Consider the following 144179-nt stretch of genomic DNA (forward strand, 5'->3'; position numbering starts at 1 on the left):
CTATGGGGGCACTCTCCCACCATTACGGGAATTTTGAGGTCTAAAATGGGCCTCCTAAGAAAAATGTACAACCAAAATAAACCTTATAATAACCAATAGGATTCAAGATGATGATGTCAACCATGGGGGATGATTCGCCATTTTTGGAGTAAAAAAATACAAAGATTAAAAGATAATAAAATAATAAAACTACTTTTTCAACTCGTATTTTCAACTTATCTCCCTAAGGTTTTACTCAAATTTCGAACGGGAGTACTTGTTGGATGAAAAAAGTAATTCCTCATATTAAGATTGCCCATGTTGCATACTTTCGATGGACCCTACTACACGAAAGATGAGAAATACATGAAAAGTGTGATTATAATCACACTTTTCATGTATTTCTCATCTTTCGTGTAGTAGGGTCCATCGAAAGTATGAAACATGTGTACTCCTTCGATAAGGAATCAAATTATGAATCCAATGAGTGTTTCTGCTATAAATTTTAGTAAACCCATAGGGATATAAATTGAAAATACGAGTTGAAAAAATAGTTTGTCTTTTTTTCCGTCTAAAATTTGATGATGCAATCTAATATTATTTTATTATTTCCACTATTATTTTATAATTTCCTTAGGAGGCTTGTTTTATACCTCCAAATTCCCTTAATGCATAACAGTTGATCCCTTTGTGATGTCAGGTTCATTGTATGTGGAGCCTAGATACATGCAACGACGCCGCGCTAGTTGAGTTGTGAATTCTTTAATCCTCGCTTTGCTTCACTGTGGTGGGGCTAGCCCACATTGCAATTAAAACACATGTTAAATATTATTAACAATCCAAACTTTCCCTTCAATGTAGCGAGCCTGTGCCATCTACCATCAAAACATTAGAATTCCAAAAATATTACACAAAGAGTCCCTTCACTTCATTTTTTTTCATTTTTCCCCTTTTTGTTTCTTTTCATCTATATATATATATATATATATATTGTTGGCATTTTGGCACAGGTGTGGCACTATGGTACAGGTGTTGTCCTTGATGGAAACTCTCTTTGAAGACAGATCTCAGTCCAAACTAGAAGAATGAAGAGAAATTTCATATACGCAGGTTCATTAAGCCCAAGTTGCGTATACACGCTGGTACGCTATATACTAAGTCGCGGATACGCAGGATCGCTATATACGAAGTCGCATATACACGCAGTTTCACGAACAGAAAAGAGCGTACATGTCGAGAAACTTTCTTTTGGTCCGTGGTAGTTAGTCCTCGGTACTTGAGCCTATGATTTTGGACCAAGGTATCTCGACAGTCGTGTTGATCCCGAGTTTTGAAGTTGATGGTATTGTGTTACTATGGTTTTGGACCGTGGTATTGTGAAGGGCCTAAGGCTATATAAGGAGAAGAAGATCATTAGGCAATTGTATTGAAAAAGTCTTGAATATCTGATAAAGAAAGAGATCTAGTATGCAGGTTCTGGGTTGCTTGATCTAAGCTAAGGAGAGATCACACCGGTTGATGGAAGACTAGATCTAAGGATAGATCGGGATCAAATGGTTTGAAATGAACTATCGTTATATGGTTGATTATGCGTATTTTTAGATCTGCATACTGACGCAATGTTATGTTCTGAGTATGACTGATGTCTGGTACAGCTGCAAGTTATGAGAAATTATTTTTAGATCTGTACACAGGTTGTCTTTGGTAAAAGCGCGTGTATACGCTGGTTGTTTTCATTGAAGTAGCGTATATCTTTTGAAGCTAAATTTTTGGGGTTGCTGTTGGGTCTGATTGTTATTGCAGAGTTCTGTAGTCTGCTCTGTGTTCTGGTGACTGGGTGTTGACAGGGTTTCAGTGGTTCAGTGATTCAAAGATTGATGATGCTAGTATTGGTTGTTTTGTGCTTCAATGATCTGTTATGAAAATTGGATGAATTGTGGTGTTCAAATTGTAATGTTGTGCTTCAGGAATATCCAGTCTGAAAATGTATGAAAATTGGTACCTGAAGGAAAGAAGATTGTAGGCCAGCACCTACGTACTAGTATCTTAGCTAGTACAAGAGCAAAGGGGGGTTGGAGCTCCCTTCCAGGAGAGTCTGGAAAACGAGAGAAGGTTGTAGCCTTCTGCAGGTTGTAGCCTGCGTACTGGTATAAGGCTGCACCAGTACAAAAGATTGTAAACTGAAGTTTCTTATTAAAGAAAGATAGAGACGACTTGCAGCAGGTGGTTTTCACCCACATTGGGTTTCCACCTTATATCATGGTGTTCATGTGTGTGGCTTTTGTGTGATGATCTAGTCTGTTATACTGCACCTGTTTACTATTAATATGGTTAATAATGTCCTGATGCATTTACTGAAGATAAGCTAATTGAATCATAAGATTTCTGGTTATACGCTGGTTTCTTTAGACACAGTAGCGTGTACACGCTGGTTCACTTAACTGAAGTAGCGTATATGTTTCTGAGTATGAAATTGAAAAAGTTTTATTGATCTGATAATACTGATTCACCCCCCCCTCTCAGTATTATTTTCAACAATTGGTATCAGAGCAGGTCCTTCAGAGAAGCTTGATCGCTTGAAGGTAGATCGTTCATCATGAGCAACTATGAGAGAGAAGCATCAATCAGGCCACCGGTTTTTGATGGGACAAACTTCAATTATTAGAAGGTAAGAGTTACTGCCTATCTTCAATCTCTTGGTACAGAAGTTTGGGACATCGTAGAGACAGGCTACACTTTTCCTTCAGCTACTCCTACAGATTCAGCCGAGAAAAAGAAATATGAAACAAATGCGAAAGCAGTCAGTACTCTATTGGGATGTATATCCCAATTGGAATTCATGAAGGTAATGCACTATAAATCCGCAAAAGAAATATGGGACAAAATTGTCACGAGCTATGAAGGAGACGAACAGGTAAAGCGTGCTAAACTTCAAACTCTCAGGATTAAGTATGAGACTCTCAGAATGTATAATGATGAAAGTGTGGCTAACTATTTCCTTAGGGTAGATGAGATTGTTAATTGCATGAAAAACTTGGGTGAAGAAATAAAAGAGGCTGTTGTGGTTGAAAAGGTTCTAAGATCATTGTCCCCCAAATTTGAATCTAAAGTGTCTGCAATAGAAGAAAATGAAAATCTATGAACTCTTACTATGTCTCAGCTTCACGGAATTCTAACTGCTTATGAAATGAGAAAGGGAGGTCCATCAGACAGAAGAGAAGCTGCTTTCAAAGCTTCAGGCAAAGAAGATTATTATGAAGCAAGTCACGTGCCAGAAGATGAAGAAGAAGAATCAAATTTTGTCAGAAATCTTCAAAGGGGTTCTGGAAGGTTCAGAGGTAAGTTACCTTTTAAATGCTTTGCTTGTGGAAGAGTAGGTCATTATGCTACCAAATGTCCTCACAAAGATAAGAATGACAAGGGAAAGGAACCTGTTAAATGGAACAAGAAACAGAATGAAAAGAAGAAAAGCTATTACACTCATGAAGATAGTGATGGTCTTTCGAATAGTGACGAAGATGAACAAGGTAATAGATATAAACTTTTAATGGCTTTTGAAGATGATGACTACATGGATGCTATAGATGTAGAAGGCTTTTGTGAAGAAATGAATAATCTCAAAGTTTGCTTAGAAGAGAAAAGTGCTATTATTGATTCTCTACAATGTCAACTGGCTGAAAAGGAAAAACATCTTGAAGAATTGGAATGTGAGATTGTTTGTCTTAAAAAGGAGATTGAGAAAACAAAAGCGATTAATCTTAAATTTGTTAAAGGATCTGAAACCTTGGATGAGATTATCAATGTGCAACGTTCTCCTCTGATCAAGACAGGTCTGGGATATAATGGAGAAACATCTCAAGCTTCTACCTCTAAAAGTTATCTTGATGCAGCAAGGAGGAGCGAGCAAAGGCCAAATAAAAGTCATCAGGTGAATCAGGGACAGTTTACCTCAAGAACAAATAAAGACTATCAAGAAATTCGGGGACAAGCTGCCTTAAGGACAAACAGAAGCTACAATCAGCCACAGGTAAAATCTTCCCAAATTGCCCCAAGAATGGATGTCAATAGAAGCTACAATCGGTTGGATGATAGATCTGATTATCGCAGAAATTTCTTTAATGGCCAATGTTTTTCTTGCCATAACTTCGGTCACAAAGCAGCTCAATGTGTTGCCTACAAGACAATCATTACTAGAGAAGCTCAAAAGCAAAGAAACTCTTAATGCAGGAGCAGGTTCTGGAAGACAACTCATAAGGAACAAACCTCAAATGTCAGAACATGGAGAATAAAGGAACCGCAACCAGAAAGATGTGGGATAGCCTTTTATGCAGAAGGTCAAGAAAGTCTATGGTACATTGACAGCGGATGTTCGAAGCATATGACAGGGGACAAAGAAAAACTTGAATCATATACCGCATTAGAAAAGGGAAAGAAAGTTTCTTTTGGAAACGATATCTCTGCAGCCATAAAAGGAAAAGGCGTTGCTCCGTTGAAAGAGAAGGTCAAAGCTGGAAATGTTTTGTGTGTTGATGGATTGAAGCATAATCTTCTGAGTGTCAGTCAGATGTGCGATCAAGGAACAGAGGTAATATTCAGATCAAATGGATGTTGTGTTCGTGATCTTGATACAGGTGAAACAGTGATCAAAGGAAGAAGGACTCCAAATAATCTATACATATTTGAAGAAAGACAACAACAATGCTATTTGAGCAAGGATGATGAACACTGGCTATGGCATCGGAGGTTGGGGCATCTAAGCTTTTCACAAATAAGGAAAGCATGCAAATATCAGGCAGTTCGTGATCTTCCAGATATCAAAATTCCAGACAACACCATATGCAAATCATGTCAGTTTGGAAAACAAACCAGAACTAATTTTCCTGAGAAGGATCAGCTAGCATGCCTCTTGAGCTAGTACATACAGATACATGTGGTCCATTCAGAAAAAGAACACCTCGAGGAGAAGAATATTTGATATTATTCATTGACGATTTCTCCAGGTTTGTCTGGTTAGGACTTATGAAGCACAAAGATGAAGCATTCGAAAAATTCAAATCCTTCAAAGCCTTGGTTGAAAATGAATCAGGACACAAAATTAAGTACCTCAGATCTGACAGAGGTGGGGAGTTTACCTCAAATGAATTTTTCGATTTCTATGAAGAACATGGGATAAGAAGAGAATTCTCTACAGCTAGAACTCCTCAGCAAAATGGAGTTGTGGAAAGAATGAACAGAACAGTCCAACAAATGGCTCGTGCTATGCTTGATGAATCAGGTACTCCCGCAACTTTATGGGGTGAAGCTGCACATGCTGCAGTTATTATTCTCAACAAAACAAATGTCCGAGTAAACAGCACTCAAACCCCTCATGAGCTCTGGTGTGGTGAGACTCCTTCGGTGAAGCACTTCAAAATCTTTGGGAGCAAATGTTATATTAAGAATACTGATGAGCAACTTGGCAAACTTGAACAAAGAGCAGATGAAGGCATTCTTCTTGGTTATTCTCCACATAGCAAAGCATACAAGTGCTACAATAAAAGACTTGGCAGAATTGTTGACAGCATTGATGTTGTGGTTGATGAGAAGGGATACATTCCTAGGCAAGTTCATCATGAAGACATCGAAGAAGATGAAGGCTACCCTCAAAGACAGAATGATGAAGAAGAAGGACCTCAAGAAGAAGAAGAACCTCAAGAAGAACCAGAGGAGCAGACAAGAATAGAAGAGAAGACTCCATCCAGATATGTTCAGAAGAATCATCCAGAATCTCAGATTGTGGGGCAGAAAGAAGCAGGAGTACAAACAAGAAGAACAATTGCAGAAGCTTCAAGCTATTTGGCATTACTCTCTTCCACTGAACCACAAAATGTGAAAGAAGCATGCAAAGATGAATGTTGGGTCAAAGCAATGGATGAAGAACTTGAGCAGATCGAAAAGAACAACACTTGGGAATTGGTTCCTAGACCAAAAGATAAGAATTTCATAGGGACAAAATGGGTCTTCAAAAATAAATTGAATGAAAATGGAGAAGTAATTAGAAACAAGGCCAGACTTGTTTGTAAAGGGTATGCACAGCAAGAAGGAATAGATTTTGAAGAGACCTTTGCTCCTGTTGCAAGACTTGAGGCCATCCGAATGTTCCTTGCTCTCTCAAGCATTCAAAACTTCAAGGTATTTCAAATGGACGTGAAATCAGCCTTTCTGAATGGAGACTTAGAAGAAGAAGTATATATTGAGCAGCCAGATGGTTTCATTCTTGGGAATGATCCAAACCTTGTATGCAAATTGAAAAAGGCTCTCTATGGTCTCAAACAAGCTCCAAGGGCTTGGTACTATCGTTTGGACAAATATCTTCACCAACAAGGTTTTTCAAAAGGATCAGCAGATAGCAATCTCTATATAAAAGTTGAAAATAACAAATTGCTAATACTTGTTGTGTATGTAGATGATATTATCTTTGGCAGCAATGAAGAGGCTATGAGTCAAAACTTTGCCTTGGTTATGCAGAAAGAATTCGAAATGTCATTACTTGGAGAATTGACATACTTTCTTGGATTGCAAATCCAACAAAATGAAGGAGGTATTTTCTTGTCTCAAACCAAGTACCTCAAGCAGATCTTGAAGAAGTATGGCATGGAAGATTCAAAGCCAGTATGTACCCCCATGGTTACAGGATGCAGCCTCAGTGCAAATGATGAATCAGCAGCAGTTCATCAACCAACTTATAGATCCATGATTGGGAGTTTGCTTTATTTGACAGGTACCCGACCAGATATTATGCATGCAGTAGGAATTATTGGAAGATTTCAAGCCAACCCAAAGGAAACTCATCTTCAGGCAGTCAAAAGAATCTTCAAGTATCTTCAAGGGACTCAAAACTATGGCTTATGGTATCCTAGAGATACAGATCTCACTCTTCATGCTTACACAGATGCAGATTGGGCCGGAAGTGTGGATGACAGGAAAAGCACAAGTGGTGGTGCATTCTTCATGGGTTCCAGATTAGTATCTTGGTTCAGCAAGAAACAGAGTTCGATTGCTTTATCTACAGCTGAAGCAGAATATGTGGCTGCGGCATCTTGTTGCACACAACTTCTTTGGATGATGCAGACCTTGCAGGATTTTCAAATCACTTGCACTCCACCTGTCTCTATCTTCTGTGATAATACAAGTGCAATCAGCATTTCAAAGAATCCAGTCATGCATTCAAAGACCAAGCACATACCAATCAAGTATCACTTCCTTCAGGAATAAGTGCTTGAACAAAAGGTCAAGTTGGAGTATGTTTCTTCTAAAGAACAAGTTGCTGATATTCTCACAAAACCACTGCCCAGGGAGACTTTTGAATATCTCAGACAAAAGCTGGGAGTAGTTGATGCTTCACCCTGCTGTTGAAGCTTGCCTGTTCTAAAGAAAAGTTGGTGTACGCGTGTTGTATAAGGGATATCCGCGTACATACACTGATTTATGCAGGTGAAGTCGCGTATAAGGAGTTCTGAACAGCAAGGGCATATTCTGGTTGGAGAAGGTCTGAGATGGGTATGCCAGAGTCCTTCAGGCACAGTTTCAGGGGGAGCAGCAGGCACAGTTTCAGGTGGAACAGCTTAAAGTCTAATAAAGCATTGTTGGCATTTAGATGCTTTTGGTTCTAGTTCACAACTGTTGTTGGTTTCAGGAGAAGGAGCACAGAAGGAAATCTTGGTTGCTGATCTAAAAGATGATTATCAGATGCTACTGGTGACTTTCATAAGTCTTGGTCTAGATTTTTTCGTCTCTATGTCATGTATCTCTTTTGTGGTGTCAAGGTCATGTAACGGCCTATGTTGGTTTCCCCACTATGGCTGGGATGAATGATGTAATGTAATTGGTTGTTATATGTAAATTTCTGATGTATCCCCTCTTGGTTGGGAGTATGGATGTATATATTGAGTCTTTTGGTGATAGGAAGATCCTTTATGATGTATAAGTCTTGGTTCTTTTGAAGAACATCTTTTGCAGATCTTGCCTACAGTCAGGGGGAGCATGTTCAGCACAGCAGAGCAGAGATATCAGCATGTACTCAGGGGGAGCACAGCCCTTTGCCCTTGATGACAAAGGGGGAGAATGATTCTAAGGATCTTGGGGTTGCCATCAAGTCCAAAGGGGGAGATTGTTGGCATTTTGGCACAGGTGTGGCGCTATGGTACAGGTGTTGTCCTTGATGGCAACTCTCTTTGAAGACAGATCTTAGTCCAGACTACAAGAATGAAGAGAAATTTCATATACGCAGGTTCATTAAGCCCAAGTTGCGTATACACGCTGGTACGCTATATACTAAGTCGCGGATACGCAGGATCGCTATATACGAAGTCGCGTATACACACAGTTTCACGAACAGAAAAGAGCGTACATGTCGAGAAACTTTCTTTTGGTCCGTGGTAGTTAGTCCTCGGTACTTGAGCCTATGATTTTGGACCAAGGTATCTCGACAGTCATGTTGATCCCGAGTTTTGAAGTTGATGGTATTGTGTTACTATGGTTTTGGACCGTGGTATTGTGAAGGGCCTAAGGCTATATAAGGAGAAGAAGATCATTAGGCAATTGTATTGAAAAAGTCTTGAATATCTGATAACGAAAGAGATCTAGTATGCTGGTTCTGGGTTGCTTGATCTAAGTTAAGGAGAGATCACACCGGTTGATGGAAGACTAGATCTAAGGATAGATCGGGATCAAATGTTTGAAATGAACTATCGTTATATGGTTGATTATGCGTATTTTTAGATCTGCATACTGACGCAATGTTATGTTCTGAGTATGACTGATGTCTGGTACAGCTGCAAGTTATGAGAAATTATTTTTAGATTTGTACGCAGGTTGTCTTTGGTAAAAGCGCGTGTATACACTGGTTGGTTTCATTGAAGTAGCGTATATCTTTTGAAGCTGAATTTTTGGGGTTGCAGTTGGGTCTGACTGTTATTGCAGAGTTCTGTAGTCTGCTCTGTGTTCTGGTGACTGGGTGTTGACAGGGTTTCAGTGGTTCAGTGATTCAAAGATTGATGATGCTAGTATTGGTTGTTTTGTGCTTCAATGATCTGTTATGAAAATTGGATGAATTGTGGTCTTCAGATTGTAATGTTGTGCTTCAGGAATATCCAGTCTGAAAATGTATGAAAAGTGGTACATGAAGGAAAGAAGATTGTAGGCCAGCACCTACGTACTAGTATCTTAGCTAGTACAAGAGCAAAGGGGGTTGGAGCTCCCTTCCAGGAGAGTCTGGAAAACGAGAGAAGGTTGTAGCCTGCGTACTGGTATAAGGCTGCACCAGTACAAAAGATTGTAAACTGAAGTTTCTTATTAAAGAAAGATAGAGACGACTTGCAGCAGGTGGTTTTCACCCACATTGGGTTTCCACCTTATATCACGGTGTTCATGTGTGTGGCTTTTGTGTGATGATCTGGTCTGTTATACTGCACCTATTTACTATTAATATGTTTAATAATGTCCTGATGCATTTACTGAAGATAAGCTAACTGAATCATAAGATTTCTGGTTATACGCTGGTTGCTTTAGACACAGTGGCGTGTACACGCTGGTTCACTTAACTGAAGTAGCGTATATGTTTCTGAGTATGGAATTGAAAAAGTTTTATTGATCTGATAATACTGATTCACCCCCCCCTCTCAGTATTATTTTCAACATATATATATATATATATATATATATATATATATATATATATTTCTTTTTTTCTGGTTTTGCATATTTAATTTTATAAGTTTTCTTTTTTTAACTAACTACAATAGGATGAAATATATTTCATAAATGTAGATACGATATATAAAACATTTATTCTTTCAACAATAACTCCACAGTATTTACAATCTAAAAAGGGGTAAATTATGCACTTTATGAAAATTATATAATATTTATTAATCTAAGAATAATACCATACTATTTATAAACTTAAAAAATGGAAATTATCCACTTTATCGGAATTATGCACCTCACAAAGTTATGTATAGCAATCATTTAATTCTAGTAGTATTACTTCCCACGTCACTTAACTTTCTCTCATAAAAGTTAGATGAATATTTTCAATTAATATTTCACTTAATGATATAGGTTGACTAGGTGCTAGTTTTTGCACTTAATGACATAGGTTGACTAGGTACTAGTTATTTTGATTGACTATATATTTCAATTTCTTTTGGCACATTTTGCCTTTTTCAATTTTAGAGAAAAAAAATGATAGAATGGAAAAATATCTATCCGCCTATCATTCTTTTATAAATGATTCCTAATCGCAATCCCAATCCAAATCCCACTCCGAACCTCATTTCTTCCCATAAAATGTTTAACAATTCATGAAAAGATTAGAATCATGAATATTACACTCCACATAAAGCAACACTCAAATCAATGGATTTTCGAATAAAAAATTTCCCAAAAATTTTTAATTTACATTTATAAGTACTTATGGAATTGATTGTTATAGCAACCTAAAAAAATATAAATGATCATACTAATCATTTAAAAAAATTATTATGCATTCATTATGTTAGGGTGAAATCTTGAAGATGGGTTATACTTTTGGGCCAAATGCGGCCATAAAATTTCAAGTTTTTTCTCTTTTATCAAATTGAAACCCTCAAAATTCATATAAGCACTGTTAATTTTGATTCGGAATAAAAAGATAAATTGTGGAAAATTTTATTATTGTCATAATGATAGTTTTTGCAAAAATATTTAGTATCGTATAGTATGTCAATTTTGCATTAAATTAAATGCTTTTCCTTGCAACTTTTCACCCATCTTAAGAGGTATGCATGTGTTCACATAGAATAACTTAGTTTAAAATGTGAATTTTTTTTTATTTTTTTTTATGAGCATGATTTAAACAGAGAGAAATAAATTTTTTATATTAAAAATATATTTTTTGTGCAAACATATATTTTTTATTAATTTTCAAAGTTGGCGAAATAATATTTCAATTGCATTCTGAGACACATGTTCATGTAAGGTTTCTTTTAACTATTTAAATAAATTGAAAGACCAAAAGTACGCTTTTGAGAAAGACTCGTAAACGAAGATAGTGGTATTTTTTGAAAAAAATTTGTTGTCTATATTTTATGTTATTGATGTTTTATTCAACCTCCTTAAATCGATTCAAAAAAAATTCAAGCATTATATTTAAAATATATATATATATATATATGAAAATTATCATATGAATTCAAAAATGTCAAATTCATATGCCATTGGATAGAGGATTCCTTCATGAATCCAACATGATCAACTTCGCTAGCTGAGGAAAAATTTAGCCCCAAGTACACTAGGGTACAAAATAGAGTTGTAGATAATTTTTCAGAACGGGTGCTGAAATTCCTAATTTTAGGACTTAAGAGGCTAGATCGAGTGCTTAAAGTGTTTGACCGAGTGCATATATTTGAAATTTAAATAAATCGATCAAGGGTTTTGTAAAACCTCGATCAAACCATTTACGTGGTTAACAAGAGTTTGATTGAGTGCTATGAATCAATCGAGTTGTTTAGCTCGATCAAGCCTCTATAAAAAAATGAATAATATAAAATTAAACTTTTACCTTATTTTAAAATTCCAAACCTTATTAAATTTAATATTAATATTAAGAGAATTTTATTTTTATTATATTAAATTAAATGATAAAATGATATTAATATAAAAATATTAATATTAATACATTTTAATGTTAATATTAAATTTATTAATTTTGCATTAATATAATATTATTAACTTTAATATAATAGAAAATTTCTTATATAATAATATATACTCGCCATAGGCATCAAAAAAAGAGTCATTAACACAAAATGAGTTATACAAGCTCACTCAATATATATGTTACTAATTTTATTTAACCTAATTTTTTTTACAAGTCTAATGTAATAAAATATATAATATTTTTAAATTCTTGAAGTAATCATAACCTAAAGCTACCTTTAAAGAAATAAAACCTAAACAGTTTCAACTCGAAGACATGAAGTGCTCTATTTATCTTTAATGGAGGTAGCTAGAATATTAATATTTTGGAAAATTTTAGATAGTATTTCCATGGAAAATAATCATTTTTGCTCCAAGTGAATGTACAACACACAACTGAAATCTTCCATTTTCAATGTGTATTATATAAAAAAATTAAATTGTTGTATGACATTAAAATTAAAAAATTAAAAATTAAACATAATATTTTAATTGTCAAAGTATTTTAATGTTTTTGAACTACAAAGTGAGAGAGTGGGAGAGAAGGGTAAGAGAGAGATATGGTGACACAAAGATGGAGAGAGGGAGAGGAGGAGAGATTCTTCGAGAAAGAGACAGAACTTGAGAGATGGAGTTGGAGGAAAATATAGGGAAGGAAGAAGTTCAAGACATATAGAGATAGAAGGGGGGCGGGGGGCGTGAGTGAGTGAGCGACGTGGGGGAGAGACAAAGGGAGCTGGGAGAGAAAGGAAGAGAGAGAGTGCTTGAGCGGGAGGGAGAGAGAGATATGGAGTTGGAGGGGGAGTGAGTGTTGGGTCCCTATAATACTAGTGATTACCCCATTACTATTGTAGTTATACCCCTTATTTATATTGTTGTGCCCCTATTACCCCCATATTGTTATTTCTGTGCCCCATAGAATCCCTTTATTGTTATTTTTGTGGCTTTATATTATTATTGTTAGGTCGGGTGGATTATATTGTGACTCCTTAGACTCCTATATATAGAAAGGAGGCTTTGTCATTTGAATCATCCAAGAATTGTTCATTTATGTAATGTAAAGGAGGTTGCCCCCTCGAAGAGGCTGAATTCTAAGGTGTTGATCTATCTTTTCTATCTTTTCTTGAGCTGGTTTCATAACAGTGAGAGGAAGGTAAGAAGAAAGAAATATAGAGAGAGAAAGGTGGAGAGAGAGAGAGAGAGAGAGAGGTAGTGGCAAAGGAGATGGAGAGAGAGAGAGAGAGGGAGGGAGTGGCAAGGGGGATGGAGAGAGAGGGAGAGAGGAGAGTAGGAGTAATAGATATATAAGGGGATATAGAAGGAGAGAGGGGGAAGAGAGATAGAAGGGGAGATAGAGGGAGAGAAGGGGAAGAGAAAGGGAGAGGGAGAGGGAGAGGGAGCGAGATTTAGATAAATATGGAGAAACAATGTGTATGTTTGCGGGGTGATATAGAGAGATGAAGAAGGAGAGACAAAGAGAGATAGAGGTATAGATGGAAAGGGGAGAGAGGGAGGAAGAGAAATTCCCATCATATTTGAGTTTTTAGAAATTGAATAAAACATAAATTTCTATGATATCGAATTGATTGAAATATTGGATAACTACTTGTAAATTTAAGAAAGTTGATACCATTATATAAAATTATAGAAATTTTGCCATATATTATCGTTTGACCTTTATATTAAATTTCAATACAATTGATTTATACCATGTTATGACTAAGCTCTTGTAGATAATCTCAAAATAAATAATGTTGAATAAAACTTATTTGTTGTTTACATGAGATATTTTAATATTAAAATTGAATAAAACTTATTTCAATCATATTTGTGTTTTGTAGTTGAAACTTGAGATAAGAAATTGATTGAAATACTTAAAAAGGTTGTCCATGCAATGGTATATGGGTGGGTCACAAAATTTTTCATATATCTATATGGATATAAGGATGACTTTATAGTTTAAATAATCTATTTTTAAAATTGAATTGTAATAACATATATGTTGATTACACTAAAGACACTACTTTCTACAATTCAATATGAAGCATGATTGGAATTATTTCCATGTTCAATATTAAATTGATACATGATATATTTTAGTTCATTTTAAGTATCAAAGCGAATTGAATCATAACTTTTAGGATTGTACTTATTTTCTTAGTCTATGAAACTCGAAATCAAAATCAAAACTAAACATATATTTTACTAATAAAAGTTATAGTATATAGAAAAATTATTAAATTAGTGAAACAAATTTAACAAATCCATTTAAACTTCAAAAATAGCATTCATAAACAAGATTAATACAAATCCATAAACTGAAATAGTGAATACATGTATCAATAAACTATCCATATGAAAATATATACAAATTACGAATACCACATGGACATCCATAAACTGAAATAATAAGCATCCATAACTAAAATAATGTCCATGATGTACATCGATAATCTGTCCATGTATGAAAATATACGAAGTCTTTATCACACGTGTGAATATGCCATATGAAATGAGCCTAAAAATATACAAACTAGGACACTCTAAGTACCACCAAAACTCCTATGTGAGTTCTATTGTACAAGGTAAGTGTCTAGAAGTTGGTACTGCAATATAACATATATAAATTCAAACCAATTAGATCATTATTTGTACAAAATAAAAAATGTGGAAATAAATTATATTGAACCACATTTTTAATATATACATGAATCTATTGACCTCATTCAAGTCCAAATGCAAGTCCGATAGGATGGGATCTGATCATGAATCTGGGTTTGGTGCTCCCTTTCTTGTGGCTCGATGATCGAGGCTTGCATCGATGGACCTAAATCATCAATGCCTCTAAACCCAACATCCCACTCATGTTTCCCCATAATAGTGGAATTAACGAAACTCTGCATATGGGCTTGTGTACACAATCTCAAGGACAAATTACAATTAGTATAAAATTAATTAGCATATTTATGTAACATGAAAAAAAAAAGATGTTGAAATCTTGGGAATAAACAAGTTTACCACAATTGTTGTTCCATCGGGTTGTACATATTGACTCTCCTCCAAATTAGTGAACATATAAAGTGGAGGTGGAGGTGGAGGAGAATCCATGGAAATGTGCTCTGGTTTAGGATGCCTTTGTTGATCAACTTCCCCCTTGAATGACCTCGTAAGATCATCCATGTAGCTGAAACATGTCTACATGTTATCATGAACTTATTAACATAAATTATGCAATCTAATATGAGCTATAAATTTTAATATAAATAAGTATGCATAATTTCACAATAAGAGTCATAAGTTTCGCATATTTATATACTTGGTTTGTGTCACACGAATCATGCACCCTCCAAGTCTCATGAATTGCATCACGATGCATACATGTGTGTGTCAAAAGATGATCAAAGGGTAAACTCGCGAGAAAATCATCATCATATAAGGGCATTGGTGGATCACAAGGCAGTGGTGGTGGTTTCCTAATCTCTTTATGTAATTAAACATGTGCACTATCCAATGCCACCCACATGTTGTCTTCAATAGTCTCATGTGTCCCACAACCAAGTTGTGACAACTCCTCTAACTCTCTAGATAATACCAAGCTATGAGATGGCAGTGGAAAGAATCTCGGAGGTGGTGTTGATGATGATGATGGTTAACTTCCGCTGAGACCAAATAATGGTCTATCGGACCTAAAGAAACAAATTATCTATTTTGATTTAAGATTTTATTCCTATGCTCAAAAATCTTGGAGAGAAGCCTCCCGAGCTCACTATAATTTTGACATTGTAAAAGGCTAGGAAGGTCAGTATTGTAACAAAGATTGTGAAACTGAGATCTAATGTGGTTATATGCGGGGCACTCTAAGAGGAAGTGGTTTTCATCCTCGATGTTCCTATTCTCACATATATGGCAGATCCTTTCCGTCCATGGCGTTTTAGGAACTACCCAACGACCTATTTCACTATGGAGCTCATGAGAATTTGTTCTAATCTTTGCTATATTAATTTTCTTCTTTGAGCTAGTTAAAATAGAGAGATACTTTTGGTCTTCTAGGGTGGGGTTGATGACCTTCTTATAATAACTTAATTTTCTTTTAGCCGCTAAGTCTTTCTCACACCACATTTTTTCTTTGAACTTAGAAGTAACAATATCTTTAATGTTATTTATGTTTTGCAGTGCATCATTTTCGTTGATCTCCCAATAGTTTAACCAGGCCCTTGTGTCTTTATGCCACCCTCGATTGAGCCTTAGGTGGTTTTGGCTAGCATTTAAAGCTAGCTTAGGAAGTCTATGATCGTCTATGTTACTGATTTTGTGCTTGTACAACAGAAACCTAAGCATAGCTAGGCTCTCAATAGGGGAAAGACCTGCTTCTATAAGGAGAATAGGATAGGGTGTATTACTTTTAATTTTCAGGTTATAAGTTATAAAACGCTTCTGGATTTGCTCAATCTTTCTCCATGATTCTCTGGAGATGCTGCAACCCCAAACCTCACAGCCATATAAGATAACAGGAGTGACTAAAGTTTCAAAGAGGAACTTCTTTTTATCCCACATTACAAGGTTTGCTATTTTACAATTATTTTCGAGACCAAAGTAAGCTTTCCACCCCCCATTAATCCTTTTCTCAATGCTATGGTTCCAGTTGAGCTTGTGATGAATATCAATTCCTAGGTACTTGTAAGAATACACTTCCTCCAAGTTATTATTGTCATACATAAAATTAGCGTAAGTGTCCTTCTTGGATTTGATAATCATAACTTTTGTTTTGTCAGTGTTAACAGTCATACCCATGGTAGAGCAGAAATCCTTAAGAAGCCTGAGTTGCTTATTAAGATCAGATGGGCACCTTGCCAAAAGAACAATATCGTTAGCATAAAGAAGAAGGATGACGACTATCCCAGCTAAGATCGTGCCATCACATCCTGCTTCCTCTAAATAGCCTTCGAGCTTATCGATGTAAATGCCAAATAGGGTAGGGGAGAGGGGGCAACCTTGTTTAACTCCGACATTACACTTAATATCTTTCGACCACCCTTCATTGCTCTTTAGCTTGGCAATTACATTCTCGTATAACCTTATAGCGGCAGCTCTCAACTCGAGAGGAACCTTTAGCTCTTCTAATCTATTCCAAAGGTTGTATCTAGGAACCGTATCGAAAGCCTTTCTGAAGTCCACAAAGCAACAAAATAAATTGGATTTATCATTACGACATTCCTCCGCAATGATCCTAAGCGTAACAAGGTGGTCTGTTGTTGAGTGATGCCTTCTGAAACCTGCTTGGCCTTTAGCCCGCTTACCTTCACTTTCAAGCCATATGCTTAACGTTTTTCCAAAATACTACCATATAACTTGGCTAAGAGAGGGCTGATCATAATTGTTCGATAATTAGAGGGGTTATTTGTATCCCCACTTTTAAAAATAGGGATAATGAGGCTCTCAGTCCAAGGTTTAGGGAACCCTTGCTTGACTGCTTGATTGAAAAGCTTGTGGATGTGGGGGATGAGGACAGGACCTCCAATTTTTAAGATTTCCGCTTGGTAACCTTCAATGTCCTTAGCTTTCCCATTAGCGAGGCGATTAACCCCAAACTTAATGTCTTCTAAAGAGAAAACTTCTTTCGTTGTGAGAAGGGTTTCCAAATTATCCATGACATTTGGAGATTCATAAAGCTTTTTAAGATAGGAATTCCAATCATGAAGAGCAATTTTATTATTATCCTTAGTCTTCCTAGTTAGAATCTGCCTCCAAAATTTCTTAGGAGCTACCTTAGAGAGGTGTAAGAGATTCTCCTGTCTTTGACGAATGTGCTGCCTCTTTTTCCTTTTAGTTAGGGCTTTGTATATTTTTTTCTTGTCCATTTTAAGAGATTCATCAACAGCTTCCTTAATTGCTCTCCTTGCACTTTTACAATCTTTGTCATACCATGGATTGGTTTTTCTATTTCTTTTATTATTTGAAACTTCAATTGAGAACTTGTTAATAGAATATGAGAGGGTTGTAGTAAAATTATGATAGAGGTCTTCTATGTTGTCTATATTAGATAAAGGAAGCAACTTAGTTTTTAATTCATTTAGAACGAGATCATTTTTATTTCTATCAAATATTAAGTTCTTTTGGCTATAAGTATTATTTTCTATGGGAACTCTATGCATGACAAAATTGAGAGTTATCAGTAAAGGCCTATGATCAGAGGCAGGTTCGTGGTCGTTTAAGATGTCAAAATTTATTATTTTGTTGTATAATGGGAGATCAGAAATAACGTAGTCTACCACGCTGCTACCAAGTCCATGAATGCAGGTCATCTTGCTAGAATTGGGCCACTTCTTTAGTTACATGCCTAGGGTCCCTACGCGCCCCCTCGTGCTCATAGGTACATCCCATGTCGGTAACATAAAAATGAGATTTGGTATTAGTGTAATCTGACCTCATATGTCACACAAACTCTACATATAATTGTTTAGAAAAATAAATGGCGACCTAGTCATGGTTGGGGAACTTGCCTCAAGCCCCAATGAATATATCATACATGAAAGGAGTTGCATGAATATTACTAAAATATTTCAGTAGGATCAAACTGTTATGTCTAGCGGTGAGATTCAGAGGGGCGTCGAACAACTCCCCTCAAACATCAATGTCCTTGGTGGCCTCTTTCACCACCTCCCAAGAATCTGAGCCTCTAACCTCATGCCTCCTGACCCTGTGTATGAACTGTAATATGTGGCTATGTGCGTGTGACCTTTGACATGTCTCGATCAACCTAGTCATGTTATCCCTCATTAAAGACAATGCAATACAAGACAGTGAATTGGCAAGGAATTCTTTATCTCTGTTGTGATCCATGTACGACTAGTCATAACATCCTCTAATGTGATCTGAGTTATAGCATCATCCCACGGAGGGCTCGATGTTGCACTCTTATCCTCAATTTTAGCCTACTGAGGACCTGTAAATCATAAACATAATTTAACATGTATATAATTAACAAATTAGAAGCATAATAACATATACATTAAATTCAAGCACACCAGTTGTAGACAATTTAAAAATTAAATAAAATTTCAAGACATAAACACATAAAGTTTAAAGAGGATTTAAAAATGCAGGAAGTGTACCTGAAATGGGTGAATAAGGTCCACTGGATGTAGCATGGTCATCAATAGAGACAGAAACACTGCCTCTAACCCTCCGACTAGTGTCAGAGGTAGGCTCTACAATGGGAACATGAACTCTTGGTGGGTTGTGTGATCTATCACAATCCCGACCACATATAACGTAACCTCTCACACTACGATGACCTACAGTTCGGGTGTGTATATGGGATGCGTCAACATATTACCTATAATACATATAAACTAATCTAAGAAAAAAATGTTGGCAAAAAAACCATCTCTAAACTCACGCAGAATAATCTAGCGTGAAGTCCTAAACTTTAGAGTCCATTTTTAGATAAGTTATCAAACAAATTACATTGAGTTCCATGTAAACACAATTGAAATAAGTGATAAGATCTACCCTCACACTTTTTCTCATTTCTAAATAATGCATTTTATTCATAGTGCATTAATATATAAATATATATGTAAACAATTGAAAAAAACATATTTACAAAACTCATAAAATTTCGTGCCAACCAAATACTACAATAGACTTTACATTCTTAATGTTTGACTTTGATACATGACATGTACTAGTTGCAAGCACATGAAGAAAATCTTTCTTGTACAACACACTACGTAATGAAACAATATGGTACAAATTAGAAACTTGAGTCTAAATGTTTTTATTTACTAGTCAAAATGCAGTGTTCATAATGGATTTAATGTGTATCTATCAATGATGCATTGTTGAAACATGAACTTATATGTGTGTGTGTGTGTGCGCGCGTGCGTGCGTGCGTGCGCATGTTATGATTTAAATAATTACGCTATAATAAATGTTATAATTATATTATGTTATAGCTCTGCACAATGTACTTGTTACACTATTTTATGTTGAAATATATATATATATATATTATTTCAAATAACTTTATGTTATTGTAAATAGTTATAGAATTATTTTATGTTATCTATATATATATGGCTATGATATATAGCTATATGATGCTATAGTATAATAGTTAAATTTCATATCTAGTTAATAAAAATTTATGTTATGAAATATATATATATATATATATATATATATAGAGAGAGAGAGAGAGAGAGAGAGAGAGAACTATGTTATGTTAACTAATTTTATATTATGTTAGAAACAATATATATAACTATAATATATTTAGCTATGTGATATGTTATAATCTTATAATTTAGTTATATGTGTGTGTGTGTGTGTTACATGATGTGTTATATATGTGTGTGTTATGTTAAATATTTTTATGTTATACATGTTGAATAATTATAAAGTTCTATGTTATGAACTAAATAGTTATAGAACCATGTTATTTTAATATATGTGTGTGTGTGTTTGTGTGTGTGTGTGTTATTTTAAATAGTTGTAAACAAGGAAAATTTTAAGGATGAAAAATTTTCTTGAAGTTTAAAACATTGGCGAATCTCACTAATCCCTAATATGCAAATTATAAATGTTTATTGATATATTTGTAAAATTATTCAAATTTATAATTATTTTATATATAGTCTCTATATAATGTGGGCGATTTTTAAGGTAAAATAATTTTATATTCTAAAATTTGGGCGAATCGTCTTTTATAAAATTGGAAATTGGCGAATCTTTTTTGTGGAAAAATCATGGAAAATTAGCCCACTGGGCGAACATTAGCCCCTAAAATTTTCCATGGTTGTAAAATTGTGTTATGTTATATATTTTATATATACAACTATAATAAATAACTATGTGATGTTATAGTTAAATAATAACTAGCATTTGAATTAGAATAACTCTGTTAACAAAAAAAAAATTGAAAACCATTGTTGAGAATTAGATTTGTATTTAGTAGCTTCGAATTCATTAAAATATGCAATATAAATCTCTTTAATGTAAATCTCTTTGCATAGAAAATAAGAAAGGGAAACCTCCTCAGTGACCTAAACTTAACAAACAACATAGATGGGATAGATGGGACATCATGATTAGAAGTATAAAAAAAATGCTTAAAATGACTAGTACAAGATTGTGTAAATATTGTTGGACATAGCAAAGTATTTCACCCTGACATTAAGTATGGTAGCACTAATATTTTTAGCACACAATACAGTAGATACCCACATACACCAAAAAAAACTAAGACGCTAAATATTTTAAAGGTTTTAACTTTCTCTTAGTCAAAACCAGGGAAATATTCTACGGAACAAAGAAGAGACAAAACAATTGTATGAAATGATATTGGAAAAGATTGGCTACCATGATAGTACAACAATCCAATTAAAGAGAAAATAGGAGAAAGTAGCTCAGCAGGTATCAATCTAGTTAACCAACATCCTACTGAAATGAAACTAATGGAAAAAGTTGTCTTTCCTTTAAAACACATTAATTCAAATTATAGCTACTTTACTAAAAGAGTCGCATCTAACTATTATTGGTTTACCCACTACTATACATCTATAGTGGATGGCACAAATTTGGTACAAAGTGCATAATTGAATATATTTACCTTCAAGAAATATTTAGTGATGGTTTCATGTTTCCAAACCAATGTTTTGTGACTAAAACATGTAACTTTAATTTACCTTTAAACTGCAGTGCATCACTCACCCAAACGTTTCTAGCTGAGAACACAACATAGAATTGATTAGAGTGGCTAATTAAATCTATTAAATTTTAAAATAAACAAGTGAAAAACATCATATAACTAAACATATGATCATAGAGAAACATCAATCATGCCATGACTAACCAATCCAAGCTAGTCTAGGACCACAAATATGGGTATTATGACGCAGATTCATCAGTATATGTAACTCATTGCATCCAGAACGACTTCAAAGAGGACTTTGGCATGGCCTTCTTACTCTTATGATTTAGCACTTTATTGGGTGAAAAATAATCCCTCTAGTTCTACTTTAAAATCATTAAAAATATATATATATTATGAATGTGGAGAAGCAACCAATGTGACAAAATCAGTCACCAGTACCTCCAAGAATAATGTTTTACTTCAGACAAAAGACATTATAGACTCGAATAACAACAAACGTGGAAGAAATTTTCAAGTAGAAAATAATCTGACATTTCTTTTCCTACTCGATGATGGATTGAATAACACCAACACCAACGGTCTTACCCCGCTCCCTAATGACAAATCTCATACGATGTTGACATGCTACTACATTTCTCAAATTGACAACCATCTTCACACGGTCCCTAGGAATTACTATCTTTGACTTCTCATTCTTGTCACTCATTATGGAAGTTAGCTTTGTCAGTGACATTATTAGTTCTCATGTAAAACAGGGGCCTGTAGCCAGGGAAAAATGGAGAATTCCTCCCCCCCTTCTTTCTTGAGCACATACACAATTGCTGAAAATTCTGAATGAGTTATACTCCCAGGCTTTTCCAAAGCCATTCCCTTCTCTATATCAGCCTTCTAAATACCTCTGAGAAGCATACACATATTGTCCCCTGCAACTAAGTTATCCAATACCTTTTGGAAAATATGAAGCACAGTCACAGTAGTCACCCTCGTTTCCCTCAATCCAATAATCTCCACAGGCTCTCCAACCTTAATATACCCTCTCTCAACTTGTCCAATTGCAACAGTGTCATTACCAATGATAGGAAAAACATCATCTACAGCCACCAGAAAAGGAAGCTCAGTCTACCTTTGTGGAATTGGAATATATTCATCCATTGTAGCCATGAGATCATAAATCTTATCCACCCACATATTCTCACCTCGTTTGATGTTTGTATTTTCCATCAAATCCTATAAAGAAAGGAACACTGACCCCGAAACAATAGGGACACCATCCCATGAAAACTCATAAGAACTCAAGATCTCCCTCACCTCAAGCTCAACCAACTGAAGCAACTCCTCCTCATCAACCTGATCCAATTTGTTCAAGAACACCACTACGTTGAGTACACCACTTCACACGGGTTTTAAACTACAATGCATTACTCACCTAAACTTGTGTAGCTGAAAATACAACATAGAATTGAATAGAGTGAGTAATTCAATCTATTAAAATTTAAAACAAACAAGTGAAAAATAGGCTATAACTAAACATATGCTCACTAAGAAACATCAATCACACTATATCTAACTAATCCAAGCTAGTCCAAGAAAAGAAATTTGTGTATTATGAAGCATATTCATCAGTATATGTAACTCATTACATCCATAATGACTTAAAGAGGACTTTGGCATGGCCTTCTCACTCTTATGATTTAGCACTTTATTTGGTGAAAAAAAAAACATTTAACATTAGTCTCTAGTTCTTCTATAAAAGCATTACAAAAAAGTTATATATGAATGTGCAGAAATAGTCAATGTGACAAAATCGGTTACCACTATCTCGAAGCATAATGTTGTACTTCAGACAAAAGAATGTATAGACTAAAATAACAACAAATGTGCAAGAAAATTTTCAAGTAGGCAATAATATGACATTTCTTTTCCTGAATTGTTGTGACTGAGGAAGCATGCAACATAAAATAATGACTTATTTTCAGCAGCAGGAAAGTGCTACAAATTTATCAAATGGAGAATTCAGTCTAAATAAATAATCACAAAAACCAAACTTATTGGGGCCATCATTGATTAAGGTGCTTTTATTAAGAGTTTTAAACTTGTCCATGCCCCTAATTGGACAAGCCTCTTGACATCCTACTTTGAGACAACATAAGTTTCATAAGTGTTAAAGAACTCATAACTCCATTCAAATTTGCCGATTTTCAAGAAGAAAGAAAAAGAGTAGGAAGAAAATGATCTTGTAGATCAAATGAATGTAACCACTCTTAATTACTCCTCAACTATATATTCAAGAATTGTAAAACTTTTATGGAACAACTCTGAACACTTTTTACCATGTATACTTCAACGGTAATTTGAACACTAATGGAAAATTGTAGGAGACAATGGCTCCTACACTAGTTTCAGATGGAGCTTTGAGTTAAATGAAGGTTTAAAATAAAAGTATTAACTATCCAACGAAAAAATAGTGAAATGTAAGCACTGTACAATCAATTTCCATGAAGAGAGATGAGTAATTACTAAAGATTTTAAAGGATACATGTAATCATGAAGAGAAGGAAGGTGGGATGAATTATCTTCTCAAAATTGACTTACATGGCATATGTAAATGTAAAGTCACCTATCAACAAATATGTAAAATTACTGATAAAAGAACACATGGATAATCCACCATCCTTAAAAAGCATACCTATTATAGAATTAGGTTTTCGAAATCCCAAGGGCTTCATTGGTGTAGCTTCATTAATACTCATACATCTTGAAGAGAAATAAACACCATTCATTTCAGTCATAGCTCGGTTATTCTCATTATCATCATGGAATCTGACAAACCCATAACATTTCGTGCGACCTTTATTTGCATCTATCACAATTTTTGCATCTTTAACGCATGGATATAGACTTTGGAAAGTTTCTTTCAACATAATATCAGTGAACTCAGGACCGAAGTCTCTAATAAATATGGAATACCAAGTTCTTGGTTATGTACGTCTGTCACTAACTCCAAAAGTAGCCCAATTCAACCTAAAACGTTATTGAGCATTGGGCATGGGTGAACCATGGAAATTCTGAGCATTGAGCATGGGTGCATCGTGGAATTTCTGTAAAATTCTTTCTGCAGTTGTATGAGAATCAAATTCCACAAATTCGCAACTTGTGATTGCCCATTTTTCTTATTCCGAACAATCTTAACAAAAACAGAGCCAACGCTGTGTAAAAATCCTGGTTTTCACTTTGGTGAAAGGAGTTGAAACCTCCATTTTAGTTTGTAAATGTATTTTGATTTCATTTTTTTTATTTTTTTTTTTTTTTTTTCAAAAGGTGGAAAAACCTATCAAACTCACTTTGTCAAACCAACAGTGAGGACAGCCATCTCTGGCTGCTATCCGTGAATGTCAGTTGACACATCACTGTTAACCACGCCACCTGAAATAACCCGCTGGTGGTCCGTAAGGGAGCAGGCTTTCACTCCTGCCAGATGCCTCTGGGTCTTGGGCCGTTAACCTGTTTCCTTACGTCCCAGTGTAAATTATTATTCTCAAAATTTTATTTTTTTTATTATTACTGCACATTACTCTATTTTACCGTGTCGTTTAGTTTGTAAATGTATTTTGATTTCATAATTTTATAATCCAAATTTTTATTCTCAAATTTTTAATTTTTTATCATTACTGCATATTACTCTATTTTACCGTGTCTTTTTATTGCACATAATTTTATATAGTTTTACCGCATATTCCTTTGCCTTTACTCTCAAACCCTAATCATTTCCTTTTTCCCATTTTCATATTAGCTAAGTCGTCGCCATAGATGTATACTTGATATTCATTGGTTTTCTTAGTGGGGAGGGTGACAAAGAAAGATTGCACAACAAAATTTCACTAATATTTCATAAAGTTACCATTCACTCATGGGTTTAGTTTGTTTAATGCTTTTTAGAATTTTAGAATAAATTTCATATTATTTTAATAAGTTATATTTTACAATAAAACCTATTAAATATTATAGAGGGATTTTTATAATAAAATGTAGTAAATATAATATGAGGATTTTTATAATAAAACTTGGTAAATATTACAAGGGGTGTGTTGTAATTTTAGGGAAAATCTCTCGCTGAAAAGAGGTCAATGTCTCGGACATCTATGTAGAAAAGTTAAAATTTCTTGTTTCATCATCCCATACATAATTGCCCAGAGATGGTTTGTGGAATTTTAATGTGTAATGTGTAGGTAACTCTCAGAAAAAAGATAAACCCTCCCAAGATGGCCACTCTCTCTGTGAAAATGAATTTTTGGAATTGCAGTAAGGGTGAAAGAAACAATAAGTGGAATATTCAATGTATAAGGCTACAGGAACATAATCTTTTACACCAAATCTTAGTGGAAACTATGAAAGGTTAAATAAATGGAATGACATAAATGTGGAACACAATTTAAGATTACTTTTTAATAAAGATATACAAGTAGTGTAAGCTATTTAAAGAAGAAGTAAATCGGTTTGATTGAAAGAACTAGCAACTTCCTTACACATTTTCAAAAGAGGAATAACATGTAATGACTTACCGTGAAAGAAAGAACACATATCATACTCAACAAATAGTTGGAATCATCTAGAAATCTTTATTATTTCTCTAAGAAAATCTTGTACATTACATAGCAAAAATTGTCTCTCTAAGGCCAAAATTTGGAACCCCAAAATTGGTCCCTTCATCTCTTTTTAAAGAAATTGTTACATTAAAAACAATTATGAAACTAATAACTGTCAAACTACTTAAAACTACCTCTAACTATTCGATCCTCATGAGAACTTAAATACTAAACTAACTTTACAATTACAAAAATGTCATGTTTTCCCAAAATTGAAAATAAGCGAATTATCATCATTCAATGACTCGAGATACACTCGCTTAATGAAGCTCTAGGTTGCACAACTCAAACCTTCCCTAGGGACATCAAATTACGACATTTCTTCTATACTGCTTGCACAATTCAAACCTTCCCTAGGGACATCAAATTACGACATTTCTTCGATACTGCTAATTCAGGAGTTGAACTTTGCACCATTCTATCATTGTACATTCTTAGAAAGGTTAACTTGTTGTATGTTAGCTTCTCAGTAAATAGGGTTTTAATTAACCATAACATCTAAAAATCCATCTGCAAGTAATTTACAATTGTTGTTGCTTTTAGAAAAAAATTATTTCATGAGAAGCATTAATTTTGCTTTTAGCCCCCACTAGCAATGTTTTATATTGTTGCTAGGGGTGAAGATTTCCCTATTGGTGCCAACATGAAAGTAACCCTACTCAGACTCTCTTATCAAAGTTGGTGCTAAAAGCTATTATTGATTTCGTGACTTCCAATTTCCTTCTCTCTCTACACCATCTTATTTATTTATGACACCATAGATGTTCTATCTACAATATCCATTTCCCTCAACTCCATAGAAGACTTGGCATTTTAAAAGTCAATCATCTTTTTTGCTAACTGTGCACTTTCCTATGAATGAGCTTTATTCGTGTTAATAATAGATTCAAAATCTCTTATTACCACTTTCTCTTTAGCCATGACTATCATATGATCACACATCGCTTTGACCTGTTGAATAATGATATTCCAGATTATCTCTCTTGCTTGAATTAGAGACATATTACCTTTTAACTTTTCTTTCAATTCCTTGACTTCATCAAAAGCTAATTGGTAATTCTTATGATGTTGGGTTGCATTTTCTCTGGCCATATTTAACTGCCTCTTTTTATGCTTCAATTTATCCTTGGTATCATCTAGATTCTTTTTTATTTTCCTTAATTTATCCTCTGAAATTTTAGCTCTATAATAACTCTTGTGAGTTTCTCAATGGGGTCTTCAGAGTCTGGATGCACCACAATTGTGTAGACATGTTTATCTATCCTCTGCTGCAAATCTGCATTGAGCTCTTTGAGAAAAACTACCTCATCATTACTTTCCACCAATTCGTGTATTAAGACATCCTTTTCTTTTTCAATTTGAGCCCTCTGGAGCTAGAACATGTTCTGTCACACGAAAATTTAATTTCCTCCTTAAGTACTGGATCTCCGACTCTGCACTATGCATTAAAGATTGAACAATTGCATTTTCCTCTAGATTCACCACAAGCTTAATAATCAATTTCTTAAATTCTTCACTTTGAGCATGAAGAGCACAGGATATAACTCTCTCCAACTTCAGCTAATCGGTTACCTTTCCCAATAAGGCCTCTATTTTTCTTGATGCCAATGATGATTTACTAATATCACTTTATATTAATTCTCCATTCCGTCTATGGAAATTTATTTTGATAGGAAATGGAATATCTTTTGTATTCACAAACAAATTGACAGTCTTGAAATCAACTCCAGAAGAAATTGATTGTGAAATAGGACCAGTAAAGGAAAATTTCAATTGATTTCACTCCAAATCCATCACTAAAAGAAGTATGGTTTGATAACCAAAGATGGATTGGGTTTCCAACTGCAAAATACCATTTTCCTTGATTTTCTTATTTCTTTCTTAAATCTTCTCATAAGAATCCTTCAAAACATTCAAGGAAGTATGTTCATCCTCACCAAGAATAGGAGATGATGGTGCACACTTCACTCCTCCTAGGTGAATGCTAACAACCAACTTCACTGGAAGGTATCTCCATGAGATGTTCAAGTTCTGCTTCTCCTCCTTGTGTTCTTGGATTTTTTCTACTTTGGAATCTTTCTATCCTAAAATCAATAACATCCACAACTCTCTTTCAATCCCTTTTCAGTGGGGAGAGGAGTTTATGCTTCCATGCTTCTTTGTGTTTCAACTAGGCCATCGTTTTCTAATTTCTCCAATTCAAGCTTTGATTCATGTACATAAGGGGCATAAGAAATATCTACTCTCCTCTTTGAAACAACTTGATGTGGATCATAGCACCATTTTTCTCCCTGCTCGAAATTCATTGCTTGCAATATTTTTTCAGCCTCCTCTGCTACTTGTCTATTATTAACAATGAATGAGCCAATAGTCCTAGGTAATTTGAATAAAAATCCCTTTTTAGCTGGGATAAAGTGTATTTGATACATATTTAGGCTTTACTTGATGAACTCCAATGCAAATATCCTCACAGGCACGAAAGAGGGGAGCCTATAAGGAATAATATATTCTCCATACAATCTAATTTCTACATAATCTTCAAAAAAAAACCAATCTCCAACCTTCAGATCCTTGCTCATTTGTAATAAATATTTAGCCTTTGGTAAAATCCTGGGAGGGGAAGAATTATTGATAATTCTATACACAATGGACATGAAGGAAGCAATGTAATAAGAAAAACCCTCATTGTTTGGTTTACTCTTGACTAGGTGAGTCCAACTGACAATTGTTTGCTTTTGCTTATTGACATCAATAACTTTCAAGCCTAGATCCATAAACTTCTCAACATGAACATACAAGAAGAGGTATACTAACAATGAAGGAAACCTAAAACACTCAGTAATATTTAAATTGACGAGTTATGAATTAATTGAATACTCCCAAAAGGTTGGGATGTCCAACACCACATCAAGTTGCATCATCAAAAGAAAAAACCCTATAGCTTGACAATCTCCTACTGAAGTTTCACTTCTTCCCAAAATTCTCATGATTATTTGCAAAACAAATCTTACATTCACATCAAAACAAGCTACAGGAAATTGGGTTGATTCTAAATGCATAAAAATATTTGGAGGCATAATGTAACTATACAATTTGTTTATATCCTCTTTTGATAAATTTTGATAGACTAGTAGGCGGGTTTCATCATAGAAAGGGGCATAGTTGTCTGATTAAGGAAAATCAAAACCTTGAAGAATTGACAATGAGCAAACCTTTAAAATATTTTCTCCCAGGGAGCTCATCACATAACACCTCCGAGGATACAAGGGCGAAGTCAACCATGTGACAAACTCTGGGTAAATATATGTTTGTGGAATAATTGTAGAGAATAGACTTGACTTGACCATTCTAGATGACATTTCTGACTTAGTCTGGTTAGCAAAGACACTCTGGCATATTTCCATCAAATTAAAGGGAAAAACATGGTCGAAGATGTTGCGTTCAATGTCCATGAGAGGAATGTGAGTTACATAACCAGAGAGAGCATCTTTCTTAGTCATTTGAACTTCTTTTCAAACTCACATAGTAATTGAGGCTATTTAAATACTTGGTGAATTTGCAAGGAATGTAGTGAAAGTTAAATTTGTTGCAGACGACAACAGTTGGTCGTGAAAACAATAGCTAAAATGAGTAAATTGGGAAAAAGTAAGTTTTTATATATGGAGAGCGGGAAAAATAGAATTATGATAATGTGGACAAAGGGGTATGGATGGAAGACGTGGCAAATAACATGGTTGATGACGTGAAAAGGGTGATTGAGATGGTGTGACGTGGAATGTTGAGAAGGGTGCTCGCTCACCTAATCCCGCTCACTTGCCACAGAGTTGTGGTATGGAAGAAACCACTAACTGCTCTCAGGGGAACCCTTGGCGGTAAGTCTCTTCACGAAGGAGTGTTGTCGAGGTTCATCACAACCATTGATCACCTTGACAATGGTTTTCCCAAGACTTCCTATGGGGGCACTCTCCCACATAACATTCAACCCCTTTGTGATGTTGGGTTTGTTGTGTGAATAGCCTAGATACATGCAACGACATCACACCAGTTGAGTTGTGCATTCTTTAATCCTCGCTCCACTTCATCGTGTTGGGTTGGTCCACTTTGCAAATAAAACAAATGTTAAATATTATTAAAAATATTAGCTTTCCCTCCAATGTAGTGGCCATGCGCTATCTTTCATGAGAACATTAGAATTTCAAAAATATTACAGAAAGAGTCCCTTCACTTCATTGTTTTTTCTTTTTCCCCTTTTTGCTTCTTTTCATTTCTAAGTTTTTTTTTGTTTGTAGATATGATTTTAAAATTATTATTATTATTATTATTATTCAGAATAAAAGAAAACTGACTATAACATTGGCTCCACCTAGGGATAGTGTTTTGGAACAAAACACTAAGAATTTTAGATTAGTGCCTTCAACTTGGGCATGGAGTCATATTGTAGTTGTGACATTGCAATGAATAAGCACATTGGATACTTATACTGGGCGCACTGATATTTACAATGATAAAATAAATGATGTTCAATGTTGGAAGTAATGTTTCAAATACTGCCCATTGATAGGCAGTTGTAGCTATTCTCCATCAATATTTTCCATAATAAAGGTATTGTTATCTCAGACCTTTGATGTTTTGAAAGGTCCAAACCATAAGGGATCAAACTTTCCATGCTTGATGTTGTCCTATTTTCTGACATCCCACCTCAGAACAAGGTCTCCAGGCTGAAAAATTATATCCTTGGCCTTCTTGTCAAAAACAACTTTCATCTTCCCTTGATAATTGATCAAATTTTATGCCACCTATTCTCTGCTTTCATTCAATTCCACCAACTGGTTTATTCTCCTAGTCAATGCATTAGATTCTTATTCATCATATAGAATCAATGTAGCTACTAGCTTAGCTAATTGACTATGAAATAAAGTTGGTATTCCACGTACCAGTTTAAAAGGTGACTTCCCAATAGACCTTTTGGTTGTCACCCTATTTTCCCATAAAGCAAACTTTAGTTGGGAATCCTAGTTCTTTTTGTTTTCTGCAATAGTCTTCTTCAAAATTCTTACCAGAGTTTTATTTGAGGACTCTTCCAACCCATTCCCTTGTGGATAATAAGTGGTAGAGTGACTAAGGATTACATTATATTTTTGGCAAAAGTTAATTAATTTTTTAGGCTTAAATACCTAAGCATTTTCTGTCATCAATGTTTTTGGACAACCAAATCTAGGAAATATATTCTCTTATCGAAATTTGATCACCACTTAATCGATTTTATTCCAGGTTGGAATTTCTTCCACCCACTTTGTGAAATAATCAATGGCTCTTAAAATCCACTTTTGTTGTCCACTAAAAGGTGGGTTGATTTCGCCTATCAAATCCAATCCCCACTGCGTGAAAGGCTCTTCTACAAATACTGGAATTAATGGTAGTGGTGTTAACTTATTCTTTTCAACAACAAGTTGACATTCTTGGCAGCATTTGACTAATTTATACACATCAGAGAATAGAGTGGGCCAGTAAAAACCAATCTTCAAGATTTTGTGTGTTGTAAATCTCCAACTTTAATGAACCCCGCAGGAACTATCATGATATTCATTTATGATTTCGGTCATTTCCTCCTCTGTTAAACACAACAATAAAACACCAACTGGATCCCTCCAATATAGCTGACCATTTACAATAACATATTTTTTGGCTTTCATTCTTAGGGCCTTATATTTTTCTCTATCGAGACTTGATGGACAACTAAGAGATAATAAGCAATTGACAATATTCTTATACCAATTAGAACAAAGAGACTTATAATCAATTATGTCATCTTGTTCATTGGATTTGTCTTCTTCACCAACAGTATTCAGTTTCAGAATCTCAGCCAACAGGTTTATCCCCATTCCTTGGTAGTTGGCTTCTATCAAGATCTTGGCCAACCCCTACCCTTTTATCAGTTCTTTTGGCTTAATATCCATTTCATACTCTTGTACCTTAGCTATCTATTTACCTCTTCTCCCTTCACTATCCCACTGTGTCAGTACATCTTTGACAGTTGAATTAGGTACAAATGCAGTGATATGAGATTGTAAAATATACATCATGAATGATTTCAAAGATTTAACAAGGCAATAAGCTTGTTTCTCTAATATTTTATATTTTAGTTATGCATCCCTTAATATCTAACTAAAGAATGGCATAGGTCGATCCTTGTTATCTTCATTATTTTGGAAAAGAATTGCTGCAATTGTAGAAGGAGAAGCAAAAGTGAAAATTTGAAAAGGCTTTTGATAGTTAGGGATTATCAAAATAGGAGCTTCTCCAAAAGATTTTTTAATCCTTGCAAAAGAATCTCTGGCTACTAGAGGCCATCTTACTTCTGTGTCTTTCTTCAACAAATCAGTTATTTCCTTTATAATCTCTGCATATTTTGGAATAAATATCCTAAGAAAATTTATGTTGCCCAAGAAAATCTATATCTCCTTCTTATGCTTGGGTAAAGGTATATTATTGATTGCTTCTACACCTTTTGTATCATTTTTAACTCCTTATTTTGATGCAATATGCCCCAATAACATCCCTTATCTATGAGAGAAATATGACTTTTTAGGATTGAGAGATAGCCCATATTTCCTGCATTTCTCAAAAGTCTGCTTCAAGTGTTCCAAATGTTCATCATCTAATTTAGAAAACACTGTAATGTCATCCAAATATATTACTACATTTTTATCTTTTTATCAAAGGCTATATCCATATCCCTCTGAAAGGTATCTCCAACATTCATCGAACCAAAAGGCATTTTGGCATACATAAAAGTGCCCCATGGTGTTGTGAAAGTTGTCTTCTTTTGATCATCTGAATGGACTACTATTTGGTTATATATAAAAAAAAACCCATCAATCATTGATAACCTTGAAGAGACTGTAACTTTTTGTAAAATGTGATCCATTTTGGGAAGAGAGTAGTTGTCATTTAAGGATGCCCTGTTCAAATTCCAAAAGTCTATACACAATCTACTCCCCATTTTTCTTGCTCACAGACACTAAATTTGCTACCCAATCCAAATATCTTAATGGCACAATTATTTTGGTATGAAGCAACTTCTTCACTTCTTTTTCTATTGAAGGAAGCAACGGAGGGTTGATTTGTCTTAAGTTTTTATTTGCATGGTTGGACCCCTGACTTTAGTGGAATATTATGTTGTATAATATCAGTATCATATGTTTTTAGATCTTCATAATACCAAGAAAAGATATCAGAATATTTCTTAAACAGATCAACGTACATGTATTTGTAATTATTTTAAATAACCTTTGCCAATTTTATGAGCTTAGGTTGTTTTTTGGTGCCAATATTACAATCCTCAACATCATCTTCCCAATTTTGTTTGCTAACATTCACATGAACATCATTTGCATCGAATAAACTCTACAAAGGGACCAAACCTTTAGGAATCATGTTTCTCTTGAGCTGCACAATTTTATGGTTTGCAATAGAATCCTTCCAAGGTAAATTATCTTCAATTTCGTCTTCTTCTTCTTCTTCAACATTTTTGGTTTCTTCTTCTTGATCAATTTTTGAATTGGAAAACTCTCCAACTACCTCCAAAAATATTTTAATCTACTCTTCATCTTCAAATACTTGTCAGTACTTTATATTCTCAGGTATAGAAGGCCTACTTCTAATTTCCACTTCATACCTCAATTTAGGATTTTGTGGAGATTTAATGGTACTAACTTCCATTGCAAGAGAATTAGCCAACCTATTGTTTTCCCTTGGTAAAAACTTAATATTAAATGTTGAAAATAAATTATCTACAAAATCCCATATTAATTCCAGTAAGATCTAAGTCTTGGGTGTTTTGTTTTACATTGACCTCTTACCTGCTTCACCACCAACTTTGAATCTCCAAACACAAATAAACAATCAATTTTCATATTCCTGATAGCTTGAAAACCAAGAATCAGAGCTTCATATTCTGTGATATTGTTTGTGGAATCAAATTCCAATTTGTAAGAAAGAGGGATCATTTCACCCTTTGGGGAAAGCAGTAAAACCCCTGCACCATTTCCCTCTTTGGAATATGCACCATCAAAATATAATTTCCAAACACAATTTTGTACTACTTCTTGTTTTTGAATTTCTGGAGGAACTTGCACCTGAGTGTCCTCAACAATTTCATCATTCACTTCCAACATAAAACATGAAAAATATTTATCCTGGCTATAAACTAGGGAATTACTTGAACTTCCCTCTTTTATGATTGTCTTAACAAATATAGACTCCCGATATAGCCTTATTTCTTCTCCACAAAATATTTGAATTATAGCATAAGTGAAATCTAGCTTCAGAACTCCTCCCAGCTTCAAGCCCCAAGATTTTGCAAGTAGCATTCCAAATCTTGTTGAGATGTCTGCAACCACTACATCCATCACAATGATCCTAACTGGAATTTGCATTAACGAAATCATCATATCCTTTATCAAGCCAACACACTTTACTCTTTTGGAGTCAAATGAATACAGGTCTTTATATGGTTTAGTGATATGTAAATTCAGTTGTTTCATAACAGAAAGAGGCATCAAACTATGAGAGGCCCTTGAGTCAAGCATGCAGTTGTGAAACATGAGATCATGAATTAAAAGAGTAATAAAAAAAGGAGGTGTGGTTGAAGCATGCTCCTCCATGTGAGGACCAAACATCACCATTAGCCTTTCTTCAAGCAGATTGACTGTATTTGCAATAACAATCACTTGAGATAAATTGATGAAATTTGTAATTTTCCTTCTATAAGAAGGCTTATTTTCTAGCTCGACCAATGGGATTGGAATCTTCACTTTCTCCAATTCCTTATTAAAATTGAAAGAGTGCACATTTTTCTCAGCCTTTGCTTGTTCTTCCTCCACCGTTTTATTTTTTTTAACTTTTTACTGACTAGGAGCAGGTTGATTTGTTTGTTTCTCTTGATTTACCTTAATTTGTTGACCTTTGGAGGACTCTCCTTGCTAGACTAGAATATTCTGAACTGATTTCTTTCCCTTATCATCGACTTTTTGGATAGGTTGTTGGGATTTCTCCTCATTTTGGTCCTGATTTATTGATATCTTCCTCCATCACATATCATACTTCTTATGAAATTTGACCTACATCATTTCTTCAAACTTCCTACAGTAATTGTCAGTTTCTTCCTCATCCAGAGCAACTTGAAGACCCAAATCAAGATTCTCTTCACCTTCTTCCTCTTCTGAGAAGGTGGAATACCGAATTCTTGAAACTTTAAAGTTTTTTCCAATGTTTCCTCTAATTCATCTTCCAGGTATAAGAAGGGTTGCACCTGATCTTTATCCTTCTTCTCCCTTTGCATAATTTACAAAGGAGGTGTCCTAAATTGAGGATTAAAATTCTTTTTCAGTGTCTGGTGAATTTTCCTAGGTGGATTCTTATTCTCCAACTCCATTTTCATCAATTCGTTAGACAAATTTCTGATGACCTTAGTAATCTCATCCAGGTTTTGTTCCGATGAATATTTCTATTTATTTGAAGGTCCAGCTCCTTGTTTTCACTTTTTCTTATCTGCATGATTAAATTTTAGTTTTAGTTTTCCAACAACAGATAAATTTGCCTCAATATCCAAGGCATTTGTTTGAATCTAATCAAGAGTACGGGATCTCCTTTCCCTCAAGGTGAATCCAAATTCTGATTCAAAATCTCTTGCAAAAACCACCTTTGCACCTTCATAAGGAGGTTTAATTTCTGCTAGAAGACTATTAGAGATCTTATTAAATATTTTAATGCATTCAACAACTTCTTCATTAGGATTCCTTTTAATAGCATTAAACTCTATCAAGAAATAACCATGATCTTTTTTCTCTCCCCATATTTGTATGAAAACATTCTCCAACTCTTTCGATGTATTAATTAAATCTAATGGGAGGGTTTTGAACCATTTTCTAGCCTTTCCATCCAGAGGTTGTACAAACAACCGCATCACCAGATCCAAATATTCAACACTTAAATTATCTGGAAAGGCGCAATAAGTAGGCATATGTTTCTCCGTTGTAATTTCATCCTCTCCTGTAAACCTTGGCAAAAACTTTAGATAATCTTGAGGTATTGCATTCATAGGATGAGGAAAATTTAGAGGATCATATCTATTTAACAGAAAACCTAGAATCGCCATGTTTTGATTTGGGGGAGGAGGAATGTTTCCTATTTGAGATGTAGAGGAGGTTGGAGGAATTACAGAAATTGGAACAAGTTAAGTAATTGGATTAAAAGTCTAATATGAAGTGGAAAAATCAATAGTCATTATATATTCAACTTCTGACACAACTGGGAAAGAAAAAGAAACAAATTCAAATAATATTTCTTCAAGAGTAGGTTTTGGAAAATGAGGAGGAGGAAATCTCCCCTCAGAGAAATCCAAGTTTCTTAAAATTTATTTTGGGTGTATTTCTTCAATATTATTGGAAAAATAACTAGAACCACAGGAAAATAAAGTAGGACTTGGGGTTTTAGGAATTTTTTTTTCTCTCCAAACCCTCCTCGAAACAAGTTTTTCATAATCAGATAAGGCTAGGTTTTTTTGCTAGGAATTATTTGATCATGTGTGTGGTCTTCAGGAGCTAGGATTGTTCTTTTTAATTTTCCACTTGGTGAGAAAATTCAGCCAACACCCTTTCTTTTCTCACCAGAAAAAGAAATGGTTTCAATAAAAACCAAGGGAAAATAACTTCGTTCTTCATTCCCCAAAAATGGCACCAAAAGATGTTGTAACCCTAAGAAAAACCTCTCGTTGAAAGGAGGTAAGTGCCCAGGACATCTATGCAGGAAAGTTAAAATTCCTTGTTTCATCATCCCATATATGATTTCCCAGCGCTGTTCTGTAAAAGTGTAATGTGTGGGTAGCTCTTGGAGAAAAGACAAAACCACCCAAGATGATCACACTATCTATGAAATGAATTTTTGGAGTTGCAGTAAGGGTGAAAGAAAGAAAAAGTGGAAGATTCAATGTATAATGTTGTAGGTACATAATATTTTATGCTAAATCTTAGTGGAAACTATGAAAGATTAAAGAAATGGAATGACAGAAATGTGGAGTACAGTTTAAGGTTACTTTTTAATAAAGATATACAGGTATTGTAATCTATTTAAAGGATAAGTAAATATGTTTGATTAAAAGAACCAACAACTTCTTTACACATTTTCAAAATAGGATTAACATATAATGACTTACAATGAACTAAAGAACCCATATCATACTCAACAGGTAGTTGGAATCATCCAGAAATATTTATTATTTCTCCAAGAAAATATTGTACATTACACATCAAAAATTGTCTCTCTGAGACCAAAATTAGGAACCCTGAAACTGGTCCCTTCATATCTTTTTAAATAAATTGTTACATTGAAAACATTTATGAAACTGATAACTGTCAAACTACTTCAAAGTACCTCTAACTACTTGGCCCTTATGAGAACATAAAGACTAAACTAACTTTAAAATTACAAAAACGACATATTTTCCCAAAATTAAAAATAAGCGAATTATCATCATTCAATGACTTGGGACTCTTGTGCAAGCTCGCTTGATGAAGCTCTAGGTTCCAAAACTCGGACCTTTGTTAGGGACATCAAATTACGATATTTATTACATGCTGCTAAGTCAGGAACTGAACATTGCACCATGCTATCGTAGGCCATCCTTGTATTGGTTACTTTGTTGTGTGTTGGCTTCTTGGTAAACAAGGTTTTAATTAACCATAACAACTGAAAAATACCTCTACAAGTAATTTATAAATGGTGTTTCTTTTAGAATTGTTGTTTTCTCATGAGAATCATTAATTTTTATTTTAGACTCCACTAGTAATGTTTCATATTGCTTCCGGGGGAGGATATTTTCCTGTTTGTCCCAACATGAAGGTAACCCTGCTCGAACTCCCTTATCAAAGTTGATGTTAAAGGATATTATTGATTCCCTAAATTCCAATATCTTTCTCTCTTCATTCTTCATGTATATGTTTTTCTGCACCATCTTACTTATTTCTGACACCATAGATGTTATGTCCAAAATATCCATTTCCCTCAACTCTAGAGAAGACGACATTTAAAAAGTCAATCATCTTTTTTTCTAGTTGTGCACTTTCCCGTTACTGAGCTTTATTGGTGTTAATAACAGATTCATAATCTCTAATTATTGCTTTCTCTTTTTCCATGAATATCATATGCTCCCAGATTTCTTTGACTTGCTGAATAATGTAATTCCAGATGATCTCCCTTGCTTGAATTAGAGACATATTACCTTTTAATTTTTCTTTCAATTCCTTGACTTTATCACAAGATAATTGGTAATTCTTGGGATGTTGGGTTGGGTTTTCTCTACCCATATTTAAACACCTCTATTTATTCTTTAATTGCTCCTTTGTATCATCTAGAATATTTTTTATTTTATTTTATTCATCCTTTCAAAATTTCAGCTTTGTCATAACTCTCATGAGTTTCTCAATGGGATCTTCATATTTTCGCTGCACCACAATTGTGCAAACATGTTTATCTATCCTATGCTGCAAATTTCCATTGAGCTATTTGAGAGATTCTACCTCATTATTCCTTTACACCAATTTGTGATTTAAGATCTCATTTTCTTTTTCAGTTTGAGCCAACTCTAGAGATAGAACATGTTCTATGGCAGGTAGTGTTAATTTCCTCCTTAATGACTAGATCTTAGACTTTGCACACTGCATCAAATCTTGAACAATTGTCTTATCTTCTGGATTTACACCAAGCTTAATGATTAGTTTCTTAAATTCTTCACTTCGAGTATGAATAGCTTTGGAATGAACTCTCTCCAACTTCAGCTGATTGATTACCATTCCTAATAAGGCCTCTATTCTGCATGCCTCCAATGATGATTTACTAAGATCACTATATATTAAATCTCTAGTTTTCCTATGAAAATTTATATTGTCACGAAATGGAATATAATTGTATTCACAGACAAAATGATTGTCCTGAAATTAACTCCAGATAAAATTGACTTTGAAACAGGATGAGTAAAGGAGAATTTCAATTGATTTCTCTCCAAATCCATTGCTAAAATAAGTCTGGTTTGATAACTAGGGATGGATTGGGATTCCAATTGTGTAATAGCATTTTCCTTTATTTTCTTATTTATTTCTTCAATATTCTCCTAAGAATCCTTCAAAACATTCAAGGAAATATGTTCTTCCTCAACAAGAATTGGAGATGATGGTGCACACTTCAGTGCTCCTAGTTGTAGCTAAAAACCAACTTCACTGGAAGGTCTCTCCATGAGATATTCACATTCTGCTTCTCTTCCTTATGTTCTTGGCATTTTTCTACTCTAGGAGCTTTCTCCCTTAAGATCAATGACAAATTCAACCCCTTTTTTCAGTCAATTTTCAATGGGGAGATGAGTTTCCACTTCCATGCTTCTTTGCGTTTCAACTAAGCCACCATTTAATAATTTCTCCAATTCAGGATTTGATTCATGTAGATAAGGGGCATAAGAAATCTCTACTCTCCTCTTTGAAATGATTCGATGTGGATGATAGCACCATTTTTCCCCCTGTTGGAAATTCATTGCTTGCAACATTTTTTCAACCTCCTCTGCTACTTGTCTATTATTAACAATGAGTGGGCCAATAGTCAAAAGTAATTTGAATAAAAATACATTTTTAGCTAGGAAAAAGTGTATGTGATCCATATTTAGGATTTTCCTTATGAACTCCAATCGAAATATCCTCATAAGCACAAAAGAGGGGAGCCTATAAGGAAGAATATATGCTCCATACAATCTGATTTCTACATGATATTCAAATAAAAACCAATATCCAACCTTGCAATCCTTGCTCATTTGTAACAAAGATTTAGCCTTTGGAAAAATCATGGGAGGGGAAAAATTATTCATAACTCTATACACAATGGACATAAAGGAAGCAATGTAATAAGAAAAACCCGCATTGTTTGGTTTACTCCTAACTAGGTTAGTCCAATTGAAAATTGTTTTCTTCTACTTATTGACATCAACAACATTCAGACCCAGATCCATAAAGTTCTCAACATGAACATATAGGAAGAGGTATACTAACAATGAAGGAAACCTAAATCACCGAGTATATTGAAATTGAGGAGTTTTGAATTAATTGAATGCTTCCAAAAGGTTGGGATGTCCAACACAACATCAAGTTGCATCATCAAATGAAACAACCCTATATCTTGATAGTCTACTATTGAAGTCTCATTTCTTCCAAAAATTCTCAAGATTATTTGCGAAATAGATCTGGCACTTTCAACAAAACAAGCTATAGGAAATTGGGTTCATTCTGAAGGCGAAATAGTATTTGGAGGCATAATATAACTATACAATTTGTTTATATCCTCTTTTGATAAATTCTGATAGACTGGTAGGCGGGTTTCATTAAGGAAAGGGGCATAGTTTCCTGACTGAGGAAAATCGAAATCTTGATGAATTAACAACGAGGAAACTTGCAAAATATTTTATCATGGGGAGTTCATGACATAACACCTCTAAGGATACAAGGAAGAAGTCAACAAAGTAACATACTCTAGGAAAATATATGTTTGAGCAATAATTGCATATAATAGATCTGACTTGACTATTCTAGATGAATTTCTGACTCAGTCTGGTTAGCAAAGACACTATGATATATTTCCATCAAATTAAATGGACATATGAGGTTGAAGATGTCATGTTCCATATCCATGAGAGGAATGTGAGTTGAAGAACTAGAGAGAGCAACTTTATTAGTAATTTTTAACTTCTTTTCAAATTCATAGAGTAATTAAATACTTGGTGAATTTGTAAGGAATGTGGTTAAAGAGTTAACTTTGTTGCAAACGACAATGCTTGGTCATAAAAAAGATAGCTGAAATGAGTAAATTGGGAAAAAACGTGGTTTTATACACAGAGAGTGTGAAAAACATAGTTATGATAATGTCAACAAAGGATTACGGATGGATTGTGTGGTAGAAAACCTAGCAGATTACGTGGAAAGGGTGGGTGAGGTGGTGTGACGTGGAATGCTGAGAAGGATGCTTGCTCGCTTGATCTTGCTTGCTTTCTGTAGAGTCGTGGTATGGCAGAAACCACTTATCACTCTCGGGGGCACCCTTAGCAGTAAGTCACTTCACGAAGGAGTGTTGTCGAGGTTGATCATAGCCATTGATCACCCCGATAGTGGCCTTCACAAGGCTACCTATGGGGGCACTCTCCCACCATTAAGGGAATTTCGAGGTCTAAAGTGGGCCTCCTACGAAAAATGTACAACCAAAATAAACCTTGTAAGAACCAATAGGATTCAAGATGATGATATCAACCATGCGGGATGATTCACCACTTTTGGAGTAAAAAAATACAAATATTAAAAAATAATAAAATAATAAAACTATTTTTTCAACTTATTTCCCTAAGTTTTTACTCAAATTTCGAGTGGGAGTACTCCTTGGATGAAAATATTAATTCCTCATCCAAGGAGTACCCATGTTGCATACTTTTGATGGACCCTACTACACAAAAGATGAGAAATACATGAAAAACATTATTGTAATCACATTTTTCATGTATTTCTCATTTTTCGTGTAGCAGGGTCCATTGAAAGTATCCAACATGTGTACTCCTTCGATAAGGAATCAAATTATGAATCCAACGAGTGTTTCTGCTCGAAATTTGAGTAAACCCATAGGGATATAAGTTGAAAATACGAGTTGAAAAAATAGTTTTGTCTTTTTTCCCTCTAAAATTTGATGATGTAATCTAATCTTATTTTATTATTTCCACTATTATTTTACAATTTCCTTAGGAGGCCCATTTTATACCTCCAAATTCCCTTAATGCATAATAGTTGATCACTTTGTGATGTCAGGTTCATTGTATGTGGAGCCTAGATACATGCAACGACGACGCGCTAGTTGAGTTGTGAATTCTTTAATCCTCGCTTCGCTTCACCGTGGTGGGGCTGGCCCACTTTGCAAATAAAACACATGTTAAATATTATTAACAATCCAAACTTTTCCTCCAATGTAGCAGGCATGTGCCATCTTTCATCAAAACATTAGAATTTCAAAACTATTACACAAAGAGTCCCTTCACTTCATTTTTTTTCCCCTTTTGTTTCTTTTCACATATATATATATATATATACTTTTTTTTCCTTTTTCTTTTTTCTTTTTTTCTTATTTTGCATATTTGATTTGAGAAGTTTTTTCTTTTCAAAATGAAAGAAAACTAACTACAATAAGATGAAATATATTTCATAAATGTAGATACCATATATAAAACATTTATTTTTTCAACAATAACTCCACAATGTTTACAATATGAAAAGGGGTAAATTATGTACTTTATGAAAATTATATAATATTTATTAATCTAAGAATAATACCATACTATTTATAAACTTTAAAAAATGGAAATTATGCACTTTATTGGAATTATGCACCTCACAAAATTATGTATAGGAATCATTTAATTCTAGTAGTATTACTTCCCCCGTCACTTAACTTTCTCTTATAAAAGTTAGATGAACAAGTTCAATTAATTTTTCACTTAATGACATAGGTTGACTATGTATTAGTTATTTTGATTGACTAAATATTTCAATTTCATTTAGAACATTTTGACTTTTTCAATCTCAGAGAAAAAAAAGAAAAATCCCAGAGAAAAAAAATGATAGAATGGAAAACTATCTATCCACCTACCATTCTTTTATAAATGATTCCTAATCGCAATCCCAATCCCACTCCAAACCTCATTTCTTCCCATAAAATTTTTAACAATTCATGAAAAGATTTAAACCAGATTTAAATCATGAATATTATACTCCACATAAACCAGCACACAAATCAATGGATTTTTCAATAAAGGAATTCCCAAAAAAAAATTACATTTATAAGTAGTTATGGAATTTGATTGCTATAGCAACACAAAAAAAATATAAATGATCATATTGATCATTTAAAAAATTTATTTTGCCTTCATTATTTCAAGGTAAAAGCATGAAGATGGGTTATACTTTTGGGTCAAATGCGGCGATAAAATTTCAAGTTTTTCCTCTTTTATCAGGTTGAAACCTTCAAAATTCATATAAGCACTCTTAATTTTGATTCAGAGTAAAAAAACAAATTGTGGAGAATTTTGTTGTTGTCATAATGATATTTTTTGCAAAAAAAATTAGTATCGTATAATATGTCAATTTTGCATTAAATTAAATGCTTAGTCTAAAATGTGAAATTTTAATTTTTTTTTATATATGAGCATGATTTACATGGAGAGAGATAACTTTTTCATATTAAAAAAACTATTTTTTGAGAAAAAATATTTTTTTATTAATTGTTGAAGTCGGTGAAGTAATATTTCAATTGCATTCTGCAGACACATGTTCATGTAAGGTTTCTTTTAACTATTTAAATAAATCAAAAGACCAAAAGTACGCTTTTGAAGAGGACTCGTAAACAAATATAGTGGTATTTTTTGAAAAAAAATCATTGTCTCTATTTTATGAGATTGATTTTTTATTCAACCTCTTTAAAACAGTTCAAAAAAAATCAAGCATTATGTTTAAAAAAAAAAAAAAATGAAAAATATCATATGAATTCAAAAATGTCAAATTCATATGCCATTGGATAGAGTATTCCTTCATGAATCCAACATGATCAACTCTGCCCGCTGAGGAAAAATTTATCCCTAAGTCTCATATGGTACAAAATAGAGTTGTAGATAATTTTTCAAAACGGATGTTGAAATTGCTGATTTTAGGACTTAAGAAGCTCAATCGAGTGCTTAAAGTGTTTGATCGAGAGCCTATATTTGAAATTTAAATAGATCGATCGAGGGTTTCATAAAACCTTGATCAAACCATTTACGTGGTTAACAAGAGTTTGATTTAGCGCTATGGATCAATCAAGTTGTGTAGCTCGATCAAGCCTCTATAAAAAAAATGAATAATATAAAATTAAACTTTTACCTTATTTTAAAATTTCAAATCTTATTAATTTATTAAATGAGTTAAGGCACTTGCGATAGTCATGTTCAAATACTTAGGTTAGTTTAACTATTTCAAATCTTATTAAAAAATTTGTTATAATGTCATGTAAAAACCTTATTAAATTTAATATTAATATTAAAAGAAATTTATTTTTATTAAATTAAATTAAATGATAAAATGATATTAATATAAAAAACTTAATATTAATACATTTTAATGTTAATATTAAATTTATCATGAGCCCACGGGGCTTTGGATTGACGGTGAATGGGTGCGTTGTTAAGGCACTCCTTGCAATAGGTCACTAGTTCAAATCCCCCGTGGGTACTTAGGTTAGTCTTATTTAGAAAAAAAAAAACATTAAATTTATTAATTTTGGATTAATATAATATTATTAACTTTAATATAATATAAAATTTCTTATATTATAATATATACTAGCACAACCACATTAATAAATGTGGTTGATATACATCATTAGCATCAACAAAAGAGTCATTAACACAAAATGAGTTATACAAGCTCACTCAATATATATGTTACTAATTTTATTTAACCTGATTTTTTTATAAGACTAACGTAATAAAATATATAATATTTTTAAATTCTTGAAGTAATCATAACATAAAGCTACCTTTAAAGAAATAAAACATAAATAGTGTCAACTAGAAGACATGAAGTGCTCTATGTATCTTTAATGGAGGTAGCTAGAACATTAATATTTTGGAAAATTTTAGATAATATTTCCATGGAAAGTAATCATTTTCGCTCCAGGTGAATGTACAACACACATTTTAAATCTTTCATTTTAAATATGTATTAAAAAAAAAAAAAAAAAAATTGAATTGTTGTACGACATCAAAAAAATTAATAATTAAACATAATATAAAAATTGTCAAAGTATTTCAATTTGTTTGAACTACAAAGTGAGAGAGAGTGGGAGAGAAGAGTAAGAGAGAGAGATGGGGACACAAAGATGGAGAGAGGGAGAGGAGGAGAGAGTCTTCGAGAAAGAGAGGGAACTCGAGAGATGGAGTTGGAGGAAAGGATAAGTAAATATGTTTTATTAAAAGCACTGACAACTTCTTTGAACATTTGCAAAAGTGGATTAACATATAATGACTTATAATGAACTAAAGAACACATATCATACTCAACAGGTAGTTGGAATCATCCATAAATCTTTATTATTTCTCCAAGAAAATCTTGTACATTACACATAAAAAATTGTCTCTTTGAGACCAAAATTAGGAACCTCAAAATTGGTCCTTTCATCTATTTTTAAATAAATTGTTACATTGAAAACATTTATGAAACTGATAACTCTCAAACTACTTCAAAGTACCTCTAACTACTAGGTCCTTATGAGAACTTAAATACTAAACTAAATTTATAATTACAAAAATGTCATATTTTCCCAAAAAATGAAAATAAGAGAATTATCATCATTCAATGACTTGAGACTCTTTTGCAGGCTTGCTTGATGAAGCTCTAGGTTCCAAAACTCAAACCTTTGCTAGGGACATCAAATTACGACATTTCTTACATACTTCTAAGTCCAGAACTGAACATTGCACCATGTTGTCGTAGGCCATCCTTATATTGGTTACCTTGTTGTATGTTGGCTTCTCGGTAAACAAGGTTTTAATTAACCATAACAATTAAAAATACCTCTACAAGTAATTTATAATTGGTGTTGCTTTTAGAATTGTTGTTCTTTCATGAGAATCATTAATTTTTGTTTTAGCCTCCACTAGTAATGTTTCATATTGCTTCCACGGGAGGATATTTTCCTGTTGGTCCCAACATGAAGGTAACCCTACTCAGACTCCCTTATCAAAGTTGATGTTAAAGGCTATTACTGATTACCTGAATTCCAATATCCTGCTCTCTTCATTCTTCATGTATATGTTTTTCTACACCATCTTATTTATTTCTGACACCATAGATGTTCTGTCCAAAATATTCATTGCCCTCAACTCTAGAGAAGATGACATTTAAAAAGTCAATCACCTTTTTTTCTAGATGTGCACTTGCTCATGACTGGGTTGTATTGGTGTCAATAACAGATTCATAATCTCTTATTACTTCTTTTTCTTTTTTCCATGAATATCATATGCTCCCAAATTTCTTTGACCTGCTGAATAATGTCATTCCAAATGATCTCCCTTTCTTGAATTAGAGACATATTACCTCTTAAATTTTCTTTCAATTCCTTGACTTCATCACAAGATAATTGGTAATTCTTGGGATGTTGCGTTGGATTTTCTCTAGCCATATTTAACCACCTCTCTTTATGTTTCAATTTCTCCTTAGTATTATCTAGATTATTTTGTATTTTCTTTAATTCATCCTTTTAAATTTTCAGCTTTGTGATAACTCTGGTGAGTTTCTCAGTGGGATCTTCATATTTTGGCTGCACCACAATTGTGCAAACATGTTTGTCTATCATATGCTGCAAACTTTCATTGAGTTATTTGAGAGATGCTACCTCATTATTCCTTTCCACCAATTCCTGATTTAAGATCTCCTTTTCTTTTTCAGTTTGAGCCAACTCTACAAATAGAACATGTTCTATGGAAAGCAATTTTAATTTCATCCTTAATGACTAGATCTTAGACTTTGCACACTGCATCAAATCTTGAACAATTGTCTTATCTTCTGGATTCACACCAAGCTTAATGATTAGATTCTTAAATTCTTCACTTCGAGTATGAATAGCTCCGGAATGAGCTCTCTCCAACTTCAGCTGATCAATTACCTTTCCCAATAAGGCCTCTATTTTGCATGCCTCCAATGATGATTTACTAAGATCACTATATATTAAATCTCCAGTTTTCCTATGCAAATCTATCTTGTCACGAAATTGAATATATTTTGTATTCAGAGAGAAAATGACTCTCCTAAAATAAACTCCAAATAAAATTGACTATGAAATAGGATGAGTAAAGGAGAATTTCAATTGATTTCTCTCCAAATCCATCGCTAAAAGAAGTTTGGTTTGATAACTAGGGATGGATTGGGATTCCAATTGTGTAAAAGCATTTTCCTTTATTTTCTTATTTATTTCTTCAATATTCTCCTAAGAATCCTTCAAAACATTCAAGGAACTATGTTCTTCCTCAACAGGAATTGGAGATGATGGTGCGCACTTCAGTCCTCCTAGCTGTAGCTGAAAACCAACTTCTCTAGAAGGTCTCTCCATGAGATATTCACGTTCTTCTTCTCCTCATTACGTTCTTGGATTTTTTCTACTCTGGGAATTTTCTCCCTTAAGATGAATGACATATGCAACCCCTCTTTTCAGTGCCTTTTCAATGGGGAGAGGGTTTCCACTTCCATGCTTTTTTGTGTTTCACCTAAGCCACCATTTGCTAATTTCTCCAATTTAGGATTTGATTCATGAAGATAAGAGGCATAAGAAATCTCTACTCTCCTATTTGAAATGATTTGATGTGGATAATAACACCATTTTTCTCCCTCTTGGAATCTCATTGCTTGCAACATTTTTTCAACCTCCTCCACTACTTGTCTATTATAACAATGAGTGGGCCAATAGTCCTGGGTAATTTAAATAAAAATACTTTTTTAGCTGGGACAAACCATATGTTATCCATATTTAGGTTTTTCCTGATGAACTTCAATCGAAATATACTCATAAGCACAAAATAGGGGAGCCTATAAGGAAGAATCTTTGCTCCATACAATCTGATTTCTACATAATATTCAAATAAAAACCAATATCCAACCTTTCGATCCTTGCCCATTTGTAACAAAGATTTAGCCTTTGGAAAAATTGTGGGAGGGGAAAAATTATTGATAACTCTATATATAGTGGACATAAAAGAAGCAATGTAATAAGAAAAACCCTCATTGTTTGGTTTACTCCTGACTAGGTTAGTCCAATTGAAAATTGTTTGCTTTTGCTTATTGACATCAACAACATTCAGACTGAGATACATAAAGTTCTCAACATGAACATACAAGACGAGGTATACTAACAATGAAGGAAACCTAAAGCACCCAATATATTGAAATTGAGGAGTTGTGAATTAATTGAAAGCTTCCAAAAGGTTGGGATGTCCAACACAACATCAAGTTGCATCATCAAATGAAACAACCTATAGCTTGACAGTCTACTACTGAAGTCTCATTTCTTCCCAAAATTCTCATGATCATTTGCAAAATAGATCTGGCATTTTCAGCAAAATAAGCTATAGGAAATTGGGTTCATTCTGAAGGGGAAATAGTATTTGGAGGCATAATATAACTATACAATTTTTTTATTTCATCTTTTGATAAATTCTGATAGACTGGTAGGTGGGTTTCATCAAAGAAAGGGGCATAGTTGTCTAACTAAGGAAAATCAAAATCTTTATGAATTAACAATGAGGAAACCTGAAAAATATTTTATCATGGGGAGTTCATGACATAACATGTCTGAGGATATAAGGAAGAAGTCAACAAAGTGGCATACTCTATGAAGATATATGTTTGAGGAATAATTGTAGATAATAGACCTAACCTGACCATTCTAGATCAATTTCTGACTCATCTTTGTTAGCAAGGACACTATCATATATTTCCATCAAATTAAATAGACATATGGGGTTGAAGATGTTGCGTTCCATATCCATGAGAGGAATGTGAGTTGAAGAACTAGAGAGAGCGACTTTATTAGTCATTTTTAACTTCTTTTCAAAAGCACAAAGTAATTAAATACTTGGTGAATTTTTAAGGAATGTGGTGACAGAGTTAACTTTGTTGCAGAGGACAACACTTGGTCATAAAAAGGACAGTTGAAATGAGTAAATTGGGGAAAAACGTGGTTTTATGCACAGAGAGTGTGAAAAACATAGTTATGATAATGTGGACAAAGGAGTACGAATGGATGGCGTGGTAGAAAACGAAGAAAATTACATGGAAAGGGTGGGTGAGGTGGTATGACATGGAATGCTGATAAGGATGCTCGCTCGCCTAATCCTACTTGTTTTTCGTAGAGTCGTGGTATGGTAGAAACCACTTATCACTCTCGGAGCCACCCATAGTAGTAAGTCACTTCACGAAGGAGTGTTGTCGAGGTTGATCATAGCCATTGATCACCTCGACAATGGCCTTCACAAGACTACCTATGGGGGCACTCTCCCACCATTACGGGAATGAGGTCAAAAATGGGCCTCCTAAGAAAAATGTACAACCAAAATAAACCTTATAATAACCAATAGGATTCAAGATGATGATGTCAACCATGGGGGATGATTCACCATTTTTGGAGTAAAAAAATACAAAGATTAAAAAATAATAAAATAATAAAACTACTTTTTCAACTCGTATTTTCAACTTATCTCCCTAAGTTTTTACTCAAATTTTGAACGGGAGTACTTGTTGGATGAAAAAAGTAATTCCTCATATTAAGATTGCCCATGTTGCATACTTTCGATGGACCCTACTACACGAAAGATGAGAAATACATGAAAAGTGTGATTATAATCACACTTTTCATGTATTTCTCATCTTTCGTGTAGTAGGGTCCATCAAAAGTATGCAACATGTGTACTCCTTCGATAAGGAATCAAATTATGAACCCAATGAGTGTTTCTGCTATAAATTTTAGTAAACCCATAGGGATATAAATTGAAAATACGAGTTGAAAAAATAGTTTGTCTTTTTTTCCGTCTAAAATTTGATGATGCAATCTAATCTTATTTTATTATTTCCACTATTATTTTATAATTTCCTTAGGAGGCTTGTTTTATACCTCCAAATTCCCTTAATGCATAACAGTTGATCCCTTTGCGATGTTAGGTTCATTGTATGTGGAGCCTAGATACATGCAACGACGTCGCGCTAGTTGAGTTGTGAATTTTTTAATCCTCGCTTTGCTTCACTGTGGTGTGGCTAGCCCACATTGCAATTAAAACACATGTTAAATATTATTAACAATCCAAACTTTCCCTTCAATGTAGCGAGCCTGTGCCATCTGCCATCAAAACATTAGAATTCCAAAAATATTACACAAAGAGTCCCTTCACTTCATTTTTTTTCATTTTTCTCCTTTTTGTTTCTTTTCACGTGTATATATATATATATATATATATATATATTTCTTTTTTTCTGATTTTGCATTTTTTTTCTGGTTTTGCATATTTAATTTTATAAGTTTTCTTTTTTCAAAATGAAATAAAACTAACTACAATAGGATGAAATATATTTCATAAACGTAGATACCATATATAAAACATTTATTCTTTCAACAATAACTCCACAGTATTTACAATCTAAAAAGGGGTAAATTATGCACTTTATGAAAATTATATAATATTTATTAATCTAAGAATAATACCATACTATTTATAAACTTAAAAAATGGAAATTATCCACTTTATCGGAATTATGCACCTCACAAAGTTATGTATAGCAATCATTTAATTCTAGTAGTATTACTTCCCACGTCACTTAACTTTCTCTCATAAAAGTTAGATGAATAATTTCAATTAATATTTCACTTAATGATATAGGTTGACTAGGTGCTAGTTTTTGCACTTAATGACATAGGTTGACTAGGTACTAGTTATTTTGATTAACTAAATATTTCAATTTCTTTTGGCACATTTTGCCTTTTTCAATTTTAGAGAAAAAAAAATGATAGAATGGAAAAATATCTATCCGCCTACCATTCTTTTATAAATGATTCCTAATCGCAATCCCAATCCAAATCCCACTCCGAACCTCATTTCTTCCCATAAAATGTTTAAAAATTCATGAAAAGATTAGAATCATGAATATTATACTCCACATAAAGCAACACACAAATCAATGGATAAATTTAATTTACATTTATAAGTACTTATGGAATTGATTGTTATAGCAACCTAAAAAAATATAAATGATCATACTAATCATTTAAAAAAATTATTATGCATTCATTATGTTAGGGTGAAATCTTGAAGATGGGTTATACTTTTGGGCCAAATGCGGCCATAAAATTTCAAGTTTTTCCTCTTTTATCAAATTGAAACCCTCAAAATTCATATAAGCACTGTTAATTTTGATTCAGAATAAAAAGATAAATTGTGGAAAATTTTATTATTGTCATAATGATAGTTTTTGAAAAAATATTTAGTATCGTATAGTATATCAATTTTGCATTAAATTAAATGCTTTTCTTTGCAACTTTTCACCCATCTTAAGAGGTATGCATGTGTTCACATAGAATAACTTAGTTTAAAATGTGAATTTTTTTTAATTTTTTTTTTATGAGCATGATTTAAACAGAGAGAAATAAGTTTTTTATATTAAAAATATATTTTTTGTGCAAACATATATTTTTTATTAATTTTCAAAGTTGGCGAAATAATATTTCAATTGCATTCTGGAGACACATGTTCATGTAAGGTTTCTTTTAACTATTTAAATAAATTGAAAGACCAAAAGTACGCTTTTGAGAAAGACTCGTAAACGAAGATAGTGGTATTTTTTGAAAAAAAAATTGTTGTCTATATTTTATGTTATTGATGTTTTATTCAACCTCTTTAAATCGATTCAAAAAAACTTCAAGCATTATATATATATATATATGAAAATTATCATATGAATTCAAAAATGTCAAATTCATATGCCATTGGATAGAGGATTCCTTCATGAATCCAACATGATCAACTTCGCTAGCTGAGGAAAAATTTAGCCCCAAGTACACTAGGGTACAAAATAGAGTTGTAGATAATTTTTCAAAAGGGGTCTGAAATTGCTGATTTTAGGACTTAAGAGGCTGGATCGAGTGCTTAAAGTGTTTGACCGAGTGCATATATTTGAAATTTAAATAAATCGATCGAGGGTTTTGTAAAACCTCGATCAAACCATTTACGTGGTTAACAAGAGTTTGATTGAGTGCTATGAATCAATCGAGTTGTTTAGCTCGATCAAGCCTCTATAAAAAAAATGAATAATATAAAATTAAACTTTTACCTTATTTTAAAATTCCAAACCTTATTAAAATTTTTGTTATAATGTCATATAAAAACCTTATTAAATTTAATATTAATATTAAAAGAATTTTATTTTTATTATATTAAATTAAATGATAAAATGATATTAATATAAAAATTTTAATATTAATACATTTTAATGTTAATATTAAATTTACTAATTTTGCATTAATATAATATTATTAACTTTAATATAATAGAAAATTTCTTATATTATAATATATACTCGCCATAGGCATCAAAAAAAGAGTCATTAACACAAAATGAGTTATACAAGCTCACTCAATATATATGTTACTAATTTTATTTAACCTAATTTTTTTTACAAGTCTAATGTAATAAAATATATAATATTTTTAAATTCTTGAAGTAATCATAACCTAAAGCTACCTTTAAAGAAGTGGACCTAAAACCTAAACAGTTTCAACTGGAAGACATGAAGTGCTCTATTTATCTTTAATGGAGGTAGCTAGAATATTAATATTTTGGAAAATTTTAGATAGTATTTCCATGGAAAATAATCATTTTTGCTCCAAGTGAATGTACAACACACAATTGAAGTCTTCCATTTTCAATGTGTATTATATAAAAAAATTAAATTGGTGTATGACATTAAAATTAAAAAATTAAAAATTAAACATAATATTTTAATTGTCAAAGTATTTTAATGTTTTTGAACTACAAAGTGAGAGAGTGGGAGAGAAGGGTAAGAGAGAGATATGGTGACACAAAGATGGAGAGAGGGAGAGGAGGAGAGATTCTTCGAGAAAGAGACAGAACTTGAGAGATGGAGTTGGAGGAAAATATAGGGAAGGAAGAAGTTCAAGACATATAGAGATAGAAGGGGGGCGGGGGGCGTGAGTGAGTGAGCGACGTGGGGGAGAGACAAAGGGAGCTGGGAGAGAAAGGAAGAGAGAGAGTGCTTGAGAGGGAGGGAGAGAGAGATATGGAGTTGGAGGGGGAGTGAGTGTTGGGTTCCTATAATACTAGTGATTACCCCATTACTATTGTAGTTATACCCCTTATTTATATTGTTGTGCCCCTATTACCCCCATATTGTTATTTCTGTGCCCCATAGAATCCCTCTATTGTTATTTTTGTGGTTTTATATTATTATTGTTAGGTCGGCTGGATTATATTGTGACTCCTTAGACTCCTATATATCGAAAGGAGGTTTTGTCATTTGAATCATCCAAGAATTGTCCATTTATGTAATGTAAAGGAGGTTGCCCCCTCGAAGAGGCTGAATTCTAAGGCGTTGATCTATCTTTTCTATCTTTTCTTGAGCTGGTTTCATAACAGTGAGAGGAAGGTAAGAAGAAAGAAATATAGAGAGAGAAAGGTGGAGAGAGAGAGAGAGAGAGAGAGGTAGTGGCAAAGGAGATGGAGAGAGAGAGAGAGGGAGGGAGTGGCAAGGGGGATGGAGAGAGAGGGAGAGAGGAGAGTAGGAGGTAATAGAGATATAAGGGGATATAGAGGGAGAGAGGGGGAAGAGAGATAGAAGGGGAGATAGAGGGAGAGAAGGGGAAGAGAAAGGGAGAGGGAGAGGGAGAGGGAGGGAGATTTAGATAAATATGGAGAAACAATGTGTATGTTTGCAGGGTGATATAGAGGGATGAAGAAGGAGAGACAAAGAGAGATAGAGGTATAGATGGAAAGGGGAGAGAGGGAGGAAGAGAAATTCCCATCATATTTGAGTTTTTAGAAATTGAATAAAACATAAATTTCTATGATAACGAATTGATTGAAATATTGGATAACTACTTGTAAATTTAAGAAAGTTGATACCATTATATAAAATTATAGAAATTTTACCATATATTATCGTTTGACCTTTATATTAAATTTCAATACAATTGATTTATACCATGTTATGACTAAGCTCTTGTAGATAATCTCAAAATAAATAATGTTGAATAAAACTTATTTGTTGTTTACATGAGATATTTTAATATTAAAATTGAATAAAACTTATTTCAATCATATTTGTGTTTTGTAGTTGAAACTTGAGATAAGAAATTGATTGAAATACTTAAAAACGTTGTCCATGCAATGGTATATGGGTGGGTCACAAAATTTTTCATATATCTATATGTATATAAGGATGACTTTATAGTTTAAATAATCTATTTTTTAAATTGAATTGTAATAACATATATGTTGATTACACTAAAGACACTACTTTCTACAATTCAATATGAAGCATGATTGGAATTATTTCCATGTTCAATATTAAATTGATACATGATATATTTTAGTTCATTTTAAGTATCAAAGCGAATTGAATCATAACTTTTAGGATTGTACTTATTTTCTTAGTCTATGAAACTCGAAATCAAAATCAAAACTAAACATATATTTTACTAATAAAAGTTATAGTATATAGAAAACTTATTAAATTAGTGAAACAAATTTAACAAATCCATTTAAACTTCAAAAATAGCATTCATAAACAAGATTAATACAAATCCATAAACTGAAATAGTGAATACATGTATCAATAAACTATCCATATGAAAATATATACAAATTACGAATACCACATGGACATCCATAAACTGAAATAATAAGCATCCATAACTAAAATAATGTCCATGATGTACATCGATAATCTGTCCATGTATGAAAATATACGAAGTCTTTATCACACGTGTGAATATGCCATATGAAATGAGCCTAAAAATATACAAACTAGGACACTCTAAGTACCACCAAAACTCCTATGTGAGTTCTATTGTACAAGGTAAGTGTCTAGAAGTTGGTACTGCAATATAGCATATATAAATTCAAACCAATTAGATCATTATTTGTACAAAATAAAAAATGTGGAAATAAATTATATTGAACCACATTTTTAATATATACATGAATCTATTGACCTCATTCAAGTCCAAATGCAAGTCCGATAGGATGGGGTCTGATCATGAATCTGGGTTTGGTGCTCCCTTTCTTGTGGCTCGATGATCGAGGCTTGCATCGATGGACCTAAATCATCAATGCCTCTAAACCCAACATCCCACTCATGTTTCCCCATAATAGTGGAATTAACGAAACTCTGCATATGGGCTTGTGTACACAATCTCAAGGACAAATTACAATTAGTATAAAATTAATTAGCATATTTATGTAACATGAAAAAAAAAAAAAAAAGATGTTGAAATCTTGGGAATAAACAAGTTTACCACAATTGTTGTTCCATCGGGTTGTACATATTGACTCTCCTCCAAATTAGTGAACATATAAAGTGGAGGTGGAGGTGGAGGAGAATCCATGGAAATGTGCTCTGGTTTAGGATGCCTTTGTTGATCAACTTCTCCCTTGAATGACCTCGTAAGATCATCCATGTAGCTGAAACATGTCTACATGTTATCATGAACTTATTAACATAAATTATGCAATCTAATATGAGCTATAAATTTTAATATAAATAAGTATGCATAATTTCACAATAAGAGTCATAAGTTTCGTATATATATATACTTGGTCTGTGTCACACGGGTCATGCACCCTCCAAGTCTCATGAATTGCATCACGATGCATACATGTGTGTGTCAAAAGATGATCAAAGGGTAAACTCGCGAGAAAATCATCATCATATAAGGGCATTGGTGGATCACAAGGCAGTGGTGGTGGTTTCCTAATCTCTTTATGTAATGAAACATGTGCACTATCCAATGTCACCCACGTTGTCTTCAATAGTCTCATGTGTCCCACAACCAAGTTGTGACAACTCCTCTAACTCTCTAGATAATACCAAGCTATGAGATGGCAGTGGAAAGAATCTCGGATGTGGTGTTACATGCCTAGGGTCCCTACGCGCCCCCTCGTGCTCATAGGTACATCCCATGTCGGTAACATAAAAATGAGATTTTGTATTAGTGTAATCTGACCTCATATGTCACATAAACTCTACATATAATTGTTTAGAAAAATAAATGGCGACCTAGTCATGGTTTGGGAACTTGCCTCAAGCCCCAATGAATATATCATACATGAAAGGAGTTGCATGAATATTACTAAAATATTTCAGTAGGATCAAACTGTTATGTCTAGCAGTGAGATTCAGAGGGGTGTCGAACAACTCCCCTCAAACATCAATGTCCTTGGTGGCCTCTTTCACCACCTCCCAAGAATCTGAGCCTCTAACCTCATGCCTCCTGACCCTGTGTATGAACTGTAATATGTGGCTATGTGGGCGTGACCTTCGACATGTCTCGATCAACCTAGTCATGTTATCCCTCATTAAAGACAATGCAATACAAGACAGTGAATTGGCAGGGAATTCTTTATCTCTGTTGTGATCCATGTACGACTAGTCATAACATCCTCTAATGTGATCTGAGTTATAGCATCATCCCACGGAGGGCTCGATGTTGCACTCTTATCCTCAATTTTAGCCTACTGAGGACCTGTAAATCATAAACATAATTTAACATGTATATAATTAACAAATTAGAAGCATAATAACATATACATTAAATTCAAGCACACCAGTTGTAGACAATTTAAAAATTAAATAAAATTTCAAGACATAAACACAAAGTTTAAAGAGGATTTAAAAATGCAGGAAGTGTACCTGATATAAGGTCCACTGGATGTAGCATGGTCATCAACAGAGATAGAAACACTGCCTCTGACCCTCCGACTAGTGTCAGAGGTAGGCTCTACAATGGGAACATGAACTCTAGGTGGGTTACGTGATCTATCACAATCCCGACCACGTATAGCGTAACCTCTCACACTACGATGACCTACAGTTCGAGTGTGTATATGGGATGCCTCAACATATTACCTATAATACATATAAACTAATCTAAGAAAAAAATGTTGGCAAAAAAACCATCTCTAAACTCACGCAGAATAATCTAGCATGAAGTCCTAAACTTTAGAGTCCATTTTTAGATAAGTTATCAAACAAATTACATTGAGTTCCATGTAAACACAATTGAAATAAGTGATAAGATCTACCCTCACACTTTTTCTCATTTATAAATAATGCATTTTATTCATAGTGCATTAATATATAAATATATGTGTAAACAATTGAAAAAAACATATTTATAAAACTGATAAATTTTCATGCCAACCAAATACTACAATAGACTTTACATTCTTAATGTTTGACTTTGATACATGACATGTACTAGTTGCAAGCACATGAAGAAAATCTTTCTTGTACAACACACTACGTAATGAAACAATATGGTACAAATTAGAAACTTGAGTCTAAATGTTTTTATTTACTAGTCAAAATGCAGTGTTCATAATGGATTTAATGTGTATCTATCAATGATGCATTGTTGAAACATGAACTTATGTGTGTGTGTGTGCGTGTGCGTGCGTGCGTGCGCATGTTATGATTTAAATAATTACGCTATAATAAATGTTATAATTATATTATGTTATAGTTATGCACAATGTACTTGTTACACTATTTTATGTTATAATATATATATATATTATTTCAAATAACTTTATGTTATTGTAAATAGTTATAGAATTATTTTATGTTATCTATGGCTATGATATATAGCTATATGATGCTATAGTATAATAGTTAAATTTCATATCTAGTTAATAAAAAATTATGTTATGAACTATATATATATATAGAGAGAGAGAGAGAGAGAACTATGTTATGTTAACTAATTTTATATTATGTTAGAAACAATATATATATAGCTATAATATATTTAGCTATGTGATATGTTATAATCTTATAATTTAGTTATGTGTGTGTGTGTGTGTGTTACATGCTGTGTTATATATGTGTGTGTTATGTTAAATATTTTTTTGTTATACATGTTGAATAATTATAAAGTTCTATGTTATGAACTAAATAGTTATAGAACCATGTTATTTTATAATATATGTGTGTGTGTGTGTGTGTGTTATTTTAAGTAGTTGTAAAACTGTGTTATGTTATATATTTTATATATACAACTATAATAAATAACTATGTGATGTTATAGTTAAATAATAACTAGCATTTGAATTAGAATAACTCTGTTAACAAAAAAAATTGAAAACCATTGTTGAGAATTAGATTTGTATTTAGTAGCTTCGAATTCATTAAAATATGCAATGTAAATCTCTTTAATGTAAATCTCTTTGCATAGAAAATAAGAAAGAGAAACCTCCTGAGTGACCTAAAATTAACAAACAACATAGATGGGATAGATGGGACATCATGATTAAAAGTATCTTTGCATAGAAAATAAGAAAGAGAAACCTCCTGAGTGACCTAAAATTAACAAACAACATAGATGGGATAGATGGGACATCATGATTAAAAGTATAAAAAAAATGCTTAAAATGAATAGTACAAGATTGTGTAAATATTGTTGGACATAGCAAAGTATTTCACCCTGACTTAATATTTTTAGCACACAATACAGTAGATACCCACATACACCAAAAAAAACTAAAACTATTTTAAAGGTTTTAACTTTCTCTCAGTCAAAACTAGGGAAATATTCTACGGAACAAAGAAGAGACAAAACAACTGTATGAAATGATATTGGAAAAGATTGGCTACCATGATAGTACAACAATCCAATTAAAGAGAAAATAGGAGGAAGTAGCTCACCAGGTATCAATCTAGTCAACCAACATCCTACTGAAATGAAACTAATTCAAGAAACTAATGGAAAAAGTTGTCTTTCCTTTAAAACACATTAATTCAAATTATAGCTACTTTACTAAAAGAGTAAAGAGTCGCATCTAACTATTATTGGTTTACGCACTACTATACATCTATAGTGGATGGCACAAATTTGGTACAAAGTGCATAATTGAATATATTTACCTTCAAGAAATATTTAGTGATGGTTTCATGTTTCCAAACCAATGTTTTGTGACTAAAACATGTAACTTTAATTTACCTTTAAACTGCAGTGCATCACTCACCCAAACGTTTCTAGCTGAGAACACAACATAGAATTGATTAGAGTGGCTAATTAAATCTATTAAATTTTAAAATAAACAAGTGAAAAACATCATATAACTAAACATATGATCATAGAGAAACATCAATCATGCCATGACTAACCAATCCAAGCTAGTCTAGGACCACAAATATGGGTATTATGACGCAGATTCATCAGTATATGTAACTCATTGCATCCAGAACGACTTCAAAGAGGACTTTGGCATGGCCTTCTTACTCTTATGATTTAGCACTTTATTGGGTGAAAAATAATCCATTTAACATTAGTCTCTAGTTCTACTTTAAAATCATTAAAAATATATATATATTACGAATGTGGAGAAGCAACCAATGTGACAAAATCAGTCACCAGTACCTCCAAGAATAATGTTTTACTTCAGACAAAAGACATTATAGACTCGAATAACAACAAACGTGGAAGAAATTTTCAAGTAGAAAATAATCTGACATTTCTTTTCCTACTCGATGATGGATTGAATAACACCAACACCAACGGTCTTACCCCGCTCCCTAATGACAAATCTCATACGATGTTGACATGCTACTACATTTCTCAAATCGACAACCATCTTCACACGGTCCCTAGGAATTACTATCTTTGACTTCTCATTCTTGTCACTCATTATGGAAGTTAGCTTGTCAGTGACATTATTAGTTCTCATGTAAAACAGGGGCCTGTAGCCAGGGAAAAATGGAGAATTCCTCCCCCCTTCTTTCTTGAGCACATACACAATTGCTGAAAATTCTGAATGAGTTATACTCCTAGGCTTTTCCAAAGCCATTCCCTTCTCTATATCAGCCTTCTAAATACCTCTGAGAAGCATACACATATTGTCCCCTGCAACTAAGTTATCCAATACCTTTTGGAAAATATGAAGCACAGTCACAGTAGTCACCCTCGTTTCCCTCAATCCAATAATCTCCACAGGCTCTCCAACCTTAATATACCCTCTCTCAACTTGTCCAATTGCAACAGTGTCATTACCAATGATAGGAAAAACATCATCTACAGCCACCAGAAAAGGAAGCTCAGTCTACCTTTGTGGAATTGGAATATATTCATCCATTGCAGCCATGAGATCATAAATCTTATCCACCCACTTATTCTCACCTCGTTTGATGTTTGTATTTTCCATCAAATCCTATAAAGAAAGGAACACTGACCCCGAAACAATCGGGACACCATCCCATGAAAACTCATAAGAACTCAAGATCTCCCTCACCTCAAGCTCAACCAACTGAAGCAACTCCTCCTCATCAACCTGATCCAATTTGTTCAAGAACACCACTACGTTGAGTACACCACTTCACACGGGTTTTAAACTACAATGCATTACTCACCCAAACTTGTGTAGCTGAAAATACAACATAGAATTGAATAGAGTGAGTAATTCAATCTATTAAAATTTAAAACAAACAAGTGAAAAATAGGCTATAACTAAACATATGCTCACTAAGAAACATCAATCACACTATATCTAACTAATCCAAGCTAGTCCAAGAAAAGAAATTTGTGTATTATGAAGCATATTCATCAGTATATGTAACTCATTACATCCATAATGACTTAAAGAGGACTTTGGCATGGCCTTCTCACTCTTATGATTTAGCACTTTATTGGGTGAAAAAAAAAACATTTAACATTAGTCTCTAGTTCTTCTATAAAAGCATTACAAAAAAGTTATATATGAATGTGCAGTAATAGTCAATGTGACAAAATCGGTTACCACTACCTCGAAGCATAATGTTGTACTTCAGACAAAAGAATGTATGGACTAAAATAACAACAAATGTGCAAGAAAATTTTCAAGTAGGCAATAATATGACATTTCTTTTCCTGAATTGTTGTGACTGAGGAAGCATGCAACATAAAATAATGACTTATTTTCAGCAGCAGGAAAGTGCTACAAATTTATCAAATGGAGAATTCAGTCTAAATAAATAATCACAAAAACCAAACTTATTGGGGTCATCATTGATTAAGGTGCTTTTATTAAGAGTTTTAAACTTGTCCATGCCCCTAATTGGACAAGCCTCTTGACATCCTACTTTGAGACAACATAAGTTTCATAAGTGTTAAAGAACTCATAACTCCATTCAAATTTGCCGATTTTCAAGAAGAAAGAAAAAGAGTAGGAAGAAAATGATCTTGTAGATCAACTGAATGTAACCACTCTTAATTACTCCTCAACTATATATTCAAGAATTGTAAAACTTTTATGGAGCAACTCTGAACACTTTTTACCATGTATACTTCAAAGGTAATTTGAACACTAATGGAAAATTGTAGGAGACAATGGCTCCTACACTAGTTTCAGATGGAGCTTTGAGTTAAATGAAGGTTTAAAATAAAAGTATTAACTATCCAACGAAAAAATAGTGAAATGTAAGCACTGTACAATCAATTTCCATGAAGAGAGATGAGTAATTACTAAAGATTTTAAAGGATACATGTAATCATGAAGAGAAGGAAGGTGGGATGAATTATCTTCCCAAAATTGAGTTACATGGCATATGTAAAGTTGCCTATCAACAAATTTGTAAAACTAGAAGAACGCATGGATAATCGACCATCCTTAAAAAACATACCTTTTATGGAATAAGGTTGTTGAAATCCCAAGGACTTCATTGGTGTAGCTTCATTAATACTCATAGATCTTGAAGAGAAATAAACACCATTCATTTCAGTCATAGCTCGGTTATTCTCATTATCATCATGGAATCTGACAAACCCATAACATTTCGTGCGACCTTTATTTGCATCTATCACAATTTTTGCATCTTTAACGCATGGATATAGACTTTGGAAAGTTTCTTTCAACATAATATCAGTGAACTCAGGACCGAAGTCTCTAATAAATATGGAATACCAAGTTCTTGGTTATGTACGTCTGTCACTAACTCCAAAAGTAGCCCAATTCAACCTAAAACGTTATTGAGCATTGGGCATGGGTGAACCATGGAAATTCTGACCATTGAGCATGGGTGCATCATGGAATTTCTGTAAAATTCTTTCTGCAGTTGTATGAGAATCAAATTCCACAAATTCGCAACTTGTGATTGCCCCTTTTTCTTATTCCGAACAATCTTAACAAAAACAACACGCGGCTCCAAATAGAATCAATTAATTTCAGCATTAGACAAATTAGTCTATTCTTCTATTAACAAATTAATGGAATTTTCAACTTTACCAATTGGGCGTTTTCCACATACCCGCTACTTAAGAATTTTGTTAAGAACCTTTGTGACATCATGTCTAAGAATCAGGTAATATACAACAAAGCTACAGGCACCTACATGCTCCCATATCGATGGTTTATGGAAAAAACCTTGTGAAACAATAATGAAGATATAGGAAACATGCATTCGATGTCATATAGTAGAAGATACTAGTTTGAAATTGTATATAGTTTCCAATCTGCACAACTTGAGAATTTTGCTAAGAATATTTGTCACATCATGTCCAAGAATCAGATAATATACAACAAAGCTATAGGCACCTAGATGCTCCTATATCCATGGTCTATGGAAAAAATCGTGTGAAACAATAATAAAAATATGGGAAACATGCATTCTTCTTCATGTCATATAGTAGAAGAAACATGAAACATGCATTCATTCATATTCGTTGCATCTTCATGTCATGCCATATAGGAAAATACGAGAAACATGGATTCATCTTCATGTCATATATATATATATATAATTTTTTTAAGAACCTTTGTCACTTCTTGTCCAAGAATCAGATAATATAAAAAAAAAAAGGCTACAAGCACCTACATGCTCCCATATCGGTGGTTTATGGAAAAAAATCTTGTGAAACAATAATGAAAATGTAAATAACATGCATTCATCTTCAGTAGTACATATAGTAGCAGAAACATAAAACTTTCATTCATTCATCTTCATGTCATCTTCATGCCATGTCATATAGGAAAATGCAGGAAACATGCATTCATCTTCATGTCATATATATAGTTTAAATGTATGGAGATAAAATGGATACCAAAATTCCTAATCAAAACATGCATTCATTTTCATGTCATATACTAGTAGATACTAGATTGAGATTATAGAGCTTCGAACAATGGAAATAAAATGATATCAGGATTCATGACCATGAGTATTTAATTGAAATGAATCTAAAACTAATGAGACAGAAAAAGGTATAGCACCCAAAAGTTTCAAAACATGATGCGTAGATTCCTTTACATTGAATAAATAACCTCTAATATCTATATCATAAAGACGATATATAAGTTGTTTTAAAGGCTTAATAATAATTGTAGGGCTCAACAAACTGAAAGGAGTTATGAGTTGATATTCAGATAAACAAATGGAAGCATTATGCATTTACAAGATTAAACAACTTATAAAAGTGGTTGCTTTAGTTTCTTATATATTTCTTTGATGTGTATTCAAAGAGAGGAAGAGGTGCAAACGAAATTGCATCAATGTTGGTGAGGGAACTACTGAAAAAAAATGCAATATTTTGTATTCACTACTATCAAATATCTGATGGAACAAAGTTCATGCCATTCATGGGGTCTTCACTCAATTAACCTCTTACATATCACATGCATTTATGGCATACTAAATAATACCCCTAATTTGATTACATATTGGAAAATATCTCTAAAAATCACATTATTTAACCCCCTACCATTGCAAACCCAGAAAACCTTCCCAATTTAAAAAAACCCTACTTATAGTAGATATTGTAGGTATCCATTTTTTCATCAACGTTTTTTATAGCCATTTATATTTTTTTCATTAATTTGAGCTCCACAATATATTATGTTATGTTTTCCTCAATATATATGCCCCAATATGAATGCACGTGGTATGGTATTGCTCCCCGAGTGAAGCCCCCGTGATGCCATTTGAGAAACTATTCATATATACAGTGTGAGCAATGGAAATGGCAACACCAGTTTCTATCTACGATAATACCAAGATGGTAATTTTGGGACTGCCAATCCATCCGAAATATTCTTGCCTTATCTCTTTTGTGAATATGTATAAGGCATTGCAAGAAGGCCTTCAACTTATTGAGGAAGTCAATCATTGGTTGTAGACGATGGAGAAGGAAGACAAGGCGAGGAAGGTTACAAGCCTTTATGTCAAGAAGAGAAACTTGATGGGCTTGTATCTCTTTACAATATTCATATAGTAGGGGTAGGTACTTGTGTTTCCTACGTATGATGTATTAGCACTCACCTCCCACATCTACCCAAGTAACTGACCAGCGAAGGTAAACATGCGACGAGAAACCACTATGATATGATTCAACCTCCTAAGTTACATTAAGGAAGTGGAACCAATGGAAACACACCATACAGACATCCAAGATCATCAAGGGAACCCTTAGAGGACAATTCAATCACTCAGACAGCCTCTCCTTGGGTCCCACTATTGTTTTAGGTCTATTGGGCCATAGTCTCTAATTCTGTGGGCAAGGGAGTGGCCAACAACCTAAAGTTGTTCTCATAGGTCTGCCTGCCAACGACTGTGGACCAGAATTGCCAATGTTGTGCCAACGACCCTAGGATTTAAGCCACCTTTTCACGCTCAGAGCCTAGATCACTGCCCGCCTAGATCACTGCCCATAATTGATCCATATCTTCAAATTAGTATATAACATAGAAATAACAATACTAAAGAAAATACTTGTTCAATACCTTGACTACACCCATACTAGCCATGACAGCCATTTTGTCAAACATATTGCAAATGTGTAATCTACAGGTGTAATTCACAGTTCTGAGCACGGGGGTTTCATACTTAGCTGAGAAACGCTAAGAACCATTGATGCCTCAATGTATCAACTGCCATTCCATCCATTAGGTGATAGATACATTGATCATTCAATTATAAGTAAAAACATGGTGAGAGACACACATGGCTTCTATCATAAAACACATACATAACCAACATAAAATTAGTAGAAAATACTCATGAAAGTACAGTGATATAGACCACATATAATCCATAAAAATTCTCATAGAAATACAAGAAGAAATAACCATTCATTAATGATGCAAAATCCAAACCCGGGATGGGACTTCCACTTCCACCTGACCGTAGAACGGCTAAGCTAAATCTCTCTTCTGCCATTCACTCGCGTGCCATATTCCAAGCATGAATGTGGAATATCATAGAACACATCAATCAAAACTCATCCAGGGCTTCCAAAGGCCATCCACCTCAACCCATCAAACAATGATTCCACCTCATGGCTGGACATCATAAAACCATCATCAAACTGGTCTCCATACAAGCCTTACAGGGCTTCTAGAGCATTTGTTCCAACCAAGGCTTCCAAGACTAGCAACTTAACCCACAACTCTCGTCGGGCTTCCAGAGCATTTGTCCAACCAAGGCTTCCAGACCGTTTGTCCAACCAAGGCTTCTAGGACTAGTAACTCAACCCAATCTGTTACAGGGCTTTTATAGCGTTTGTCCAACCAGGGCTTCTAGGAACTGATAACTCAACCCAAGCTAAGGAAAAATGAGAACCAACCAAAAAATTAACAAACAAAAAACAACAAAAAAATAAATAAATAAATAAACCCACAATCACCACGGCTATCCGGGAAATGGCAAGGCTAGGAAATCCATTATCAATCCAGGAAATCCTCCATACCAATAACAAATCACAAACAAGAAACCACATGCATGCCAAATCTAGTGAAGGAAATATATGTGTAACTCCGTACCTACAAGAAAACCTGATGTAGTTGTCGATCCAGATGCCTCCTTGCGCTTTCTTGCTTTTCCTTTGCCTTCAAGAGTGCTCCAATAAAACTCTAAGTGCCCAAGAGTATAAGAGAAAGAATAATCAGAGAGAACTCCAACACTGAACTGACAAAAGGCTACCAATTGATCTTCATAAGCCTTTTTATGGATAGGCTTCTATTTTCTTCATTTCCATTATTTTCCTTCATTTTCCTCCTCACATGCAACTTGTTACCTTTCACCTCCCTTTTCTCTTAATTTCCATTATTTTCATAAATAAATGTGCCAAAAATGTCATTTTTCCTTTCCAAAGCCTTAGCCATTTCCTTTGCCAATTTCCTTAGCTATAAACAACCAAATGAACACCCCCTAAGATGTCTTTCCCAACATTCAGCTTGGTAAGTGTCCCATTGACCGTGGTTATTGTTTTTAGCTTTTATTACATGTAATTTTCACCAAGGGTGTTACAGAACCCTGACCCTTGGGGGACACCATCCTTGGTGTTCAACCACACATATACCTCAACAACCTGCTAAAAGAAGACATACTACTCATGGAGCTTTATAACACATCTTGATGCAATATTTACAATGAAAGATCTGCTCAAGAGAAAAACATCATAACAACATGACAACACACCGCATAGTGGAGCTTTATAATACACCTCATTGTGATATTTACAGTGATCATCCTGTTGAATGCCAACTCATATAACATCATAACATCATGATAACATAACCACATGATAGCATAATAACATGACACCCATACTTCATAGTGGAGCTTTATAACATAGCTCGTTACGGTATTTACATCCATACACAAGTGTACATATAACAACATCATCAAAATATAGATACCAAAACATATGCCAAATCATATATCAAAAAATATACTAAACACCATGTCTAAGCATATATCGAAACATCATATAGCATATATAAACCATCATAAAGTGTATATCAACCACCATATATCATATATCAAACCATCATAAGCAAATACTAAACCAACGTAAGCAAATACTAAACCACCATAAGGCACATATACCACACCACCATATCAAGTTTCTTTGCCTCAACCAACAAACAAGGAAGGATACGTGGCCCACATATGATATGTGATCTCCCATGTAGTTTCATTGCACCTAAAGTGCTTCCATTGCACTTTAACTTGCTCAATTGCTCAGTTCTGGAGCATGACTACCTTTTTCTGCAATATCCACTGAGGCTCTGATTGGAATTCTCCATCTGGTTCCACCTATAATATAGACCAATCAATTACATGATCAACATCTTTTAACATACTTCTTAAGAAATGAGACATGGAAAACATCATGGAATTTCACTGTCAGAGGTAATGCGAGTTGATAGGTTACTGATCCAATCCTCTCAATAAAGCTGAAGGGTCCACAAAACCGTGGTGCCATCTTGGCACATGAGCCAATCCGCAAGGAGCTCTTGTTCAATTTGATGTGAAAGTACACCTATTCCCCAACCTGGAACTCCTTGAACAACCTGTTGTTATCTGCATAGCTTTTCTGCCTATCCTGTGTTGCCCTTAGATTCTTCTTTATTCCCTGTGTTACCTGTTCCATGTTTACTAACATATCTAGTCTAATCAACACCATGCTAACCAAATTACTCCAACTGATAGGAGTATTACAACTCCGCCCATACAGTGCCTCAAAAGGACTCATCCTCAGTGACTCTTGATAGTTGTTGTTGTATGCGAACTCTACCAAAAGGAGATACTCTTCCCACTTCCATTGCTGATGAATCACATACGTCATCAACTTTTCCTGTAATATCCTATTGACCCTCTTTGTCTATCCATCTGTTTGTGGATGATAAGTTGTGCTGAAGGCCAACTCTGTGCCCAAACCTGCAAATAACTCCTTCCAAAACTTGGAAGTGAACTTCGCATCTCTGTCTGATACAATATTCTTTGGAACACCGTGTAGTCTAACCACATCTCTGATGAATACCTATGCCACATCACTAGCTGAGAACATATATTTCACTGGAATGAAGTGTGCAACCTTTTTCAACCTGTCCATAATGACCATGATGGAATCATGCTACTTCATTGTCTTTGGAAACCCTATGATGAAGTCCATGGAAATGACCTCCCATTTCCATTATAGAATCGCAATCGGCTGTAGTAGTCCAATTGGACGTTTACACTCTGCTTTCACTCTATGACAATCAAAAAATATAGCCACAAACTCTGCTACATCCCTCTTCAAATTCAAAGAATAGTAAGATCTCTTCGCTATTGTTAGTGTCTTCTGGTAACTTGGGTGACCTGAATATGGTTTTGCATGAAACTCCCTCATGATCATCTTCTTGATATCATTGTCATCCAGCACATATGTCTTGTCTTGGAACCTAACCAATCCATCTCTTGTAGAACAGTAGTCCAATTCTTGTGCACCTGCCCCTGTACCTTTACCACTACTTGTACCTATACCATCACTTGCGCCTATACATATACTTGTACCATCACTTGTACTATGTACTTTTAGCTATACTCTACTGCAACATGTGCATAATCTCCATATATCTGACATCTTGTTGTCCTGTCCGCAAGATCTTGTCCTGTAACTCTGTCTCATAAGAGCTCATTGTTGATAATTGATTCACATGTACCTGCCTGCTAAGAGCATATGCCACTCTATTCTCCTTAAATTTGATGTATTTGATTTCAAAGTCGAACTCGTTGATCGTGGCCAAACACTGAGCCTTCCTACCATTCAGATTTGGTTGGTCAAATAAATACCTCAACCCATTGTGATCACTCATCAATGTGAACCTCCTGCCTAGAAGATAGTGTCTCCACATCTTCAGTGATGTATGATAGCTACCAACTCAAGATCATGTGTGGGATAGTAATGTTCGTGCTCATTCTGTTTCTGCGACTCTATAGCATACTACTTGTCCATCCTGCATAAGGACTCCACCAAGTCCTCTCTTGCACATATCTGTGCACACAACAAACTCTCTGTCTGGGTCTGCAATCTTCAACACTAGTGCATGTGTTAAAAACTACTTGATCTACTCAAAACTAGCCTCACATTCCTATGTCCATTCAAACTTCTTATCCTTACTTTGCAAAGACATGCTAGGATAAGAAATCAACGAGAAGTTTCTGATGACCCTCTTAGGAGCGACCCACTCCATGATGGCTCTTATCCTTTTTGGATCTACTGCAATCCCTTCCTTGGAGATGACATGCCCCAAGTAATGTACCTTCGTCTGAAAGAAACTGCATTTTCTAAGCTTAGCATACAACTGATTCTCTCTCAACAACTGCAATATTGCTACAAGGTGCTTGACATGTTATTTTTCATTTTTAGAACATACTAGTATATCATCAATGAACACAATAACAAGTTTATCCAAATATTGACGTAATACATTATTCATCAAGCACATTAATGTCATTGGAGAATTAGTAAAGCCTAATGGAACTACAACAAACTCATAATGCCCATACCTAGTCCTGAACGCAGTCTTGTAAATGCCTCTTCCTTGATGTGTACCTGATGGTATCTGGATCTCCAATCAATCTTTGAGAACACTGCTTCCCCCTTAATTTGATCAAAAAAGTCATCAATCCTCGGCAAAAGGTACCTATTCTTGATAGTCACTTTGTTCCACTGCCTATAATCAATGCATAATCTGAGACTACCATCTTTCTTCTTCACAAACAAGACTGGTGCACCCCATGGTGATACACTTGGCCTAATGTATCATTTGTCTAACATTTCCTTCAATTGTGGCTTTCGTTCTACCAACTTAGGTGTGTTCATCCTGTAAGGTGCTTTTGATGCTAGAGATTCCCCTGGCACTAACTCAATAGAAAATTCTACCTCCTTGTGAGGTGGGAACTATGTAATGTCCTCAGGAAATACATTCCTGAACTGCTATAAAATTGGATACTTGTTCAACACATCTGCGTTCTCAACCTCCTTACCCTTATCACTAGAAATTTGCACTACGAATAACTTGCACCCTTTCCTATGGCTAAGCTTTTCTTGCATAGTTGTTACCGTCCTAACTGATGTGGCCTTCTTCTTACCTGGTAAGACTCTTAGTTCTCCATCGTCATCAACACACTAAATAGATTTTTCATACTAGTCTACCTTGGTTCTATGTAAATAAAACCAATCCATGCCCAACAACATCATGTATGAACCCAACGGTAATACATTTACATGTGTTGTGGTAGGCATACCATTTAAGTCAAATGAGAAAGCTCTTACCCGATGATGAACTCGCTTCTTCATACCTATAGTCAACTTCACTAATCAAGATTCTGCATGCAAATCCTTATTCAAACCACACTTATCCACCAAGTCGGGACTAACATAGCTATAATTAGATACAAGGTCAATCAAAATAGAAATAACTTGATCACAAAGCTTACCATCCATCTTGATGATAGATCCCTGATGCTCTACCTGGTTTTTATCCAAGGTTGCATAGATATGTAGAATAATGTAACCAATGTCTCAAACAATTTTCACCTCTTCTGCACTATATATGTGAGGTCTACTACCTTGATTCTATGGAAAATCTCTCTTGCAATGATCTTTGCCACAAGTCCAACACTCTATAGTCTTCTAGCCTCCATCCTTATTCTTTTCTTTAGATCGATGTACATGTCCTCTCTTTGATGCATTGAGCCTCTTACGTGGTGCAACATTCTCCTTGTTATATGTACCCTATGTCCTTTCTCGTTTTTTATCCCATTTTCCTTTGTTCTCTACATTACCTCTCCAGCTTAGCTTAATTTCAATGTTGCACTTTGATTGTTCATAGCAGTGCTTCAACTTTCGAATGGCCTCCTCCAAATATCTAGGCACATCGAACTCAATCCTATCTTTGAATGCAACCGGTAACCTAATAATGAACCTCTGAATCTTGGCCTTCTCCTCTGTGAGGTAAGGCACATATCTCAGTAACTCCAAGAATTTACTAGTGTACTCGTCATCTGTCATGGAACCCATCTTTAGTTCATAAAATTCTTTTGTCCTATCATCAAAGTACCTTTCTAACAAGTACTTCTTAAATAGCCACTCAAACTCACTCCAAGACAAATCTTCTTCATGAATACCCCTGACATTCTTCACATATTCCCACCACATCTCCACTTTACCTTTGAGACTGAAGGTACCTACTCTAGCTTTCATGTTTTCTAAGTAATCATGCAACCTGAAGAACTTCCTCATGCCAAGAAGCCATGCCTTTGCATCCCGTGGTTTCTTCTTTCCCCATCAAAAGTTGGTGGCTTTGCTTTCTTAAATTCATCCGACAAGTATCCCCTATCACTCCTATAAGGATGATACCAATGACGATCATAGTGTCTATCTGAATCAGAACTAGAATCATACCTGTGTTTGTTCCTTCTCCTCTCCAGACTGTCCAAAAATCTGTCATCTCAAATTGCATCCTCTATCTGATCAGTGACCGCCATGCAAACCACTGCGATATGCCCCATTGGTTTTGTTCCCCTGCTCATGAATGATTCGAAGCAGCCCCTATCGTTGCAAATCTGACAATTTCTGAAGTATGACTGCATTTACGTCTGCTAGATTTTCCTATGACTATATGATTATGTCATTATCTACTTTACAACTCCTTATCTCTTCCTTTAAGCTTCTCAGTGTCATTTCGAATTCGAAATATTTCCCAACACCATACTGCTCTTCGAATTCATAGGGAGAGTCTCTATAGTCAACCATCTTGCTAGCGATTTGATATTTCTTCCTGCAAGGTATACCATGTCAGTGAAACCAAATCACAATAAACCAACGTACCTTAGTATAGCTCGGGAAAGATACATTGTCTGCAAGATCAACAGATTAACGTGATACATGCATAACATAATCATAACGATATATAAAAATAGTACATCAGCATATAACCATGCAACTGTCATTCTAGCTAGGGTCCAATCATCAATGCATGACAACCATCATCATTACGTCACTATACACTTGACCACATGCAAACATGAACATGCATAAGTGATGCATAACCATCCACACATATCCATAAACATATATGACCAAGAATGAATGAATAATATTTGAAATCAAACCTACAAGAATGATACATGCAACCAAGCATACAAGAATGTAACCAAACATGCAAGAATATAACCAAGCATATTGCAACGATACATTTTAGTAACATAAATCAACATGTAACCAGTCATACACTCACAATGATGCATTCCACAAGCACACCTCAAATTTCACATGACGACATCACTACGACCATGAACAACATCATGCAAATGAAACAAGCACATGAAATGTAGGTGTGAGAGACACACATACAACTGACATGCATGCATGACCAACACATAGTTCATCCAGTCTGAGGGGTGAACCATGCTCTAAAACCACTCTCTTACACCCTCCTCTCACATCTACCCAAGAAACCGACTAATCAAGATAAATGTGCGATGATAGGCTACTATGATATGATCTGATCTCCTAAGTCACATTAAGGAAGTAGAACCGACGGAAACACACCATACAAACATCCAACGTCATCAACAGAAACCTCAGAGGACAAGTCAACGACTCAGTTAACCTGTCCCTAGGTCCCACCATTGTTTTAGGTCCCTTGAGCCATAGTCGCTCACATGCCTTGGGTAAGGGAACAACTAGCAACCTAAAGTCACTCTCATAGGCCTACTTGCCAATGAATGTGGACCAAAATTCTCAGTGTTGTGCCAGCGACCCCAGGATTCAAGCCACTTTTTTCAGTCTTAGATCCCAAGTCACTGCTTAGAATTGATCCATCTCTTCAAATCAATAAGATAACATGGAAATGAGAGTACTAAAGCAAATACTTGTTCAAGACCTTGACTTGACCCTTATTATCCATGACAAACATTTCATCAAACATATTGCAAATGTGTAATCTACAGGTGTAATTCACAGTTTTGAGCATAGGGGTCTCATACTTAGCTGAGAATCACTAAGAACCATTGATGCCTCAATGCATCAACTACCATTCCATCCATTAGGTCATAAATACATTGATCATTTAATTATAAGTAAAAACATGGTGAGAGCCACACATGGCTGCTGTCATAAAACACATACATAACCAACATAATAGCAACAAAAAATACTCATGAAAGTACAATCATATAAACGACATATAATCCATAAAAATTCTCATAGAAATACACGAAGAAATAACCATTCATTAATGATACAAAATCCAAACCCGGGATGGGACTTCCACATTCCACCCGACCGTAGAATGGCTGAGCCAAATCTCTCTTCAGCCATTCAACCCCGTGCCATATTTCAAGCATGAATGTGGGACCTCATAGAACACATCAGTCAAAACCCATATAGGTCTTCCAAAGGATATCCACCTCAACCCATCAAATAGTGATTCCACCTCATGGTCAGAGATCACAAAGCCATCATCAGATTGGTCTCCATCCAAACCTTCCAGAGCTTCCACTTTGTTCCAACCAAGGCTTCTAGGACTAGTAACTCAAACCACTAAGGGCTTCCAGAGAATTTTTCCAACCAAGGCTTCCAAGACTAGTAACTCAACTGAAGTTGTTGCAGGGCTTGCAAAGCATTTGTCCAACCAAAGCTTCCAAGAAATAATAACTCAACCCAAGCTAAGAAAACATGAGAACCAACCAAAAACAAAACAATGAAAATAAATCCACAATCACCATGGCTATCCAACAAATGGAAATTCTGGGCAATCCACTGTCAATCTAGGAAATCCTCCATGCCAATGAAATATCAAAACCAAGAAACCACATGCATGTGCCATCATGTCATGCATGCCAAAACTAGTGAATGAAACATACATGCAACTTGGTACCTGCAAGTAAATATGATGTAGTTGTTGATCCTTATGCCTCCTTGCACTTTTCTACTTTTCCTTTACCTTCTTGCTCCAAGCATCCAAGTATGCCACACCCTTCAAGGGTGCTCCAAGAAAACTCTAAGTGTCCAAGAGTATGAGAGAGAGCTCCAACACTAAACTGACAAAAGGTTACCAACTGATTCTCAAAAGCCTTTTTTATGGATGAGGCCTCTATTTTTTTCATTTTCCATTATTTTCCATCATTTTCCTCCTCAGATGCAACCTGTGACCTTTCGCCTCCCTTTTTTCCTAATTTCCATTATTTTCATAAATAAATGTGCCCAAAATGCATTTTGTCTTTCCAAAGCCTTATAGTCATTACCTTTGCCAATTTCCTTATCCATAAACAACCAAATTAACACCCCCTAGGATGTTTTTCCCAACATTCAGCTTGAAATAAGTGTCCCATCGACCATGGTTATTATTTTTAACTTTTATTACATGGAATTTTCACCAGGGTTGTTACAGATGTAAGCATTTCCATACATGCGAGAGTAGTGGCTGAAGGAAAACAATGGGGAGATGCGAAGTTCAACCAATGTTTTGACTTAAGAGATGGAAGTGAATGTCAAGTCTTGCCGATCTGTTTTGCGAATGTCTAGTATCGACTTTGGCAATGTCTTTCCCTGCGATTTATGTATTGTCAAGCCCCATCCCATTCAAAGTGGAATTTGGTGACGAGAACCTTGCATTAATAGTGGAACATAAGTTGGGTTGAAGGCATCCCACAGTGGGCCTTTGTATTGGAAGAAGTCAAAAACAACAAATAATGGAAATTTAGGGGCTTTTGATCCAGGCACATAGAAAATGGAAATAACTTTTCCAAGGGCTCCATTGACAGGACCTGCTTCAACCCACAAGTTGCATGTGAGGAAACCCTGTTTCTCATTGGAAATACGAACTTTTGCATCCAACTATTCATATTTTTCTTGTGTACCAAGAGGATGGTGGTTCATTTTCTTTGCGTAGCATCGTGCAATTGGAATGCTCAAGTTTTATAGCATCTGTTTGTTATCCATTTCGAAAACTAGGTTTGTTGGATATAGGTGCATTGCATTATTGAATACATGTTGTTCATCCATTGACAAAAAAGGAAATTTTCCTTGACATGAGAAGGTTCCAATCCTCGATAATAGGTGTTGCATAACTAATATTTGTAAGAATTTGGATAAATGCAACCTAAGTAGGGTCGGCTCATTGTTGACGAAAGATGGTAGATAGTGTGACCACTGTGTCAAAGTTGCGCCAAAGGGTATTGCTGCGTGAAGTTCCGACATACATGGGGATGTCCTTTACAGGAGGTAGTTTCCCAAGATCACCAACAAGAATGATAGAATGATTTTCGAAGGCATATTGCAATATGAAGGGAATACCTCCCTTCAGTGATTGTTTATGCGTGAAAAAATATTAGGCCCAATAAACCTCATCTCGTCGATTAAAATGTATTTGACATGACAAAGTTGTTCTTGCATATGTAGAAGTGGTTGGCCTTCAAGAGGATGCATTGAAACTAAAGGAATGTGGAGGGAAGAATGGATTGTAAGTTCATTTATGTTAAATGTTGCAGCACCTGTTGGAGCGAGTAGGAGCAATGGGATTGAATTGGGAGTGCATGCGGACATGAATGTATCTTTTAGGCAATTAATTAAGTGAGACTTCCCCATGCTAGCAGTACCTTAGATGATCATTCTACATGTAGGAATGGAGGAAGTGGCCCTGACGTGGGTGAGGACAATGTCAAGAGAAACTTGTTAAGGGTGCGACAATGATTTAAGGGAGCGGGGAACTAGAGGGGGTAAAATAGATTTGGGTGGATGAGCCACTGAACTTTATGAAATGTATGGTTGTTTCTTGAAAAATGGAAGGGATAGTAGTATGGGCCCAATTATGGTTTGAGTAAAAGTCACAATGGCCAAGCATGTCAAGGTCATTAATTTCCATGTTGTTCCTAGGGTGTAGTTGAGAAAGGAATTTCCATTCATCCATGTCTATGGAACAAGGGGCAGGCATAGTATCAGTGGAGTTGTCATCAGAGCAAGTGGAAAGAGGGTCTTCAGGGGCATGATGAACATGCCATGCAACATATGCATGTTTTTTGTGTTCCCAATGTGAAATGATTTCTTCATCAGTGGAGCCAATGTCCGATGGGAGTGTGTGAAAAGGGAAGTATAGAAGTAGTTCAGTGCAACAGAAAGAAGCGTAGAAAGCATTGGTAGGAGAAGGGATGGAATTATAGAAGGGAAGGACATGAACAATATTGGAAGGGTTTATGTGTTTCCATTGATTTTGTTTTCGATGAGCAAAGAAGGACCATGAATGTGCAGCGTCAATAAGAGGTAGTGTTTCAAGCAAAGGAGGTTTATCCATGTATTCTACAATGAAGGATGGTGTTGGGAAGAGGGCACCTCAACCATGAGAAACACATTTAAAAATAGCTTGGCTAACATTGAGGGAAACAAATGAGTGGCTACAAAGTGAAAGGGGAAGCTTTTGCAGCATGTGGCATGTCTCCTGTGTCGTAATGTCACTATCGACAATTGTTTCTATCAATATTTTCCGAACAACACTTGAAACAGGGGCTTCAAGATGGAGATTTTGAGAGAGCCGAGACAACATTTGGCGATAAATTTCCGATTTTGTTTCTAGTTTCAATGCATATTTCGAGATGTAGTTGAGAACAACATGTCGAGACAAAATCATTTGGAAGTCTATTTTGCTCACCATATGGAGAGCATGTCGGAGTTGTGCACGTGTCACCTATTGTCATTACGTGCTCGGATGTATTTCTTCTGCCCATTGTCATCAATCATCAAAGAGAATGTGGGATGCAAATCCCATGGAGCTCCATAGCAACAGTTCAGAGTAACACTTTTTTGTGAAGACATGAAGAGGGGTGGCATTTTGTATGTCGTTGAATCCAATTAAGAAGCTTTTGTAGTCCTCAATGCGAGAGGATGCAAATAATGGTGATGGGAAGATGCATGGGTCATGCTCTGTAGAACGACGTACAAAAGGTCCACGCTGGTGAGCAGGTCGAGGGTTCCAAGAAGAAATGTGTCAATCGAAATAGGACTTTGCTTTGTTAACTACGACTTGGTCATGCCAATCGAGGATGTCCATATTAGGTGTGTTTTCCAGTGAGAGGAAACCGTGTATGTGTGCGAAGCCCCTATGTTGCCACTCATACCTGCAAAGATGAGAAAGGGCAAAGTATGAGGCAATTGTATATGTAGACATAAAAACAAAGAGGAGAGGGATGGTTATATGAAGACCTAGACCAATAGTCTATTGCATGGAAACCATTTTGCAAGACCTCTTTGAGGAATATTGTGAATCGACAATGAATGGATTGTGATGTAAGATGTGGATTCTTGATTATATTGTGGAATATCCATTGAGACAATTCAATTGAACTCATGCGGGGGGGGGCAGGCGCCAGTGATGAAAATGTGCAAGTCATGCCATTTCGTGTCAATAGCGCTAAGTGTGAAGAAGAAAGTAGGACTACCTATTTGAGTGATCATATTAATGAGTTCACCTCTGCCTTTGTTCCAGAAAGAGCGTGTCCCTCTGACGGTTAACCTGAAACGCATAATCTGGTTGGGAAGAACCAAATCCGACATGTCATGAAGGTGGGGACAAAGGTTTGCAACGGTAATTGGGAAGCCATCTTCGAGCCTTCTTTTCACAAAAAATCCAGCAGTTTCTTGACTGAGATGTCGCAACATAAGGTTGTACAAGTAATATTAGAATCTTGGATGTTGGCCAAAACAATTGTCTTGGTAGTGCATGAGGTGCAAAGCATATTCTTGCATTTCAACTTTTCTAAGACGTGGTTGATCGATCATGGAAACCACTATGGGGAAGAGTGTGGAGAACACCATATCAAAAATGTCTTTCGTGTTGTATTCATTGACAACAGAGAATGAAATTGTGGGCCAAGGAAGTGACGCGGTGGAATCAGGATGGGAAGAGTGCAAGTAGTTGGATATTTATTCAATATCAGTATGGGAATTTGGGAGTGTTGATACAAACGAGTATGGTTGGAGGTCGGTAGGGATGGGTGGTGAAGGAATGTGGTAATCTGAAGAAGGAAGTCCAAGTTCTAGGTCAGGAAAGGAGGGGGTGATGCGACAAAGGAGAGAAGAGATATCAGTAGGGTGAGTTGGCAAGGCAAATATTGTAGCTTAGTCAACATGTAAATCCTTGTAGTAGGGATCATGTGGTAGTTTGTACTCCAAAGCGAGGAAGTCAATCATTGATTGTAGACGATGGAGAAGGAAGACAAGGCGAGGAAGGTTACGAGCCTTTATGTCAAGAAGAGAAACTTGTTGGGCTTGTATCTCTTTACAATATTCATATAGTAGGGGTAGGTACTTGTGTTTCCTACGTATGATGTATTAGCACTCACCTCCCACATCTACCCAAGTAACTGACCAGCGAAGGTAAACATGCGACGAGAAACCACTATGATATGATTCAACCTCCTAAGTTACATTAAGGAAGTGGAACCAATGGAAACACACCATACAGACATCCAAGATCATCAAGGGAACCCTTAGAGGACAATTCAATCACTCAGACAGCGTCTCCCTGGGTCCCACTATTGTTTTAGGTCTATTGGGCCATAGTCTCTAATTCTGTGGGCAAGGGAGTGGCCAACAACATAAAGTTGTTCTCATAGGTCTGCCTGCCAACGACTGTGGACCAGAATTGCCAATGTTGTGCCAACGACCCTAGGATTTAAGCCACTTTTTCACGCTCAGAGCCTAGATCACTGCCCGCCTAGATCACTGCCCATAATTGATCCATATCTTCAAATTAGTATATAACATAGAAATAACAATACTAAAGAAAATACTTGTTCAATACCTTGACTACACCCATACTAGCCATGACAGCCATTTTGTCAAACATATTGCAAATGTGTAATCTACAGGTGTAATTCACAGTTCTGAGCACGGGGGTTTCATACTTAGCTGAGAAACGCTAAGAACCATTGATGCCTCAATGTATCAACTGCCATTCCATCCATTAGGTGATAGATACATTGATCATTCAATTATAAGTAAAAACATGGTGAGAGACACACATGGCTTCTATCATAAAACACATACATAACCAACATAAAATTAGTAGAAAATACTCATGAAAGTACAGTGATATAGACCACATATAATCCATAAAAATTCTCATAGAAATACAAGAAGAAATAACCATTCATTAATGATGCAAAATCCAAACCCGGGATGGGACTTCCACTTCCACCCGACCGTAGAACGGCTAAGCTAAATCTCTCTTCCGCCATTCACTCGCGTGCCATATTCCAAGCATGAATGTGGAATATCATAGAACACATCAATCAAAACTCATCCAGGGCTTCCAAAGGCCATCCACCTCAACCCATCAAACAATGATTCCACCTCATGGCTGGACATCATAAAACCATCATCAAACCGGTCTCCATACAAGCCTTACAAGGCTTCTAGAGCATTTGTTCCAACCAAGGCTTCCAAGACTAGCAACTTAACCCACAACTCTCGTCAGGCTTCCAGAGCATTTGTCCAACCAAGGCTTCCAGACCGTTTGTCCAACCAAGGCTTCTAGGACTAGTAACTCAACCCAATCTGTTACAGGGCTTTTATAGCGTTTGTCCAACCAGGGCTTCTAGGAACTGATAACTCAACCCAAGCTAAGGAAAAATGAGAACCAACCAAAAAATTAACAAACAAAAAACAACAAAAAAATAAATAAATAAATAAACCCACAATCACCACGGCTATCCGGGAAATGGCAAGGCTAGGAAATCCATTATCAATCCAGGAAATCCTCCATACCAATAACAAATCACAAACAAGAAACCACATGCATGCCAAATCTAGTGAAGGAAATATATGTGTAACTCCGTACCTACAAGAAAACCTGATGTAGTTGTCGATCCAGATGCCTCCTTGCGCTTTCTTGCTTTTCCTTTGCCTTCAAGAGTGCTCCAATAAAACTCTAAGTGCCCAAGAGTATAAGAGAGAGAATAATCAGAGAGAACTCCAACACTGAACTGACAAAAGGCTACCAATTGATCTTCATAAGCCTTTTTATGGATAGGCTTCTATTTTCTTCATTTCCATTATTTTCCTTCATTTTCCTCCTCACATGCAACTTGTTACCTTTCACCTCCCTTTTCTCCTAATTTCCATTATTTTCATAAATAAATGTGCCAAAAATGTCATTTTTCCTTTCCAAAGCCTTAGCCATTTCCTTTGCCAATTTCCTTAGCCATAAACAACCAAATGAACACCCCCTAAGATGTCTTTCCCAACATTCAGCTTGGAATAAGTGTCCCATTGACCGTGGTTATTGTTTTTAGCTTTTATTACATGTAATTTTCACCAAGGGTGTTACAGAACCCTGCCCCTTGGGGGACACCATCCTCGGTGTTCAACCACACATATACCTCAACAACCTGCTAAAAGAAGACATACTACTCATGGAGCTTTATAACACATCTTGATGCAATATTTACAATGAAAGATCTGCTCAAGAGAAAAACATCATAACAACATGACAACACACCGCATAGTGGAGCTTTATAATACACCTCATTGTGATATTTACAGTGATCATCCTGTTGAATGCCAACTCATATAACATCATAACATCATGATAACATAACCACATGATAGCATAATAACATGACACCCATACTTCATAGTGGAGCTTTATAACATAGCTCGTTACGGTATTTACATCCATACACAAGTGTACATATAACAACATCATCAAAATATAGATACCAAAACATATGCCAAATCATATATCAAAAAATATACTAAACACCATGTCTAAGCATATATCGAAACATCATATAGCATATATAAACCATCGTAAAGCGTATATCAACCACCATATATCATATATCAAGCCATCATAAGCAAATACTAAACCAACGTAAGCAAATACTAAACCACCATAAGGCACATATACCACACCACCATATCAAGTTTCTTTGCCTCAACCAACAAACAAGGAAGGATACGTGGCCCACATATGATATGTGATCTCCCATGTAGTTTCATTGCACCTAAAGTGCTTCCATTGCACTTTAACTTGCTCAATTGCTCAGTTCTGGAGCATGACTACCTTTTTCTGCAATATCCATTGAGGCTCTGGTTGGAATTCTCCATCTGGTTCCACCTATAATATAGACCAGTCAATTACATGATCAACATCTTTTAACATACTTCTTAAGAAATGAGACATGGAAAACATCATGGAATTTCACTGTCAAAGGTAATGCGAGTTGATAGGTTACTGATCCAATCCTCTCAATAAAGCTGAAGGGTCCACAAAACCGTGGCGCCATCTTGGCACATGAGCCAATCCGCAAGGAGCTCTCGTTCAATTTGATGTGAAAGTACACCTATTCCCCAACCTGGAACTCCTTGAACAACCTGTTGTTATCTGCATAGCTTTTCTGCCTATCCTGTGTTGCCCTTAGATTCTTCTTTATTACCTATGTTACCTGTTCCAGGTTTACTAACATATCTAGTCTAATCAACACCATGCTAACCAAATTACTCCAACTGATAGGAGTATTACAACTCCGCCCATACAGTGCCTCAAAAGGACTCATCCTCAGTGACTCTTGATAGTTGTTGTTGTATGCGAACTCTACCAAAAGGAGATACTCTTCCCACTTCCATTGCTGATGAATCACATACGTCATCAACTTTTCCTGTAATATCCTATTGACCCTCTTTGTCTATCCATCTGTTTGTGGATGATAAGTTGTGCTGAAGGCCAACTCTGTGCCCAAACCTGCAAATAACTCCTTCCAAAACTTGGAAGTAAACTTCGCATCTCTGTCTGATACAATATTCTTTGGAACACCGTGTAGTCTAACCACATCTCTGATGAATACCTATGCCACATCACTAGCTGAGAACATATATTTCACTGGAATGAAGTGTGCAACCTTTTTCAACCTGTCCATAATGAACATGATGGAATCATGCTACTTCATTGTCTTTGGAAACCCTATGATGAAGTCCATGGAAATGACCTCCCATTTCCATTATAGAATCGCAATCGGCTGTAGTAGTCCAATTGGACGTTTACACTCTGCTTTCACTCTATGACAATCAAAAAATATAGCCACAAACTCTGCTACATCCCTCTTCAAATTCAGAGAATAGTAAGATCTCTTCGCTATTGTTAGTGTCTTCTGGTAACTTGGGTGACCTGAATATGGTTTTGCATGAAACTCCCTCATGATCACCTTCTTGATATCATTGTCATCCAGCACATATGTCTTGTCTTGGAACCTAACCAATCCATCTCTTGTAGAACAGTAGTCTAATTCTTGTGCACCTGCCCCTGTACCTTTACCACTACTTGTACCTATACCATCACTTGCGCCTATGCATGTACTTGTACCATCACTTGTACTTTGTACTTTTAGCTATACTCTACTGCAACATGTGCATAATCTCCATATATCTGACATCTTGTTGTCCTGTCCGCAAGATCTTGTCCTGTAACTCTGTCTCATAAGAGCTCATTGTTGATAATTGATTCACATGTACCTGCCTGCTAAGAGCATATGCCACTCTATTCTCCTTAAATTTGATGTATTTGATTTCAAAGTCGAACTCGTTGATCGTGGCCAAACACTGAGCCTTCCTACCATTAAGATTTGGTTGGTCAAATAAATACCTCAACCCATTGTGATCACTCATCAATGTGAACCTCCTGCCTAGAAGATAGTGTCTCCACATCTTCAGTGATGTATGATAGCTACCAACTCAAGATCATGTGTGGGATAGTTATGTTCGTGCTCATTCAGTTTCCGCGAGTCATAGCATACTACTTGTCCATCCTGCATAAGGACTCCACCAAGTCCTCTCTTGCACATATCTGTGCACACAACAAACTCTCTGTCTGGTCTGCGATCTTCAACACTAGTGCATGTGTTAAAAACTACTTGATCTACTCAAAACTAGCCTCACATTCCTATGTCCATTCAAACTTCTTATCCTTCCTTTGCAAAGACATGCTAGGATAAGAAATCAGCGAGAAGTTCCTGATGACCCTCTTAGGAGCAACCCACTCCATGATGGCTCTTATCCTTTCTGGATCTACTGCAATCCCTTCCTTGGAGAGGACATGCCCCAAGTAATGTACCTTCGTCTGAAAGAAACTGCATTTTCTAAGCTTAGCATACAACTGATTCTCTCTCAACAACTGCAATATTGCTACAAGGTGCTTGACATGTTATTTTTCATTTTTAGAACATACTAGTATATCATCAATGAACACAATAACAAGTTTATCCAAATATTGACGTAATACATTATTCATCAAGCACATTAATGTCATTGGAGAATTAGTAAAGCCTAATGGAACTACAACAAACTCATAATGCCCATACCTAGTCCTGAACGCAGTCTTGTAAATACCTCTTCCTTGATGTGTACCTGATGGTATCTGGATCTCCAATCAATCTTTGAGAACACTGCTTCCCCCTTAATTTGATCAAAAAAGTCATCAATCGTTGGCAAAAGGTACCTATTCTTGATAGTCACTTTGTTCCACTGCCTATAATCAATGCATAATCTGAGACTACCATCTTTCTTCTTCACAAACAAGACTGGTGCACCCCATGGTGATACACTTGGCCTAATGTATCATTTGTCTAACATTTCCTTCAATTGTGGCTTTCGTTCTACCAACTTAGGTGTGTTCATCCTGTAAGGTTCTTTTGATGCTAGAGATTCCCCTGGCACTAACTCAATAGAAAATTCTACCTCCTTGTGAGGTGGGAACTATGTAATGTCCTCAGGAAATACATTCCTGAACTGCTATAAAATTGGATACTTGTTCAACACATCTGAATTCTCAACCTCCTTACCCTTATCACTAGAAATTTGCACTACGAATAACTTGCACCCTTTCCTATGGCTAAGCTTTTCTTGCATAGTTGTTACCGTCCTAACTGATGTGGCCTTCTTCTTACCTGGTAAGACTCTTAGTTCTCCATCGTCATCAACACACTAAATATATTTTTCATAGTAGTCTACCTTGGTTCTATGTAAATAAAACCAATCCATGCCCAACACCATCATGTATGAACCCAACGGTAATACATTTACATGTGTTGTGGTAGGCATACCATTTAAGTCAAATGAGAAAGCTCTTACCCGATGATGAACTCGCTTCTTCATACCTATAGTCAACTTCACTAATCAAGATTCTGCATGCAAATCCTTATTCAAACCACACTTATCCACCAAGTCGGGACTAACATAGCTATAATTAGATACAAGGTCAATCAAAATAGAAATAACTTGATCACAAAGCTTACCATCCATCTTGATGATAGATCCCTGATGCTCTACCTGGTTTTTATCCAAGGTTGCATAGATATGTAGAATAATGTAACCAATGTCTCAAACAATTTTCACCTCTTCTGCACTATATATGTGAGGTCTACTACCTTGATTCTATGGAAAATCTCTCTTGCAATGATCTTTGCCACAAGTCCAACACTCTATAGTCTTCTAGCCTCCATCCTTATTCTTTTCTTTAGATCGATGTACATGTCCTCTCTTTGATGCATTGAGCCTCTTACGTGGTGCAACATTCTCCTTGTTGTATGTACCCTATGTCCTTTCTCGTTTTTTATCCCATTTTCCTTTGTTCTCTACATTACCTCTCCAGCTTAGCTTAGTTTCAATGTTGCACTTTGATTGTTCATAGCAATGCTTCAACTTTCGAATGGCCTCCTCCAAATATCTAGGCTCATCGAACTCAATCCTATCTTTGAATGCAACCGGTAACCTACTAATGAACCTCTGAATCTTGGCCTTCTCCTCTGTGAGGTAAGGCACATATCTCAGTAACTCCAAGAACTTACTAGTGTACTCGTCATCTGTCATGGAACCCATCTTTAGTTCATAAAATTCTTTTGTCCTGTCATCAAAGTACCTTTCTAACAAGTACTTCTTAAATAGCCACTCAAACTCACTCCAAGACAAATCTTCTTCATGAATACACCTGACATTCTTCACATATTCCCACCACATCTCCACTTTACCTTTGAGACTGAAGGTACCTACTCTAGCTTTCATGTTTTCTAAGTAATCATGCAACCTGAAGAACTTCCTCATGCCAAGAAGCCATGCCTTTGCATCCCGTGGTTTCTTCTTTCCCCATCAAAAGTTGGTGGCTTTGCTTTCTTAAATTCATCCGACAAGTATCCCCTATCACTCCTATAAGGATGATACCAATGACGATCATAGTGTCTATCTGAATCAGAACTAGAATCATACCTGTGTTTGTTCCTTCTCCTCTCCAAACTGTCCAAAAATCTGTCATCTCAAATTGCATCCTCTATCTGATCAGTGACCGCCATGCAAACCACTGCGATATGCCCCATTGGTTTTGTTCCCCTGCTCATGAATGATTCGAAGCAGCCCCTATCGTTGCAAATCTGACAATTTCTGAAGTATGATTGCATTTACGTCTGCTAGATTTTCCTATGACTATATGATTATGTCATTATCTACCTTACAACTCCTTATCTCTTCCTTTAAGCTTCTCAGTGTCATTTCGAATTCGAAATATTTCCCAACACCATACTGCTCTTCGAATTCAGAGGGAGAGTCTCTATAGTCAACCATCTTGCTAGCGATTTGATATTTCTTCCTGCAAGGTATACCATGTCAGTGAAACCAAATCACAATAAACCAACGTACCTTAGTATAGCTCGGGAAAGATACATTGTCTGCAAGATCAACAGATTAACATGATACATGCATAACATAATCATAACGATATATAAAAATAGTACATCAGCATATAACCATGCAACTGTCATTCTAGCTAGGGTCCAATCATCAATGCATGACAACCATCATCATTACGTCACTATACACTTGACCACATGCAAACATGAACATGCATAAGTGATGCATAACCATCCACACATATCCATAAACATATATGACCAAGAATGAATGAATAATATTTGAAATCAAACCTACAAGAATGATACATGCAACCAAGCATACAAGAATGTAACCAAACATGCAAGAATGTAACCAAGCATATTGCAACGATACATTTTAGTAACATAAATCAACATGTAACCAGTCATACACTCACAACGATGCATTCCACAAGCACACCTCAAATTTCACATGACGACATCACTACAACCATGAACAACATCATGCAAATGAAACAAGCACATGAAATGTAGGTGTGAGAGACACACATACAACTGACATGCATGCATGACCAACACATAGTTCATCCAGTCTGAGGGGTGAACCATGCTCTAAAACCACTCTCTTACACCCTCCTGTCACATCTACCCAAGAAACCGACTAATCAGGATAAATGTGCGATGATAGGCTACTATGATATGATCTGATCTCCTAAGTCACATTAAGGAAGTAGAACCGACGGAAACACACCATACATACATCCAACGTCATCAACAGAAACCTCAGAGGACAAGTCAACGACTCTGTCAACCTGTCCCTAGGTCCCACCATTGTTTTAGGTCCCTTGAGCCATAGTCGCTCACATGCCTTGGGTAAGGGAACGACTAGCAACCTAAAGTCACTCTCATAGGCCTACTTGCCAATGAATGTGGACCAAAATTCTCAGTGTTGTGCCAGCGACCCCAGGATTCAAGCCACTTTTTTCACGCTTAGATCCCAAGTCACTGCTTAGAATTGATCCATCTCTTCAAATCAATAAGATAACATGGAAATGAGAGTACTAAAGCAAATACTTGTTCAAGACCTTGACTTGACCCTTATTATCCATGACAAACATTTCATCAAACATATTGCAAATGTGTAATCTACAGGTGTAATTCACAGTTTTGAGCATAGGGGTCTCATACTTAGCTAAGAAACACTAAGAACCATTGATGCCTCAATGCATCAACTACCATTCCATCCATTAGGTCATAAATACATTGATCATTTAATTATAAGTCAAAACATGGTGAGAGCCACACATGGCTGCTGTCATAAAACAATACATAACCAACATAATAGCAGCAAAAAATACTCATGAAAGTACAATCATATAAACGACATATAATCCATAAAAATTCTCATAGAAATACACGAAGAAATAACCATTCATTAATGATACAAAATCCAAACCCGGGATGGGACTTCCACATTCCACCCGACCGTAGAATGGCTGAGCCAAATCTCTCTTCAGCCATTCAACCCCGTGCCATATTTCAAGCATGAATGTGGGACCTCATAAAACACATCAGTCAAAACCCATATAGGTCTTCCAAAGGATATCCACCTCAACCCATCAAATAGTGATTCCACCTCATGGTCAGAGATCACAAAGCCATCATCAGATTGGTCTCCATCCAAACCTTCCAGAGCTTCCACTTTGTTCCAACCAAGGCTTCTAGGACTAGTAACTCAAACCACTAAGGGCTTCCAGAGAATTTTTCCAACCAAGGCTTCCAAGACTAGTAACTCAACTGAAGTTGTTGCAGGGCTTGCAAAGCATTTGTCCAACCAAAGCTTCCAAGAAATAATAACTCAACCCAAGCGAAGAAAACATGAGAACCAACCAAAAACAAAACAATGAAAATAAATCCACAATCACCATGGCTATCCAACAAATGGAAATTCTGGGCAATCCACTGTCAATCTAGGAAATCCTCCATGCCAATGGAAGATCAAAACCAAGAAACCACATGCATGTGCCATCATGTCATGCATGCCAAAACTAGTGAATGAAACATACATGCAACTTGGTACCTGCAAGTAAATATGATGTAGTTGTTGATCCTTATGCCTCCTTGCACTTTTCTACTTTTCCTTTACCTTCTTGCTCCAAGCATCCAAGTATGCCACACCCTTCAAGGGTGCTCCAAGAAAACTCTAAGTGTCCAAGAGTATGAGAGAGAGCTCCAACACTAAACTGACAAAAGGTTACCAACTGATTCTCAAAAGCCTTTTTTATGGATGAGGCCTCTATTTTTTTCATTTTCCATTATTTTCCATCATTTTCCTCCTCAGATGCAACCTGTGACCTTTCGCCTCCCTTTTTTCCTAATTTCCATTATTTTCATAAATAAATGTGCCCAAAATGCATTTTGTCTTTCCAAAGCCTTATAGTCATTACCTTTTCCAATTTCCTTATCCATAAACAACCAAATTAACACCCCCTAGGATGTTTTTCCCAACATTCAGCTTGAAATAAGTGTCCCATCGACCATGGTTATTGTTTTTAACTTTTATTACATGGAATTTTCACCAGGGTTGTTACAGACGTAAGCATTTCCATACATGCGGGAGTAGTGGCTGAAGGAAAACAATGGGGAGATGCGAAGTTCAAAAAATGTTTTGACTTAGGAGATGGAAGTGAATGTCAAGTCTTGCCGATCTGTTTTGCGAATGTCTAGTATCGACTTTGGCAATGTCTTTCCCTGCGATTTATGTATTGTCAAGCCCCATCCCATTCAAAGTGGAATTTGGTGACGAGAACCTTGCATTAATAGTGGAACATAAGTTGGGTTGAAGGCATCCCACAGTGGGCCTTTGTATTGGAAGAAGTCAAAAACAACAAATAATGGAAATTTAGGGGCTTTTGATCCAGGCACATAGAAAATGGAAATAACTTTTCCAAGGGCTCCATTGACAGGACCTGCTTCAACCCACAAGTTGCATGTGAGGAAACCCTGTTTCTCATTGGAAATACGAACTTTTGCATCCAACTATTCATATTTTTCTTGTGTACCAAGAGGATGGTGGTTCATTTTCTTTGCGTAGCATCGTGCAATTGGAATGCTCAAGTTTTATAGCATCTGTTTGTTATCCATTTCGAAAACTAGGTTTGTTGGATATAGGTGCATTGCATTATCGAATACATGTTGTTCATCCATTGACAAAAAAGGAAATTTTCCTTGACATGAGAAGGTTCCAATCCTCGATAATAGGTGTTGCATAACTAATATTTGTAAGAATTTGGATAAATGCAACCTAAGTAGGGTCGGCTCATTGTTGACGAAAGATGGTAGATAGTGTGACCACTGTGTCAAAGTTGCGCCAAAGGGCATTGCTGCGTGAAGTTCCGACATACATGGGGATGTCCTTTACAGGAGGTAGTTTCCCAAGATCACCAACAAGAATGATAGAATGATTTTCGAAGGCATATTGCAATATGAAGGGAATACCTCCCTTCAGTGATTGTTTATGCGTGAAAAAATATTAGGCCCAATAAACCTCATCTCGTCGATTAAAATGTATTTGACATGACAAAGTTGTTCTTGCATATGTAGAAGTGGTTGGCCTTCAAGAGGATGCATTGAAACTAAAGGAATGTGGAGGGAAGAATGGATTGTAAGTTCATTTATGTTAAATGTTGAGCGAGTAGGAGCAATGGGATTGAATTGGGAGTGCATGCGGACATGAATGTATCTTTTAGGCAATTAATTAAGTGAGACTTCCCCATGCTAGCAGTACCTTAGATGATCATTCTACATGTAGGAATGGAGGAAGTGGCCCTGACGTGGGTGAGGACAATGTCAAGAGAAACTTGTTAGGGGTGCGACAATGATTTAAGGGAGCGGGGAACTAGAGGGGGTAAAATAGATTTGGGTGGATGAGCCACTGAACTTTATGAAATGTATGGTTGTTTCTTGAAAAGTGGAAGGGATAGTAGTATGGGCCCAATTATGGTTTGAGTAAAAGTCACAATGGCCAAGAATGTCAAGGTCATTAATTTCCATGTTGTTCCTAGAGTGTAGTTGAGAAAGGAATTTCCATTCATCCATGTCTATGGAACAAGGGGGCAGGCATAGTATCAGTGGAGTTGTCATCAGAGCAAGTGGAAAGAGGGTCTTCAAGGGCATGATGAACATGCCATGGAATATATGCATGTTTTTTGTGTTCCCATTGTGAAATTATTTCTTCATCAGTGGAGCCAATGTCCGATGGGAGTGTGTGAAAAGGGAAGTAATGAAGTAGTTCAGTGCAACATAAAGAAGTGTAGAAAGGATTGGTAGGAGAAGGGATGGAATTATAGAAGGGAAGGACATGAACAATATTGGAAGATTTTATGTGTTTCCATTGATTTTGTTTTCAATGAGCAAAGAAGGACCATGAATGTGCAGCGTCAATAAGAGGTAGTGTTTCAAGCAAAGGAAGTTTATCCATGTATTCTACAATGAAGGATGGTGTTGGGAAGAGGGCACCTCAACCATGAGAAACACATTTAAAAATAGCTTGGCTAACATTGAGGGAAACAAATGAGTGGCTACAAAGTGAAAGGGGAAGCTTTTGCAGCATGTGGCATGTCTCCTGTGTGGTAATGTCACTATCGACAATTGTTTCTATCAATATTTTCCGAACAACACTTGAAACAGGGGCTTCAAGATGGAGATTTTAAGAGAGCCGAGACAACATTTGGCGATAAATTTCCGATTTTGTTTCTAGTTTCAATGCATATTTCGAGATGTAGTTGAGAACAACATGTCGAGACAAAATCATTTGGAAGTCTATGTTTGCTCACCATATGGAGAGCATGTCGGAGTTGTGCACGTGTCACCTATTGTCATTACGTGCTCGGATGTATTTCTTCTGCCCATTGTCATCAATCATCAAAGAGAATGTGGGATGCAAATCCCATGGAGCTCCATAGCAACAGTTCAGAGTAACACTTTTTTGTGAAGACATGAAGAGGGGTGGCATTTTGTATGTCGTTGAATCCAATTAAGAAGCTTTTGTAGTCCTCAATGCGAGAGGATGCAAATAATGGTGATGGGAAGATGCATGGGTCATGCTCTGTAGAACGACGTACAAAAGGTCCACGCTGGTGAGCAGGTCGAGGGTTCCAAGAAGAAATGTGTCAATCGAAATAGGACTTTGCTTTGTTAACTACGACTTGGTCATGCCAATCGAGGATGTCCATATTAGGTGTGTTTTCCAGTGAGAGGAAACCGTGTATGTGTGCGAAGCCCCTATGTTGCCACTCATACCTGCAAAGATGAGAAAGGGTAAAGTATGAGGCGATTGTATATGTAGACTTAAAAACAAAGAGGAGAGGGATGGTTATATGAAGAGACCTAGACCAATAGTCTATTGCATGGAAACCATTTTGCAAGACCTCTTTGAGGAATATTGTGAATCGACAATGAATGGATTGTGATGTAAGATGTGGATTCTTGATTATATTGTGGAATATCCATTGAGACAATTCAATTGAACTCATGCGGGGGGGGGGGGCAGGCGCCAGGCATGAAAATGTGCAGGTCATGCCATTTGGTGTTAATAGCGCTAAGTGTGAAGAAGAAAGTAGGACTACCTATTTGAGTGATCATATTAATGAGTTCACCTCTGCCTTTGTTCCAGAAAGAGCGTGTCCCTCTGACGGTTAACCTGAAACGCATAATCTGGTTGGGAAGAACCAAATCCGGCATGTCATGAAGGTGGGGACAAAGGTTTGCAACGGTAATTGGGAAGCCATCTTCGAGCCTTCTTTTCACAAAAAATCCAGCAGTTTCTTGACTGAGATGTCGCAACATAAGGTTGTACAAGTAATATTAGAATCTTGGATGTTGGCCAAAACAATTGTCTTGGTAGTGCATGAGGTGCAAAGCATATTCCTGCATTTCAACTTTTCTAAGACGTGGTTGATCGATCATGGAAACCACTATGGGGAAGAGTGTGGAGAACACCATATCAAAAATGTCTTTCGTGTTGTATTCATTGACAACAGAGAATGAAATTGTGGGCCAAGGAAGTAACGCGGTGGAATCAGGATGGGAAGAGTGCAAGTAGTTGGATATTTATTCAATATCAGTATGGGAATTTGGGAGTGTTGATACAAACGAGTATGGTTGGAGGTCGGTAGGGATGGGTGGTGAAAGAATGTTGTAATCTGAAGAAGGAAGTCCAAGTTCTGGGTCAGGAAAGGAGGGGGTGATGCGACAAAGGAGAGAAGAGATATCAGTAGGGTGAGTTGGCAAGGCAAATATTGTAGCTTAGTCAACATGTAAATCCTTGTAGTAGGGATCATGTGCTAGTTTGTACTCCAAAGCTGCAACAACCTGCATTCTTCTTACAATGAAATAATATGTTTTGTGGTCAAGGCCATGTCTAGTAACAACTACGATGTCTAATTCGGAGACTAAGTGTGGAAAGTTGTTGACAATGACAATTATGTCTTGGGGGAAACAAATAGTATCGTTGGTGTAATTGCACTGGCCTCCCTGTGCATGGGTGACTTGCAATATTGGGTTAACACGTGCTATGATCATTTCCTCTATTTGGGTTAGAGCAACAAGAATAAACGGTTGGTTGTTGGGTCCCATATTGTTTTCAAGGGAGAAGCGGTGGGTGGAGTTTGTTGTTGCACATTGGAAGCAGCATATGTTACCATGCAAGGACCTTGTTTTGATACTTGGGTATGATTCCTTGCATATGGAACAAAATTTAAAGGGAGAGAGGTCATCTATCATTTCACGGAAGAGGTGGTGCACATGGCTAAGGGTGGGGTTGAATAGATTTTGGTGATGGGAGGGTGAATTGGCATGGGTTGATGGTGGGGTGTGTTATGTAGATGGGAAAATAGTAGCAGCGAATGCATGAAGGTGAACGGAAGTTAGAGTGGGAGTATGGAGTGTTGAAGGAGATGTGATTGCAAGTGAAGTTTGGAGATGTTGGGGAAGAGAAACATTATCTGGGGGTACAGTTTTGTTGACCTAGGTTGTCATTGATGTCAATATGGAAATATTCTGGATAATAAAGGATGACATGAAGCCAAGGGGAAGCAGAACAGATCCATGAAGAGACAGGAGCAAGGCCATCAGGATAGCCAAGCCATAAGCAAGAGGAGTTGCCAGACGAGAAGAGCAGACAGAGCATATCACAGGATATCAGAGCAAGAGAGGCGTTCATATATGCAAGGATGTCTTTGAAAGACACTACCAAGCCAGAGGAGCAGATGGAGACGAGAATAGCAATGGATGCATTTAACAGCAAACAATGCCAAAACAGAGCATCAGAAGAAGCAGATTATGCAATCGGGCGCTATCGGAGGCAAAACCCACCTATATATGCATATACAGCGATCAGAGCAACAATCCAAAGGAAGACCGATCAAAGGAGCATAGAGGAAGAGCGGAGGACATAGCGATAGAGAAAACAGAGGAGCAAATAGAGCCATGGGACGCAGCAAACACAGCTGTCGGAGCCACAGAGGAAGCAGACACAACTATCGGGAGCTATCGGGAGCCATATATCCACATATAACACTATCGAGAGCTATCAGAGGAGTAGAGCTATCACATATGCCAAGAGTAAGGCGCATAAGTGGAGGAGCATATAAACAAAGTTAAAACAGCGGAGCAATATATATATAAACAGTGGAGCATATAAACAAAGTTAAAACAACGGAGCGGGATTATGTATCGAGAGTGGTAAAGGCCCTACCACATTAAAACCTCCGATTACGATATGCAAGTGCGGACCCGCTGCGGAATTGTGTTATGGTTGAATGCTATATCGCATCCGCCCATCGCAACAATATACAAAGGAATTACACTCTCCCAAGCGCCGATTGCAATGTAAGTCACGGACCCGATGGTCTGATTACAACATGGTCCAATGTAATATCGCATCCGTTGTGTCGCTAGTCTCGAAGGGATGTTAAATCCTTCGATTGCGATAGAACTATCGACCCGACAGACTTATTATAAACAATTTAATATAATATCACATCCGGTATCAGCCATTGGCCATCGACAATGCTTTAGGCTCGACTTATAGAAGAACCTCCAAAAGTGGCGATTGCGATAATGTATACGGACCCGATGGTCCTATTATATAGCACCCTATTATTATATCGCGTCCGCAGGAGGATCGGCCCATCGGCCATCGGCGATGTCATGGGGTCAATATATAAAAGACCCCCGAAAGCCTCATCTCGTCGATTGCGATTGTAAGACTGGACTTTATGCAACATTGAAAGGTGGCTTAATGTCTTATCGCGTCCATCAGCCATCGGCCATTGGCGACTGTCGATTGCGATTACAAGGCGGACCCGATACATTATAGACTTAGGTGAATTAAAAATTGAAGTCCGCCCTTAGTGCTTCGCTCGTGTTTCTTCTCTAATTCCCTATGTATTTGATATTTGCCGTGCGCTGGGTTTTGAGGCAAAAATACATTAAGGAACGGTCCCGATAGTTCAGGAGGCTGAATCATGGCGATTATGATTGCGATAGGACGTGGCAGGTCCGTTAAATAATCCCATCCCTGTGTATGCCTGCTATCATGAGAAAACAGGAGCGTTGTTACAGTTTTCTGAATATGTGTCCTCTGTGTATAACTCGGACCTCGCCATTGAATCAACATGTCCTGTGAGCACGAATAGACAGAGGAAACTAAAAGTTGGGAAGCTGAAGAAGCAAGCAAGCATAGAGGAAATGACAGTGAGCGTTGAGGAAGTCTAAGAGGCGGTGTAAGCGAAAACGAATGGACGAAGGCATCGGAATGTATAAAAACAGTAAAAAAAAGAGGACTGTGGAGGCTGTTGGTGTCGCGAAGAACCAAAACATGAGGTAGCAGAAGCAGCAGAGATGGTTAAGCGTTGTATGAAGTTGCTGGTGAACGCTGGTGAAGGTTGTTGCAACTGTTGAACACTATTGAAAAGTTGGAGAAAACAACAGAACAAAAAGAGGGTCCAGCAGAACAAAAAGAGGGTCGAAGGACCAACAAGACAGAAGGAATTCGAAAAATAGAAGTTGCCAGCAAAGAAGCAGTCTTACTGAAACATTCACCGTGACATTAGAACATATGCTTGAACTAAAAGCAGGTTCTTATGTAGAGTTTTAGTGCAGTTGTAGTGGACTCACTAAAGAAGTGTGGAGATATGATCAGAGGTCAACTATTGGAGACTCTGTGTGAATGGTAGGAAGAGTTGTAAAGACTCCTTCAAGAGAAGACTGGTTGTCATTGATGTTGTAGCTTGGAGACTACAGAGAAACTATAACCAGACAAAACTCAGCGGAGAAGAGTTTTGAGAGTAGAACATTATTATCAAAAGTGCCTTGACAGGATTGGAGTCCTTGGGGCTGGTGCCTCAGAAGCAAGAAGGATAGGAGTCCTTGGGGCTGGTGCCTCAAAAGCAAGAAGGATAGGAGTCCTTGGGGCTGGTGCCTCAGAAGTAAGTAGGATTGGAGTCCTTGGGGTTGATGCCTCAGAAGTAGGAAGGATTGAAGTCCTTGGGAGTTGGTGCTCCTAAGTCCAAGATTAGTGTCTTGGCAAAATAGAGTTGGTGATATGGAGGTTGAAGCCTCACCAAAGTCCAAGTTGGAGCTTGGCAACTAATTGTAACCATCTATATATTGTATCTATTTTACTGCACAGTTTATATTAATAAAAGCATTTATTCTTGCTGTTCATCTTGTGTTCTGAATATATATGTTTTAACTGGTAAAACAATGGTGGGAAAAAGAAACACTGAGTCACCCCCCCTCTTAGTATTTCCAACAATTGGTATCCGAGCCAATACCTTCATTCAAAGCTTAACAGCTTGAAGGTTGACCCTTAGAACACAAATGGCGAAGTCAAGGAAGAAAGTTTCCAATCCTCCTAAGGATGTGTCTCCCTCTACTACTAAAATAGAAGACAATCAATTTGAGGAGGCTCCAAGGCTCAATGGGAACTTTAATATATGGGAAGCAAGAATGAGGAATTTCTTACAGACTCAAGGCATTGAAATTTGGAAATCAGTGATTGATGATAGCAGGATGGATAGAGAATCCAAGGAGTACAATGCAAAAGCAGTAAAGGCAATCTTGAATGGGCTCCCTAATTCTGTAAAGAACAATCTAGGAAAAGATTCATCAGCAAAGGGCATATGGGACAAACTTCATGATCTTCACTCAAAAGGAGCACTGACCATGACCATCAATCAAGAAGGAGATCCTGAACCCATCATAGAAGCTGAAAATGAGAATGATGACATCAAGGCTAAAGCAGACCTAGAAGATGAAGAGAATGAAAAAGACTTTGTAGAAGAACTCCTCGCTCAACTTATGACTGCCATGGAAGAGATTAACAATTTGAAAAAGGAAAATGAGGCACTTAAGAAGATAGCTCCAGTTGGTGACCAAGATCAAACAAGAAAGAAAGTTGACCTCATCAAGCTTCAAGTACAAGAAAGGGATGAAGAGTTTGCCAAGCTTAAGAAGGAATTTGATCAAAGTAAAAGAAAGCATCATGAAGAAGTCATATCCATGACAAATCAATTGAATAAAGCAAAGAAGCAGGAAGATACCTTGTCAAGTCAACTTGAACAAAGGCACAAGAGCTTGAACAAACTTGAAAAAGAGATTGGTCAATACAAAATAGAGGTCTCCTCTCTCAAATCTCAACTACAAGAAGCAAGGAAACAAGCACAAGGAGCTGAGAAGGAAATGGAGAGCAGTCAAGCAAAGAATGAAGAAATCTTCAAAATGAAGTCAGATATCATCTCCCTTAAAATAGTAGCAGCTGAAGCTACTCGTAGCAAGGAAGAAATTGAGGAACAACTTGCAAAGAAGAATAGTAAGTGTGAAAGATTGGAAGAAGAGATTGTCTTCCTCAGAACAAAGGTTGAAGGGATAAACAAAATCTTGAAGAGCTCTCAAGCCTTGGATGACATGCTCAGCTATCACAGATGTCCATCTGATAAATCAGGTCTCGGGTATGCAAGTGAACCCGATAAACAAGAATGAAAATGCTTTAAACAAAAGAGATGTGAAGAAGCCAGAAAGAAATGGTGATGCTCCCAGTTCCAGCAAAGGCAAAGAGAAAAATCAAGGCTATAATAAAAGAAATCCTATTCCAAGAAGAAATCATGCTCCAAGAAGAAAAACAGCTCCAAAAATAAATGTAGATGATGTCAAAGAGGCGAGAGGCAATGGTTATCATCAAAAGATCTCAAGGCATAAAGGCTTCAGAAGTACATCAAGGAAACCTCCATCTCCCAGGTACCAAAGTTCATTTTTTGGTTATTGTTATTCTTTTTCAAACTTTGGTCACATGGCAAAAGACTGTAAAGCATATCATAAAGATAGATGTTATGGTCTCCAACCATCTCATAGAGATAGATGTTATAGTCTCCGACAACCTCCAAGAAACAACTTTGCAGGAAGAAATCATGAATTCTTATTCATGAACAATGTAGAATGCTTCAAGTGTCATAACATTGGTCATATGGCACGTGATTGTAACTTAACATGGGCTCTTACACAAGCTAGAACCATGCAAAAGAAGAAAGTTATACAAGTATGGAGAAGGAAGGAAATACAATCCAAAAGTCCCTTGAGCTCTTCAGCCAACAACATATGTCATTGGCCTGAATTTTGACAATCTAAGCATTTGATGGGAAGACTCTGCCAAAAGGAGATGATGCATACAGTTAGGGGGAGCCTGTAAGTCTTGATCATTATTGCTGAAGCTATTAGTGAAAAGGTCCTGATGAAATCCTTGTTGAGCTATATTAACAATCATTCTTTGATGAAGATCATGTCTCAGGAGCACTCCATTGAAGCATATGATCCTGTAACCATTCTTTGGACTGTTGTTAAAGAAATAGGGCAAACAACCATGGTGCTATTATCACAGAAGTTTATGTCTTAACTCAGGAATTTAATGTGAGAACAGATAAATTCTGGACACTAATAGAGGCAGTCTTCAAACAAACAGATACATCTGGAATGGAGTTTGAAGTAAGAGCAGCTGGCAGCATATAACAAAACTAAAGCATTGCATGAAGATGCAAATCAGCAGAATAAATTTAAAGGATAGTCACAGATTGGATATCTGAATCTGCAGAGATATGTACAAGAACTCAAGGAAAAGATGGCTCATAGGAAGGAGAATGTTGTGTAGTCAAGCATAACTTAAGCTGATACAGATCACTTAAGAAATATAGCAATAGTAAGGCACAACCCCTCACATTTTTGTCCAAATGCAATGATGATTGAATACTAGATGGCAGTAACTTAAGGGGAAGCACAGAGACACAAAGGAACTCAGATCTGAAGAAAGATAGAAAGAAAGACAATCTCAAGGGCATTTTCTCTTGCTTCGGACTATGAAGGCCTCTCAATGTTACCTATGGAGACAGCAATATGGATTGAAGCATAGAAGCTTAGACTTGGACACTTGGTGTATAGCCATTTGCAATCTGAATGAAAGCATTAAAGTAGAGCATCTTTAAGCATTGTTGAAGCCATGATAAAGCAGTTCTGAGACATGAAGAGGGAATAATGTGTTAATTGATGATAAAGCATCAATCCTTCTATCTTGAGTAAAAAGAAGAAGAGCACTATGACAGGGGGAGTCACAGACCCATGAAGATCTACCATTCATGAAGAACAGAAGCAACTTGATAGGGGGAGTCCCAGAGCACTCCTTTGCCATTGATGTCAAAGGGGGAGAGAAGAAGAATATTGCCATCAATAACAAAGGGGGAGATTGTTGACCTAGGTTGTCATTGATGTCAATATGGCAATATTCTGGATACTAAAGGATGACATGAAGCCAAGGGGAAGTAGAACAGATCCATGAAGAGACAGGAGCAAGGCCATCAGGATAGCCAAGCCATAAGCAAGAGGAGTTATCAGACAAGAAGAGCAGACAGAGCATATCACAGGATATCAGAGCAAGAGAGGCGTTCATATATGCAAGGAGGTCTTTGAAAGACACTACCAAGCCAGAGGAGCAGATGGAGACGAGAGGAGCAGACAGAGCCACCAGAGAAGCAGATGGAGACGAGAGGAGCAATGGATGCATTTAACAGCAAACAATGCCAAAACAGAGCATCAGAGGAAGTAGATTACGCAATTGGGGGCTATCAGAGGCAAAACCCATTTATATATGCATTAACAGCTATCAGAGCAACAATCCAAAGGAAGACCGATCAAAGGAGCATAGAGGAAGAGCGGAGGAGACAGCGATAGAGCAAACATAGCCATGGGACGCAGCAAACACAGCTGTCGAAGCCACAGAGGAAGCAGACACAGCTATCGGGAGCTATCGGGAGCTATCGGAGGAGTAGAGCTATCACATATGCCAAGAGTAAGGCACATAAGTGGAGGAGCATATAAACAAAGTTAAAACAGTGGAGCAATATATATATAAACAACGGAGCATATAAAAGAAAGTTAAAACAACGGAACGAGATTATGTATCGGGAGTGGTAAAGGCCCTGCCACATTAAAACCCCTCCGATTACGATATGCAAGTGCGAACCCGCTGCGAAACTGTGTTATGGTTGAATGTTATATCGCATCTGCCCATCGCAACAATACACAAAGGAATTACACTCTCCCGAACGCCGATTGCGATGTAAGTCACGGACCCGATGGTCCGATTGCAACATGATCCAATGTAATATCGCATCCGCTGTGTCGCTAGTCTCGAAGGGATGTTAAATCTGCCGATTGCAATAGAACTGTGGACCCGACGGACTTATTATAAACAGTTTAATATAATATCGCATCCAGTATCAGCCATTGGCCATCGGCAATGCTTTAGGCTCGACTTATAGAAGAACCTCCAACAGTGGCGATTGCGATAATGTATATGGACCCGATGGTCCTATTATATAGCACCCTTTTATTATATCGTGTCCGCAGGAGGATCGGCCCATCGGCCATCGGCAATGTCATGGGGTCAATATATAAAAGACCCCCGGAAGCCTCATCTCGTCCATTGCGATTGTAAGACCGGACTTGATGCAACATTGAAAGGTGGCTTAATGTCTTATCGCGTCCATCGGCCATCGGCCATTGGCAACTACCGATTACGATTACAAGGCAGACCCGATACATTATAGACTCAAGTGAATTAAAAATTGAAGTCCGCCCTTAGTGCTTCGCTCGTGTTTCTTCTCTGATTCCATATGTGTTTGATATTTGCCGTGCGCTGGGTTTTGAGGCAAAAATACATTAAGGAACGGTCCCGATAGTTCAGGAGGCTGAATCATGGCGATTATGATTGCGATAGGACGTGGCAGGTCCGTTAAATAATGCCATCCTTGTGTATGCCTGCTATCATGAGAAAACAGGAGTGTTGTTACAGTTTTCTGAATATGTGTCCTCTGCGTATGACTCGGTCCTCACCATTGAATCAACATGTCCTGTGAGCACAAATAGACAGAGGAAACTGAAAGTTGGGAAGCTGAAGAAGGAAGCAAGCACAGAGGAAATGACAGCGAGCACAGAGGAAGTCTAAGAGGCGGTGTAAGCGAAAACGAATGGACGAAGGCATCGGAATGTATAAAAACAGTAAAAAAAGAGGACTGTGGAGGCTGTTGGTGTTGCAAAGAACCAGAACATGAGGTAGCAGAAGCAGCAGAGATGGTTAAGCGTTGTATGAAGTTGCTGGTGAACGCTGGTGAAGGTTGCTGCAGCTGTTGAACACTGTTGAAAAGTTGGAGAAAACAGCAGAACAGAAAGAGGGTCCAGCAGAACAAAAAGAGGGCCGAAGGACCAACAGGACAAGAGGAATTCGAAAAGTAGAAGTTGCCAGCAGAGAAGCAGTCTTGCTGAAACATTCACCGTGACATTAGAACATATGCTTGAACTGAAAGCAAGTTCTTATGCAGAGTTTTAGTGCAGTTGTAGTGGACTCACTAAAGCAGTGTGGAGATATGATCAGAGGTCAGCTATTGGAGACTCTATGTGAATGGTAGGAAGAGTTGTAAAGACTCCTTCAAGAGAAGACTGGTTGTCATTGATGTTGTAGCTTGGAGACTATAGAGAAACTATAACCAGACAGAACTCAGCAGAGAAGAGTTTTGAGAGTAGAACATTATTATCAAAAGTGCCTTGATAGGATTGGAGTCCTTGGGGCTAGTGCCTCAAAAGCAAGAAGGATAGGAGTCCTTAGGGCTGGTGCCTCAGAAGCAAGAAGGATAGGAGTCCTTGGTGCTGGTGCCTCAAAAGCAAGAAGGATAGAAGTCCTTGGGGCTAGTGCCTCAGAAGTAAGTAGGATTGGAGTCCTTAGGGTTGATGCCTCATAAATAGGAAGGATTGAAGTCCTTGGGAGTTGGTGCTCCTAAGTCCAAGATTGGTGTCTTGGAAAAATAGAGTTGGTGCTCTGGAGGTTGAAGCCTCACCAAAGTCCAAGTTGGAACTTGGCAACTGATTGTAACCATATATATATTGTATCTATTTTACTGCACAATTTATATTAATAAAAGCATTTATTCTTGCTGTTCATCTTGTGTTTTGAATATATATGTTTTAACTGGTAAAACAATGGTGGGAAAAAGAAATACGGATTCACCCCCCCTCTCAGTGTTTCCAATAAGTTTGACATGATTGGGGGTTTAACCTAGATCTATATTTGAGACGTATTTGTTTATTGTATGTGTATTTATTCTGTGCATAGAGGATTCTCTTGCGAACATTTCTTGAAGGGTTTCCAAAAGATTTTGGCATGTTCATCCTAATACAAACATGCAAACACGAATATTAGTTTATATAGGAGATGAGAAAGAGTAGCGTTGAGCGCAAAGAGAGAGTGCATGGAGGAGTGTTCGTAGAAGGAAGAATGTTTAATGGAAGGTGAAGGAAGAACTATAAATTCAAAAGGAAAGGAAATAAGAGGAGGTGTTTTTTTTTCTTTCTTTTTGAAAATTGTGAAAGAGTGTGTACATCCACATATTAGTTTTCTTTTTTTTCCAAATATGCAAAAGAGCATATATCCACATATTAGTTTTGTGACAGGACGAGATGTATAAGGCAAGAAGTATTAATATGCAAGATGCAACATAGCTAATTATTCATTAGATTTAAGCTAAATAAGAAGCTACCTTTTCTAACAAGTTAGTGTTTGTTTTTAATTGCACAACACATACTTTAAAATCTCATAAGGAAAGAAAGAAGAGCTATGCTTGAGAGTACTTTGAACAATATAGAAAGGAGGAATCTATTAAGGAAATACAGAAGGGGATAAATGAAATAATGGGAGTGGGAATTGTAAAAAGCATGGACACAAATCTACAACCTTGCTTAGGAGGAACAACAAAAGAGCATATATATTATATTTAAAGGTAAGAGATGCAACATTATTTATAGGTAAAAATTGCAGCATGCAACACATTTGTAGATACATAGAGGACAGAAGTAGAATGATGAAGTGAACATATAACATCATATGTGTACAGAAGAAGAGGGTGGTAGGGGAAGAATTGAGAATGAATGGAGAAACATATAGAAGATGTTGTTTACATTTCAGTTTGACATGGGGGAAGAAGAGGGAGGTTCAAAGGCAACGAACGATGGAAGAGCCAGACCTTATATTGATATCTTCGAGGACAAGGGCACATGCAGAGACATAGGCAATTTCCTCTTAATTGACGAGGCAACCTTCAGGAGGTCAAGACCATTAAAGCTATATGTTTTTAAAGACAATATGAAGAGGAAATGACAACATGAAACCCTTGAAAAAATATCACAGATAGCATCAAGATCTGTGGAAAGTATGGACAAGTCCTTTGTTGGGACACCCATGAGTTCAGTTGCAGCGTCATCAAAAGCTGTGGCATTTTCCAGTAGGCTTATGTGTTCATGCATTTCAAGTTTCATCACATAGAGGTAGCCACACTCTGGGAAGTCCCCACCACATGTTGTACAATGCCACATTCCATTTTAGTGGGAGAAAGCTTTTTTCATGCACTGCATACCATCAGATGAGAGAGGGCATGTAAGTAAGTAGAAATATTGCATGTCAATAGAGGTGATGGTTGCACGAACAAAGAACTATGTTTCTTTTTCAAGCGGATGCAAATCGATGAGGTCGAAAAGTATATGACGTGTGTGGTCTTGCTTGGAAGACCTAGAGAACTTTCTACTTAATGATGGTGAAGAAATCAAGTAGCCTTTTTCATGAAACCATGAATGGAGTTGGTGAGTCTCTGGAATGTCTAGATTCAGGAGTAGGTTGCTAGTTGAGATGGTCCCTACAATCCTTCCATTGAATTCGGCTATGCAGCTCCCTTCAATTGCAAGCATGGGCAACACACCAGAAGAGCAGAGTGCAATGATTTCCTTGCCTACAGAGTGGCAATGTTCGCCCCAAAGGGTGATTTCAATGCGATACCCAGACATGTCCTCCAAGCTGAAAGTTTTTCTAGGTGTTTCAAACCCATCTCTTCGACGAATGGTGGAGGTTGGAGAAGTGGATCTCACCACCCCAATGATGTCCACAAGTGAGCCAAGGTTTGCAAATATGATTTCATTTATAGTTTTGAAGCAGAAGCGGTGGAAAGGAATAGTCAAAGCATCCTCCAAGCAAGGTTCGACATTGGAAATTGCAAAGGAAGACTTCCCATTTTCTGTTAAGATGGTTGTAATTTTTGCTTGATGGTTTGACTGTTCCATGTGAAACCATGTAAATTTGCCCAATTTAGATAAAGGGCATGCAATGAGCCATCCAAATCACCGAAGGAAGAGAGATGGCTTTCATCATTGGCACAATCAACGAGGTAAAAGTCGAAAACCTTTTCAGAGCCTCCAGCATTGTTGCACGAGCGAAGGGATGTTTTAGCAAGAACCCTACCTAGATCGACCAATATCTATGATAGGGACTGAGCGCCATGAATGGCATGGAAATAAGTGCAATAAAGGACAAGTGAGTTGACGCTGAAGTGGAACCCTTCATCAAAGTGGGAGTATGCAAGGAGGGGCCCTATGATGTTGAAGAACGAATTTGGAATGTGGACGACTGTACAATTTGAAGAAGGGTCGGGTCCCCAATCAAAGTTTCATGGTGGTGAACAAATTCAAGTTCAAGCATTTTTATAGTTCTGAAAAGAAGTGAACAAAGAGGCAAACAATGGGACATTAGTCGGAATGTTGATGTGGAAGAGGGGGAAAAAAAGAATAAAGTATGGGGTGAAGAGTGTGAATGTACGCATAGTTTTGAAAAAGTGTGCAAGTGGCTTTTTTGAGAACAATGATTGACCCTAGTTGTAGGTCACTAGAGGTGACACGGGCATTGTAAGAAGACAACAGAAATGTTCTTTTTTGGGAGGCACCGTCGGAGAGGGAAATGTGATAGCGTTGGGATGTTGTCTTTGTCGAACGAACAAGGTCAAGCTCAACTATTTATAGCGATGGTTGGATAGTTGTAGAGCCAGTTAGCAACAAAGTGATGGAATTCTCTATCAAGGTAGGTTCCATGATGAGGAGGAAGGGAGTTGTCCTGGAAGGTGAAAACCTGTGAAATGGAAGCATAAGGGGCCAAGAGCAATGCAAAAGTTTGGAGAAGAGCATGAATGATAATTCAATAGGGGTTAACAAGTTGGTTGATTGTTCATGGTTGGCACAAGCATGCATTTCAGATTCAATATGCCTTAAATACATTATTCGCGCAAATTATGTAAAATAAAAAGGGTATGGTTGGAATGAAGGGGATGATTAGAAAAGAGTGTTAATTGCAAAGACAAGTAGATGCCATTTAGTGTCATGTTATTTCACAAATATGATGTAATGAATAAAATAGGAGAATGATGCAAAGAATAAAAAGAAAAAGACAAGTATACACACGAATACAAACAAGAATTCAATTGTTTGATGGGTTACACATGAAGACAACCAACAATTCAATTGTTTGATGGGTTAACCAGTATGGGCAGCATGCATGTGTTGGGAGCATCATAACATATAATTTAAAAGGCAAGCCAAAATAAATATGATGGAAAGAGTAAAATTAGAAAGACAATGTATACAACGTAACAGGGAACAACTCAGATAACCATGATGGCTATTATCCAATTACAATTGCCATTATAGTCGATACAAGACATGCCATCTATCTGGTAGAAATACGATAAAATCATAACATCTGTTTTTCTAAACAACACAATTAACATATGTTAGCATGCTTTTTTGGGCAATGTACTATCCATCAAGAGTGAAAGTGTGTGTGATGCCATTGGGTACAATTTTGAGGGTAGGCGTTTAATTCGTCTTAATGGCAATTGTGAATTTTTTATTTTCTTCATCCATTCTAATTCGATTCCAATTAAGGTGCATGGCATTTGTTCTAGTGTTTCATTTAGAAATGTTGCAACCATGTTGGTTACAAATTTACATGTTCAAACCATGTTGGTTACAAATTTACATGTTCAAACCATTAGCTTAGAGAATGAGATTTTTTTGTTCATTTCTAAGTTTGTCACAAAAAATTTTTAAGTTTATCATTCTTTAGACTGGTGTAAGTTCAATTTTGTATTATTTTTCTATGTAAATTAGTCCACGTTGCATTGAAGGATTGAGTTGAATTTTCATAACCGTCTGCTATGATAATCCAAATGTAACTTTACTAGAAATTCAAGACAACATGCTAGTTTTTGCAAATATGTTCGTGTAAACCCTAGAATGCAATGTTAAGGGATTATATTTATATCTAAAACTGAAAGTTTAAGATATTTTTTTGTATCTCTATAAATATATATTCTATTTTTATAACTCATTGCATGGAATTGGATTCCAAAGAGGTAGTTAAGCCTACAAAGAAGCATGATATGGATTTCATGGTATTAGGAACCAAAAATAAAATAGTGATTTGTGTATAAATAAAGGATCAAATAGGCATGCAAGGAGAAATTGGATCTATTATACACAGTTAGTATTACATTCAAGAATGGGATTTGCGTTAAACAAGTTGAGGCTACTATGAAGGCTACATGCAAGGATGATTTGGATAAGAATGGTAAAAAAATGTAAAGTAGATAATGAAAAACCGAGTTTAAGTCGACAATTACAAAGGCCACATGCCATCACAATTTGGTCTTCATGGTATTTTTTTTTTAAGAAATCAGGGCAAAGAAATTAGAGCCATAGAAAAATGATATATTTATATAGATTGCAACTGCCATTATGGTCTATACAAGACATGCCATCTATCAGGTAGAAATATGATAAAATCATAACATTTGTTGCTCTAAACAACCCAAGTAGCATATATTATCATGTCGTTTTCGGCAATGTGTACTATCCATCATGAGTGAAAGTGTGTGTGATGCCATTGGGTACAATTTTGAGGGGCAAGTGTTTAATTCGTCTCAGTGGCAATTGTGAATTTTTTGTATTTTTCTTTTCCATGAAAATGAACATTTCATCTATTCTAACTCAATTAGTTGTAGGGTAATTGTTTTAGTGTTTCATTTAGAAATGTTGCAACCATGTTGGTTACAAATTTATATGTTCAAACTGTTGGCTTAAAGAATGAGGTTTTTGGTTCATTTCGATGTGTGTCATAAAGAATTTTTAAGTTTATCATCCTTTGGACCAGTTTAAGTTCGGTTTTGTATTATATTTTTATGTAAATTAGTCCACGCTACATTGAAGGATTAACTTGAATTTTCATAACCTTGTGCTATGATAAGCCAAAGGTAACTCTATCATAAATGCAAGACAATAGGTTGTCTTTTGCAAATCTGTTCGTGTAAACCCAGAATGCATTGGTAAGTGCTTGTATTTATATCTAAAACTAAAAGTTTAAGATATTTTTTGTATTTCTATAAATATATGTTCTATCTTTATAAATCATTGCATGGAATTAGGTTCTAGAGAGGTAGTTAAGCCTATAGAGAAGCATGATATGGATTTCACGATATCAAGAACCAAAAATAAAATAGTGATTTGTGTATAAATAAAGGATCAAATAGGCATGCAAGGAGGAATTGGATTTATGATAGGTAGTAGGATTACATTCGAGGATGGGTAAACAAGTTGAGGCTACTATGAAAGCTACATGAAAGGATTATTTAGGATTACATTCGAGGATGGGATTTACAGTAAACAAGTTGAGGCTACTATGAAAGCTACATGCAAGGAGGAGTGATTTGTGTATAAATAAAGGATCAAATAGGTATGCAAGGAGGAATTGGATCTATGATACGTAGTAGGATTACGTTCGAGGATGGGATTTGCAGTAAACAAGTTGAGGCTATGCAAGGATTATTTAGGATTACATTGGAGGATGGGATTTGCAGTAAACAAGTTGAAGCTATTACATTCGAGGATGGGATTTGCAGTAAACAAGTTGAAGCTACTATGAAAGCTACATGCAAGGATTATTTGGATAACAATAATATACAAACTTAAAGTAGATAAGGAAAAAATTGAGTTTAAGTAGACCATTACAAAGGTCACATGACAACATGATTCAGCCTTGATGGTATTTTTTATATAGAAAATAGGGTAAAGAAATCATATCCATAGAAAAATGATATATTTCTATAGATTGCAATTGCCATTATAAAGGATCCAAGATAGGCCATCTATCTTGTATAAATACGATAAAATCAGAACATCTGTTGTTCTAAACAAGAGTAACATATATTAGCATGATGTTTTGGGCAATGTATTATCCATCAAGAGTGAAAGTATGTGTGATGCCATTGGGTACAATTTTGAGGGGCAGGTTTTTAACTCGTCTTAGTGACAATTATGAATTTTTCGTTTTCTTCTTTTCCAAGAAAATGAGCGTCTCATCCATTCTAATTCGATTCCAGTTAAGGTGTATGGTATTTGTCCTAGTGTTTCATTTAGAAATGTTGCGACCATGCTGGTTACAAAATTACATGTTTAAACTGTTGGCTTAGAGAATGAGGTTCAGCGTCTCATCCATTCTAATTCGATTCCAGTTAAGGTGTACGGTATTTGTTCTGGTGTTTCATTTAAAAATGTTGCGACCATGCTGGTTACAAATTTACATGTTCAAACTGTTTGCTTAGAGAATGAGGTTTTTGTTCATTTCTCAGTCCATCACAGAGAAGTTTTTAACATTCTTTGGACTGATGTAAGTTCAGTTTTGTATTATTTTTCTAGATAAATTAGTCCACGATAATTTCTCAGTCCATCACAAAGAAGTTTTTAACATTCTTTGGACTGATGTAAGTTCAGTTTTGTATTATTTTTCTAGATAAATTAGTCCACGATACATTAAAAAAGGATTAACTTGAATTTTCATAACGTTGTGCTATGATAAGACAAAGGTAATTCTACCAGAAATGCAAGCAAACAGGCTGGTTTTTGCAAATTTGTTCGTGTAAACCCCAGAATGCAATGTTAAGGGCTTCTATTTATATCTAAAACTGAAAGTTTAAGATATTTTTTGTATTTCTATAAATATATGTTCTATGTTTATAACGCATTGCATGGAATTGGATTCGAGAGAGGCAGTTAAGCCTAGAGAGAAGCATGATATGGATTTCATGGTATCAAGAACGAAAAATAAAATAGTGATTTGTATATAAATAAAGGATCAAATAGGAATGCAAGGAGGAATTGGATCTATGATGCACAATTAAGATTACATTCTAAGATGGGATTTGGGGTAAACAAATTGGGGCTATTATGAAGGTTACATGTAAGGATGATTCAGACAATAATGGTATTCAAATGTAAAGTAGATAAGGCAAAAACTTAGTTTAGGTAAACAATTACAAAGGCCACATGCCAGTATGATTTGGCCTTGATGGTATTTTTTTTAGAAAACAGGGAAATGAAATCAGAGTCATAGAAAAAAAGGTATATTTATATAGAGAAGACTGGCAAAAGCTTCAGCTTTATAACCATGTGCACCCAATGTGTTGCTCAGATTCAAGAAATGTTACATTGTAAAGTGAACAATATATCTATAGAGGGAAAGAGATTAAATGATTCAAATGTAATGATATAAAACCACTAATCATTTATGTTATTCATAGTTTCTCTATCTTGTATCTTGAACGGTTTACAAAAAGAGCATTGCTCCTCTGAGTTGCATATGAATGCACAATTGTCAATGACAGAAATTGGAAAACTCATTACTCATCCTATTCAGAATGATCTCTAACTGCCATGATTGCAAACATAATACTTCGATACGTAACGAAAATGAAACTATTGATAAAAAGTAAAACTTCTAACATGACTAGTGTGAAAAAACTTAAATGTTACACTACGAGGTGCATATATAGTTTGTGAATAACCCGTGGGACCTGAGCCTATTATGACTAATTTTTCGACACCCTTTAGAGATAACTGCAAAATAACATAATCCAGGTTGTTTAATTACAGAAGATAGCCTTAAGAGTCAAGACTAACTAAAGTCAAGTTCAGAAAAGTAGTACGAACCTTTCTATATATTCTTGACAGTTGAAAAAACAATACTTTAAAGGTACAGGACACCATAGCCCTGCCATTTACTACAAATATGATTTTATAGCTACACCCATTGTTAGACATGTTGGATATTGTAAGCATTTTGTATAATAAAGGTTCACATCCACAAATTTTCAATTAAGAAATCTTTTTTTAGTACCATTATCAACATCTAAGAAATTAAGAAGATATAAAAACTTTGTAAAAATCATAATCCAAGCTGCTAAAATTTAATGAAGAAGGAAGTTCTGGATACTAATTGATTTTGCAAACATCATTAAGTAAGAAATGAAGTAGAGATTAACCCACTCATGGAACAATTATGAGTTGTATCATAAAGGTATTATCGAATGGAATATAAAGGCTAGACTCTAAACATGCTTAAGAAGTATTTTTTTCTACAACCAGGTTATTGTGGAGAGTTTTTTCAACTCACATCGATGCTTATGTCAAATAATTTCAAGTTTATTGCTTTACCTGTTTTATTTATCAACATTTGAAGTGATTAACTTGTGAAATATAAAAGCACTATGGAATCAGAATAGGTGTTCATGTACAACCGTCATTCAAAAACAGATATGCAGGTTTCAGAAGAGATTAAGTGAATAAACTTTAACATAGAAACTGAGAGTAGTTTGCATTAGAAGGATAACTGCAACAATTAGAAATTCCAGTGAATTATGTGCAAAACGAAAGGATGGCAGATGGTAATAAAGTCACTCCACTATTATCTCCAAGTATGTATCTCCAAGACACTCCACTATTATCTCCTGGTATTATTGGATAGAATATAAAGTTTAGACTCTAAAAAGCCTTAAGAAGTAAGTTTTTCTACAGCCAGGCCATTGTGGAGAGGTTATTTCGACTGATATCGATGCTTATGTCAAGTAATTTCAAATTTATTGCTTTACTTGTTTTAGTTATCAACATTTGAAGTGATGAGCTTGTGAACATTAACAGCACAATGGAATCTGAATAGGTGCTTATGTTTAAGCAACATTAAAAAAAAAGATGTCGGCTTAAGAAGAGATTAAGTGAATAAACCTTAATATTAGAAACTGAAAATAGTTTGCATCAGATGAATAACTGCAGCATCTTAAAATTCCAGTGAATTCTGTGTAAATCAAAAGGATGGCAGATGGTATTAAAGTCACTTCACTATTATCTCCAAGATGAAAAGGCATGGAGTTTCCATATATAACGGCCACTTGATTTTAATTTAAATTTTCTGCAATGGTTGAATTAATAGGCAGAGTTGCAAAGCCCATCAAAAACTGCTAGCACATCGATATTGAGAATAAAATAGAGGTAAGTTGGCCTATGGGGAAAGGTAGTTTACATATAAGGTTATCTTCTTAGATAGTTCCATAAAGGCAAAACTATATTAAAATATTATAGCAAAAATTTTCAGAGAAAAAGATTTGGAAAAAGTGAAGGCGTAATCTAAGATCACGATGCCAAACTTTTCTATAAGAGGAATTATCATTATGGTATTCTAGTTTTATCCCCAATTGATTTTAAAAACAGGAACAATGAGGCCCAGGTTTTGGGATTCAAGAGCTTGTAAATGTGATTTTTGAAATTCAACTTGACTTTTGAAATTCAACTTGATAGCTTTTGATGTCTTTAGCTTTCCCTTTTCCCCTTTTCCAGGTCATTTAAATTGAAATATATCTCTTCATAAGTAAAAACTTCTTCCTTCATACTAAGGGTTTGAATGTTTTCCACAAAGTTAAGAGATGTATAAATATTTCCAAAACATGAATTCCAATCCCTCAAGGGAATCGTATTATTTTAGTTTCACATGTTAAAATTTTCCAGCAAAATTTGCTATCAACTTCAACAACATGTAAAAGCTTCTCTTACTCTATATTTACATAAAACCCTTTTTTTCTATGTTACTTTTAATTATGGCTTTGTAATGTCTTGCACATAACAGACCCATACGGGCACACTGTTTGTCGAAACAAAACCCTAGTGAAATGAAAAGCAAGTTGTCACCACAACTTCCTCCTAAAAGCAATACTTCCCATTTTGAATGGTAGTAACTTAGTAAGTACGTTTCTCCTTGTATTGCAAAATTATTCTCAAATAATATATTCCTTGATTTTCACACACAAGCAGTCCCAAGAAAAGAGAGAAGTAACAGAGATTGATAGGAAGAGTTGAGGAGAACTATATTCATAAAATTCTACCTATGGAATCAGGACAGAACAGTGCCCCTTCCCAACTTCAGCTTGTTCCTTGAAAGGAAACTGTGGACAAAATTTTGCAGCAGGGCAATGACAAAAATAATAAGTAAAAATGCTTTGAAAATATACCAGGCATTGTAAAATTCACTAGATACTTTAAAATCTAGAGTCAAAATTCCATGATCTTTAGAGAGGTTGCTCATTAAATCATTTTCAAAATGCCAACGCTGGCTTGCCAGCGTAATAAAAATAGGGAGTTAATATTGCCCAGCAGGATTCAAGTGTCACCAATGATAAGCTTGTTCTTGTGCTAGTGCACATAATAGTGGTTGGGGTCAGATGCAAATCCTGGGTTCTTTGGCATAATATATAGCCCCCACTCACAGCGTGTAGCTGAAGGAATCCAATTTGAATGTTGTTACTTGCACTCTCCTAGATGGGCTAAGACATGCTACCTACATCTTCACAAGTGGAAGCCAATCACAAAATAATATTTTCAAAGGCACCCTGTCAATCATCCTGATTGCTTTTCTTGGCTAGATGGAAGGAACCACTGATCATAACAACGACTGAACATAGGAACTCTGACAATAGCCGCAAATTCTGGGACTGAATGAGGACTTGAAGGAATACAATTAGAATTTTAGGGTTCTTTCATAACAGGAAGTTTCCAGAAGCAAGGGTCCAAGTTGAAGTACATTTCTCAGGCATTTACAGAGAATCACTTATTCAGTGGTTAAAAGACAACGTAGAACAAAATTACCAGAATGGAAAATCATGTCCAATAAAATAAACAATTGTGGGAATAGGTGTGCAACTCCTGCCCAAGTAGAACGAAAGCAAGACTACTTTTAAGAAATAGCTGAAGAATGATGTCATTTGAAAGAAGAAATAGAAAAATATTAATTCCTGGCACTTTGTTTGTCATTGTTTTTCATTCCAAATATTTAAAGACCACTCAGCTTAGAAGATGATGCAAGACGTCAATTGAAGGAAACAGATCCTACCATGATTAACAAGTTTGCATTTAGATTTAAGATATGAAAATTAAAAATACATGTTTCTAATTTTCTTCTGAGGAAAGAAGCATCTATATTGGGTAAATAATAAGAGAATTTAATTAGAGAAAAAAAAATTAGAAGATGAGAAGGCTGGTGCATTCAAAGGATACCCAATATCTGTTTTCTCTCATTCAATGGAAAAAATTACGTACAGACCTGAACCCCGTATTTTGGATTTGTCTTGCCAAGTTTCCCCCTAAACCCTGTCACATATTTTATAGTTATCCGAGTAAAGAACCATGCAACTTTACAAATTACAAGGTAAAAAACTCTTAAGAAATAATAATCCTACCATACTCCAGATAAGAAAATCAAGGGAAGCTTTACCTCTCGATTCGTTTTGATCAAGTGCACAAAGCATAAGTAGACGTTGCACTTCAAAAGATGATATATGCTATTTCATATCCACAGGAGTTGAAAATGTCATCTATTAACCAGAAAATGTACAAAATCATTGAACTTCGTGTCTACATATAGTTACAGTAGTAATTAAATAAAAAAGAGTGTGAATAAAGGGGCAGAAGCCAGCGGTGATTCGATGTTGTACATCAGTCCTACTCACCTGCTATTGGCAGATGGCACACTGGTCAATAATATAGTTCTCGCTTCTAATGTTTGACTCGGCCTGCGGTTTCCAGCCCATAGTTTTGGGCCAACCAGAGTTTTGTAGCGCGGGTTCTATGTGCCCTAGGCCTTTTTTAAGGCATGAAATGTTGAGTGTAAAGCATGTATAATTTTGGAATTCCTTGTGTCTTTCTATGTTGTTCTCTTCCATTTCCATGTTCCCTTTGGAATCTATACTCCTATCAAGAGGAGCACATAAAGGCAGGCTGGATTCCAGGAGGTGGGTATTGAAGCTAAATTGCCCAAAAAAATTATACTGAAATTAACATCATACCAATCACCCATTGTTAGGGCTGGTATTAATCCAAATTACAACAACATAACACCAACAGGTTCCGCCCTAATATAAATATATGAGAGATGGGTTTATAGGATATGACAAATGAAGGTACAAAAACTGGAAAATGCTTAGCATGAGTTACAATGAGAAGAGAGAACCCACCTGATGTTTCCTAAAGCTCTTCGGTTCCAAGTGCTGCTATTGCCACATAACACATGCCAAGCACTCCCTAGGTTTGTTTTTTCCACTGCCCAAGCACTCCATTGTCTTGAAGAACTCTCGTATTGAATAAGAATATATCATCCTATCAACATCAATCCGTAACACAGTGATAACGAAAGAGAATGAGATGAAGATGGCGAAGTGGTGCATGGACTACCAACCCAAAATGTAGAATCAACACCTAGACTCAGGAAGGTTCATATTCACATTGGAAATTTGGCAGAGGTGCACTCAAAGAAAGGAAGTTTGCTCTGTTAAGTTCGAATGGATTTTCCGTCGAACTGCAAAGCTCATCGCAGGGGCTCGGGTCATCACCTTCATCAATCCACTGCAACTGTGTTTGGACTCCGACTCCCCTAGAAATCTAATGTTTTTAATAGACCAATATGCCTACAGATCTCTCAAGGAATCCCTTTGGCAAGAACCAGGGGTTAATAAATACCATCATTCGGGCATAGGATATGCTACTAAATGACGGAACCCTCACTCACCGGGGGCACCCACTTGCAACCAGAAGTGGCAAAAACGGATCACGTGCGCTCGACCAGACTAGGGCGATCAGGGAAAAAACATGCTCACAGAGGGACAGCCCACCAACGACAATGGCACACTGATCCACTCTGGTATCAACGAACTGATCCCAGGATGTAGTACCGCTCCTTTCCAATATGTACGCCTCCCGAGAGTTAGTTCTGCAGCGGACTCATCATAAGTAGGTGGACGTGTAGTTCTTTTGGGATCCCGAGAAAAAATTCAACACAACGAAACAAGCTTCATGAATGTTGCACATAAATTAACTCAGACAGGAAAAGAGGAGTTTTCATATGAGTTTGAAGGAGAGCCATAAAAAATCTGTAAGTTCATCACTTTGTTCGAATTAATTTTCATACCTTAAGAAGATTCATATTCGCAGTGGATCCAGCAGCAGTAAGGCAGCAATTCCAGGCAGTACCAGTGTGGTAGCAGAGGGAAACCAACAATTCCAGGCAGCGACGAAGCCAAAGCAATTTCGATATCGGAATGGGAAGAGTATGTGGATCGATATCGAAATCCTAAATAGGGGATATGTCCGCCAACTCACAGACGTAGCCATAAATGACTAGGAGGATTATTAACATATTGCAGAGAACCCGATTTAATTACAAAGAACGAGATTTTATAGTCTGTGTATGTATATGTGATCCATATCTCATCCAGATTAAAGAAGGGCAGTTGATCTGATCCACATTTGATCCAGATTAAATACATTTAATTGCAGAGAACGAGATTTGACAATCTCATCCAGATTAAAGAAGGACAGTCAATCTGATCCATATTTGATCCAGGTCAAGAGCATTAAAGAAAGGTAGCTGCAATCAGAAATGATCAAATCAACGTGAGGTGGAGAAGGAAGGGCAGATGAAAGCAATATGACGTGGCAAATCAGAGTGACGTGGTAAAGATAATTGTAACTTGTGGGGACTCTGAATCTTACAGTGTTGCCGCAAAGAACCCCACAGTAAAAATTCTCATAGGCTTAATTAAATATATAGTTATATGTTATGTTATCTAATTATATATATATCATATAAAATGTTATAATTATATATATACGGCGACATGATGTTATATGGTTTTTAGTTTATCTATATATAATAATAATAATAAAATAGATTTTTAAATTTAAAAATTAATATTTTACTTTTAAAACTAGAAGTGTACTATATTTATTATTAAAAAATAATTTAAATACAAACTATTTTAAATTTTAAATAATAAAATAAACTAAAATTTCTTATTTAGAAATAGAAGTTGACTATAGGCAACCATGTTCATCATGTCAATCTTAAGCTGGTTATATTTTTATTATTTTTTTTTTTGGAGTTTTTTGAGGTATATTTTAGTCAAATTTGCTAGAAATTTAAAATGATTTTAAATAACAAAAAAAAAAAAAAAATGTTTCACAAAATTCCTAAAAGAAAATTTTAAAACCTAAAATAATTAGAAAAAAATGTTTAAATTACAATTAAAAATAAGAAAATATACATTTAATACACAAAACATTGCGAGTAAGAAACAAATTTAAAACCTAAATTTTAGATTTTTGGTGGTTTCAAAGTGTTTTCTAGGTTGTTTTGAAGGGTTTTTTATGGTTTTGTGGTTTCAAAGGTTTTCTAGGTTGTTTTCAAGGGGGTTTTTTTGATGGTTTTCTAGGTTGGTTTTGTGGTTTTCTAAGTTGTTTTGAAGAGGTTTTTATGGTTTTCTTGGTTGGTTTTGTGATTTTCTAAGTTTTTTTGAAGTTCTTTTTGTGGTTTTTGTAGTTTTTGTATGGTTGTTTTCTTTTGATTAATTGGTTTTCATGGTTTTTGTACATGGTTTTTCTATTATTATTATTAATTATTTATTACATTTTGCAAAAAAAATTAAATAAGAAAGACAAAGGATAAAGTACCTACCTTTGTTTGAGCCTCTGCGATGTTGGCAGGGGTGGTTGGCGAGATTGATTTGAACACTCCATTGCTTGATCGAGCTCCAATAACCTTGGTCGAGCTATTCTTAAACTCTCAGTTAAGCTCCCGCGGTCTGTGCAAATGGCGCGCACAGACTATGAGAGCGATATACATAAAAAAGAGGGCTTGATCGAGCATTAAAGCTTGATCGAGTGTTATATCTCGATCAAGGGTTAATTTTTCACCCTCGCTCGAGCTACATTTTTAGCGCCCAAGAAGCTCGATCGAGCGCTTAAAAAAGACTCGATCGAACCATTAATATTTCCACCCGAACACACCCTCTTTCGCCAAAAAATGTAACCCAAATCCATGCTTTCACCCGTCAAAATTTAATCATTTTACATTTCGATTTTGATAACTCTTTAAAAAATAAACTACTTATTTATCCAACAAACTAATTTATATAATAAAGAAATATGAGAGAAACCATGGTACACATATCACCCACAAAATACTTCATAAATTACACTCTTGAAATCAAAATACATCATAGATATTTAGTGCATATGAGATCTCACAAATTCCAAGATAGGAGAATATTGTCAAGAAAATCTCTCAATAGACTCCAACAACCAAAAAACCAAGTCTACCAATATATTATTGTAAGTGTTAATTCCAAGTCCCTCCCTTAATTCTTACATTACAAAGATTAATATTACAAATATTAACACAAAATTCATATAAGTCACATATGTTTGATATGGTCTTCACATGCACTTCTACCCACTCTGAAATCTCATGGACCATGCACTTTCTCCACCTCAATCTTTAAGCTTCCCACTTGACTCATTTAAGGTACAACTATCTATGACTATCATTGACGAACTTTTAATATCAATAATATTGGCATTCTTGGCTTGTTAGGGATTCCCCGATAAAAGTTGTCAAGTAATGAAACATTGTATGGACCTACCACCAATCTATCAGATATTTCACTTTTGGATATATGTTAGTTTCTAAGAAGGTGATCTAAATATTGAATCTGTTCAGAATTTGATCATACAACTTCATCTGTGTAACACACACAGATCTCATACTATAACCTATAGTACTTGTTCAAGGGTTTCCAAGCACAAAAAAAAAATGGTAACAAACCTATGATATGTTCAGGGGTTTCCAAGCGCCAAGAACCATTGATTTGATTATGTTATACTTTGCAATGATTGGTTCTGCACCTTCATTTTATAAGTAAAATAATATAATTTTAATTTCACATCCACCCATAGCAAAAACAAAAACTTCTAATGAAAATAATATAACCACACTAACACACCCATCCTTTAACAAGCCAAGAGGAGAAACAAATCTAATAATTTTTACACTCCCTGTGTGGTCTAAACTTTCTAAGCATTTAACTTTTCCAACGTACTCATTAAACAAATCAAAATGTGTAGCCAAATAGGTCGAATATCCACTATCTGCTATCATTTTACCGAAACAACCATGGATTTCATGAATATGTTCTTCCCAACGAGATGTAGAGTCTACCATCATACTTACATTGTATCCCATACCACAGAAGTACTTTGGTAAAGTAATACATGTATAACTCGATGTCTCTCTGGTTGCGACGGGTATGTTGAATGTGTTTGCCACAAGAGTTGTGGATTCCATAAAAATTCACAGCCAAATGCACAAAGTATGGCACATGTTCCTCCATGTACAGAGGGAAATAGAGCATGAAGAAAACATTGTCCTATCAGTTGCAAGCTTGGAGGAGATAGGCCTCGGTGTACACATAGGCCAAGTTTGAAGCATTATAAGTTTATTTTTAATTCTTGAAACTCTACTTCGAGCACTGTATTCTAGATGGTGTAATGACCAAGTGGTGAAATGCAGGTGACATTTACCATAGCTCCAGGAGGAACAATAATATGGTGCTCCATGAGACTATTCTAAAAAAATGTCACACATAAGCCACCACCTGTTATGACATCTCCAAAAGATAGTTTCATAGTCTGAAAATTTCAGGTTATGTCCTTGTCTAGGGGATGCACAATGACCATAATTTATAGAAATTGCTTGTAAAAGGCCTCTACATCCCATCAAAAATATTACTAGAAATTATAGATCCAAACAAAGGCTTATGTGTTCATAAAACATGACCATTCACATGGATAGTCACCAGACATAATTCACATTTATAAAAGAATTTAAGGCCTCTCTCTGTTATTCCATTGGCTCTATTAAGCTAAGAGCTACCAAATCGAACCCACCAACATTGTGGCTTTAGAACCCTCTTACTACTCTCTAACTTCATGGATAGCACATTCAAATCCACTGACAAAATCCACAGGAACAATCAACTAGAGATCTATTTCACATAGGACACTCCAAATAGTGTTAGATGAATTGACCCATTGATGATGGTCTTCACACCTCCACCCATTATTTCTTTTGTTGCCTTGAAGCTTGGCATGAGTGCAGAGCATTCACAACAAACCAATACACATATGAAATTAACTACAGAAACCATTGAAAGAATACACAACAAATCATTCTTCTATGCTAATATAATTATTTACAAAGGAGGATTATCTATCATGGCTCTACATCATCATGGCCCTCCCATGAGGGAGTTAAGCCAGAACCAGCTCTAATACCAACAAATAAATTGGAAGATAAACCATGGGACTATTTGTTTTATAAATGATTCCTAATATTAATCCCAATCCCACTCCCAATCCACTTCTTCCTATAAAATTTTAAACCATTCATCAAAATATTTGAACCAAATTTGAATCATGAATATTATACTCCACATAAACTAACACAACAAATCAATGGATTTTTCAATAATCTTTTTCCATGAAGAAAAAATAAATAAATAAATTACATTTATAAACACTTATGGCATTTGACTGCTATAGTAACCCAAAAAAATATAAGCTATCATATTAATCATTTAAAAAAAAATAGTATGCATGCATTATGTTAGGCTTTCAGCATTTTATGTTTCCATTTTGATAACCGTGTAAAAAATAAACTACTTATTTAGTTGACAAACTAATTTATATATAACCTGCAAGTGCAACTAGACAATTTAGATTTGAAGGTCGCTTTCAGCTTGACCCTTTAAAATGGTTAATAACTAAACTTTGAAGGTATTTGAAACTTCTAATGGAATGGTGTTTTGTTCAAGTGTACAATTCGTTCAACATATCCATCCCAATGGATTTAAATGACTTTGAGTGCTTCATTATTGTTTCCCTAATTTAAAGATCATTCCAACATAATTGAGAAGGTAAAATATCATCCTCTTATCATAAATGAAGATAAATATAATACTGAGAAGAATTGTTTGATTTCCATCTCAGCTCCAGAATGCTTGATGAAGAGTAAGCACTTCCAGATTGGGTATTGGACAGTGTTGTCAAAGTTGTTACATTGCTTGATGTTTTTTTCTGGGTCGCTAAGAGGAGGAGTTACATTTATTATAGGGTGTTTTACTTGGTCGTGTACCCCCACCACACAATCCAGATCTATGAAAGCAGGATTTGTGGGTGAAGGAATATTTTCTTACTCCTTTGTGAGCATCGACACCACCTGCAACGTTGAATGTTGCAACACTACAATTGCTTGCGTACACAAAATACCAACTGTAATCACTCTAATTCCATCCTCCCACATATAGCTTCCCTTCAACATGGGATCGATCAATTCTAAAGTTCTCTATGCTTTATATAGTCTCCATGTGTGGTTATTGGCCAATATTAACAAAACATATCAATTTAGTTAGCATGGGACCATTACGTTATGAAGATTGGAGAAAAATCTACTTCAAGATGAGATCACATGAACTATACTCTTTCGATGAGAAACTTTGTATCATGAAACAAACTCATACTCTTTCTTAATCTCAAGTACAAGTACTACAAAGACAAATACATCTACTTTCTTTGTTAGTTATTCATGTAAGGCATACTCTACAGCCATGTAACCTTTGCACAATGAAATCTCCATATCTTAAACCTATCAGAAAACAAGATTGATTTTCTACGTATAATTGATTAACATTTTGCCATTTCTATGAAATGACCTAACTGAAATCTAATTCTGGAGATGGAATCTTTGTTGAAATTGAGAATCAAATTGATTGCTATGGTAGTTTGATTTCATACATGAATTTGGAAATCTCTAAATATCTATTACATTCTAATGATTCAATTTATTTTAAATTTCATAAAAGAAAAAAAATAACAGGATATTTTTTTAATCTCCCATTTAACTATAAAAGGAGGAAAATTTTTTGCATGCTATTTGACTATTATCAGGATATATTGCACCTTATAATCAATTTAGATACTATAATTTAATAACAAATCAGTATGGAGGCTCAATAGGATAACAATAGAGAAAATTCTTAAAATGTGCCTACAACGTTAGTGCTCACGTGGATCTTATATTTCACAAAGAGAATTTGGCTAACTCAAAACCTACTATCTTTGGTATATATTATCCATTGAGCAAAATATTTCTTTCTTTAATATCTCTATGGATGCTCAAAATTCTTGGTGTACATGCACATTAGTTACCTTTAGTTACCTTTAGTGCTTGCATGTGGTTTGCATTTACGTTAGTTAGCTTTAGTTTACTCTAGTGCTTGCATGTGGTGTACATGCACATTAACATAACATAAAACATACTAAACTTTAGTTAGCCTTAGTGCTTGCATATAGTTAAGATTAACTTATATGCTTTATGTATTGATTCTCTCATAAATATTGAGATATCTAATTTATTCTCTATTCCAATTTTTCTTTTTCAATTCTTGCAAGTTTATGCAATTATTCTCTAGCTACGTCCTTACCTATGCTCTAATAATTTTACATGGTATTCGAGCAGCGAGGGACTTGGATAAGGTGCATGAACAATATTTTGTAGGTTTTAAGATCAAAGTAATGGAAATTGCGGGGAGATTTGATTTTCACATCAAAATATTGGAGAATTGTCGCAACATTCGAAAGGTGAATGAATGGAGTTTCCATATTCAATTATTCTAACTCCATATAATTACTTCCAATGGAATCCACATATTTTGCTTTTAACTCATAGGAAAAGGCTTATATCAAATAGTTATCGATACAGAAACTGAATCCAATTCCATCATTGAAAAATTCAAATACTTCAACAAGATGGACAAGGCCTTTGGTCTACTATTGTTGACAATATATCCAACATTGTGTTTCCATGTGGACATGTGCACCAACCTAAATCAAATCTAGACAACCTTGGAGAATTTATTTGGAAAGAAGGATGAGAGGCAAGCTCATATTCCTAAAAATGAGCTAAATTAATTAGATCCTATTAGCTTTGAGAACATTTAGGATTTCTCTATGAAATTCAAATCATTTCTTCTTCAATTATAGGATTGTGGGATCGATAAATCCAAGCAAGAAATTCAATTGATCCTTTCTATTTTGTCTAAGTTAGGTCCTGGATATGTTTTATTTATTACTACATTTCATATATTTAGACTTGCAACTAGAGATAAATGGAAAATTCCCAAAATTGATGCATTTCTTGAGTCTGTCATTCATGAGAAGGATAAACCCATGAATATGGGTTCATTAAAGTATCCAAGTGCACATGTTCTTGATATGCATGGAAAAGTAAATTCCAACTCGAAACCAAATTAGCAATCCAAAGGCAAAGGAAAGGTAGGAGATCTAGATCTAAGAAAGGGAGGAAATCCAAAACCACCAAATGACTCTTCTAGCTCCAAGGGAAAGAAGGGAAGGAAAGGAAACTCCAAGTGTCCTTATTGTAACGGAGTCTATCATATTGAATCCTCTTGCGTGCAAAATACTATTGATCTTATGGAAAATACCCTTGAGTAGAATAATCTTGGTCATCATATTCTAGAAAGTTCCAAGATGAAGATAGAAGAAAAACTATTGGAAATAAGAGGTGATGGTCATGCTTTAGTTTCCCTTTGTAACACCCACCTCCCACATCTACCAAAGTAACCGTCCAACCAAGGTAAACATGCAACGAGATGCCACTATGATATGATTCGACCTCCTAAGTCACGTTAAGGAAGTGGAACCGATAGAAACACACAATACAAACATTCAACATCAGCATTAGGAACCTCAGGAACCATCCCAACCTTTCTTCCAATTAGTCCCTGGGTCCCACTGATATTTTAGACCACTTGACCTCCAGGCGCTCCCATGATATAGGCCTGCCAGCATCTAGGAGGCTCTAGAAGCTCTCGTGCTAAGGCATGTTAGCGTCTAGGGACTATTTTACTCAGTGTTGTTCTAGCGTCCCTGGGATTTGTGCCACTTTTTCAGGCCCAGAGCCTAGGTCACTGCCTAGAATTGAATGAAACTCTCATAACAACGAGATAACAAGGAAATGGAAATACAAATACAATTTCTTGAATAACACCTTGACTGGACCCCTACTAGCCATGACACAAATTTCATCAAATATATCATGCATATGTAATCTACAGGTGCAACTGACAGATCTAAGAATAGGGGTCCCATACTTAGCTGAGAATCACTAAGAAGAATTGAAGCCTCAACACATTAGCTTCGATTTCATCTAGTAGGTCATAGATACATTGTTCATTCAGTTACAAGTAAAAACATGATGAAACCCATACATAGCTACTGTAATAAAACATACAAATAACAATCATAATAGCAACATAAATACCAAGGAAAGAATAGCCATATAATCCACATATAAATCAGTATAATACTTAGGAGATAAAAAGGAGAAATAACCTCATATTAATGATGAAAAAGCCAAACCCGGGATGGGATTTCCACATTCCACCTGACCATACAATGGCTTAGCCAAATATCTCTTCATCCATTCACCCTCATGCCATATTCCAAGCATGAATGTGGGATCTCATAGAACACATCAATCAAAACCATCCATGGCTTCAAGGGGCCAACCACCTCAGACATCACAAAACCATCATTAGATTGGTCTCTACCAAAGCCTTCTAGGGCTCCAGAGCATTTTTTTAAACCAAAGCTTCCAGGACTAGTAACTCAACCCACATTTTTCATTGAGCTTCTAGAGCGTTTGTCCAACTAGGGCTTCCAGGACTTGTAAATCAACCCACCAAGGGCTTCCAGGACTAGTAACTAAACCCACCAAGGGCATCTAGAGCGTTTGTCCAACCAAGACTTCCAGGACTAGTAACTCAACCCAAGTTGTTATAGGGCTTCCAGAGCATTTGTCCAATTAGGGCTTCCAAGAATTAATAACTCAACCCAAGCTAAAGGAAACATGAGAACCAACCAAAACAGAACAAGGAAGTAAACCCACAAAATCCATGGCTATCAACGCTAAAGATGGAAGGTAGCCCGAAAGGCCCACTAGACGAGTGGATAAGCAACTACTAGAAACTTATAGTAATGGATCTTCGTTCATTGATCTCCAGTAACTAAGCCCAATTCTCTAATTCTCTTAACAAAAATGATTCAAGATGCCCTCACCCTCCCTATGGTCGGGTGAGCGGTTCGTTCCCTCACTCCTCTGATGTAAATTAACCTTATTGGGGGTTTAAAGTGGAAATGAAACGCATTCAAATGCCAAGATAGTAGTAGTAGTAGGGAGGATCAAACTCCATTTAAGCGGATAGAACCTATAAGGTAGAACCTAAAAGCCTCTCCTCTGTGGGGCGGGCCGAACCTATAAGAGGAAGACCATCACTTGAACTCTCTTAACAAAATGGATGAAAGATGACCTTAACGTAACCCATCCGTATTTGGGGTTTTAAGTTGCCATAAAACGCATTATTTAGGGTTTTCACGCTCATCCTTCCTAGGGTGAGGATCGCCTAAAGGCGACCGACCATTACATTATAGGCGAGGCCCGGAGGGACTCGACCGAGGGGACGAGGGAGAGGCCCGGTAGGGACTCACACATTCATATGGGTGAGGCCTGGAGGGACTCGACCGAGGTACTGAGGGACAGAGTCACTCACTATTCATATGGTGAGGGTGCGTAAGCACACTCGACTGTCAAGGAGAGGCCCGGTAGGGGCTCACCATTCCGATGGTGAGGACCGGCAGGGGCTCGACTGTTAAGGCCGCCATCGATTTATCGCTCACCTTCCCTAAAAAGGTGAGGGATTTATCGCTCATCCATCCGATGGGTGAGGGTGAGCCTGCCGAACTCTCGACCCCCGGGCCGCCATCGATTTATCGCTCACCTTCCCTAAAAAGGTGAGGGATTTATCGCTCATCCATCCGATGGGTGAGGGTGAGACTGCCGAACTCTCGACCCTCGGGCCGCCATCAATTTATTGCTTGTACACATCGGGCAAAGAGGGACGAAGTCACTCACTATTCATATGGTGAGGGATTTTATCCAGCCGAAGGTTCCCCAACTACTACCTTTTGACTCCGCTCCTTCATTCGAAAGGGGGGAGGAACGGGTTGGTGAAAGGCGGGCACCAAACTCTTCCCATCAGCCGGATGGAGGAGCCATTCTCTAAATTGGAGAGAGGATCACTAGAAACATATACTCTCTTATGAAATAGGCATAGTGAGCGTGACAGCACCTCTGCCATATCGGGGAGAGCCCCGAACCGCCCCATCATGGTTACTGCTAATCGTTGAAGTCGTGCACAAAAAGGAAAGCTCCGGAGGGCTTGCAATTCTGAGGGCAAGGAAATAAGTACATGACAGAGTTACCACTAATCATGGAACCTGCTAATGGCACAACACTAAATTGAGGAACTAACACATTGAAATGCCATTCATTTTCGTAGAGAATTATACCCGGATGAGTTAGACTCTTTCCTCCCTCTTCCCGTCGAGCGCCTCTGTCTGGGCCTATTGCGAAGCCCGAAGGAAGATTATATATGTAATATTGCTGGGAAGTCTCCTTCTTCCCTATATATTCCCGCATATCCGCTACGCCCAGGCCCCCTTCCAAATTGTAGAAAATATCCCATGGTTCGGTGCCCGTTCCGTTCCATCATCTCAGGTCCCATGCTCCCTGTCGGTTTCGGTTATCCAATTCTAGTTTTAGTGCCCGACCACCCGATAGTGTTAGGGTTGCGGCTGGCAATTGGTGCTAGTTCTTGGCCCTGAACAAGTATTGGATAGGTTGGATTATAAACAACTAGTATTATCCGCTGCATAACATCATATAGAATCTACGAGGCAATCCTCGATCACTCGATTCTATTTCCTGCCCGACTCACTCTAACGGCCCATAAATGGGGGGAACTAGTGGCAGTAATAATGGCCTTGCTTGTTAGTATTACCCATGTACGGCACCTACACGCACGAAATTCCATGGCAGGCAGGAAGAAGGCTTGTAATTTATTCGCATGCAGAGCACGGGGGCACACTTTCGACAACTATATCTTTAGCGTGCCAACACAAGTCAGTATGATGTGACCTTCGTGGACCCGATACACATGATACAAGATACTATCCCCGATTCAAAAATCCAACCCTTATGACTTGATTAAAGTGGAGCAGGCCAGGCTCATTGACCATGATTTATCCAGCGCCTACCTGTTTCCACTCATGAGAGCCGAAGTGTACATGGAGTACGTTCTGTTGCCTACAGGAGAGCTTGCAGCACAGTGGAAACCAGAGTTTGAGCCTCTACGTGCATCCACTCTGACAAATTTGCTGGATTTGCCAGTCTTTGGCACTACAGGGGAAGCGGGGAGATGCACCAGATTCCTGATCAGCAGGGTGCATGGGAATTCGCTGTGGCTGGAGCGCGAGTACCCCATTCATTTCGACGACATCCACCAGCTGACCGGGCTATCAATGGAAGGTGAGGATGTCACCAAAGCGTTTCAAGGAGCCGGTAAGCACGGAAAGAATAAAGGCAAACCCATAATCTATAAGCGGTATGGCACAACTCGAGATGGGCACGACGTTCAACCCTCCTCATATACTGCACCTTGCCAGATTGATCATACTTAGCTTCGTGGTAAGTAACGTAACCGACTAGTGGCCTCCGTCTTCAGCCACAGTGTTCCAAGTTTCCCACCTCTCAATCGAGGACCCACCCCAAAAGACCCTCGCCGATGGCACAAAAGAGATCATGATTTTAGATATATTCTTGAGCTTTATGCACTAGTTATAACGGTACATCACCGCCTGCTTTACCCAATGCTCCAAATAAATGGAGGTGCGAAGCGCTTTCCTGAGGCCCCCCGTCGACCTAGTTAAACCAAAAGGCAAGGCCAGGTTCTTAGAGGAGAATTTTCCAGGCTTCATTAAACATGAGCTTTCGAATGTGGGTTCAAATCTTTAATACCAGGTGGAATAAATAGCGGGTGGGGCTTGTCTCACTATCCCCCCAAGTCATCAACGACACTATAATTACCAGCAGAGTTCCGAGATTATGGATCCGCCGATGATTGACCCAACTAGTTCCGACGGACCTGGGTGTGCGTTTTCTTCGGCTGATGAGAGGAGCTCTGGCTCTGATGATTCTGGTGTTGCAAGTGTTTACCTTATTCGTGATTGGTATACTTCTACGTGGGAGTGTTGTTCGCACTGTGAAAAATACGGGGGGTTGAGCAAAGAAAGAAGGTTAGTAAGGAACTCCGTGCACATGAAGGGGGCAAGTAAGGGCCTACTACCAGCTCTATTACTTGAAGGAAGCAATACTACCACTTACTGCAAATCCCCTGATAGGCCAATGACCAAGGCGAGGGGGCTCTCTGTATTAGTTGAGCCTGCTTGCACATCCTAATTGACTTATTGGGTGGGGGCTCTCAACTAGATTTCTTTACCTGCCTCGTAGCATACCTGCCTCTTTCAACTATACTCTATACTGCCAGAGAAGCAAGCTTACCTCACCTATGGATTCCATATGGGGTCAAGTGGGCTTATGGTGGGATAATGGGGCCCATAGAAGGCTTATGGTGGGTTGTGATGCTCTACCCCGCGTTAATCTATTGCGCGCTACCTACAGGAACAGGGAAGGATAGTTCCAGGCCTATCACAGCAGGAATGGGTCCAGCGCTACTTAGTGGCCGCTACTTAATGGATAGCCAAGGACGAAATGCAATGGTTTTTGTGCATTGCCCATAGGGCGGGTGTACCTGAGGTGCGGGAGCAGCCAGCGCATCCAAGGGCACACCCAAGGGGACAGCTGTGCAACCAAGGTTTTGCAAGGGAGCAAGCCAAGGTGAAGGTGTAGCGCCAACCCGTTGCGTTAGGGGAGGGGCTACCTTCGCTTCTTCCTCTGCTCTCTCTGCTACTGATGGATTTGGATATGAAACTGGAACAACAGGCTATTACTTGGACATTGTCAATTGTGATAAAAGTAATAAAAAGTTGGAATGCACCGAAAGATGCACCCGTAACTGCTGCTCCTGCAGGTGATGCCTCTGCCACTTTGAGCTGCAAGTACTGATGCTGCTCGGTAAGGGAAGGGACTACAGTAAGATATGTGTGGAGCGCACGCTAATCGATGATGTACAATGATGGAATCTATATTTTTCACCTATGCCTCGGATGCTTCCTTTTCTTTTGATTCTTGAATCGGGCAAACAAGGTCCCCGAGGGGCTTGTGCTTCCTAGTGCAAGGAAAGTACATGAATCTGCTCGATCAATAGGGTCAAATGCTTATGCCTACGTCTATGTCCTCGCTACTGATGGTGGTGAACCTGAAACATCTGTATCGCAATAATATAGATATGGATATGGTTCGGTACGGGATATCGTGGCTCTCCATCCAGTCTATGGTACGGTGTGCGCTTTTATCATTTATTGATCTAATCTCGGGGGTACAGCGCAAGCAATGGGTGAGAAATTTCCGTCCAAGTATGATTGATTATCCGAGTGTCACGTTTTCATGGTGTCTAGGAGGTGTAACACTTTTGATTGATGGTATTGGTTGTGCTGATTCAATTGGTGGTGAAACTGCTAGTTAAACTCGGTATGCCAGTCCTGGCTAAAAAACCACTCGGTAAACCATCTATGCCTTTTATGCCGGCTTAAATACTGCTAGCTTAGATACTGATAAGCAGGGTGCTTACTCGTATGCTTTTGGTAACTAGCCAGGCCAAGCCAAGGAAATAAGTAAAGTGAAGTGCATAAAGAGAAGAAACAACCCGGCTCTTCGCATAATTACATATATAATAGCAGCATTGTCTGCTAAAGCGTAATTACATATATAACGAATGACAAGTATCCACTCTGACCGAGGTCGCTTCTCCGTTCTCCGTAAAGTAGATGCGGTCAAAATCATTATCTCTATCACTAAAAGCAGCAGGAACTGGATCACAATATGGAACAGTGGCTTATGGGCTTCCTCTGCTCTCTCCACCGCCCGTTACTAGATTTACTACTTGCTTTGGATCAACTAGATATTAAATGACTGCGGAATCAACGGCTTACTCAACTGGCTCAACTGACTTAACAGGATCAGAATAATATACTAATGGGTCCAGGTAACCCTCCCTAGCCCTTGCCTTTGACTCTGCTCTTGCCCCCTGGAGGGACAAGCGGCTTCGCACCTTGGAGGAAATGAAAAAATGGCTCTGCTACTTGATCTTAAACCTCTATAGGTGGTGGTTCAATTGCTGGTGGATCAACTGCTTCAACCGCTACTATTGGGTTTGGAACTTGCCCAGCTTAAGCTCTCACCTCCACTGTAAAAGTGGACTACAAAGTGGGAACAAGGGCGTATGCCTAGTATCAAGAAGGTACGCTGGGCTATGGGATGCCGGGCTAGAGCTTTGCTTTCCTTTTATGCTTCTGCGAGCACTGGTTCCTTCTTTAGATCTAGAGGTGGAAGTGAAACGATCAATGCTGCTGGTTTTTCGACTGGATCAATTGGAGCAACAATGACTGGGACTGAAGGATCTACTGCTTCCACTCGGTCATAAACTTCTATGGGATCGGAACGAGATGGGATGGTGGCTCGCTTTCGAACTAGAAGAGATGTTGTGGACTCTGCCCGTACTCTAGCTACCTTTGTTGTTGCTTGCCTTAGATGCCTTTGCCTATGCCAGATCATTTATTGGTTTGGGGTCGACTGGATCTACTATTAGCTACTAGCTTTGTCTCTACTGCCTTTCTCACTACTACCTGCGCGTGCGGCTCACTCTGCCTCTGGATCTCGGTCAACGATATCTACTAATGGTACCACTGCTACGAGTGTTACTCACTCAGATACCAATGGTGCTTTTTCTCGGTCAAATGGGTAAACGGGTTATGTTGTGTAGAAGGCACTCGATCACAGGGAAAAATCGATCAAAACGAATCCTAGGCATCTCGAAATCCTCCATCAATGTGCGAAGTATGCATCGTATAATAAGAGCCAACACATTTCCTCTCTGATCTTTCGGTAGTGACAGTGCTCCAAGTATTGATCGGAGCAGAGTGGTAAGAGTGGATGGTTCAAAAGTGGAGTGAAGGGCATAGGGAACCAGAGAGATAAGAGTATAGGCTAATCTTATGATAAACGTTGGTCAGATCGCAAAGGGTGGGAAGTGTTTATGGCATTTTGTCATGCTGGTGCTACCTTGGGAATACAGGGTAGTAGATTGCTCATTGAGATTGAATGGAAAGGCAAAGATCTCGATCGTTGCTGGAAGGACCGAATTGAGGAATGACACGCTGGGAATGAATGAAAAATCAAGATGCTCTAGTTAGGTAATAGAGGCCCCCCCACCCAATAAGTAAATTGAAAAGGGCTCATCTGGAAGTGAAAGGAAGGCACAGATCAAAGGCATCGATAGAAAAGACTGGCTTGAGGAATAGCGTTATGCGGGTGAATGATGATTGGGAACGGCATTGGCGGTCATTGAGAACAGAGAATGGTGGATGCGCGAATCACGAGATCAGGTGGGCTTCTCACCATTCCCTTGATCGCCTCAACCAGAATCACTTCTCTATCCACACCCGTCCCAGCCCCTCAACCCTGCGGGTGTGAGTGGATCAATCCCCGTATATTCTTATTATTTAAGCGGAGTCACACATTCTAATTGATCGAGTCAGATCAGCCAACTGATAGGATATCGAACGAGTATATAGAGGGCAGTTTTTCCGGGTAAACAACCCACTCCCACCCGGATACTCGTCCATCGGGCCTAGACAGACTGAAACCCACCTCCTTCCAAGGCACACGTGGCTTGCTTCCAGACTCATCCGTGCCAATAGGTCACGGCCAAAAGGTACACTTCCAATCACTCTGTCTCCCCTGGGAATATATATATATATATACGGGCAAGCTTGTGTTGGTTTGGATTCCAACGTACAACCAGTAGGGCTGGGGACAAGAAAGTCAAGGTTCAAGGAGGGGCGCAGAGGAGGGGACTGTCTATTCTTTACCCGCACAGTATTTAGCAAGGCATATGCCCGATATTTGACACGCCGGGCACTCACTCAGCCGCTCCCTAACAAAGCTTTCAGGGCCCATATTATAGATTACCAACTTGAATTGCAACCTCAGTGGAATATGATAACACCAAGCCTGGACAACAAACCTTCGCGTCAAACCGCTCCAACGCCACCCTCTCCAATTCAGATCCATTTATTTCAATACTGGCTCTTTGGGAAATGCCAACCAACCACCTCCTATATATTGCCACTTCCTTCCTAATATATATTAGGTACTACACGTTCATATACAACTATGGCTAGTGAAATAGATAATGCTAGTGGAATAGATAATGCTCGTGAAATAGGTATTCAATGCCGAGCTCCTTACACTTGGGGGTACACTGGGGGGATCGAACCCGCTAGAGGTAATAGGGGAGCTTTTAGCCAAGACTTCAGTTGAATCTCTGGCACCATGTAGGCATGCTAAGTGCTTTTCGGTAGTCAATTCGGCTGGCCATATCTATCTATGAGTTTGGAACTATTCAAGGTGCGAAGCCGCCAGAGAAGAAATAGGAGGGGCAAGGTTGTTTTACAGGAAGGCCAGTGGCAATAGCATCTTCTTCATATTAGTGGATTTCCTTTCGCTGCTTATATAGAAGGAGTCAAGGTAGTGGGTAGTTTAGGCTTTCCAGCATACTTAGGATTGGTATGATCCTTTCCATCCTTCTTGAAGTATCTTTGCCATGTTTTCTCCTGCGGCACCATGTGGATCGCCCTGCATAACTCCTTAGGTTTAGATCCATAGTCCCTTCATCCATAGTCCCTTCTCTCTCTCCCTTGGACTAATTACTAATGGGTTTAGGATCCATATGGTATAGAGAGGTAGTATAGAGAGGTAGTATAGAGAGGTTTTCTCTCTATGGTAGAGAGAGTTGGTTAGGGTTGGATGCTTAAGGCGTTTGTCCAAGTTCTTAAGTCACTATCTCTTTAGGTGGTGGCAACAATCATTTCAAGTTGATAGAGCCCGACATGAGCTACTGATGGATCTTCTTAGCCAACACGTAGCGGATGAAGCCTTCTTGAACCTAATACGGATGTTTATGACCAATACTCTAATGGGATCAGACGGTACCATCTATACGAATACTGACATAGGCATCTCACAGGGCTCCGTGCTCTACCCGATCCTATGGAAGTACAGCTGCGCCTTCCTGCCATTGACCTTAAAGAAAAGGCGGTTAGAAATTCTACTTGAAGAGGTAGGGCAGTTAGAGGGTGCTTTCATATTTACCAACCCTAGCAGGAGCAAAGCGTAGCCTCTAAGCCTTGGGAATCTGAATTTGCCTTTTTTGTTAGCACGGTAAGGGGTGTTTCAAATCCAATCCCCCAAGAAGTCATCCTTATTTAGCAGTAGCAGTGTAATAAGAACTCTCAATAGAGAGTGCCCATGGAGAATGGAGCTCTAGAGGAGAAGTGCCAATGGATAAGTATCGGAGCTATAGAGGGAAAGTACTATACGGAGATATGACGATGGAGAAGTGATCGGAGCTACCAAGGGGAAGTACTTCGTCGTAGATTTGGTATATTCTCTATTTCATTATGCATGAATGAATTATATATGTAATTACGCTCATGATCTGCTTTTCATTGTGCGAAGAATGCTAAGTATAAGAATAGAAAGTGGGCATTTCTCTCCTTACCTTCTAGCTAGCGATTTGAGGGGAATAAATAGAGGGAGGGATGTCCATTGTTATGTTTTTGTGCAATCTGTTCCAAGTCAACTTGGTGCCTGGGCCTAATCTGTAGGCGATCAATGAATCACTCTCCGGGCGGGCATCCCCCACCTTGCTTACGGTCACTCCCCGACTAGCGTGAATTCAAGTTCAAGCATAGGGCGATGATCCAGTTGAGAGGCCCCGATGACACAACAAAAACGCCCCTTGCCTGGGACCAGGGGAGTTGATTGAAATGAAAATAGTGAATGAGGATGCGTAAGCAGGCTCGACCACCGCCCACCACCCAATAAGCATCAAGGCTGAAATCTGTTGCAAGCGAACTTGTAACCTTTGCCGATCCGGGTATGCCAGGTAATGCGGGGCGTATAATCGAGCTGTAGCGATCCTTTTATACTACTCATGGGGGCAAGCGGTAAACCGGCAAGCAGCACACCTTCGTAGACCACATCATCTGTACAACCTTCTGGGGACATCTACCGGCAATCAACAACATCATAACCATACCTCTCTCTCTCGCTATCGTTACACCTTTGCATACAACACTTCTGGGACATATACCGGTAAGCGAACATATCATAAACCGGCCAGCAGCAAATAAGAAACCTCTCTATATTGGTCCACCTCACACTGCAACATCATCCGTCCGTTGAACCGCCCCTATCTCTGCTCTCTGCCGATGTGGGACTATGCGACAGCCTTCAAATATGGGACCGCTGATAAATCAATGACTCGCTAACTGGTGCTACTCCCCATGGCTGACTGTCCTTCGGTAACGTATAACATGGCACGAAAACCTCATTCAAGGGCACGGGGTATTGAGAAAACAGGTAACATAGAATCAAATCATTCTGGTCACGTATCAGTAATGGCCCTAACCTGACTAACCTGACTGACTCACCTTCCTGGGCAAATGTTGTTATTGAGAACAGGTAACACACTTAGAATCAAAACCACCTGCTTTCTGGGCATGGTGGATCAAGAACAGGTAACACACTTAGAATCACCTGCTTCCTGGGCGTGGTTAATCAAGAACAGCACGTAGAACAACTCCTCCTATCCTGGTCACGTACTGCAACTAGTAAAGCAGGAACACCTCCTTTTGGGTACGGGGGATCAACTACTGTTCACGTCGAACTGGGCACGAATAGCTCCTGGCAATCAGAGTGTATATGCGGAATGTGTTGCTCTACGTGTAACCTAACCTCAATGTGTAACCTCTAACGTGTACCTCATTGTGTCTCTGTATGAGTATCCACCTCTGTAGAGAATAGCCCCCTCTCTCTGTAGGAGTATCGCCATTGCCATCGCCATCGCCAGTGATTATTTCCCTCCCTGTGGATTAGGCCCATTGAGTAGACCCAATAGCCCCTGTGAGTTGTTTTCTCGGGGTAACTGAATGCGAGAATGCTATAGAATGCGGGTATGTGTAAGAATGCGGTTATGGTGGACTGGGGAGTGCTGGGGACGTGCGTGCGATCTTCCAGTGGATGAAGGGGACGATGGCTGGTAACGATGGGTACGTGATCAGGGGAATGAGGAGGGGTACGTGTGATCTGTTTGTGAATGATGGGGAGTTGGGATTGGGAGTGATGGGTACGCTATTATTATCGGCAGATGTTGGCAGTTTCGGATTGAACAGAAAGCGGGCTGAAGCGTACTGGGGAACCCGGGTAACACCTTTCTTGTAAGATGGGTAAGTTTGTTCAGCTTGCATTATATATGTTATTATACACAATTGTTTCAGCAACTTCTCCAGGTGCGTCGTAAGATGTGATCGGTTCAAAAACATCAAAGAAGAAATCCAAGAAGAAATGCTCCATTGTTTTCAAAAACCTACAAGAACCCATCTACCCCTGTCATAGAGTACCGGGCATTGAGTGCCTCGACACCTGAATCAGCTCTTGGATCAAGTGCATAGAAACCTGTCATTTCCACTGGGCTGGGCTAATCAACTAGGATGGGCTCCTCGGCTGATCCAATCCGCTGGGCTACCAATCTATCTAATACCACTTTAGTCTTATCTGCTCCCACATATCACCAATCCTAGGAAATCCAATGTCAATCTAGGAAATTCTCCATGTGAGTGACAGATCATGACCAATAATCCACATGCATATGTCATGCTTGTCAAAACTAGTGAGGAAAACATACATGCAACTTAGTACCTGCAAGCCAAATTCATTGTAGTTTTTGATCTTGATGTCCTCTTGAACTTTCCTGCTTTTCCTTTTTCTTCTTGCTCCAAAACTCCAAGAATGCCACACTCTCCAACAGTGCTCCAAGAAAACTCTAAGTGTCCAAGAGTATAAGAGAGAGAGAATAATGAAAGAACTCCAAAACTGAACTAACAAAAGTCTGTGAATTGATCCTCAGAAGCCTTTTTATTAATGAGGCCTCTATTTTCTTCATTTTCCTTTATTTTCCTTCCTTTCCTCCTCAAATGCAACCTGTGAACTTTCACCTCCCTTTCCTCCTCATTTCCATTATTTTCATAAATAAATGTGCCAAAAATTCCATTTTCCTTTCCAAAGCCTTAGCCATCAATAACCAAATGAACACCCACACTAGGATGTATCTCCCAACATTCATCCTGGAATAAATATCCCATCAACCGTGGGTATTATTTTGCCTTTATTACTTTTATTACATGGAATTTTCACCAGGGTTATTACAGAACCCTCCCCCTTTGGGGATCACCGCCCTCATTGTTCAACAACACCTATAACGGAAAGACTATTGTAAGAAAAACATAATGTCGATGGAGCTTTATAACTTAGCTCTATGCAGTATTTACAATGATAAACCTACTGAGAAGAAAACAAACATGAAAACATAACAAACATAACATCATAATGGCATGACACCCATACCGCTTATTGGAGCTTTATAACATATCTCATGGTGGTATTTACATACATATACATATGTACATATACCAAACACCACCAAAACATGTACCAAAACATATACCAAAACAACATACCAAAATTTCTTTGCTTCAACTGGTAAACAATGAAGGATACATAGTCTACATCTGATCCGCCATATCCCATGTACCTTCATCAGGCCCAAATTGCTTCCATTTCACTTTAAATTGCTTGATTGCTTGGTTCTAGAGCATGAGCACCTTTTTCTGCAATATACATTGAGGCCCTGGCTAGAATTCTCCATTTGGTTCCACATACAATACATACCAATAAATTACATGATCAACATCTTTAACATATTTCTTAAGAAATGACACATGGAAAACATCATGGAATTTCACTGTCAGAGGTCATAGTTGCGCGCACATGTTCGGTTGAGGAGAAGTAACCTACTCAGATCTGTTGTTTATAAGTCTTCGAAATTGATCAAAAGTAAGTTCCTAATACTAAGGCTCTCGATCGATTGTGTTTATGCTTACTTTATTTAGACTATCAGCCTTGTTGTGATATCTAGCCTGTCGAAGCCAGTCTTCTATTTTTGGTATCAGAGCCATAGCTCGTTCTTGAGAAGAAACAATACATTCTATAGACATAGTCTGAAGTTAGCCAGGAAGCCTTAAAAAAGCATTTGTAATACAAGTGTTGTGCAGATAAAAGCTGCTTTAGTCAATCTCTGAAATAGTTTGTAAAAGTTCAAAATGGCCAATTTCTTAAGATCGTTTAATAATATCGATAGACGATATGTATCTGAAGTAGACTGTAGATCCCTTGAATCTGACAGTGTAGAACAAGAAAAGGTTGAATATCCAGAAAGTTGGAACCCGCCAGTGTTAAGCTCTAAGGAAGTTTATCGTGTTCCATCTTTGTTTAGTCTATCCAAAAAATCTTGGCTAAAAGTAGTTGAACTAAAGATAAAAATATCAGGTCCATTAGTAAAAATTGTTGGTCTCAATTTTATTTTATTTATTTATTTATTATTTTTTTTTCCTGAAGATGAATTAAAAAATTCCGAAAATTTGTTGCTAAAAAGAAATTCTCCTATTTACATTTCGGATGAATTAGAATTGGATTAGCTCCATTATTTCGTCATGGTCTCAATACTCCCTGTATAGCAGAAGTCTTCGACACTAGACATAACATATATGATCATGCCCGGATTGGAACAATACTTGGAAATCTATCCTCGGGATGTCAATATGGCACTATCTATCCAGATTATGCCATTAGTTTGTCTGATGTTCACATAAAATATTTTTGGAAAGATTTAGTGGGAGTACAAGGGCTAGAAATGGTTCAAGACAGTGTATATTTATCTATGTTAATCCGAATCTCTTTTTAGCTGACAAATATTGTACATCCTAAACTAAGATAGCCAGTTTTAAAAGATTGAGTTGCTGTAGGTGTGAGCAATGCTCAAGTAGAAGGTTTTCATTATGATAAAGAAGCTTTAACTAATGACTGGTATATCCAATACAAATCTATAGCATCTACAGACAATCCAAAAAGCAATATAAAAAGAATGTCTGTATCTGATGGTCATGTGAGAATTCTTCCAGAACGACCAAAAGTACCCGGCCCATAGTCTTGTCAGAAAAGCATATATTACCAGCAATTCAAGAAAATGAATAACCTCCTGTTAGTGGTAGAAAATCTTTTTATCTTCATATTCTTTCATTAGATGAAGCCAGTTCTTCCACTAGTACACCGTTGTCTACAAATCAATTGTACATACCAGAAGAAAAACCTTTCTTTGCTGTAAATAAGATGTTTTGTACATATGTTAGTCATATACCACCCATAGAAGAATTTCAGTTTTCAAATCGTAGATTTGTAAAAGGAGGGAAATGGCCACCCAAGACAAAATTTTGTACTTCTTCATCCAATACCAGACAACCAACAACAAGAGCTGACTGTGCACCTTTACTAGAACAAAATTCACAAAATCCAAACGATTTAGAATAGGTCTACCAGATAGGAAACTATCTAACCACCTGGTGCTCACATGCTGAAGATGTTCTAGATGATTTGGGTAAACAAGCTAATTTAATAAATCCTAATCTTAAACTGCTTTATGATGAGCAGCAGTCAGGAAAATCCGAAAAATAAGAGAGAAGAAGAAGGCGACAGAAGAAAAAGGCTAAAGAAATCCATAAATTTCAAATAGATATGAGTGCACCCAATTATTGGGATCAAGAAGAAGAAGAATCAGAAGAAGCAGTAACTGCTACTAGTGCAGAAGATTCCACTTCAAAAAATACTGGGAAATTAACCAGTGAAAAGCAAGAAGCATATAAGACAGATAAGCCATTTGTTTCAAAAAAAGAAGTGATGACACTTGATCAAGTTGCCTCTAAATTTCCTTCTTTTATCTTGCCATCCATAAATAACCAGAACAAGGCTCATATCCTAAAAGAAGTGAATAAGTATCCACGTGTTGAAGAAGATCTGTATGTTGCCAATACAAGTGGCTACATTCTAGATTTGGATAGTTCTTCAAACCCTGGAGAATCAATCTGGATTTGGATAGGTGCTCTATATCAGATGCAGATTACAACAAAATTGGATAATGTATCCATTATGGTCCTAGCAGAAAAACGTATGACTGGTATAGTCTATGATTGGTGGATGGGACCGTCTGAAGAAGAGAGAAAATTCGTCATGGAAGCTAGACTATCTACATTAGAATTATTGCTAAAAACACAGTTTGTGCCAGAACCTATTGATGAGAAAAAGCAATTGATAACAGATCTTAGTTGTATGGAATTGAAAGATTTGAAGTAATTTGATCAATTCATTAAAGATTTCATGGCTAAGGTTTTCAAAGCTAATATCTCAAATGATGTAGCTCAAAAAAATTCTTTTTTTTGTCAAAACTACCAGGCATTCTAGGAGAACTCATTATGAAAGATCTAGATGTACATAACAAAAGACTAGATCAAGTTTATTGGGTTGACCTTCTTTTCAGAATTACAGAGAAAGTTAAATACTTATGTTGGCAAAAGAAGGCGCATGACATCACACCCAGTTCAGATGTCTGCAAAATCATGCTACCATGGACACCATTTAAAAAGAAAAAGAAAACAAAGAGATATGGTAAATTTAAACCCAAGAGAGTCTCAAATCCAAGAAAGCCTTTTAGAAAATATAGATTCTTGAAGAGAAGAATAAAACCAAGAAATAACAATTGTTGTTTCATTTGTAAAAAGGAAGGACATTTTGCACGAAAGTGTCCAAATAATTCTTCAAGCAAACTCAAAACTTGTATAGATATAGAAGAATTTCAAGATGATTGGTCCATAGTAGAATCAAAAGATGATATTTCAGATGTATATATTTTGACTGAAATTTCAGATGTAGAAGAAGAAGAAGAATGTGTACAAAAGATGAATATTTGCTTATCATGTTCAAAAGATGACTTTTCAAAAGAGCTCCATTACAATGAACAAGAAAGTGATACTGAGATCACTAGTGAAACAATAGATGTTTCAGAAGATGAATCGAAAGTTCACAGTCAGAGCAGCCAAAACAAAAAGGTAAGCAATCTGTGTCACCATTTCTAGAAGTAAATTCTTTTTGTCCATTTCAAAAAAGAACCACAGCCTCGACCAGTTTTCCAAAGCCAGAGATCAATAGAGTAGAAGAAAATACTCTATTAAAAAAGATAGTCAAGACTAATAGCCTTATTTATATCTCGGTTCAAGTTCAAGTAAAAAATGAATGGATATTTGTTGATGCGTTCATAGATACCGACATATCAAACAATTTGGCTAGGCCATCTTTGTTTAAATCTCTGTGGACACCATTACAAAATATACTGGTGTCTGAAACCATTGGAGGATCTGTGAGTTTCACTCATTATGTAGACAACATTTCTTTAAAAGTTGGAGGGAATATAGTCAAAATTTCTGCAATACAACATTATGATCCTTCAGCCAGTCTAATGTTGGGAATGCCATTCTTAAATTTAGTGCTTCTAGTAACAATCAGCCAAGATAAGCTGATTATAAATCTAAAGAAAAAGGCTATTATTGTGCCTAGATTATTCATTGAAAATTCAGAAGCAAGACATGAGAATAGTCAAAAAAGAGTCGGAGCCAGAAGATCCTTAAAAGATTCCAATGATTGGCAGGAAGTCCTGCAAATATATGAAGCCAGAGTAGTGTCTAAATCAAAACAAAAATCATGTATAGATACCAACTGGCCTACAGAACAAACTGCTATCCATGACAGACTTCTAAAAAGCCGTTCAAAAAATCCACAATAGTTTTGGGTAGTAGAAAGTCCAATGCAAGAAATTGTGACCTTGCATGACATTGGAGTTAAAGCAAAATTGATTCCTTGCACTCCCGCAGATGAGCAAGAAATAAAGAGACAAATTAAAGAATTGTTAGAAATTTAGCTCATCGAGCCAAGCGAGTCTCATTATTCTTGTTCAGTGTTTCTGGTAAGAAATCATTCTGAGATAGTCAGAGGTAAACCTAGAATGGTAATAAATTACAAACCTCTGAATGCAATTACTCAGAATTTTAATTATCCATTGCCAAGACCAGAGACCATAATGCAAAAAATACAGCATAGCAAAGTATTCAGCAAATTTGATATGAAGTTTGGATACTATCAAATTCAGATACAAAAAGAGGACCGGCATAAAACTACTTTTACTTGTCCAGCCAGATTTTACCAATGGAAAGTTATTCCCTTTGGTTTGAAAAATGCCCCTGCATTATTCCAGCGAAGAATGGATTTCATTTTTTCTAAGTATGATTTCATTGTAACATAAATTGATGACATTCTCATTCATAGTCCAGATGTAAAAACCCATCTAGAGCATTTAGATATTTTTCTCAAAGAAGTTCAACAACATGGCATAGTTTTATCAGAGAGAAAAATGGTTTTATTTCAAGATAATATAGATTTTCTGGGAATTCATGTAGTCAATGGTGCAATTCATATGAAACCACATGTGTTGACTAAATTAACCCAGTTTCTAGATGAATTGAAGGATACAAAAACAATTCAAAGGTTTTTAGGAGTCCTGAACTACATTCACAAGTATGTCCCAAGATTGACAGAAAAAACATCGCCAATCAAAAAACATCTCAAAGAAGGATGGTCACCAGAAGCAACAACAACAATAAAACAATTGTAAGAAGAATGTCAGCAATTGCCAAAACTCCAACCACCAGGTGATGGTCTGCTTATACTTCAAACTAATGCTTCTTTAGATTTTTTGGCAGCTGTCCTTTTTGAGCTAAGGGAGAAAGGTGAAGAAAGACTTTGTGCCTACGCTTTAGGTGAATTTTCACCCAGCCAGAAGAATTATTTTATAGAAGAAAAAGAAAAACTGGCTATATTTAATGGGATACAAAGGTTTGAATTAATATCAAGACAAATTACAAAGGGGAGGATAATTACATGGCAGATTTGGTTCCAACAGTTTGATTTTGAAGTTGAATGGATCCCAAGTAATTCAAATTATTTAACTGATTCATTAACCAGGGATATGAACAAATCATTATTTACGTGTCCAAGTTCTTGTTTTATTATTCCAGGTAAAGGACCGCAGGATGACAATTATAGTACATTTGTTGATAGATTCAGGTTGCTTGAATGACATGCTAGCAATCTCGCAGAGGAAATCAAGAAAGTAGTGGGAATGAGACTAGGAAGAAACACTTGGATCAGAAAATGCCAAGAATGGCAATCCAAGAATGTAGGTATGTCTTTAGGCCTGGATGCTGAACTAGTAAAGGTATATCCTTTGCCTAACATGAAAGTAAAGTTATTTTTCAGACCTTTGGTCTAGTGAATATACTGAAAAAATCATATGGATTCTAAAGATTTTAAACTATTATCAACTTATTGGAGGAGTTGATTTTGGTCTCAACATTTTCACAGGAGCAAAAATTTTAGATCTTGAAGCCATTCCTTTTAAGCCTGAATTAGAGAAATACATTGTTTCTCTAAAAATCCCAGATATTTTTGAAGAATTAGAAGCATCTTTTCTTCAGAGGTTTGATGAGAACTATGCACCAAATGACACCTTTCCACAGTATGAAATATTTGAAGGGTTTGCTGACTGGGAGATAAAAGATGGTTTCTGCAGGAAAAGGCCAACTACAAGGATATCTCAATGCATTCAAAGAACTTTACAATATCTCAGAACTTTTTCATCTCTGTGGGATTATCATAGTCTCAGATTAAGGGAAAGTATCACTCCTAATCCTTTTGCACAAGTTTTCAGTCATGAGAAAATCAGAGAAATTCAGACCAGCAATAATGAAGAAATGATTAAGCAACATGCTGGATGGTTTAATGAATTTGGAAATCTGAGATTAACAGAAAAGATACAGATTCTACAAAAAATGGACGATTTACAAGGAGAACCAAAGGCATTAAAATTCATAATCAATCAAAAGGCTTTGGTAACTATTAGTGTTATTTCAAGCAATTGGAATAACAATGTGATCCATATTATTAGTCTGATGATTTCAAATAGAATCTGTACATCTATGATTTTTGAATTAGGCTGGAAAAACAAAGATTATATGAGTGATAATTGTAGAGAATGGGTTCAGCATGCAATTGAAAGTTCCACTAATATGTTTCAAATTTTCAAGTGGGAACTTCTAAATGGCATCGAACTGGCAGTATAGAGATCACCAACAATCAGAAATGTCTTTAAAGATTCTTTCTTAGATATTGAGATCAGCCCTTTACCTTTCCTTACCAAGTGGGGAAAATAGTCGGCCAGGTACACACTTCAGCAACAGGGTCTCCACCAAATAAAGACGAATACAAAACAAGGAGAGTCATCAAAAGCGACATCAAAAAGGACAATAATATTAGCTGAAGATACCAAAGGAAAAGGAAAAGCAAAAGAATCTACTTTACAGGATGAGCAGTCGGATGCCCAGGACCCAGCAGATATCGATTGGGACGAAGAGTACTCTAAGATGATTGAACAGCACTACCAAAAGATGCTCGACGAGTCCAGACCAGTACATGATTCTTTAGAAGAAATTGATTTTGATAATGACTATGATTTAGATAGAAGTCTGACAAGACCATGGTAGAATATTTTGTACATATGTACCAGAAAAGTTGAGTAGACACCATTGGCGAAAAATATGCCGAAAGGACCCTCAATTATTTCTGCTTTTTCATTATAGTTTTAGAGGGGTAGAAGTGAGAGAGCTATTTAAAGAGGGATCGGGAGAGGTTCAAGACATCGCTTGAATGACAACTTTGAGATCTCATGTTGTAATAAGTCTTATGTATTTTGCTTGTTTTTATTAATATTGAAGCCTTTTGGTCCGCCTATCTGAGGACAGTTCTGTCATCCAAAATAACTTGGAACTGTAAGGCAAAGGCATTGAAGACCCGTGGAGAGAGGTCATAATTGCGCGCTTATCTTTAGTTGAGGAGAAGTAACCTACTCAGATCTGCTGTTTAGAACCCCCGTTTTTCTCTGATACCATAAATAGAAGACTGGCTTCGACTGGCTAGATATCACAGCAAGACTGATAGTCTGAATAAAGTAAGCATAAACACAATCGATCGAGAGCCTTAGTATTAGGAACTTACTTTTGATCAATTTCGAAGACTTCTAAACAACAAATCTGAGTAGGTTACTTCTCCTCAACCGAACATGCGTGCGCAACTATGACCTCTCTCCATGGGTCTTCAACGCCTTCGCCTTACAGTTCCAAGTTCTTTTGGATGACAGAACTGTCCTCAGATAGGCAGCCCAAAAGGCTTCAATATTAATAAAAGCAAGCAAAATACATAAAACTTATTACAACATGAGATCTCAAAGTTTTCAGTCAAGCGATGTCTTGAACCTCTCCCGATCCCTCTTTAAATAGTTCTCTCACTTACAAAAATAGACGACTTGCTTCGATGGGCTAGATATCACAGCAAGACTGATAGTCTGAATAAAGTAAGCATAAACACAATTGATCGAGAGACTTAGTATTAGGAACTTACTTTTGATCACTTTCGAAGACTTCTAAACAAAAATTCTGAGTAGGTTACTTCTTTTATGGCCTAAATCTACCTCAGGCTAAAGGAAGGCAGGTCTAGGGTAACATCAAACCAAGCTTAACCTGGTAGCTAGCCCTACCAGGTCGGGAGAGGGCTCTCTCCTTGTCAATCTCAGGAAAATATGGAAAATAATGCAAGAGATGACTAATGTAAATACTAATTTTAGGCTAGGTATATGCTCAGAGGAGTTTGATTGATTTTAATGATTGTTTGCTGGATCAGATGAGGAAGGCAGTTTTGGGTCCGGGAAATCAACTCAGATTTGCAGAGGTTTCTGTGGGGCGAGGTAGGCAAGTGTTTTAGCACTTTGAATTAGGTGCAATGGTGAGTCTAAAGACTGGTGAGGAGTTGGAGAGGGCATGAAAATGTCATGAGTCCTCTTCAAACAACAGAAAACATGTAAAACTAAATAAACCCCAAGGCAGAGCACTGAAACATCAATGAATTCCACCTTTTACACTTGATTCATTTAGCTATGCAGAAAAAGAGAGATATTATGACACACATAAACATATGATAAACTGAATAAAAAAGGAGAAAACAATACTAATTCACCTTGCCACAAGAATCCCACAAAATGCTGCAAAACCCTAGTTTATTTCCTTGCCAAACTGCAGAAGTGATGTACAATGAAACTCAAAGCATCCACAAGAGTCCAACCCTGACAAATGACTAAGAAAGTACAAGATATAGACATCAAACCACCTATGCTAGCCATCAGGGGTCGAATCCATGAGTCAAGGAGCTGTTTCAACAAGATCTAAACTAGGAACTGAAAAATAGGCAGTAGAACAGCTTGCCTCTAAAACTATGGAAACTAATTCATTTAGCTCAAAACCACCTAAAATTGATGTATCTACCTCCTCAAGTCAATTTTCATTATTTTTACATCATAGTACATCAATTTACATCATATTACATCATGAGTTTTACCGTGAGAGAAGAAAAAGTCAAAATGGTAGAAAACTAGGCGAAATTCTGAGCAAACAGGAAAAATTGGCAAATTTTCCTCCTATGCGTAGTGCCACTTTTTCTATGCATAGCGCCTTTTCCAGGCCACTTTTGGAAGGCTTCCTGAAGTCCAAATTAGGTGCAGAATAGCTCATTGGAAAGCATGGTGAGTCTACTTTCTGGGACAACTTGAATTTTTTTATTTGGAGTCTATTTGCCTCTCCAAAAATGCAATCTCCCAAGATTGCTTCCTGTGTGGCCAAAAAGTGGCAGAGAGTGCACTTTTTGGGTGTTTTTGGCCCTTTTGGAGGTCTAGAACTTGTCAAAATTTCACAACCATTTCTGAGCATGCATAACTTTTCATGGTGATTCCAAAAATGTAAAGTTTTTTGCAAATGGAGGCCCCCATCAAAAGCGTAGCGTCGGTGGTGCTATGCACCCGCTGAAAAAACCTGTTTTTTGCCTCAAAAATTCAAAAATGACCAAAACTTCACCAAATTTCTTGAAATTTGGCATGAGTAGTCTTTGTTATGTGCTATGCTGGGCCAATGATGCTTTAG

At 36.6% G+C, this 144179-nt stretch overlaps 2 pseudogenes; both read right to left on the reverse strand.

Moving 5' to 3' along the window:
• Nucleotides 1-21746: 21746 nt before the first annotated feature.
• LOC149237232 (elongation factor Tu, chloroplastic-like) lies at nt 21747-31880 on the reverse strand (annotated as a pseudogene).
• A 27374-nt stretch (nt 31881-59254) lies between these two features.
• LOC149237233 (elongation factor Tu, chloroplastic-like) lies at nt 59255-67272 on the reverse strand (annotated as a pseudogene).
• Nucleotides 67273-144179: the final 76907 nt, after the last annotated feature.

The sequence above is a fragment of the Pinus tabuliformis genome, chromosome 8 (genome assembly GCF_031772625.1).
Source record: "Pinus tabuliformis cultivar Carrire ecotype Pingquan chromosome 8, CPIR1, whole genome shotgun sequence".
Taxonomy (NCBI): Eukaryota; Viridiplantae; Streptophyta; class Pinopsida; order Pinales; family Pinaceae; genus Pinus; species Pinus tabuliformis.